The sequence below is a fragment of the Taudactylus pleione genome, unplaced genomic scaffold (assembly GCF_031769625.1).
Source record: "Taudactylus pleione unplaced genomic scaffold, aTauple2 ptg000556l, whole genome shotgun sequence".
In the NCBI taxonomy this organism is placed as follows: domain Eukaryota; kingdom Metazoa; phylum Chordata; class Amphibia; order Anura; family Myobatrachidae; genus Taudactylus; species Taudactylus pleione.
The window spans coordinates 9,269,344-9,413,522 of NW_028284958.1; the positions used below are offsets into that span (position 1 = coordinate 9,269,344).

The following is a 144,179-nucleotide window of genomic DNA, read 5'->3' on the forward strand; positions in this document are numbered from 1 at the left end:
AGCGGGCACCCAGCATATAGAGATTGCTGTAGTGGCCGGTTTGCCCCAGGCATCCAGGTGTGGTATAAGAGATTGACAGAAATTAGGGACTCTCACATTTTTTAACTCAGCCAATGTAATAAAGTTACAGAACATGCAAACTTGCATGTTTTGCAGACTCAAAAAACTCTCAAGATTTAAACTCTCATCCAAGTGTTTCCTGTTTTGAAAATACAACTCGATCAATGTATGAGTGTGAGAGTTTTACTGCTAAACTATCACATTTTCTAAACTCTCACCCTATTACATTTGGTCCCAAATGTTAGACAGACAATATGTCGACAGGGACAAAAATATGAGATATGGTAAGAACTTACCTTTGTTATCTCTATTTCTACGAAGTCAATAGGGTTCCATAGAGTTAAGTTTTCAGCCTCCCAGGATGCACTAGGGTCCCCCTCCTATACCCCGCCCCCGAGCCAAGGCATCTCAGTTACGTACCAAGCCATAGGCCGGAGGAGGAGAAGGAAGAGAGAGAAAAAAGATCTGGACACACACAAGAATCACATTCTCACCAGAGGGAGACGGAAAAACCGGTGACCAGAGTAAAGCCCATCTGCAGCACAGGTGCGACAGGGCGGGAGTCCTGTGGAACCCTATGGACTTCGTAGAAATAGAGATAACAAAGGTAAGTTCTTACCATATCTCATATTTTCTACATCAGGGTCCATAGGGTATCCACAGGATACCTTGGGGATGTCCCAAAGCAGTATCCTTTAAGGTGGGGACGATCCTGTGCTGAAAGGAGAATCCGCCGCCCGAAGGAAGCATTCTGAGAGGCAAAGGTGTCAAACGCGTAATACCTCACAAAGGTATGGACAGAGGACCACGTGGCAGCCTTGCTGATCTGGACTGCAGAGGCACCACGTCGAGCTGCCCACGAAGGACCCACAGACCTAGTGGAATGAGCCCTCACAGAGGATGGAACCGGAAGGCCTTCATGAAGATAAGCTTCTGAAATTGCCATACGAATCCAACCTGCCAAAGTTTGCTTTGAAGCAGACCAACCCTTTTTACGGAAGCCATAGAGGACAAACAAGGCATCTGACTTCCTAAACGAAGAAGTGCGGTCAACATAAATCCTTAAGGCCCGCACAACGTCCAAAGTGGCCTCACCCACTGAAAGATCAGGTGAGTTAAAAGCCGGCACAACGATTTCCTCATTGATATGGAAACGTGAAACAACTTTGGGAAGAAATTTAGGACGAGTGCGCAGCACTGCCCTGTTCCCATGAAAAATCAGGAAAGGGGGTCTACAGGAGAGAGCCCCTAAGTCAGAAACAAGTCTGGCCGAAGCGATGGCCAAAAGGAAAATTGTTTTAGCTGTCAGCCATTTAAGGTCCACTGAGCCCAGTGGTTCAAACGGCGGTCCCTGGAGAGCCCTCAGGACCACAGCTAAATCCCAAGGCGCCACCGGTGGAACAAAGGGCGCTGAATTCGAAGAACACCTTGCATAAAGGTGCGCACATCAGGGATTGTAGCAATCCTACGATGGAACCAGACAGACAGGGCAGACACCTGCACCTTCAGAGAAGCAAGGCGAAGCCCATGGTCTAGTCCCGCTTGTAGGAAAGCTAACACTCTAGACGGAACTCCTGAGGGGCATAACCTCTCGGTCGACACCACTGGAAGAACGTATGCCACACACGATGGTATATCCTTGCAGAAGATGGTTTCCGAGCTCTTAGAATAGTTCGTACTACAGAGCTGGAAAACCCCCTGGACCTTAACATGGCCGTCTCAACAGCCACGCCGTCAAAGACAGCCAAGTCAGGTCCGGGTGAAGACAAGGACCCTGTGACAGTAGGTCCGGTCGTAGCGGCAACCGCAGAGGAATGTCCACGGACAGACCCTGAAGGTCTGAGAACCAGTGCCGCCTGGGCCACGCGGGAGCTATCAACAGGAGCGTCCCTCCTTCCTGTTTGAATTTCCTGATTACCCGTGGAAGAAGGGAAAACGGAGGAAAGAGATAAGCAAACCGGAACATCCACTGGACGGACAGAGCATCCACCAGAGACGCCTTTTCGTCTCTTGTTCGAGACCCGTACACTGGCAACTTGTTGTTGTGCCGTGACGCCATGCGGTCGATCTCTGGAAGACCCCACCTGTCCACAAGAAGTTGAAAGACGTCCTGGTGCAGAGACCACTCCCCCGGATGAACGTCCTGGCGACTGAGAAAGTCTGCCTCCCAGTTGAGGACTCCCGGGATAAATACTGCTGATATGGCCGGGAGATTGCGCTCTGCCCAGACCAGGATGCGGGACACCTCTACGAGTGCTGCCCGACTTCGGGTTCCTCCTTGCCGATTTATGTAGGCCACGGTGGTGGCATTGTCCGACTGGTCCTGCACAGGGTGACCTTGGAGAACCCGATTTGCCTGCTGGAGAGCATTGAAAACCGCGCGGAGTTCCAAGATGTTTATTGGAAGCTCCTTTTCCGCCTGAGTCCATCTGCCCTGGAACAAGTGTGGACCCGTGACCGCTCCCCAGCCCCGAAGGCTGGCATCCATTGTCAACAGGATCCAGTTCGCCACCCAAAATGGACGACCCTTGTTGAGATGGGTCGTCTGCAACCACCAGGCTAGGGACAGGCGAACCTCCGGAGTGAGCACCATCGTCTGGGACTTTAGACTCTGAGGCAGTCCATTCCATTTGGACAGGATCAATTGCTGCAGAGGTCTGGAGTGAAACTGGGCATATTCCACCATGTCGAATACTGACACCATGGAGCCCAGTAACCTCATCGCCGAGTGCAGGGACACACGGTGACTCTGCAGACAACTGCGCACCCTCAACTGTAAGGCAGAGATCTATTCCCCCGTCACAAAGATCCTCTGCTGTCTGGAGTTCAATAAGGCTCCGAGGTGCAGAATCCTCTGAGACGGGATCAGGGTGGATTTTTGCCAGTTTATTAACCAGCCGTGCCGTTGCAATACCGCAATCGTCAGATCCAAGTGGTGTAGAAGGAGCTCTGGAGATCCTGCTACCAACAGAAGGTCGTCTAGGTATGGCAACATGCGGACTCCCTGCAGCAGCAGGAAAGCCGCCATGACCGCCATAACCTTGGTGAACACTCGTGGTGCTGTCGCCAGGCCAAAAGGTAATGCCCGGAACTGAAAGTGATCGTTGCGGATTGCAAACCTAAGGAACTGTTGATGGCGTAAAAGAATAGGGACATGCAGGTAAGCATCCTGTATGTCCAACGACACCATGTAATCCCCAGGTTCTAGCGCCAGAATGATGGACCGTAGGGTTTCCATCCGAAACCGCGGCACCCGCAAGGACTTGTTGAGGGCTTTGAGGTTGAGAATCTGACGACCCATTGGGTTTCTGCACCAAAATTAAATTGGAATAGAAACCCTGGCCCCTCTGGGAGAATGGAACAGGCACTATAACTCCAGCCTGGAGCATAGTGTGCAAAACCTTCCGCAGTTCCATGGCTTTGTTCCGGTATAAGGGAAGACCCGTGGTGAAGAATCGGGATGGGGGCCTGTGCCGAAAGGAGAGGGCATACCCGTGAGAAACCACCTTGTAAACCCAATTGTCTGTCGTAGTTACTGACCAACACTGGGCGAACTGCAGCTGGCGGCCTCCCACTTTGGGATCCCCCAAAGGGAGGCCCGGACCGTCAGGCCGCAGGTTTATCATCAGACTTAGGGGCTGGACTTCTGGTACTCCAGGCCTGTTTCCTGGGCTTGGACGATTTCTTGGGGCCAGCCTGCCGGGGAAAAGACTGTGCTTTAGGCCTACCCTGGGCCCTGTAAGGCCGAAAGGACGACGTACCCGAACTGGAAGGGACCGCAGCAGACGGGAGACATGCAGACTTGGCTGCCGCCAGCGTGGCCACAATTTTGTCCAGATCCGGACCAAATAGGACTTCTCCATTAAAGGGCAAAGCTTCCAAGCCCTTTTTGGAATCAGCGTCCGCCTTCCAGGATCGCAACCATAAGGTGCGACGAGCAGCAACAGCTGCCGAAGAAATCCAAGATGTGAGGGTACTGATATCCAAGGCCGCTTCATTGATGTAAGTGGCCGAATCCCGGAGATTGCCTACCAACTCGGCCTGTTCAGCTGAACAGTCGGAATCCAAAGACGCCTCCAAACTATCAGCCCAGCGCTCCATAGCTCTGGCTACCCAACATATGGATGCCCCCCCCCGCGAGGGAATAAATGAACTTTAGGCAGATCTCCACCTTACGGTCCGTAGCATCCTTCAAGGAGGACATGGAGGGCATGGGCAATGTGGCACTTCGGACTAGGCATGTCACATGAGAATCCACCTGTGGAGGGGATTCCCATTTAGAAAAATAACTGTCCGCAAATGGGTAAGCCACTGCTAAGCGTCTTTGAGGCTGATACCGTTTACCAGGGTGTTTCCACGCCTCCACTAAATGGTCTACTAACTGACCCGAAAGAGGAAACACTGTGGCGTCACCCTTAATATCCTTAAAAAAGGCAAATTTGGACTTGGACACCGGAGGATCATCATCCTCAATAACTAAAGCTGTGCGGACTGCCCGAATAAGGCCAGGAATATAAACCTTGGACTTAACGTCCGACTCTTTAGTACGGAGAGGTTCTTGGTCAGATAGATCCAGAATCTCCCCATCATCGGTCGTCACGTCGTCATCCTCATAAGGAGCGGACAGAGACGCCACCGGCCGCTCATGTGGCCGCAAAATACATACTCCCCTTGTAACACGTCCGACAAATGCTGTACAGAACTTGTCAGTGAATTAACCCACGCAGGTTCCTGAGAGACCTGGGGAGGGAAAATAGGGAGACTGTGGGGTACCATCAGTTGTCTCGGGAAACCCTGCATGGGTGACGACACCACTGGCTGCTGGGACAATCCCATCTGTGAAAACGCAGGTGGCGGAGCTAACTGGCCCACTAGGGTTGTAAGCGCTTTGGCGAAACAAGCCCAGGGCGGTTCCTGTACCGGAGCCGTGACAGTAATTGGCCGCGCCAATAAATAACACTGCCGACATAGCCCCTCCGCGTTACCCTCCCCCTCCTCTATTGGTACATTGCACTTAGTACACATAAGCTGGAGAGGAAATTCACTCTCAGACATGATGGTAAGTATGTGACCCCTCTCACTCATACTCGTTAGTATAGTGGGAGAACCACCCTGCAATCACTGCACCGCAAGGGCTTTAGCAGAAGAAGAGCAGGGACAGTGAAATGGCTGACAGTAGAAAGTGAAAGTACAGGCAGCAGCGCTAGCAGAAGTCACATACAATGCAAAGAAATTAATCCCTGCACTATCAGCGCTGTTCCTCAACTACGCAGACACAGAGCCTGGTAGGACACAGCGCTGCATACACAGACCTGTTTCAACAAAGGAGAGGTATGCCGGGGGACCCAGACCGCGATGCCACCGATCAACAGCTTCCAGCAGCGTTCACCATGCTTCTTGAAAGATGGCCACCGAGGAGCAGAGAGGAGGCTGGCCTGGGGGAGGAGCGCTGCCACAGGGCCAATCGGCTGGTGCAGAGAGGGCTGTGTGCAGCGAGGGAGGCGCCAGCTGTATACAGGGAAGGCGCGCTCCCCTGGCATGCAATTAACCCCTGGGACGCCGCAGCGCTACCGCTCAGCTGCGGTCCGCTGTCCCAGGGGGGTAGTGGAAGCGCAGGTTAGTTACCTGGCTCCACGCTGCAGCCAGTCCCCAGGGAGCCCCCTGCCTGGGGACTCTGGACCATGTATCAGCAGGGACCCACCGCGGGACCCCGCTGCTTACCTGCTGCCCCCTTGAATCCGGCCATGGTCCAAAACATCTGGGGTCACCGCTAGCTGTGACCCCAGATGCTTACCAGCATCCCCGGATCAGTACCGGCGTTCTGGTACCGGCGGGGTGTAGGGAAGACAGCATGGACATCAGTAGTGACTGTCCATGCTGTACTTCCAGATGTGCAGCCCCAACTGCCGCGAAGAAAACTTCAGGGGCTATCTTTAGCCCCCCTCTAAACAGGTGCTCCGACTCAGAGCCGGGCACCAACGAAACTGAGATGCCTTGGCTCGGGGGCGGGGTATAGGAGGGGGACCCTAGTGCATCCTGGGAGGCTGAAAACTTAACTCTATGGTGCCCGATGCCTGACATCATCACCTATACCCCAAGGTATCCTGTGGATACCCTATGGACCCTGATGTAGAAAGTTCGACAGGGACAAAAGGTTGATGTGTAAGAAGGTCAACAGGTACAAATGGTCAACAGGTTCAAAAGGTCGCCGCGAAATTGGCCGACACAAAAATGGTCAACACTTTTTTTTTCTAGCCCTAATCTTCATCCTAACCCTCCCCTTGGTGCCTAACCTTAACCCTTCCTCCTGATGCCTAACTCTAACCATCAGGGTAGGTGCCTGACCCTAACCGTCCCTTCTAGTGCCTAATCCTAACCCCAAAACTAATCCTAATAAAATAAAAATAAATCACGTGTCGACCATTTTTGTGTCGATCTTTTGACCATTTGTACCTGTCGACCTTCTTACATGTCGACCTTTTGTGTGTCAAACTTTTGTCCCTGTAGACCTTTTGTCCCTGTCAAACTTTTGTCTGTCTAACATCTGGTATCTACCTAGACATTGTATATCTAATTCTTGTCTATCTACAGTCCGGAACCCAGGGCATCCTGTGCTCTGTGCAGCTGCACTGCCCTAGTTATGGTCCTGGTAGCTCCACTCCAACCAACTAGTGTTAAGTATTCCCCAGGAGTCTAATAGCTTCTGCGCTTGGTGAGCACTTGCTACGTACAGCTAATGGAGCGTACACACGGTCAGATTTGTCAGACTTGTCAGATTTGTCAGATGAACGATTGAACGATTAAACGATCTGAACGATTTGAACGATTTTACCAAAGTTTTGAACGATTTGAACGATTTTTGACTGCATTAAAATGAATGGAATCGTCCAAGTCTGACTGCAAACCCATCAGATGTCAGATATCGTTATCTGACAAACGGGAACGCGCATCGTTGATCGTCCATCGTTCAGGCATGTCAGATATGAACGATTTTCCTTCAGATATGAACGACTGAACGATTTTTAAATCGTTATCGTTCATATCTGAAGGAAAAATCTGATCGTGTGTATGCACCATAAGACTCAACCCAGTTAAAAAGAATAGCAATGATCAAGGGCCTTAATGAGGATTGTATGCTAATGCATCTAGATAAATCTATGGTGCCAAAAATTGTCATTTTCTATGCTCACCGAAATAAGGTCAAGGACTATTGAAATCCAATATCACAATGTCTATCTCTAAGAACAATGTAGCATATGTATTCATGCTGATGAGTTCCAGTCCAGCTGCTTTTGTGTGGTTGGATGTCTGGGACGGTTTGGGTATGGGATGCTGGCAGTCGGGATCCCGGCTGTCGGGATCCCAACTCCGGCATCCTGACAAGGCTAGCATACCGACACTTGTTGTTCGGTAATCTAACCCTCCCCCTCTCCCTATTAGCCCTCCCTCTTTGGTGCCTAATCCTAACCTTCACCCCTAGTGAATGAACCTAACTTCCCCCTCCCCGCACCCTAAACCTAGCTCTCCCCGCTTAGTGCCTAACCCTCCCCCTAGTGCCTAACCCCTAATCCTAACCCTCCCCCTGCAACCCCGCTACTTACCTTTGGTATCCCGGTGGTCGGAATGCCGGCATCGGGATTGTGAGAAATTGCGACGAGCATGAAACCCCCGGCAACGAGCATGAAACCCCTGACAACAAGCATGAAACCCCTGACAACAAGCATGAAATTCCTGTCTAAGAGCATGAAAACCCTGGCAACGAGCAGGTAATTTAAACGTAGTTAGAAGCCTTACTGTGGGGTATAAAATGGTGTCAGGGGCAAAAAATCTATCTTTCATAATGTGAAATGTGCACTACAGTGTGCAGCATAATGTGTAATGTGCATTATGGTGTGGCATAATGGGCATTATGGTGTGTGGCATAATGTGTAATGGGCATTACTGTCTGAAGCATAATGTGCAATGAGCATTATGGTGAGTGGCATAATGTGCAATGAGCATTACAGTATGTGGAATAATGTGTAATGGGCATTAAGGTATGTGGCATAATGTGTAATGGGTATTATGGTGTGTGGAATAATGTGTAATGGGCATTATGGTGTGTGGAATAATGTGTAATGGGCATTACAGTGTGTGGAATAATGTGTAATGGGCATTACAGTGTGTGGCATAGTGTAATGGGCATTATGGAGTGTAGCATAATGTGTAAGGGGCATTACAGTGTGTGGCATTATGTTTAAGGGGCATTACTATAAGGAGGAAAAATTACAAATAATGTAAACTGTATATGGGGGGTGGGGGCGCATTTTTTAACTGACTGCACTGGGAGCCAAATTGCCAAGAAACTGCCCTGTATTAGTTTTACCAAAATGCCATGTGGGGGGGGGGAGGCAGAAACTTTTTAGGCAGGGAAAGCAAAATTTATAGTTACGCCACTGATCTGCCCCCCTCGCTCAGCGCCCTTGGCACCTTTTCACCCGTTGCCCTGCTGTGCAGAACAGCAGCAACTGCACCCCCTAATCCTCCAGGACACTGCGGCCCTTCAGTGCCTAAAAAGCGGGACTGTCCTGCTGAAAGCTGAAAATGGTTACTTACACAGATGGATTGGTATAATTATTAATTTAAGAATGAGCTAATTTAAGTGGAAATGACTCCTATAAGGTGACACTGAATTCTCAGGTCGCACAGGCTGGGAGACAAGAGCTACCATAGTAATAACCGAATCTATCTGAGCTGAGGCTGAGCTAAACTCTGGTCTCTCTTTCTCTCCCTCCCTCTTCATCTCTGGCTCTGCTGCTGCCTGGAGCTCCCCAGCTGTCCCCGCCCCCCCCGGTCACATGACAGTGACGTCGGAGCGGTGCTCAGTGACTGCATGTACCCACCACACTACGCTGCTGCTGATAAGGAGGCTCCGGGCGGCAGAGAGAGCAGAGCTGCTTTTGTGTGTGTAGGGAGAGGCGCTGCAGTAGCAGCAGCAAGATGGCGGGCAGGGAGACGGGTAGTATAGAGTCGGGGTGCAGGGAGCGAGGTCCCTGCCGTCACGAAGACCTATTAGGCCGCTGGGTAAGAGCCGAGCAGGCGGCTGGCGGCTGTGGTAGCCGTCGGGCTGGCAGGGAGAGCCGTGCCATGAGTGAGGGGAAGGCGGCGCAAAATGGCGGCAGGAGCAGGGCGGCTGTTCGCGGGTAGCGGGCTGTGCTCCTGCGGGTACAGCGCGGACTCACTGTAGGGGTGTGAGGTGTAGGGCAGAGAGACAAGGGGGCAGCTGTGAGGGGGCCCCCGGGGTCCCGTGTGGCCCTGAGATCCGACTGTCAGATCCTCCCAGCAATGGCGGCCATGGCGGTGAGTACGACTCCACTCCCTTTGTCCTTGGGTGGGGAGAGGAAAACAAGCCAATGTCCTTGACAATCGGCAGCACAGGCGGCTGCCCGGAGCTCGGTGCATCACCCCTCAGCTACACCGGGCCCCGGCGGCCGCACACGGAGGGCAGTGACCGGAGCCGGGCATTTATTTCGCCTTTTGCTGCTTTTTTGGCGGTATGTGCGGGAGGTGCTGCGTGTGCGCTCCGGGGCCGCCTATACCGCGGCTGCTGTGCCCGGCTGCCTGCCCCAGCCACCCGCTGCGTGCTCATGTATGTGCCCATCACCCACCACATGGAATCATACAGGGGACACATCCATATGGCTTTGTTAGACATTTTACATGAAATGCAGGAAAGATGGCGCCTTCCTCCTCACACCCCATCTACTTACATGGGACATACATGTGTGCCTGTGCTGGGTGTTGGCTTTCAACGCAGTGTCTGTTGTGTAATATTTTGTATTTTATATATCTGTAAATTTCATATAATTGTTCGACCCCTCTATCTGCAAATGTTATCGAGATATATATATATATATATATATATATATATGTCCTCTGACTGGTGTAAGATCCTGGCTTCATATGGGAACGAGGAGACTTGTGTTGCAAGATTTGCTCGAAGTAATGTTTTTATGCGATTGTCAATTTGTAGGGCACCTAGCAGCCCATGCTATATTATATATACACATTCTGTGGGTGCATTTCATTTTTATGTCCCCACTACATGACCACTCCCAAGACAGAATTTGTAGTATGTGTGGTTATGATTATTATTTTTTTTCCAAAGTATCAGTACATTGCAACTCCTTTTTGTACTGCGTAGTTAATAAACCGTTTTCTATTTGTTTAAAATAAGTTTGCTTTAGGATACATATTTTTTTTAGATTCTGTATAGTAGAACAAGGAGCCTTTTACATTCTCTTTATATGCAGTTAAAATAAGTTATCTAAAACTTTCATTTTGAAGAGAATATCCTCATTGTCCGTGTTACAAGCTTTTTTTTTTTTTTTTTTTGATATGCCGCAATTTTATTTTTCTTCTGTTTAAAGTAAATTGTGTATAGTAGTTTGCTGATTGCAATTATTACTGTTAGTAGGTAATTCAATACAGTTCATTGCCAACTTCTAAATCAAGCTATCGATCTGCTTTCAGGTGGACTATGGTTTCAGGACTGTCATATTTTGAACGTAAGTCCGATTTATTTCTTTATTTTGTTTTTGTTTTGTCTGATGTTTATGATCAGTTGGTAGTTATAGATTTTTTTTTTTTTAGTTACTTGGTACCCAAAAAAAGTAACCTAACTATTTTTTGTATTTTTTTTTTTTTTACAGGTAAATGATAAACTGAAGCATGATTTATAATGGAAAACGGCATGGCACATATCATGAGGTGTGTTCCGAGTTATACAAAGCAAGTTATGTGTGTACCCAGAATTTCATAATTTAAATGTTTAGTTTGAAAATATGGCAGATATTACAAATGAGTAGGATTTAAAAGAAAAAAAAGGATTTGCTTTCTTGTATTAATATATACATGGTGAACCAAGTGCTCATATGTAAAGCATAGTCATTGGCGTATGATGCTATTTCAATACAAAAACATAGATTTTATTATTTATATGTGAAAATGAGCACTAACTCTGGGTTACTTAATTGATATGTATAGTTTCCTAAGCAATGTTGAAATTACCACTGATTGATTACACTACTTCATAAAACTATCAAATCTGTACAGTAACATCAGGACTGATTGAAATGTACTTTTTTACTGGAGATCTTTTGTTTTACAGTTTATTTCATCTTCAAATGTATTTCAATATTGGCACCTTAAGTTTCTCTTATCTAGTCCAGTGCTCTGGGTTTTATTTTTAAAGACTGCGATAACTTAAAACAGAAAATTTAATTTCATTATCTGTCAGTATTGGTTTACAGAGTGTGAGTTCATTGCCATTGCATTTACTCCTGCAGCTTTATCAATAAACACTTAAAAAAAAAAAAAATCACCTGTAAACTGGGAGCCTGTGCATTCCCACCAAATATAGATTGAAATAGTCGTGCATTTATTTCACAGTTGCATTACTTTAATGTTACTATCGTATTTTACACTGGTGGTAGAGAAATGTTTGTTTTGTTTTACAGATTTTTTTATTTTTAAATTTTGTCAGTAATGTACCATTGACTTAATTAACTCCCTTTTTCTGTTATGTATTACAAAATTGTTAACTTCTTGCTAATTTTTGCTGTTTAGAAATATTTTAATTGTTTCATGAAACAGACGTTCTCCAGTGTTTGTATTCAAATGCATCACTTGCTTACATTATGTGGTACTTGGCTTGCAGGCTTTATCACCAAAACCCATTTCTACAAGTGATACAATTCTACCTGCACAATCATGATTTCAGTTTAAACTGGGTTTAAATCTGTGTGCAGGGTATAATAAAAATAAAAAAAATATATATATATATATATATATATATATATATATATATATATTATTATAGACTTTACAATCAAATGTAGCAATAAACCTTTTTTGGTTTGGTTTTGGTGATCAGTGCCATCAGCTTTTGCTGACTAGAGGCTGCCATGATGCTTTTTTGAGTTGGCAGTACTGTGGTGATCTTCCTTTAAAAAATATGGCAGTGCCCTGTGACCTATTGCTTTGATACCTGTAAACAAATCTGTTCTGACCTATTAGAAGGCAATATACTGCACTTTACCATCCTCTTTCATGCCACAATTCCTTACTGGATCATTTGGACTTATTTAAGGAAATTCTTTTTTTGCACATTCAGTGCAGAACTTCTTGCTTATAGCCATTTTAATGTTTTCTGTATAAAACAGATTTTTTGATTATCCTGCTGCAGTTCAGAAGATTTCATCCTTTGAAGAAAATTTAGTGTCAATTAAAACCCAAGTAACCTTTTTAACAGATTCATTAATTAAATATATTTCAGTTGCTTAGTGCAAAAGTACCCCAAACTGCGCCTTTACAGTCCGTTTTAGGGATATCTATGCTTGAGCACAGGTGACTCAATTGGTACCTCATTCAATTTGATTTAGCCATGTGACTTAAGCATTGATAGCCTTAACACCTGTACTGTAGTGGCGGAGTGTGGGAACCTGTGGCTTAGTGTCCATTCAGAAATCATGACATTCTAATACTCTATAAGAAATCTGATGGGTTTAAAGTCATAGTAACTTAGATAAAGCATACAAACATAAATTACAATATTTCATTTATACCATCCCTGTTTTTTTTTTTTTTTCTCCCTTAAATTGGAATCCTATCCACTCAGATACGCATTCTAAACTAACTTATGCCTGTAAGCCAAAAAACATTGGTTTCCCATATGCGGTTAAATTTTCTATTTTAGTGTATTTCTATACACTAACACCAAGTAGTTAGTCTCATCTATAATTCCCTAAAAAGCTCACCTATTAATAGCGATAACTTTTTTTCCATTTTGCAGCTGTTTTGGCACTGCGGTTATACAATAAAGTCTTGTTACAGAACTGGTTTGTATGCCAGCTCTGATGATTAAGTCATTTAGAAACTCTTTACTGCCTGAGAAGTTGTTGCCATTCTATGCCATTAGCTCTTGGCATTTACGACTCTCTCTACCTGTTAGCCTCTTTGAGAAATTGACAGGAAAGATCGTGGTCTGTAATTGATGCAGCATTTGATCTTTGGGAACACAATCATTCAAGAGCTTTGAGTATTCAAAATGGAATTACAACGCTTATAGAAATTTTCTATAAAAAGAGGAATGTACATGTTGCTTTAACTTGTGTTTTAGGATCATCCTCCTTCATACTGTCTATTGTATAATGAAGGTCTATATCACCCCTTATTTTTACAACACTATTACCTCTTGTGGTGTGTACAAAGTGGGTTTATTTCTTACGGTTTTCTTTTTTCAATTGAAACAACCCTCCACCTTCAAAGTAGGTATATTACCTATCGTCTGAATAGAATGAAGAACCAATATAAAACACCTTTTATTTATTACTTTTATTTTTTTTTTACAAACTTTTTTTTCATATTTCACTACACTTCCACATTATTTTCCCATTAGTCTTGTGTGATGTGTGTGTGTGTGTGTATTGTACTTGCGTTTCCTTATGATCTTTCAGTTGTTTGAGTTAAATGGCTCTGTTGTAAACCCAATACTGTAGAATTTAAGTGGAAGGACAAAGAGTTGCCTCAGTACAAACTATATTGTGTTCACCCTTTAGAAGCCTTAAACATAAGTGGTCTAATACCCTTTTTCCACCAAAAGTCCCGGGTCTGACCTGGGATTTGGAATATCCCGGCTCGACGGCATTCACACTGCACCCAAGTGTATTGACTGCGCTTGGCGATGTCATCACCAAACGCCGGAAACTCCATCTCTCCCCTGCATGCCTGACCGGAGCGGACAGGCGACCAGGGAAGTGGGTCCTTCCCGAGAAAGGGGGTGTGTCATTTGGCCTGCTGTTATCGATGGCTGTCACTGGATAGGGAGAGATTACAGCCTCCCCGTATGAAACAGAGATGGGGTAAAAACAGTCCGGACCATGCAGGAAGGCTGTAATCTCTCCCTCCCCGGTGACAGCTGTCAGACGGCTTTCGAATGATGCACAATCACTGCCGGAAACGGGGCCAGTTTACACTGAGCCTTACAAGGGTTTTACCCGCACCTGCTCGAGACCCAGGAAGAATAAATCGCCCCAAGATTTTTTCCTAGGACCTTTTTCCACTGAGCCCCTACCTGGGTTAACACTGCAAAAACCCAGGTATTTTGGCTATTGGAAAAGGGGTATAATGCTACAGGAGCTGGTTTAGCTATTAGGCCTGGTTATGACCTGATACATGAAGTAATGGCGGTTACTGGCTGACAAGATTATCTGTTTCTTTGTAAAATACTTTCAAATGCTGATTACTAATTATTTTGTCAACAACTAATGTATAGCCAAGTTGTTCAGAAACAACCCAATTGTTCTGCTATCTGTAAAATTCGCATGATTATAATCCAGTTAATTATCCAGAACACCCTTAAGAAACTTAATTTGTAATATGAATCAGAGTATAGTAGTCAAATACAATAAATTTTCTATACATGCAAATAGTAAGTAGATGACAACCTAAAATAGTACATGTTTTGCAACATCCTGGGATGTAAATTGTCATATTATAATGAATCTATGCTGTGATGAACATGCCTCTGTTGATAACGACATTAAAATAGTCTTCTGTCCAGGAAATGTCCCACAATTACAGCATACAACATTCTGAGCTTTTGACTAGTGCTGCAGTGCTGGATTTTCCTGTGCTGGTGAGAGAGCGCCAGATCGGATTGCCTTGCATCCAAGCTGATCTAAGAAAAGGTGTTTTTTCCAAGAAATTTAAGTGTGCCAAGTTACAAGAATTTCAGCTAACTAGGGATGATGCCAACTCTAGGTGTGCTAGGAAACTATTGTACCTAAAAGGGGTTATCTACTAAATGGATAAGGGTGTGTTACACATGTTAGCTGAACATTTCTGCATAAATGATTGTTCATATGCAATGAGTGAGTTACCATCCTGCTTTCATTTCCACAATAAAGTTGTTTGGTAACTGGAGATGCTGTTACGTTAGAACCAAAGTACCTGACATATTACTTGAGTTTTGAAGATACTTGGGGGCTCCTCCCCACCCCCTCCGAAATTGGTGATCATCGGAGTTTGCAGATTTATCTGATTGCCGCATCGGCAGAACAGGGATTCGCTGTTTAGATGTAGGGCCTACATTAGTTTACTTAGCAAAAAGCCTGCTGGAACCTATTGGGATACATATATGAAGGATCTTCCACTGTAGAAGTATTTAATAGTCCTGTACTAGAAAATGAAAAGCTATTGTTATGATCTAATGAGTTAATCCATAGATTTCTAGCCAATGTCCACTTTCAAAGTTCTATATAAGTATACAGTTATTGATACAAAAAATGCTCAATTTATTAGGAAATTTAAAGAGAATCATTTAAATTTGTTACTAGTGTATGGGTAGTGCTGTGTTTTGCGCTTAAATCTTATTGCGTAAATGTGCGAATTATGAATATATGACTGTCTTCCTTGATGCACTTTCACATGCTCTGTAAACGCTAGGATTGCCCTTAAGTTTATCGGCAATGGCTATATAATTTCCTCTTTTCTAACACTAATTTTTTTTAAATTTCTCTCCTTTCTGACCAGGTATTGACCATCACACACATACATTCTTGGTAAGTTTTTTTCTTTTTAATTCTAAAGTCTCACTTGCTGTTATAAGATTATAAGAGTGGTGGAGTGAAGCTTTGGTGTATGTTACATTGACTTCTGTAACTGCTGGGAAGCATCTAATCAGATTCCCACTTGTTCTAGGTAGCAGTTACCTTGTGTCCCCTCCACCCCAGTTGTATAAAATTTCAATTACTAGAAAAGTTGCATTTGTTAACAGATGCAAGTCCTGTATTATTTAGATGGCCATTTAATGGGCATGACAATTTTCTGAGTTTACATTATGGTGGTGTCACATTTCCAGGTTAAGAATTAGTCATCAGAGCCTTCAGTAGGTGTCTATTTTTTTTTCTATTTTTTTTTTTAATATCCTTATTAGATTCCTACAGGGCCAGGTTCCATTAGCCGCAGGATTCAATAAGCATCCTGAGGGAGGTTCTAACAGAAATTCACGCTAAGTGTCGTTATCACGGATGCCGCAAACGCGTTAAACCATAGCTCCGGGCACTTATCCCGGAATCTATGGGTTAAGGCGTGCTGGTTGTGGATTTACCAGGTAAGGAAAGGGGCTTATAATTGAATACAGGTAGTCTCCCATATCCAAATATTCCGAAATACGGAATAATTTTGGCATGACTGAGATAAAGAAATCTTTGATTTTTTTGATGGTTCAATGTACACTAACTTTGTCTAAGGCACAAATTATTGAAAATATTGTATAAAATTACATGCAGGCTGTGTGTATAAGGTGTATATAACACCATAAATGCATTCTGTGTGTATATTGGGGTCCCATTCCCAAGATATTTCATTATGATATGCAAATATTCCAAAATACGGAATATTCCGTTATCCAAAATACACCTGGTCCCAGGCATTTTGGATATGGGAGACTCAAGCTGTAGCTCCAGGCGTGAAGATCTGAGGATTCTAGTAATTTTCCTTGTGTGGAAATTTTTGCGGCTAATTGAATCTGGCCCACATTCTGTATTAGTAACTAAAGTTATCAACCTGGTTCCTATTAGGTGGATCTGGCCCCTATGTAGAATACAAGCAGCCATTTCGTGAGTCAAACTAGTAATCTTAATATAGCCTGTCAGATCCGTAAGAAGCAGTGCCTCAGTGATGTCACCTGGCTCCTAGAAAACAGATTTGGCTTCATACTGTACCCATGATATGTAGGGGTGAGAGATGTCCATGTTTTTCATGAGAAAGTTGCCTTTTCATGCAGAAATCGCCTTGTATCGTCCCAGGATATAGTGGAGTTTATGTAGAGTTGACAGGAGGGAGCAAGCACTGTCATACATAAGTTTACGGTGTTAAAGTGAATCATAAAGTCTCCAAATCTTAAATTATATAGTGAAAACGTTGAATTTTAGTTTGTAAGCATTTCCTGACTTTCCCCCGTGATGTGCTAATTACAGGAAAAGTGTGTATTCTGGATATATTTTAGTTTCTTTGAAATGTAACCATAAAGGGCAAATGTCTAAATCCTAGGCATTCAATGGGCTCAATCCAGTTAGCCACAAATCCCCTCGTGGCGCAGGCAAGTGTGGCTGTATAGAGCTGGGTACAAAAAAGTGTACGTCCAGGGTGAGATTAGGCCAAGAGGGGTAAATTGTTGTGCTGTTGCAGACGTTTCTATGCTCTCCCTCTTTGTGACTAGCTGCATTAAACCCAATGAATTGCATTCAAGGGGGTTCAATTGATTTTTTTGGGGTGCTCTAAGTAATGGTAGGCATTTGGAGCAATTAATGGCGTGTGTGCCTATTTGTGTGTATGCTGCTCACTCTGCTTCAGGTTTAGCAACGTAAAGTGGCTAAACCCTTCTAAAGTCCTGGTTTGGGTGGTTAAAACAGACTTTTTGACTTTCTGCTCACCACCTCAAGAGGGTGCAAGCTGAAATATGGGTGCCTGGGACATTTGTGCCCATTGGCAGTAACAATTGATTATTGCGACGGGAGCGTCGTCCCCAAGAAGTCTTGAATGGCTTAAGTTCTGTCCATTCTGTTCTAGCAAGATGCTTGTATGCCATATCCTATTAGGAAAGCAGTGTCTTGCATTAGAGGCTAACCATTCTCTCTGTAAGGCTGATGTGCCTCTGTATCACTTTGCTGGTTTGTCAGCCTTTATGAATAAAAGTTATTTTTGTGACTATTTAACTTTTTTTGAATAGTACTTTAAACTGTTCTGTTGCTAGTACTTTCCTTCTAGTACCCTTTTCAGACATAAATTCCCAGCTTTAACCCAGCTCACCCCTTTCTCACACATGGGACGTCGCCCTTTACACCGGACTCAGTTCTTGCAGTGACCCCGGTCTTTCAGCATCCAGTGGGTGCTTGGGCGCCACTGTCCCCGGCCAATTAGTTTGTTTAAGGCGTGACATGGGTCTAAAGCAGGGTAGTGGACCCGGGAATGTCAACCCGGGTTGCACCTTTCAGAATTGCGCCAGAGACTGGTTGATGCGCCTTTACGTGCAAAAACCTGGGTATTTGGCATAAATCTGAAAGGGGTACTAGAGTCCTATTCTGCAGTTTATGCTCATGAACTGGACCTTAAATACTGATCAACTCATGTAAAATTTAAACCATAGGTTTATAAAGAAAGTATTTCTCTTATTAGAATAAACATTTATCAAGTACGGCTAAGTTTTTTTTTTTTTTTTAAATGTTTTTATTGAAGTCAACAAATACACTCTGGTACACAAGTAAATATGACAAGAAACAATGACATAATCACAATTTATAGCATACAGTTCACTTGTGGTTTGAGGTAATAGACTTGCCACAATTTTCTCTTTTTACCGATCAATTGAAAATTAAACAGTAATATATTATAATGACTTCAACCATAATAGAAGAAATGAAGGGGGAAGAAAGTAGATGGGTGATGGGGGGGTGGGGGATAAGTATAAGAAGAGAGAGATGAAAAAAAGGAGAAAATAAATAAATTTAAAAAAAAAACAGAGAAGAGGAAATAAAGTGGGATGGGGGTTATGAGCCATGCACTCCCAGGGTCAATCCCTCACTACTCTTCTTTTATTTATGTGGGTTTTTTTTTTTTTGTTTTGTTTTCTCTTAAGTGTAAGTTATTGGGGGGTCTTGTAGCAGTATTCTAGTTTCATACCATTGTGTTGATTTGAAACACTGTTGTATTTGTTTTTTAATCTCAGGATTTAATGCCTCAATAAAGCTTTCCCAAATTAAGAAGAATTGTTCTGCTTTCTTTTCCTTGTTGATAGAAGAGTTGACCCAATCCATTTTGAAAATATAAAATAATTTCTCTTTGAACATGGTTAATGAAGGAGGGGTAGGAGCAATCCATTGTTGTAGGATACATTTTTTAAGCTACAGCTGAAATAATTAATAATAATTTTTTACAACCCTTGGAAACTCTAGTTATTCCTGGAATATAACCCAATATTGCCCATTCTGGTGTTAATGGAAGATAATTGATTAGGTCAGCTAGCACATATTGTTTCACTTCCATCCAAAATTTTTTGATGACCCTACAGTCCCATAGGCAGTGGTATAAAGATGCCTCTAAATGGGCACATTTTGGACACGCAGAGGAGGTTGCAATACCAATCAAGTGACAACGTTTGGGAGAAAGATAGCTCCTATAGAATAATTTGTAGAACATTTCTCTGTAAGTTGTAGCTGTCAATGTTTGGAGGGAATACTACGGCTAAGCTTTTAAAATAGACTGCAACCTCAATTGTTTGCTTTTTGTTTTCTGCCTAGCAGAGGTAAATGTACAGAACTATTAAATGTATTCATCACTCTTTGTAATTTACATTTTTTTCAAAGGATTTAACCTGGTGCTATTACAAATGAGAAACCTAAAATGCAGTCAGTGTGCATAGAAAAAAAACACATTTCCTTAAGTGGATAAACATTCGGGGTTATTTTTATTTTTTTATTTATTACATGATAGAACTGAGATTCTATTTGGCTCAATCCTGCTAATTTTGCACATTTTGGTCAGGACAAATTCTTTTCAGTTTATTAGTTTAATTTCTTCAGGTTGGATGGGGGCTGTTGGTCAACAGCAAACTTCAAATCATGTGGTCTGTGCTTTGACTGGGCCCTCCTCATGCCATAGGTTTTATATTTTCAAGCAACTGCATTGTGGCTTTTGCTTTATACTTTAAAGCTTCTCCCGATTCCTTGGTCTGTTTGCAGACTGCAATAGGTTTTCCTCTGTTTTGTGTCTAATCCATCCATTTTGACATTTTCCAGTCTCTGAAGGAAAGAATAATCTCCTTAGCATTGTTATTTCCAGTGTTTCATATTAAGCTTGGGTATACAGTTATCTGGTAGATCCTCTGCGACTTTTGTGATCTGGCCGAGGATTGTATGTGTACGCACATACAATCTCCATTTATCTTAGTCTAATCAGTCTCATCGCATTTTCTAGGATGCTCATAAGATTTGATTTAAATCTGGTCACTGTATCGTAAACAAAATAAGTTTATTGCATCTTGCGTAAAAAAAAAAAAATTGTATAGTGTGTATCCACCTAGATAGTGCTTTGGTATAATACCCACTAGTAGCTTTTGTGCTTTATGTCCATGCTAAAAAGTTGCCCCTTGGTTCTACCACACTAAGGAATCGGGTGTGGTATAAGAGATAGACACCAGATGTTAGACAGGGGAAAAAAAGTCTGACACAAACAAGTGAGACACATTAAAGTTAGACATGTAAAAAGTTCGACAGGTACAAAAGGTCGACCAGGGTCAAAAGTTCAACATGAAAATGGTCGACAATTATATTTTTAGCCCTAATCTTCACCCTAACCCTCCAGTAAGTACCTATTACTAAAAAATAAAATAAGTGTCGACCATTTTTGTCTACCTTTTCCATGTCGAACTTTTGACCCTGTCGATCTTTTGTACCTGTCGAACTTTTTACATGTCTAACTTTAGTGTCTGACTTTTGTCTGTTGAAATTTTATCCTTGTCTAACATCTGGTGCCTATCTAGACATTGTCTAACTAATTACTGTCTTGTCTATAGTCCGGGACCCAAGGAATCAATCTACCTGCACTGGGCATGAGGGACTCCCATATGTCTTCTAGCAAATTCTAGATGAAATGTAATGAATTTATTTTTTTTTGTCCTGCTATAAAGCACAGATTTGTGAAATGCTTGGTCTATACATTCATACCTGTTCTGTCTATTCTATGGAAGATTTACCAAAAGAACCCTTTAAAAAAATACTTTATTTTCCTTTTTGTAATGGACTTGACTGCACTCTAGGTGATATTTAGTTTGAGTTTTTGGTTTTGAAAATCCCCTCATAGAAGTCTACTGATGGTGCTATTTCAATCCCTTTTCTTTTCCTTTTATTTTTTTTTTTTTTGTGAAGATTTTGTTTAAATGTTCATCAATCTTCATGATGAAGCTCTTGTGTTGGAAATTTACTAACCAAATGTGGACATTTCACAGGCATTGATCTCAAAACATTGAAGCCCATCTGTGTGGCAACTAAGCAATTGTTGCATTCTAGAAATCCAGTTGCATTATTTTGATGTAGGTTACCAGTTAATCTTTGTAATCTTTGTTAAATTTGATATTACAGATTTTTATTGATCTGTGGTAGAATGATCAAATTCAGCTTGATTCGATGGTGTAAGGAAGATCAAACATCATAAGGGATACACACTTTTTTTTTTTTCTAGCCACAGTATGTGCAGAATAGTGTGGTGCACACTTTTTTTTTTTAACACCAAAATCCTGGGTCTGACCTGGGATTGGGAAGACTGGTCCAACCCGGGACACACCCCGTTCACACTGCGGCTTTGACCGGGTTATTCCCGGGCTGGACTGTTAACGCTGCACATTAGGAGCAGTGTTTTCTGCAGGCGTTTGGTGATCATATATCCAAGTGCTGGTGAGCTGGCCGTTCTGGTGCTGTAAATGGGACCTGGGTCGGATGAATTGGGTCACCTGTTTACACTGCCCTGTAACCCGGGTCCAACCTTACTTGCTACCTGGGTTGGATTGCTGGGTCACTGGACCCGGGTTGACACTGCAATGACTCAGGTTATTTGGCCAGTGTAAAAGGGGTATTGGGGAGTTGTTGCCAGCATCATGTCATCTGTTTGGCCCTTTGTGTACCTGGATATGCCCTTATGTGTGTTGCAACTAGGATATGTGTGTAAATATCTACACACTTCTGGAAACACTTAAAGCCACATGAAAGTAATTCACTGATGAAATGAGAGCTATTTGTGCCATTGAGTCACACCTGATTTATTCAATTTTATTAAATTAGAGTTGAAGGGTTTTGTATCTTTTTATAAGAAGAAAAAAATCTGCACTCCCAGAGACAGCGAATAATCTCCCTACTCAGGGCCTTGAGGTTCGTCTCAGTTCATGTTATGTGTAGGAAGAACAACCTTTTTCCATAGTGCTCCATGATACTTTTTAATGCAGTGGCCATTGTGTGATACGGACTATGAAGTTTTATTGGTGGAATTACTTTTATTTTGTGTTGCTTCAGTGATCGTGCTGAGTGACAAAATATGTGGGTCCTAGGGACCCTCCACTTTAAAAAAAAAAAAAAAAAAAAAAGAATCCTACCTGACCATTTTTGGTTCCCATCATAATTTATGCTTTAGAGCTCCCCACTCATCCCGACATACCCCTAGAATTCCCATCTGATACATCCAACAGCATCAGACCTCTCCACATGCCCCTTAAATGCATGTTTAATTCCTCCATGATCCTACAGGTGATATGACTTGTCTGTACACAAAACCCATAGTGAATAAGACATTAGTTAATAAAAGGCATATTTATCAAAGAATGTTATATCCCAGAAAACAACAGTTTTCAGAGGTATGTAAATATTAACTACCAGGATGTATGTACAGGGGACCAGTTATATTCTAGATATCTTCTGCAATCCCCTAGTCTTCACGTTAGGGCGCCTTACAGAAAGGGACGCTTCACCACGTGCCGAAGGTGCGCCTGAAAAAGGGGTGTGGGGATTTAGAAGAAGGGGTGTGTTCTTGAGATGCGTCACCACTCATGGAGATGCTGGGCTGCCCCAAGCTCTCCCTGCAGTGTGGATACCGTGCCATGCCTGTAACTGCGGCCCATGGGTGGGGATGGCTGTTTTAGCTTTTCACTGTATAGTGTCTTATTCATGTTAAGTCACACAGTAGTGCCTTCTTATTCACGTGACACCACAGTAATGCCCCTTATGCATTTACGTCACGCAGTAATGCCCGGCCTTTACACATTATGCTGCTTTCTCCTCCGTTTACCCCAGCAGCCGGGGACCCATGCCTTTTTTTAAAGTTAGTTCCCGGTCCTCTAGATTGGGTAAAATACGCGCTATAGCATGTATTTGCAATCACTGTTGCTTCTTCAGACTAGCTCTATATTTATTCCAGTTGTGAGTCATGTGAAGAAAGCATGTATGTATATTGTGGCAGTAGTACTTCTACTCTTGTGCAGTATGATAGCAATTTCTGTCTTAAATTTGTCACTTGACTTTCCTAACAGTATTTGTCTGTTTTTGGCTCCAACTCTTGTGGTCTGATTGGTAGAGCTACCAGTACTTGAACCTTCTAATATGGATGGAAAACATTCCTCTAACATGGGCTAATTGAAGTTTCTTTCAACTCCATTACCAACCGGTCCAATAAGGATCTAATTTTATTTAATTATCAGGCGATACAAAGATGTATTAAGTGGCTGAACTGATCTTTTATCCTGTTCAATGTGTACAAGTGATTTGTGAAGCTGTTTGCTCTGTTTGGTATGCATGGATTTGAGGCAGATGCTTTTACTTGCAGGTGGTCAATGACCATATGGCGGGAATATGTCTATAGAGTAAAATTTGACAGTTACAATAATTGGTAGATTTTAGCCCTGTATATCTATATGCGTATCTAGTGCTTTGTTGTCCTGTACAGAAAGTTTACCAATGAATTTAATTTTATAAATGGCAAATACTTATCCACGAAAAACAGTGACATTGAGAATATTGGTTACAAATATGACCCTAGTTACCAATGTTTACATGACCAGATCTAAAAGTTATCACTGAACGTTGCACGTGGCTATGTATGTTTTGAATTGCTAATAAATTATATTCACGAAAAGAGCCATGAAACCTAAAAGTTGCCTTTTTTTTTTTTTATTTTAAGATGCACATAACACACATTTATGTTGACGCATACTACACTTCTGACCATGGTTTAGTATCCACTGATAATGCGTTTGCATGTTTTGACACACAAAAAGTCACGTCTGGCGTGTTTCTACGCATTTGGAACTCACTGTAGCCTTCTCCAATGGGGTAAATTCCTATAGAGCAAATGCAATCCAACTGTATTCTAGTAAAAACGCCATTGGTTATGGTGGACTAGAAACACTATTGACACTTCTGAAACTGTTATGATCCCTATATTGCTGATACACCTAAGGCAATACACCTTTTAATATTTAGTTAACCTTTATTTTGATGTTTAATGGGCAATTTATGATGAATGTAAAAATAGAATATTTTTTTTTTTATAAAGGCTTCTCAGCCGGCAGCTTTCCTGATGTGTCCAGGTGTGCATAATTCTTTTTTTTTATCTCTCCTAAATGGCCATTTGTGTGTTTAAAAATAAAAAGGTAGTGTTCGGTAGTCTTGGAAAATGTAATTGCAATGTTAAATGTTTGACCTTTTATTTGATAGATGAATGTGGACCTCCAAAATGTTTCTCTTTATCTGCTGTTCATGTTACTTGGTTTAAACCACCCACAATGTAAATAATTTCCCAAGTGTGGCAAAATAGGATTTAATAGAGAAATCTGCTTGTTATTATGATGATTCATACACCCCAAAGTACTGTACAATCAGGTAGAGAGATTGAACGTATGTTTATAGACTGGATAAGGGAGGACCATGCTTGCCTTTTTGAAAATAACCTTTCAGCTATACATTTTGAGGTGGTTGCTAAAATTGTAGAAGTCATAATGGAGAAGTGTTTTTACATAATTACTATGTTGGTGTTAGGTTAGTGACTAAACTTTTTTCCGATTTCCATTCAAAATTAGGGATTTATTTTTAATATATGTAACAGTGTGAATAGTTAACTGGTAATAAGGCCACAATTTTTTTTTTTTCGTGAATGTTTTAATTATCCAAACCTGACACCCACCATTCCCTATTATTGGGTGTTGGCCTGGGCAGCAATATTTTAGAGCAGGGAGAGAAGCTTCTGTCCAAATGGTCTTCACTTCATGCATCCTGTCAATAACCAGAAACACCCATGCAGGGTAGACATGTCTGCTTATGTTTTCTGCTGTGGCACAGCATGGTCGGTTGTTATCAGGGGCTCCTAAGACCCTATATCCCTTAAGGCACCCATACACTGTGCGAAATGCACCTTGCGACGGCCAATCCGATGGCCGACATATCGGGCCATCCTCACACATGGAGCGATTGAGTGGCCAACAGCCCGATATGCCGGCACCCCTCCCCCACCCTCATTCCGCTGCATGGGATCGTACATCGCATCCCTAGATCAACTGAACATGCAGAAAGATCTGGAGGAGCGATGCATCGGCCGATATGCGCGCACGGATCAATATAGCATCGATATTGTTTCAATAAGTTGGATCGGCTGCTATATCACACTGTATGGGGGACCTTTACAGAACTACATGGAGGGGACACATTTTTAAAATGGTGTTAGATGTACAGTAGGCCTAGGGCAAACAAACCCTTACAATATCTCATGACCTAAAACTGAGAAATGCAGGACCACCATAGGTGAATTGTTTTCATGCAACATAAAATCAGTTCCATACTCTTTTAGTTATCTGTTTTCTAATATTGAGTCAAACTTCTAATGCCTGTACTTAAGCTGAATTATTCTGGGGCTTGACTAGTTGCTTCTGCAATAACTTCATATTGCAAGTTTCAGTAGAATAAACAATCTATTATGGAGGTAACTTGCATTATTGCTAAATGTACATGCTACTTGTTTAAGACTGCTTTTGATATGTTGTTGTGAAGGTAAGTGATGATTATCATGGGTAATGCCCACATTCCAATGGCTTTTTTCTTTCTGATTTTTCAAGTCCTTCAAGACCTTGGGCAATTGGAGTGGAGCCTACTGATGAGAAGTCAACGATCTTCTAATATGACTTGCATGGGGCTTAATGCATTGGATCTTCCTTTGACTATTCAATTCAAGTACAGACTATTGGAAAATGGACTTCATTGCTGAAACACCAAGACATTAATTTTTTTTTTTTTAGTATTAACCTGCTATGAACTTGTTTTGTTTGTTTGAGACTTTACTACTTTTATCATTTTCCTTCTATATTTTGATACCCAAATCTTTACATTTTTATAATGTAAATTGTCAAGCCTATTGAAATAAAGAAACTTAATTCAATAGATCAACTTGTCTCGTTCTTGGTAAAGCAAAAAAGTCACTACTACTATTCCTTTGTAGTCTTTCTAAGAGTGCCACCTTGTAGGAAGTGTCATACAACTGACCAGTGTTTGAAATTGGGTTATATATGAAACGCCTATGCAAAAAGTACCTCAGAGGTTTTCACAACTGGAATATTTGCGTCTTAAGGTTCTGCATAAAGGAGCAAGAAAAATGACTACCGTACCTGAAATTGATTGATTGTCCATACATTTACATTACATATGACTTTGGATAATTCTACAAAACTCTTTGACTAACATCTTAAACCTACCTCTATACATGTGGTGGTTTCCACCATTTATCTCGTGATCATTGTACTGTGTAATATTATACATACACACCATATTAAGACTTGGTTGCCCTGGAAATAATACAATTTACTTAAGTAGCGTATGTAATGCATATTGCCCTAAATTGATGTCTACAATGTTAAAATGGAATGAGATTAATGTGCAACAAGTCCATTGTTGACTGGAATACCATTCATTTTGGTATCATTACTACAAATGAAGTTTATTGTATTCTGTGGGTTTTATTGCAAACATTGGACTGGCCAGTCCTGTATTTTTTGGTTTCTTAAATGGCGAACCTGGATTAATATTGCCAGTAGATTTTATTTTTAACTGTTAGGGAGGCACCGTTGAGTTTCAATGGGTCCACAAAGCACTCCAGTAGATGATCATCTTAGAATAAATCTGTTTTTTACTTTGAACAACATTTAAATATGGAACAACATTTCAGACCCTTGGGATCCGTATAAATCCTCCTTCCTCTCATTATTATTTCTTTAATCCATTACACCTCCATACCTGTCAATGGCTTCATGAAGGAAGACATCTTGCCATCATTTCACAAAATGGCTTCCATCTAAACTACTTCCTGTCCAAAGAGGAAGTGATTTATCCCAAGGACTGCAACTTGTATTAAGGCTGTGCAGACAAAGGACACTCCTTTTGGCTTTCCTCTGGCTCCTAAAGGGTGCAGCACCCTATCTGTGGTGGAGGGCTCCCCTGTATTGGGGTGTCTCTGGCTGAGGGCATCCCCCTGCCCTGGCTCAGTGCTCTGTGGGTATGGTGGATGGGAAGGGGTGGGTCCTTCGTGCATCACCTGAGTGTGGGGTAAATGTAGAGAGTGTCAATCACAGGCAGCAGCAGCAGAGCTCAGAGCTGGGAAGGAGCTACAGATGGCGGCTGTGCCTTAGAGAGCGCACTCGGCTCGCAGCCTCCCCGTCACTTCGGGTAACTTTCCGCCTCTTTGGCTCCCTCCTGGGAGATCCTCCCCCGGCTGCCAGGCGCCCGTTGCCCCCGAATTCATCGCTTTTTCCCGGCATTTCCCCGTCCTCCGTGCCGTGGAGAAGGAGCCGAGGCGTCTGCCCGTTGTGCTCCCAGCTCATGGCGCACCTCCTCCATGTTTGTGCGCTGTGAGCCGCCTCCCGCCCGCACGCTGCCGGAGTCCCCGCCGGCCCCGGACACCCCTCTCTGCGATACCACCGCTCACATTTATCCCCATTTTCACCATTTTTACCGTTTTTCCCCCCGTTGTGTGGATCAGTGTATCCCGTCTGTAGCGGCTCGGGGCCGGCGGCGGCGGCTCACCTGCTCGCCCCATCCATCACTGCTATCACTGCCGGGCACCTTACCTGCCGCTTATTCCCCTTTTTTTCCTATTTTTGGCACTTTTCTCCCCGATGACGCAATAGTAAATACACTATTCCCCTCCGGTCTCCGGGCGGCCGGGACCAACTCTGCTCCATCCCCGGCCCATCCGATCCCTCTACGGGATGAAAGTTGGGGATAACAGTCCTGATTTTTAGTGTGCCGGGGGGGATCGGTGCAGTGGCTGTGACCTGCCGGGGTGGTGGTGGAGGCGGCAGCGGGCGAGCTCCCGGGAAGTGCCCGGCGGTCACAGCGCCCTGGCCGCGGGGATCTCACACATCTTATCTCAACTTTTGACAGCAGATCTCCGGGCATCCCACTTCAGAGGCCAGCCTGCCCCCGGTGTAACCATGATGACGGATAAGGAGGAGGACGGCTCAGCCCGCAGCAATGCATCCAGGTACGGCGGCGGCATCTGCTCCATCTCCTGCCTCCCTGATACACGGTGCCCTGCTCCCCAGCTGTCACCCCATCTCCCCCCGGGCACCCCTGCCACTGTACCCCCGGTGCACCCTCATTTCCAGCTCTGACCTTGACGGTCTCCCGCTGCCACACCCTGATTTCCCATGGACTCTCCGGAAAGGCGAATAGACTCTTAGAGGCCCAGATCCCCCTCTCCCCAGTCACTGTCCCTGCACCAAAAGCCAATTTTACCCTAAATTACAGCTACTGCTGTTTTCTAATGCTGCTACATATGTGACCTTGTGTGCTCTATTATCACTCTCCCCTGCATTGCACCATTCTCCCCTCCGTACACCTTTCCCCGAGCTTTAGCTCACACCAGGCCATGCTAAAGCCTCGGTGTAAATTTATGACCAATATACCCCCTGCTGTATGTCCCATGGGAGGCAATGTTACAGCATTCCCACCTCCACACGGGTGTTTGTATTATACCTCCATTGCATTTAACATTATTGTCCCACTTTGAAATGTTTATTTACATTCTGTATTCGTTTTGCCATTTAACTATAAGTTTACTGATACATCCATTATTTGTTTGCCAAGTTTGTGTGAGGGGGGGGGGGGGGTTCTACTTTTGGTTTCACTTTTGAGTACATTTTCTCGAATTCTATTTTTGTGAACACCAACATTAGAACTAATACTTGTACATGTTGTTCAATTTACATGAGTTTGTATGAGTGATGCAAATATCTAGACTACCTCAGTGTAAGCTTTAAATGCAAATTCAGTATGTCTACTATCACATACATTGCTAACTTCATCTGTACACAATCTGATATTATTGCACCTGTATTCTCATGTAACATGAAAATGCATCTATTATTTTCAAGTATGTAAAATATATATATGTAGAGCACAAAACTATAAAATGTGTGTATATATACAAAATATATATAGCGTTACACATTTTTATTTGTGTGTATATAGATATATATTTACACACATTTTATTTACAATTAAGTTTCCTTTAAGTTAATTGATGTATTCAAGAATATAACTTTTGCATAGTCAGTCATACTTTTGCTTGAAGAATAGTTCTAAAATATTTAGCAGTACTGTTTGTTTTTCTCGTACAGTAAAAACATATTCTCAAATATTTTGCTGTACTTGTTTGTTTTTTTTCTCATACAGTAAATACATGTGTTTTGATAGTTATTGTACTTATTTGTAGGTACTGGATTGATGCAGGTAAACACTGTATTTAACCTCTTGTTTGCCTTCTGCCACAAGAGGATTTGCTATGTGTGGGGCACAGTGTCACATACCCACATGTACCCTTCCTCCTTCCTTTTTTAATTCTCTGTTCCTGTGAGCTTGGTACAGCAGTGTCTCTATAGATGTGTACATAGACCCCTATGTATCAAAACTGGGGGAGAGATAAATTTGTAACATCTGCTCCTAACTATCATTTTTAAAACACATCCTGCAAAATGTAAATTGGAAGCTGATTGGTTAGTACTTTCTCACAATTTTATATCTTTCCCAGCTATGATACATAGGCCCCTTAGTGTTGTAGTCTGCATCATTTGTTCAGTTGTCGGAGTGTAAATATTATACATACGCTTATATTGAGCTGGTATGTACACTGTTTTTACAGTTAACATTTGTGTTAGTAAAGTAATATTTATGTATACTGATGTGAGAAACACATCTCTAATAATGCAAATCCATTGCTATATTATATATTAGCTGCATTAGCTTTTATTAAACTGCATAAAAATGAAAATGTGAATGTTAGAACATGAGTTCTGTGTATAAAACACAGCTGCCTAGCCTGCTGTGTGCTGCACGGTAAAGGGCAGGGATTGCTGTAGTGATTATCCTTGTATTATATTGTCCTTGGAGTACATTTTGTGACTGGCAGCCATTTTAGGAAAACGTCTCAGATAAAATAGTCTCTTTACTGAGCTGCAGTTTTCTCTTCCACAAGCCGAGAGCATGGATTTTGTGCTGTGTGATTACTATTATACCAGGGACGAGAGCAGTATCTTGGATTGTGTTGATATGGGAAGGTGTAACCCAGTGTTTCAATATTATATGCTTTTCTATTGCATCCACAAAATGGCTTTTCCTTTGTGCTGCAATGCCAGGCTGACATTCTGTGATGCACTGTGCTCTGCACAAGCAGGAGGAGGAAGTTGCTTTCTAGGAGTTCAAAGGCCATCTTATGCTTCTGCAGATCTGATTGGTTGCCAGGTCCTTGGTAACTGGGGGCGTTAGCAATGATGGGCGTCCCTGCCTCCTATGTGATGTCAGCTGTTCTCCCCCCCCCCCCCCCCCCCTCTCCTCCTTCCTGGCAGCAGTCACTGTGCAGAGACTGCCTCCTATCCTTAACTACATTTTTCCCAGCACTGTTGTCAGAATTCAGAATACTCGCTCACATCCTTAAAAGATGTTTTGTAATTGTAGTTAGTTCAATTTTTCTTTAATTCCTTGTCAGCCTTGTGAAGTTTTCCATTGCTCCCTTTAACCTCCATCTGTCCAATAAAAAAATAATTGTGCTCAGAGATGCCACTTGGCTTTGTTGGTGGATTTATTTATATTTTAAACAAGTAGGATATTATTTATTATTATTATACAATAGTTGATACATATGTTAACTAAAACTACAATGAATAGGCTGCAAAGTATTTAACCTGAAAAAATGGTCTCTGAAATAAGTCCTCTAAATCTCAGTGGTATTATGTTTTGTCATTTATCCCAGATGATATAACAATTGGGATGTTCATCCAGCTGCAGAGTCTGTGTACACACAGTATTTTTATGGAATTTCTTTTTTTCTTCATTTTTTTATTTATTTTTGATCTTTTCAAAGTGTCTCGTTCTCTATTTATAGCATATCAAGAGTGAAAAGCTTTTTCCTTCAGGCCCTATACACAACCCACCCCCAACCTGACTCTTGCTGTTTTTCTGGGTGTGGCAAATTATATCTGGGATGTGGAGTTGAGTGCAGGCTGCTGTAAATGGTTAGAGTAAATAGGCGATCATTTATAAACAGGACCTTATAGAATAAGCAGTTCTTTCCTCAAGTTGTTTTGATTGATTTAACAGTAGTTTGACATTTCCAAAGCAGCCTGCTACACCTTGAATAAAATAACTATATAAACAGAGGTATTGGTAACATTAACAGATGTGTAAACATTTCAGGGTCTTATCTAAACTAAAACTATGACATGCATGCTTTTTTTTTTTTTTTTTTCTTTCAGTACTTCAGATTTTCTGTTAAACCCTTTATTGCTTTCAAGATCTAAAACAGCTGATAATGCCGGACAATAGGTTGCAGCAATAACTTAAGCTGGGTATACACACTGACAGATTAAGATTATTACATTTTATTTATAGGGCACCACAAGTGGTCCGCAGCGCCGTACATACAGTACAGGGTACACAGAACATTACAATACAGTAACCAAAATATAAACGGCACACAAGTAACAATTAGCAACACAATTCTCCATACACAATACAGCTGGGAAGGTGAAGGCTGTCATAGAAGTGCTAGAGAAGAAAGCTGTCAGACAGCGAGGAGAGGAGGAGGACCCTGCTCCAAGGAGCTTACAATCTGGCCAATATATCTGGTGCCCGTCGGCCAGTGTGTACCAGCAATATGTCTGTGAACCTGCCCCTGGCCAGCGGGACCTGCGGCCAGAAGCCGATGATGGTCGTTCACTCGATCTGCAGATATATCTGTGCATTGTGTACCCACCTTTAGAGAGATCTTTTGGGCTCATCTACAGTAACTTTTTCTACTCTTATATTTCACGGCCATATTGTTTTGTATCAACAAAATATCTCCCTGTGATCACTGTTTTCAGGTTTAAAGGGAGACTAAGTACAAAGTTTTTTATATATTTGAAATATAATTATTACATCACGTTAACACTTATTTCTTAAATAGTTCACTTTTTTTATTAAAGCATTGCTAGCTTTGTTTTACAAAACAGTACTTTTTCGAAGAACAAAACAAGAATTTTATTCATCCCTTTAAAAATTCAATGTACAGTTTCAAATATTGTAAGTGCATGTATGCTAATATCAATACATAATGGCATCAGCCATTCTGGGATGTTGTTGTGAATTTCATTTAGAAAATGTTATGTATTTGTGGTACGATGTCCAATAAACAGCATTGGCTAGGTTGTGCATGATTTGTGGTGTACAAGTCTACTGCTTAAACAAATTAATAAAACAAATTGTAGAATATCTTTTGTTTGAGTCTCCTGATTTTTGAATCCATTGTAACTTATCCACCATGTACTGTCACTGAAGGATGTTCACATTGTATAGTGCATTTAATGGACAAGTAAACTACAGATCGCACATATGTTAACTTTTCAATAGTTCAACGGATCAGATGATGAAAAGTAGACATCCATCGTGGAAGATTTTGTCCTCTTTACTCTGTAAAATACATTGCATGTAGTTATGTAATGGTACTCATACGTACAATATATAAGTATTATTACACACTTATTAAGATTAGTACACTCCGTATTTTAGGTTTATTGCCTTCACCAAGCATAGTGGAGAAGTTGCTAGTGACTTGGGAGAGATCTCTTTTGGAAAGTGTTTTTTCTATCTGGGTTTCCTCACTTTCTCTTCTCATGGGCACAAGTGATCCGCCATGTCCAATGCGTCTCTGCTTGTGCTGAGCTTTTTTTTACCTTTCATATGTCTGTGCGAATGAATCCGTATATGAAGCACAACAAAATTTGGTGGGGCCACTGTTTCGTAGCACATTATTTACAGATTCAGACTCTTTTAGTGCAGTCTCATGAAGCGGTTTGTCTCATCCGGTTGAAATTAAGAAATGTTGGGGTGAAAAAGAAGCTTGTTGCAGGCAGAGTCGCACAGGACCTGGCGCGCCAAGAAGGACTGTTTGGTGAGACTGCAGCAATAGGACAAGATAATGCATGTTTTACGTTTATACAATCCCTCCATGCAGTCTTTGTACAGACTTGGACATTTCCACTTAGCATGGGTCAAATCAGTGTAGGTGGCAAATTTCGCCATGTAAGGTAACCATGGAAGGTTTAAACAGATCCATGCAAAGAGAGCTGCTATTACATCACAAATTACTAATTCACATCAAGCCTCGCAAGTTGGCCACATTTCCTATCCTGTACCCTTTTAATGGGGGTTACCCCCAGGAGTCATCACCAGGAGACAGGTGGGAGGACACTGAAAAAAAAAAGAGTACTGGGCTGGAGGGTCAAACTACTGCTCATCATGTAAGTATGAACACAGCTTCTAAATGGACAGAAGGGGCCAATACATTCAGGAGCCACATTTTTCTACTCCCTTTTTCATTCTAGTTGCTTGGACATGTAGGAGCTGATTTGTTTCTGTGTGATGTTGGGTCACGATGTGCAGAGGCACACTTTTTTGTACATTATGGTGGCACAACATAGATTTTACTTCTCATCTCCTATGGGGTGCAAGTCAGTGCCGTTCTGGAATGCACATTGTGGCTATCATGCAGAATTGAATTGCCCCTGTAAGCTATTGCTGAACTCTTACAGGTGACAGATACACTATACAGCAGGGGTAGCCAGACTTTTGGACTCTGATCTACTTGTAAATCTATAAACCTTTCGTGATCTACTGAGCCCGGAAAAAGGGGTGTGGCATGCAAAAGGGGGCGAGACCTTGCAGCAAGGGGTGTGGCATCTTTCCTTTAGAAAACACACAGTATCCCCAATTAAAATTACGCCACACAGTAGCACAGTCATATTCACATTACACCACACATGGTGCCCCTGATTCACATTAGACCACATAGTAGTGTCCCTTATTTACGCAACAACAGATTCCCAAACGTGATCCTCAAGGCTCCCCAACAGTTCAGGTTTAAGAGATCCATGGATGAGCACAGGTGTTTAAATTAAATTGACTGATGTACTAATTAAGTCACGTGCTCAGCCATGGATATCTTTAAAATCTGGACTGTTGGGGAGCCTTGAGGACCGCGTTTGGGAGCTTCTGCGCAACAACACACAGTAGTGCCCCTTTTACACTATGCCCACAGTAGTAGTATCCCCTTATACATTGTCCACTGTAGTAGTGCCCCTTATGCAAAGCCCCCTGTAGTAGTGATTCTTATGCAGTGCCCCCCAGTAGTAGTGCTTATTATCCAGTGCCCCCTAAAGTAGTAGTTCCCTCTCCCAGTTAAGAACAGCCCCCACACCCCTGTGCAGAACTTTCCTGACTTCACGCTGGGAACCTCTCTATGCTTTCACGGCTCCTCCTGTCACTCCCTTTGCCGCTGACTGGTTCCAGCAGGCGCACAGGCTCCTTACATTACGGATGACGTCAACCGAGCATTGCATCATTGGGAATGCTGGCCTCTGAAGCGATCAGAGGCTCCAGAGGCCAGTGTTCCCAGTGTTACAGGTTGCTGTAGGCAAGTTGGTCGCGAGCTACCGGTAGATTGTGATCAACGTTTTGGCCAGGCCTGTTATACAGCAGTACTTCTTCTAATGTGTTATTACAGACAGACGCTAGTTGCTGAATATTTATTTGTAAAAGGACTTGCCGATATTTACCTGAAAGGAGTCACTTCAGGGGAAAAAATAGCACCTTTTATCAAATGTCAGTTGATTTAAACACTAATAATAAAAAAAATAATTCAATTGATGCCGATCTTTGTGTCGATCGTGCCCAAAGAGATTAGGTTTAGAGGCGTAAAACGGCTACACCCGACCAAAGTGCTGGGCACGATTGCGAAAAGTGCCGATTGGGCGCCCAAATGGGTCACTTTGCACATTTCATCTTGCAACTCCCGGGCGAGCTGAGATGTTGGCAGCTGATCACGCTTGACAGGAGCAACAATTTGATAGCTCAGTTGGGCTCGAAGTGGGGCTGACACAATTTAATTCCGCCCTAAAGTTTAACAGTTTTGTGCCTGTTTTTTGATATGGGGAAGGGTGTTGTCTTACAGTATCTATTCAAACACTAACATTGGCGGCTTGTTCTTGCTATTTGACCCCCCGTAACAACTGCTGAAAGAAATCCTCTTTGACAACTAAAAAAACAAAAAATATATATAATTAGCTTTTGATGATTTTCTATCATCACCACCGTTTTCTCTCGAAGCTGTATTTATTCAGCTATCCAGTCTTTCTTGATAGGTATTATGTAATGCATCCCATGCACTGATTTCATAGCCCTACATTTTGCTATTTTAAGCACTAGGTGCATAGTACTAGAGGTGAGAACATTGCAGGTCATGGTTTATAAAATTTGCTGCATCGGCAGTCATATTACTCAAGCAGTAGAGTGGCAGAACACAAGGGTTAGGTGTCAGTTTAGGCAGAGGGGAGGCTGATGGTAAAAGTGAGGGAAGCAAAAGCACATTAGGGAAGAGGGCCCTGCTTGTGATCACTTAGTCTAAAGTCTATATAGCTTTCTTCTTGCTATTAATACATCTTTTTATACAGCCAATTAATACACTGACTACTTCCATTTCATGCGTAGTATGGTACACTATGTAAAAAATACATACCTTCCCTTGTAGACGAACAAAATATTGTGAATAAATGAGGCAAATACCATAGGTCAGCGTTTCCCAAAATTTGTCCTTAAGGTGCCTACACACTTATTGATCTGCACACGATTAGGTGTTTAAAGTTTCCAATTTACAAACAATCTATTGTGCATCCAGACTTTTTCCAGTGTATTTGTGTCCCAGATTAGCAGATCTGCCCTACAGCACGGCAGATCTGGCGATGTGCGACCAGTGGGGACTCACGATTTGGGCATTTTTTTACACGATCTGTCGTTCCAATGCGTCAGAATCTGCCAGATCGTGTAAAAAATCGGTAAGTGTGTAGGCACCTTTACATTCCAGGGTTTAAGGATATCCATGCTTGAGCACAGATTGTCAAGTTCCTTCAGTCGATTGATTTAACCATCACCTGTACTTAAGCATGGATATTCTTATATCCTGGATAGTTAGGGTGCCTTGAGGACAGAGTTTGGGTGTTGTACTGCTTTCCAGCCCGGCATCTGAGCTGATACTGCACTCCTGTCCTGTGGTCAAATCTTTAACTATTTTGTAGTCAAAATTGAAGGTTTCAGTTTTTAGTTTATGGTATACCATATTAAATGCTTCAATAAAATCTAAATGAGCTATAAGCACGGATTACTCTGATCAAATATACTGAATGAAGAAGAAATCTACTCTGCTTGGATCTTGCAATTAGTTGAATTGCTGATTGATAGGTATTAATAGTATATAATTCCCTACTGTCTATTTTGTGTAGTGAAACTACAATTGAAAGTCCACAAAACCCTGGTGTTCAACATTTCAGCAGTTGTGCTGCAAATGCTACTCTTAGATATGTACTGGCTGGACCCAGTAACGTCATATAACACCAGTTCTGTAGTAAATGTATTTATAATTACAGTACAGTAGGCTATATCTTTCCCCTTGTGATCCTTTTGAATTTTGAACAGTCAATAATGAGCACAAATACTTAAGCTGGCCATACACGCTACAATTATCGGGGTGAACCGCCCGACAATTGTAGCGTGTGGGGAGGGGCGACCGAGGGTTAAATATTGCTCGGTCGGGCATGCCGGATTGTCCAGCACGCCCGTCCGATGTGATATTTACCGGTAAACTATCGGGCAGTGTATGCCCAGCCGCTGCCGACGGACAGATATTTCCTGTGTTCCTTCCCATGGAAGGTGCAAGGATATGTCTCCTCCCCCGGGGGCGGAACAGCGGAACAGAGATGTCGGCTAATACACTGAGAGAAATCTCACAGTGTATACCGCGGACATCTGCGGCTGGCAGGCTGCCAGATAAAATGTCTGAAAGAAATTTTATCTTGCCATGTATGCCCAGCCTTACTTAAGGAGCATACACACGGTCAGATGAACGATTGAACGATTTTACCAAAGTTTTGAATGATTGAACGATTTTTGACTGCATTAAAATGAATGGAATCATCCAAGTCTGACTGCAAACACATCAGATGTCAGAAATCGTTATCTGACCATCGGGAACGCGCATCGTTGATCGTCCATCGTTCAGGCATGTCAGATATGAACGATTTTCCTTCAGATATGAACGACTGAACGATTTTTAAATCGTTATCGTTCATATCTGAAGGAAAAATCTGACCGTGTGTATGCACCATAAGGCATCATCTTCATTTGCACTTTTTTCATGTTTTAGACTGAATTTGTATCCTCCTGAGTGGTCCTTTTTATAAAACATCATTTGCAGCTTTCACAGCACTTACATCAACTGGTTTCTCCAAATGTGTACTTTATTGGCTTTCTCTCTTCCTAACATACTGGCACAGAGATTTACATTTACAGTATCTGTCCACATTGATTCCACTGCCCCTACAACCCACCTATCTAGTCCCCTGCTATGTGAATCCTCACCCAGAATAGATCAAGGGTGTTTTTACTACTTTCTGTCTTTTCATATTAACACTTTAAAGCCTATCCCCCAAAATGCTTTGCTCTTACAGACACGTTTTATGCATAAACCCACTAAGAATAGGCTTTCCACAAATGAGACTGAAGACTTCAGTCTTTAATTTGCATTTATTAGGAATTATATATTACCTTTATTAGAAAATATAAATAATTTTTTTGTTTAGAAGAGCCCACGACTTCATTATTGTACAATGCAAGGTTTATGGATTGATTCATGTTGTAATAGTCTCCATTTTGGGAAACAGAGCAGCAGCTGCTGGAACAGAGCAAGCTTGTGGATTATATTACAAAATGGCGTATGAGCTTCAGCCTCCTAAACCTCCTTTAACATGTGAAGTGTATTTTTACTGCCCTCTGCTGGTCTTTAAGGATAGTACACTAGCATTTTTTATTTTTTATTTTTTTTTACAACTACAACAGAAGATGCATTTCGGTTTATCAGTATGTATGTTTTTTGTTTTTCAAATTGTGCAGCTTGTGGATTATTGACAAGCAACGTTAATCAGCAAAAGAAAAAAAGATTTAAACACATGCACAAATTTGTCTTATACATATTCTGTTTTTTCTACATTACACGGCACAGTATTACAATTAAGGACTTGTGGGTGATTATTATATGTGTTGCAAAGAGTATTTTCATCTCGCTATTACATTCACACACTTTCTGGTAAAAATACTTGTCTTCCTCTGATATTTTTGTGGTCTGTTAGTGGTTAGAAGCCTCACTGGCTAGCTTAATAAAATATCTATAAGGTGCCAATGCCTCCCCTCTATCTGTAAATTTGCAAAGCAGTTAAGTTTAACATTTCTACTTTTAAACGAGTATTCACATTTTACTAGTACATATTTACATTGTGATCAGCAAAAAGGGTAGCTGCTTTTCTCTTGTATAGTGCTATAAATTGCTAGCATTTTGCACCTAATATTAGCTGTATTTTCTTTTCCATTATGGTCCATACAACACAGTTTAGAAAGTGTAATATACTCACATAAGAGGATCTATGACGATTATAATATAGGGGAAAAGCAGCAATTAAATACTCCGGGCCTGATTCAGTGGTGGACGCAGAAGCGCACACAGCAGCGTCTATTGGTGGTTGCCCATCTGTGACTCTATGCAAATGCTGATGCACACACCTTGTGTACATCTGTGCGGCTGAATGTGCAAGAACTGACGTGCCCACTTTCAGCATCTGTACATGCAGTAATACAGATTGGTGCGTTCTTAAGCTGCATACACACTAGACGATGTATGTATGCGGCGATATAGTCATCGGCGGGGGTGCCAGCATTGGCAAGTGTATACACACTTGCCAATGCCGACCAGCAACTGACAACGGTGGGGGGGAGCGGGTCATCAGCGGAAGCGCACATCTCTGGTCGTTTTTAGCATACACACTTGCTCATATTGTGAACGATATCTTTCAAAATATCGGCAAGTGTGTACACGGCTTTAGACACCATTACCGGTCACACCATCGAAACTTGCACTAGCCCTATGGGAGGTGCAGTTCCTCCGTCTGCCCATGGCTTCGTATGGCTGCGACTGTGCATATGTGTGTGCAGCAGCTTTTATTAACACACGCGACACTCCCATAATGCCATCTGAACGGACAATTTTTTAGCGTTCACTCTAGCTCCGGCGGCAGGCAGGGCGCCGGAGCTAGAGAGGGCACTACCGCATGCGCCCCCAAAAAGGGGGCGTCTATAAGACGCGTCACCTTTTTTCATCACTCTTGGGGTCTTACGGACATGCCGGGCAGCCCCCAAGCGCTGCTGACGGCTAGAATAGATGCCAGGTGCATGCATGCCCTGCGTCTATTCACTGGCGGTGACCGGGTCACCGCACATTTCCCCGCCCGCGGGACACTGCGACCCCCTGGTGAAGACGGCACCCGCAGGCTGTCTTAGCGGTGTGCTGTGCGATGAGGGCAGGGCGCTTTTTGCTCTCCAAAAGGAGGACTGGGCGCAATGCCCCGCTAAAACAGCCTAGCGGGAACGCTAATTTTTGCATGCATTTCTAGTCACCGCCAAGGAGCAACCATCACTTACCACAACATTTCTGATACTGTGCGTCTTGATTGCAACAGAGCCATTGTGCGTACATTCGGTGTAATTTTCACGCTACAGTGTAGCCGAAACGTGTTGCTGCTCTCATACAAAGATTTTTTTGGGGATCTTCCTTTATGGTCAACTATCTGTTATTCTCATATGAGAAGCTGCTGGCTGCCGCACTTTCTGGTGTGAAATTCCGTTTTTACCAGGACACCACTGAGACAGAGACAGGCCCTGACTACGGAGTGAGTACACGTGGTCACTCTGACTGCCGCCCACCACCTGCTTGTACTTCACTCCGCAAACTATACAGAGACGGGAGCCGACTGTCAATACAACAGTTTATAGCTGCTCCGTCAGGCTTACCACAAGGACGAAGATCAGCCTCATTCACAGAGCCGCCTATATTTACAGCCTGACCGCTGGGAATTTGTTTGCATTCACCCAACATCTATCGGCTGGACAGTGACGGGAGCCTCGTCTCTATGTGATCTCCTAGTATATCCAGACACCTTTCAGTGCCATGCTGATCCACCTACAGGTATATTGACACCTCACAACTAAAGTGCTATATACGGGACTATCTCTTTATACACAGTAAAGGTGTCTATACCGGAATATTTGACTGGTTACATACATTCTGAATGCTAACCGATTGAGTGTTTATCTATAACACAGCCCATATCATTTTTGTGACAGGCTTTACTATTTTACTACGAATATTTTACATATACAGAGGTAAATCAATACAAACATCTTTTTATCCTGGATTAGTATCAATATCTTCCAATCTAGGATTGTGTATACATATTACATTTGTTGCAATTTGTATCTGGCCATTGTGATACTATTCTGTATATTAGGAGCCTGATCAACTCCTTATTTTTGCAGTTAGATTTGTCATAATAAATGTGTCTTTATCTTATGTCCTATTATAGACCTGTTTATGAGACATTAGAAGTTATATATACACTATATGTCATTGTTTTTTTTAATTGTATTGATGCTGACTGTTTAAGCAATCATTTATAACCTTTATTTGAAGGTGCAATAAATCAAATTTTAAGTTTATATGGTATCGCCTCATGTCCCAACATAAATATCAGAGCGCAGTTTTCATGCTTTTTTTGTTTCTGCTAGTGAGGTTGACAATCACCTCTTTTTACTGTTGCATTGATATTTGATTTTCCTGCCTTATTAGCGCTAGGTTATATGTGTGTGCTCATTTGTACTTTTCACGCATGCGCAGTAGCAGAAAATCACTCGACTACGCAAAACATTGCCATTACATATGGCTCTGAATCTGGCCCTCTATTTCTTTAGCTGCAGATGTTGGTGATTTAAATACCATTTACATAGCAGTGTGACATTACACTCTATCAATATTTAATTCCCAGTGCAATGGCATTGTCAAGCCTAAGTGTATAACCAGCGGTATCGCAATACATTTTTAACTTGCATAACTGACATGTCCTGCTTTGCTGATTTAACTTTTGATGCTTACTAGGTTTATGTTTAGTGGCTGCAAACGGCATATTTTGCTTTGTTGCAATTGAGTAGTTGCAGGATGATTATACACTGTCCATAGTTCACATGCAAATATTTCACTTAGGACATGGGGATACTAACAATTCTGCTACAATGTGCAAATAGATTCTTATTGTGACATGATAGTCTTCTGTTAAGTAACTATGGTGCACATCAAATTAAACTCTGAAGGGTATAATTCAATTTATTGTCTGGGATATTGCAGTATTTGACATTTCTACCTATGGTACATTTAATATTAACCCCATCATGCTGGGCTTATTTTGACACTGGGCTGGACACATTCCAAATCAATATCTGTAATTATTTATGTAGCAACCACACAAATTATACCTTATTTTCAGAAGACTTTGGGGTATATTTACTAAGGTGCAGGTTTTTAGAAGTGGTTTTGTTGCCCATAGCAACCAATCAGATTCTACTTAACATTTATCTAGCACCTTCTAGAAGGTAATAGCTACAATCTGATTGGTTGCTATGGGCAACAAAACCACTTCTATAAACCCGCACCTTAGTAAATATACCCCTTTGACTTTACAGAAAATGGCATCAGTTTGCTTATTTTCCTGAAACGGCAAAGACCACCTACCCAGAATGGCAAAAAAAAGGTGTTTTTCTATTGACATTGCAAGAAGGTGAACTAAAAGCAAATGTATGTGAGTGGATATGCATGTGTGCGTATATTTTTCCTCTCTCTGACCATCACTAAGAAATACTTTAGGCCCTATTTACTGCAATCCGCATTTAAAATGCAGTTGTAGTGTGATATTTTTGGAAAGATTACAGGGATTTATCAAAAATCCCTTCAGGGAGAGATAAAGCTCTGTCTCTGCCAATCCCCTTCGCAGTCCTCCCACTATATTTTTTTGCAAAAAATACAGTGAGAAGCTGCCCTCGCATGCGCTGACAGTCTCTCCATAGCCGAGGCCCTCCTCATTTACACTTACCTCGGTGATCGGTGCTAAGGTGATGTCTTCTGGGTCTTCGGTCAGCTGGTCTCCCATCTCCTGCACTGTGACCCCAGTCAGCTGCTCTATGCAGCAGCTGACCAGGGTCACAGTGCAGGTACAGATTATCAGTCCCTGGATACAGGTGTTTTTTTTTTTTTTTTTTGCAAACTGGGGCCCGGCTCCCAGCTCTGCTTTGCCTGCTAGAGCAGAGCAGGGAACCGGAGGAAACCCTGGAGATGGCGTTATCATCCCAAGGCTTCCCCCGGTATTTTTTTCACATTTTCGTTTTAGTAAATCTGGCCAGATCACATTTCCCATTACAATTATGGGAAATGCGATCTGCTTACTAAAAATATGTGATAAATGGAGTTTGGAGTAGAATTTTACAAATTCTACTTCAATTGCCCTTTAGTAAATTTATGTGAAACTCAAATAATATGAAAAGGATGTGAAAACACCCCTTTTCACTTTATTTTAGTAAATATAATGTTAATAAATAGAGCCCTTTTGTCTCTTGGTTTAGCATTAATCCACTTTTCCAAAAACAGCAAAAAGTTGGGTTCTACACATAGGTTTTCATAATAAAATTTGCACTTCAAAGTGATATATTTATTTTTTTTGTGTTAAGGAATAATATGGTAGCCAAGCAAGGCATTTCATATGACAAATAGACCTACCACATCAAAAGAGGAACAAATGTGTTATTGATGCCAGGAAGGGGACATCTAGGTATGAGGATTCCTCATCATCTCTGGATTTCCTAACACTTTCTGTAGTATAGGTTGTTATTGTATCTTCCCTATTTCAGAGTTTTGCCTGGAAGGGGATTAATGACGTCGTCATGTGCCAGTCATCATTAGTGGAGAGGTTAAAGAAGTAATCCCATGAAAAATGTCTGTTAATGGTTGCTTATTCTACAGATTTTCCACAGTGTTATAGATTGTTTTGGCAGTAATGATCACATAGCACATGATCTAGGGAGCAGGGAAGCTTTGTCACGCTCCTCTCAGCTCTGATTTCAATGTGAATATCCTGCACCAACTTCTCACACCTCTGTCTGTATAGCAAGCTCTGGCCAGACCATGTATTTTGTGTCTTTGTTTATACTGTGCCATCCTCCATGTCTTTCTCCCTCCCTGCCGCCACATGACATTGTAACAGTCTGCGGGGTCGATTCCATTTTGGGTTATTCTGCACTTGCCCTGAGATCGCATATATTTGTATGCAAATCTGCGATTTCATGGCGATTGGTTGTGCAAGTTGCTGGCATTTCCACGCTGTTACAGAGGCACATTGTGGGCACTGCCTGCAATTGAAAGGGTTTGATTGAATTGCGCGATGCTTACTGCCATGTGCTATGGCAATGTCTTGAAAATGCCATTAACGGCACACCGAATTGCCCCGATTACGCCCTGAAATTGAAGAATTTTGTTTGCAGTCCCATAGGGCTGCGTGCAAAAATCTGCAAGCTTGGGGCTAATGTAAATGAAGCATATGCACTGAAACAACTCAAATGTGTGTTATCTGCTCTGTAACATCCTCCCCTCTGCCATCACATGACGTTGTGAGATGCAACCCATTGGCAGCCGTACTTATTTTACCTCCATAGAGGCATTGAAAACCAGATAATCTGTAGAAACTCTCCATGGCAATGGTCGCCGAGCAGACCATGCGTGCGCAGGAGCATGGCACTAGAGTGAAAAGATGATCTTTTTGCTCTGAGCACCTCGTAGGAAGGGATTTCCCTGCGGGGGCTAATTTATACATGCCGGCGCTAAGATCACATCTTGCAATCCGATCATGTGCTTCTATATTATTTGCTTAAGGCTGACATGTTTAAAAAGCTATTTTATAGTACATTTTATTTTAACTTACATCACTCTGGAATGCTTATGGAAAGTAACTGAAAGTGCCCTAATGCCTAATCAGTATCGTTTATTTGAATGTGAATGGAGGTGAAATAATTTGTGCCCTAATTCTCTATGAAGTGATGACTGTTGGTGAAGTTGTAGAACAGGTTTGCTAAACCTGTACATTAAAGCATTATGGATCTGTTTGGCTTGCAGTCTTCTAGGTAACTAAATTGCTCTGCACAAAATCTATTTCAACACAAGAGCACAGTCAGTGGTGTCGTGTTCAGAATGACGAAGCCACTCCTCTTATTTTAGCTTTTTGACAAATTGCAGCTGATAGTTATTCATTATACAGTGCATAAGAAAGCAAACCCTGTGGGTGCTAGGCCACCCCCAATATTTGTGCTGCCGTAGTCATGAGCCATGTCAATGCTTGCCAATTGTCAGGAAAGAGGGGGGGGGTGTTATAATGTGAATACCCCTCCAATATTTTTAAAAAGTTGTATGTTTTATGCTGATGTTGAACAGCTTATATGTATGAAGAAGAAAACTTAAAAGAATTTCTTATTCAACTCTAAGCATTTCTTTTAATATTGTCCACTAAAAAAATATTCAATAGCAAAAGAAAATATTTATATTTTTCTCTTGCAATACAGCCATTCTGCATCAGAAGAGTCCAACCACTCTGTGTCAGAGTCCGCCAGCCAATCGGAAAGTGAACAAGCCAGTGAATCCAACAGCAGTTCTGAATCTTCGGAAAGTCAGTCTGACTCAGAATGCGAATCAGGGGGCTCCAAAACACAGGAAACCCAGTCAGATGCAAAAGAAAAGTCTGTTCCCAAAAAGGAGAGATTAGCTGATGTGAAAAAGGTAAGACGTGCTATGGAATATACGGGGAAAGTAATGATTTGTCACCAGTGGAGTCACTGGAGTCGGTGACACCCAGTGCGGTAAGTTAACCCCCAAAAAGGGGGTGTGGTTTTGCAGGGAAAGGGTATGGCCTCAATTTGTCTAAATGAAAATAAATACATAGTTATGTATTTGTACAGGAAAATGATGGCCAGTAGGATTAGGCCTGTGATATCATGATGACATTTCGGGCCTGATTCTGAGGTGGGAGTAAAGCAAAAAAGAGCAAATAACTGTGAACCTGGACAAACCATGTTGTGATGCAAGGGGTGCAAATCCTCTAATAGTTTTTTTTTTGCATGCAGAGTATATACCAGCTGCTTTTGCGTGTAGGCCCAGAAACACTGGGAGGCTTTATTTTATTTTTATACAGCAATTTAGATTTCTGTCTGGACTCGCCCCTCTGAAATCTAAATCTCACTGCATATTTTAAATCTACCCCACCTGCAGTGCATCATGGTTTGTCCAAGGGTACACAGTTACTTGCTCTTTTTTCCTCTACTCTCACCTCAGAATCAAAACAATAGTGGTCATCGTACTTTAGTAAAGGCAGCTGTGATCTAATGAATGCAGAAGATATTTTGCTTTGAACATCTCTAGAGTTTGATTGTAAAAGTAATTATGGCGACAGCACAGTATAGAATCTAGTCTAAGTCCTAAGCCAGTGGTTCTCAAACTCGGTCCTCAGGACCCCACAGAGTTCACATTTTGTAGGTCTCCTAGCAGGGGCACAGGTGTAGTCATTACTCATGGACACAATTTAAAAGATCCCCAGGTGGAGCTAATTATTTCACTTGATTCTGTGAGGAGACCTGGAAAACATGCATTGTTGGGGGTCCTGAAGACTGAGTTTAAGAACCTGTGTGCTAGGCTATACAACAGTGGTAGGGAAGCCTTGGTTTGTAGCTGCCAGCTTTGCAGCATTTGAAATTTTCTCCTTTTCTTAGTGTTGTGGTGTAAATTGAAAGAAGACGCATGTAGCATTTTTAAAAAACAGAAGCCCTTGTAGATATATGTAATTAGTATTGCTGCTTAGCGAAGACCTCACCTATATAATAGAAACATGTTTGTCAGACTGTTTAAACATTCCTTGCATGGAAGAGGCTGGAGGATCTCACTTGCTCCTCCCCCATTAAGCAAGTCATCATAATATTTTGAAATCACTATTCTGTTAATTTAAGATGATTGCAGTTTTATTTTTAGAAATATAATTTTTTTAAAGTGATCTTTACTGGTAGAAGTGTTAAATTCAGAATTTTTGTTCCAGCAATTTAGTTCTTGAATACACATTACAGGCATAGGATGAGCCTAATACCCCTTTTACACCAGAGCTAAAACCCGGGTTATTGTAGGGTTAACCCAGGTAGCTCCTTGGTGTAAAAGGGGACAAGGTTGGATTCCGGCAATCCAACCCAGGTAACTTGAAGGGTTTAACACGGGATTGACCCGTGAAACCCTGCAGTGTAAATGACACGATCCGGATCACGATGACCTGGAGCGCGCCGCATGGCTTCAGTGGTGCTTGGATATGACATCAACTCCAAGCGTCCACTTCCACGCCGGAAGAGCCGGGTCACTGCGGACCTGGACCTGATGTGAACGGCGCCGATTCGGGAATATCCTGGGTCGGCACCGGCTAAATTACGGATCTGATCTGGTTTGGAACCCTGTTCCAACCACCGGGTCAGACCCGGTATGTAGGTATAAAAGCGGTATTAGTGATACAAGCCAAGGTGAAATTGCATCTAAAATGAAAAGGGAATCTTCCATTAAATTGCATGTTGGCAATCCAGCCACAGTAGGGATCACTGTTGCAGATTGGCCTTTTTGTTTGGGGTCATATTTTTTTTATTACTAACTTGAAAGCACTCATGAAAACTGTGTATGATTTAACTGTTTAATCTGTTTCTTTATAAATGTGTCATTTAATGCCAGAAACAATTGGATACAAAAGTCTTTTTGGAGTCATGTTGCTCTTTCTCTCCCTTTCAATGTCCTGACACACTTAACTATGCTTAAAACAACAAGGGCTTCATATTAACTTAATTTAGAGTGTTGCCAGTAGTTGAGGTATCCTGAAACAAGCTACATAAGTCAATGGAGCAAAATATTTAATCAATACAGACCTAGCTGCTGATCTAGCATTGATAATTGAACAGAAACATAATATAACATATTTTCGTTATAGTATCATATGAAAGGCAACACATCTGTATGGGAGTAATGTGAAGCATGCGTCCTGATGGTCTCTATATTTTGCAGATGTGGGATGAATACCCTGATGTTTATGGGGTTAGGAGGTCCAACCGAAGCAGACAAGAGCCATCAAGATTTAATATTAAACCTGGGGTGAGAAAAAGGACATCTTCCAACAAACAGTATCTAGTGCGTGTCTTTTAGCAGAGTCTGTATTACTATTTGGCAAATGTAACTAGGCGGTGATTTTTTTTTTTGCCATGAATGCCAGCAAAAGGGACTTGAGTCATTTACGAGATGTCTCGGACAAGGAATGATGCAATATATAACCTACAACAGAGCCTGTTGAACCCTGTCTCTGCTAGCTCTAATTGGTTTACAGTCTTTATAGCTAGATATGAAGTTGTCCTTCAAAAACCAAGGAGGCAAGCCTTCAGACACACAAACCAAGGAGGCAAGCCTTCAGACACACAAACCAAAGAGGAAAGCCTTCAGACACACAAACCAAGGAGCAAAGCCTTCAGCCACACATACAGAGAAGGCAAGCTTTCAGACACATTATTCACCTCCAGGCACCGCACTCTCGCAACACGTTACAGGTCTGTCGGTACCCTGATTTGTTCTGATGTGAGCAGTTTCGTTCTATAGCCTTCTCTACAACTGTGTTACTAACACTGCAATCTAAACGGCTTAATGCTCGTCAGTCAGCTCGCTGCCATGAGGTGAAGTCTTTAAATGTGGGACTACCTATGCCAGGTCTTCTACATGTTTTCAGTGATGCAACATGCTTGCCAAACTATCCTGTCCAAGACAGATTTTTTTTCTTAAATTGGGTACACAGATTTTTCTCAACGATGCTAATGACTAGACCGATTCAGACTGACCAAAACCATCCCGTAAACGGCCAAAATACACCGTACACACTACCCAATAATCGTTTAGTTCCAAACGATCCTCTCTATTTCAAATCATCATCATGTTTCCGTAGGAGAATGCTAATTAATTAGCAGACATTGGGCCAAGGAGTAACGAATGGGGCTATATATGTAACTTACCTCTATATTTTTGATAGTAATACTGCTCAGGAGCTGAAATACAGATGGGATAGTTAGGGTCCCAATCAAATCTCTGTATCTGTCTATGCTCTTTTGAGGAAATCCCATAAACATGCATTGTTGAACATGTTTGAGAACCACTGATCCAATGCATACATTTTAATATTAAATTATAGAGGATTTTGCAAAAAAAAAAATGCATTTATTAGACTTTGATTGGTGATGTGTATTGCTTTAGGCCAAGCCAATTGCGTAGAAATCTTTCAAGAAACTATATTAAAAATGTACTTTCAGTTAAGTATAGCAAAGTTACTCCAGACTTTTCTTTGTGTACTTTCCAAGTACCCTCAGCTTTGGCCTGAACTTTATGAAGATCCAAGTCTCCTAAACAGAATTCGCCAGCAAATATGTTTTGGAGCCCTACTGTACCTTTCCCTTAGGTGGGTAGAGGGTAGCTGGGGTTTTACATGTATATGTTTAGCGCTGTCAGGAATATAATACCTTCCATCACCCACTCGTACAGGTTTTCACCTTAGTCTATGTCTTTAGTGTCCTCTCATTGCATTACTTAGATTAATTTAAAACGAAAATAGTTCTACTCATTGAAACTGTAAGTTGCAGTTAGCTTCTTATTAGTGAATAATACATTTGGTCAATGAATATATGAGCATTTCTTGTGTCACAAGTGTCCGAACAGTTTTTGGAGATTTCCTGAGCCCGTATTAAGGGGCTGATTCAATTAGCTGCGGAAGTGGACAGAACAGGTCCGCACGTCAACTGCAGAAAGCAGATCCTGGAGGTGCAATAAACTCTGCATACCATAATGTGCTGAAAAGCGCTAATTGTATCTGCCCGTTACTAGGTAGTGTAAAGTCCAGAGGTAGAGATAATGGACTTCTTCATAAAACACTTGTTTCTTCTTCAGGGTCCATAGGGTCCACAGACTCTACCTTGGGGGGGGTATGTAATTGGAGAGATCCATTGCACCAAACAGCTTACAGCTTTAATGCTCCCAGCATGCACTAGTCCTCCCTATATACCCCGACCCCAGCCACAGGCATTCAGTTTTTTTTTTTTGGTGCGCGTCAAGTATCCAGACGCACCTATTTAACAGCGGGATTGCCTAGGCAGTCCCAGGCTTTTTTCTTTTATGATTTACCTTAGTTTTTTTAAACTTCTGAGTTAAGCGGTACCAGCCAAATAGGACGCAGGTACTGGAACTCCATCTACCTCCGCCGATGCCGAAACCCCAGTATCGCTATATGCCCTGAGGATTTCGGCGGGGCTCAGCGTGGCTTAGCTAGCGGCGTAGCTGGGGTCTGGACTGCGGTCAGGTAAGCGAATCCTCGTGAGGGGAATCCTGCGTGACGCAAGTCCAGGCCTCTGGTGTAGATGGTGTACCAGGGGTGGCTGCGGGTGAAGTACTTGTATGACATGTACTCACTACGGCCATATAGTCTGTCGCCGGGGACGGGTAGTAGATGTACTAGTTAGCATCTGCTATTGTGAGGCCAGCGTTCCCATGCAGTCAAAATTGCAGCTTATGGGAGATAGGCGTTCCCCCGGTCGCTCCTTTCCCCACCCAGACGCAACTTCCGGTTACGGATTTCCCACCTTTTGGTTGCTCTTTCTGACCACCTCATGTGTGAGACGCTGCTCATGTAACTAGATTGCTCAATAGCTCTACGTTACCCATTGCTGCAGCATTTTCTCATTAAAGGAGGTTACAGATAGAAAACTTGATAACTATTTAAATTCAGTGTTTTCATTATCTGGAGCTATTACCAGACCAGCTATGGCTGTAGCCTGGATAGCCAAGGCTATGGAAGAATGGACGAAGTCTCTGGAGGATAGCATGCCTATTGCTACCACAGAGCAGCTGTCTTCCCTGCGAGAAGCAGCGATGTATATGGGGAAGCGGTCATTGACGCAGCTATCTTAGCTTCTAGGGTATCTGCAGCTTCGGTTGCGGTTCGTAGAACCCTTTGGTTAAAAACTTGGAAGGCGGATGCAGATTCCAAGAGAGCCCTTGAATCCTTGCCTTTTGTGGGAAAGGTACTGTTTGGACCAGAGCTGGTTGACAGTGTCTTCCCTGGCGACATCTAAATCTGCGAGGTTGCCATCTACATCTACCCCTTAGTATAGGCAGTCGTCAGCTTGTTCCTTTCACCCACAGGGTAGGGTAAGGGGACAGTCTTCCTCTAGACAGAATAATTCCCACAGGAGACGTCAGGCCAAGAAAACCTGGTCAACCAAGCGTCCTGCTTCCAAGTCGGACGGTAAGCCCACTGCCTGATGGGGCCGGCGGGCCTCCCCCTGGGGGGTCTCAGGGTTGGAGGCCGACTTCTACAGTTTTCTCAGGCCTGGCATCAGACCAGGACAGATGCCTGGTTTCGAGAGGTGGTCTCTCAGGAGTATGCCATTAAGTTCCTGAGGCATCCCCCTCAAACGTTTGTTGGTACAACTCTACCTTTAGACCCGTCCAGGAGCCTAATGGGGCCTTCCTGAGGTCAGGAGTCATTAACCCCATTCCTGTGGAGCAACAGGGAAGGAGTTATTATTCAAATTTGTTTTTGATTCAGAAACCAAATGAGTCACACCACCCTATCCTGAATCTCAAGTCTCTGAACAGATTCATCCATTTGCCCTAATTCTGTGTGGAAACCCTACGGTCAATTATGCTGGCAATGGATCCGGGAGATTTTATGGTCTCCCTGGACATATAGGATATCTGCTTATCTGCATGTTCCGATTGCACGATCCCACCAAAATTTTTTAAGATTGGCGGTAGATCAGCAACATTACCAATTTCAGGCTCTACCCTTTGGGCTGGCCACAGCTCCTCGGGTATTTACCAAGATAATGGCAGTAATAACGGCTCATCTCAGACGACAAGGAGTCAGGATACTGCCATATTTGGACTACCTCCTGATATTATCACAATCTCAGATGTTACAATGTCATCTCCACATGACCATTGTCTGCCCACAAGAGGATGGTTGGATAATAAATTGGAAAAAGTCCTCTCTTTCTCCAACTCAGCGGATGGTGCACTTGAGGGCGCTACTGGAGACTCTGGGCCAGAGGATTCTCCTACCAGAGGACAAGATTGCGGCACTATGGGATCGTGTGCGCAATCTACTCTGCAAGCAGAGGGTGTCGGTTCACCTGGGAATGCAGGTGCTGGACGCCATGGTATCCACATAGGATATGGTGCACTCCAGGTCCCTGCAGCAATGGATTCTGTCTCATTGGGATGGTCAGTATCATCAGATAAATTCTCAGATGATCCGCATCTCACCAGAAGTTCGGCCCTCCCTCGCTTGGTGGCTGGAGATGACTCATTTAGACAAGGGTCGTCCGTTATGGGTCCCAGAATGGGTACTCCTCACCACAGATGCAAGTCTGCGAGGGTGTGGAGCGGTGACAGGGCGTCACACCTTTCAGGGAAGGTGGACAACCCAAGAAAGTCACCTACCTATAAAATTTTAGAGCTGCGTGCAGTGCACAGAGCGCTCATTCTGGCACAGGACCTACTTCAGGGCAGGCCTGTACAGATTCAGTCCGACAACGTGACGGAGGTGGCCTATATCAATCATCAAGGAGGCACATGAAGTCCGGCAGCCGTGAGGGAAGTGGCGAATATTCTGTGTGGGCAGAATGCCATCTTCCAGCAATCTCGGCAATATTCATCCCAAGCGTCCTCAACTGGGAAGCGGACTTCCTAAGTCGTCAGGACATACACGCCGGAGAATGGGCTCTTCATCCGGATGTCTTTCAACTCCTGGTGGACAGGTGGGGTCTACCAGAGGTAGATCTCATGGCGTCACGCCACAACCACAAAGTCCCCAGGTATGGCTCCAGAACGAGGGACCTCTCAGCAACCTTTGTGGACGCTCTGGCGGTAAGGTAGAACTTCAGGTTGGCATACCTGTTTCCACCGATATCCCTTCTCCCAAGAGTCGTCAGAAAGTTCAAGCAGGAAGGCGGCAGGTTAATACTAATAGCTCCTGCCTGGCCCAGGAGACATTGGTTCACCGATCTGACATGTCTTTCCATAGACAGGCATTTTCCACTGCCTCTATGACTGGATCTGTTAGTGCAGGGTCCCTGCCTATATCAGAATATACCTCGGCTGGCTTTTGCCGTCTTAAAGGCCAAAGATTTCTCTGCTTCTGTGATCCAGACGATGATGAGGGCAAGGAAGCCTACTTCAGCCCGCATCTATCACAGAATTTGGCATTCATATTTTCTTTGGTGTTCCCAAACAAAATATGACCCTAAGGTTTTCAAGGTTTCAAGAGTACTTGCTGTTCTGCAGGCTGGGTTAGACTTAGGTCTGCGCCTGGCTACCTTGAGGGTTCAGGTTTCTGCTTTGTCAGTTTTGTTTCAGCGCAGAATTGCGCCCCTGTCATATGTAAGGACATTTCTGCATGGGGTTCTCCGACTGCAACCTTCGTTGGTCCCTCCGGTGGCTCCATGGGATTTAACCTTGGTTCTCAGGGCACTGCAAGCTCGTCCCTTTGAACCCTTGGATAAGGTGGACTTAAGATGGTTGACAGCAAAGACACTTTTTCTCCTTGCTATTTCCTCAGCTCGTAGAGTTACTGATTTGGCAGCATTATGTCGCTCTCCATATTTGATTTTTCATCAAAATAGAACTGTCCTTCGTACTAAGGCGGGTTACCTTCCGAAGGTAGTATCCCGTTTCCATATGAATGAGGAAATTTTAGTCCCGGCTTTTCAGTCTTCAAACCTGTCTACAGCTGAAGCTTCCATGGATGTGGTTCAAGCCCTTCGTATCTACGTGCATCGTACCAGCTCCATCAGGAAGTCAGATGCGCTCTTTGTGTTTATATGAGTTTCACAAACGAGGCTGCCTGGCAAACAAACAGACTTTGGCTCGCTGGCTGCATACGACTATTGCTCAAGTCTATATACAACCTGATCTCCCTGTTCCTAACAAGGTGACAGCAAATTTTACTCGGTCTGTCAGACCATCGTGGGCCGTTAGACATAGCGCCACGGCTTAACAGCTGTGCAAGGCGGCCACTTTGTCTTCCGTTCATACGTTTATCAAATTCTATGCATTTGATACTTTTGCCTCCCAGGATGCTTCCTTTTGTGCTGCGGATTCTCCTCTCTGCTCAGGAGCATCCCCACCCTTAAGGGAACTGCTTTAGGACGTCCCCAAGGTAGATTCTGTGGACCCTATGGACCCTGAAGAAGAAAATCAGAGTTATGGTATAATACCTTAATAACTCTCTTTCTTCAAGGGTAATAGGGTCCACAGAGCAACCCAACCTGATGCACCTGGCCTCAGTTGGGATCTGTTCTTAGCTTTTTTGTTTCACTGATTCCCTCTTCATGTTATGAAAGTGTTTCTTGGGTATATTGTACTTCATTCTCCACTTTCCGTCTCTTGCCGTTAGGATTGTTTACAAACTGAATGCCTGTGGCTGGGGGCGGGGTATATAGGGAGGAGGACCAGTTCATGCTGGGAGCATTAAAGCTATAAGCTGTTTGGTGCAATGGATCTCCCCAACTACATACATTGCCCCCCCAAGGTAGATTCTGTGGACCCTATGGACCTCAAAGAAAAAGAGTTATTGAAGGTATATTATATCATAACTCTAATTTTTGCAACAGTTTGATTTCCATTTTGTTTTTTATGTTGTCTGGTTTATAATTGTGTGTTTATATGTGGCCATTTTCCTCTCTGGTTTTTAAGAGCACAGATTCTGAAAGTGAAAGCCCAAAAAGGAGAAGTCTAAGAAACATTCGCAAGCAGTAAGTACTTCAGGAGGACACCAGTGTCTCACATTTTGCATCGTTCATGCATGCATTATATAAGCTCAAACTATAGTCCTATTTGGGAGAAAATGTTTAAATGCTTATTCTCCTGTTGACAGGGAAAAAAAAACCATATCAGATGAAGATGAGGAGGCCAGTAGTGGAGAAAGTGACTCGGAACAACCAAGAGCCAGATCACGGCGGTTGGTGCCAAAAAGGTACAAGTTACTTTTTCTTTCTCTTAAGCTGCATACACACGATACCATTAAAATGGACGATATGAACGATAACTATATAAATCATATCATTATCGTTCATATCGTGCATTTTTCGATGGGCAACGACCTGCGATGCACAGGCACGCATGGACGATATCGTCCATCGCCCGTACATTAAAGCCAACCTGGTCGATATCAACCAGGTTATAGTCGGTGGGTACATGGTGTGCTGGATGATCGACATCGATCATCCAGCACACCCGGGAGATCAAACAACGTTACCGTTCCGTCTGTACGGACCAATAATCCTTTGCGATGATCTTACTAGTAAATTAGTGAGGTGAAAGTCACCTTTTTGACCTTTTAAGAGCTTCATCCAGAGCTTGCACAAGGAACCAGACGAAATCTCAGCGTGGAAAGAAGAGAAAGACTGATTCCACAGAGGATGACGAAGATGACGACGATGACGAAACTCCTAAAAGACAGACGAGGCGTAGAACTGCTAAAAATGTTAGGTGAGCTTCATCTGTTAGTATACACAAATTCACATAACACTATATAAGTCAGAATATTTACATTTGTATATAATTTATTTAATGTGGTTAGTGCAAATAACCCTTGACCTTTTCAATTGGACTTTAGTTCCAAATTGGCCTCTATAATGTACTTTAGTAGACAGGTGAGTAGTCAAGACCACATAAAAAGTATTTCTCCATGGCCAGTACTTTAACAAATACTACAAAGTTATGTACTGTAGATCACATGATGTGGTTTGTGTTTCACAGGCTTCACGACACAATTTAGCTCTGCACCCCTCACTTACATTTGGATATTTCATTATGCAGTGTATAGTAGGGCACAACACACAGCCAGCAGAACCTGTATTAATAAAACAAAGGAACACAAACAAAACATGTTGTCATGTGAGAAAGAAAATTGCATTTTCCCAGTCAGGTAGAAAAACAATATTTTTGCCACACATACACATTAAATAACTTTATTATAATTAATTTCTTTGTTACAGCTACAAAGAAGATGATGACTTTGAAACAGATTCTGATGATCTGATTGAAATGGCAGGAGAGGAAGCAGAGGAGCAGGAAGATAGCCATGAGACTATTGAGAAAGTATTGGAATCCAGGATTGGCAAGAAAGGAGGTGAGGATGCCGTGTGACTATATCCAGCAGCAGACTGTATCGACACACATTCACATCTATCTTGCAACATGATCTTAGTAATAAGGCTGTTTTATTGGAGAAGACAATTTAAGAACATTTCTTCTTCAGGGTCCATAGGCTCCACAGGGAGACCTTGGGAGTATAGCTGGAACTGGATCCCGGGCACCACGCATTTAAAAGCTTAAACTCCCAAGATGCACTGGGTCCATCCTCCTCTATACCCCGCCCCCGAGCCACAGGCACCTCGGTTCTAGTTGGTGCCCGGCCGGAGTCGGGTCACTGTTTTGTGCAGAGGGGCTGTTTAGCATCCTCAAAGCTGATTTATTTTTCTGAGTTACTAGGTTTTATTCTTTTGACTCTTCAGAGCGGGCAGCGACATACTGTCCATAGGACGCCCGCGCTGCCACTCAGTCACCCCGTCGGTGCCGCAACGCCAGTACAGATCTGGGGATCTCGGTGGGACCCCAGAGTCTGTGCTAGCCGGACTCTGCGGGACTGCTGCCGGAACTACGGGGACAGGTAAGAAGCGGATCACCGCTGGTGGTGATCCGCGTGTTGTGTAGTCATTTACCTCTGGTTTCTGGGGACAGACCTGTGGTGCTGGCAGTGGCGGCAGGCCCCCCCATACCCCGCGCGTCCACTAGACCACCAGAGACTTGGAGCTGGAAGCGGGAACCGGCGTCCCAGAGGTTAATTGCCGGCTAGGGGCAGTAAGCCTTCCCTGTTTAGCGGCTCCTCCCCTCAGCTCAGCGCGCCTTTCCACTAATATCTGGCATTGCTGAGCTGCTCTCCTCCTACTGCCACGCCCCCTCTGAGGTCTTCGGTGGCCATTTTCTAACTAGTGCATCGCAGATCTCTCTGGACAAGCGTGCGGACCAGTCCCCCTGTATACCTCTCCACTGGGGTTAGTGTATACAGCACTATAGCCTTCCCAGACACTGATTTTGGGCGGTTGATTGTAGTGCCAAGGTGCAGTAAGTAATTTCCTTCTGCATTGTATGCGACTTATGCTAGCGCTGACTGTCTGTCTTTTTTTCCGATTCTGCCAGTCTATATCTATCCCTTTCCTTCTCCTACAGCCCTGACAGGTGTAGGGAGGTTTCTTTGATCTCACATATATAGACTCAAGTATTTGTGAGGTCTGTCACATACGGTTGTGTGCTGCACAGTGCCATACTGTTGGACCAGTGTGTTGCATACTTGTAGGTACCCAGTTTTGCGCTTCATGATTTCCTATATATATATATTTATATTTATATTGGCAGGCATGTCTGACAAGGAGGTCGAGCGCACTACTGCTCCCACTCTGCGCTCCTGCAGGCGCTCCGCTGCAGGAGTAGGAAAGGAGGATTTATCTCAGGATGGGCTATGTGTGGGTTGCTATCAGTTGCCTGTTCCCTCAAACCCCCCAACAATGGGACAGGATACCCCTTGGGCATTTTTTTCTCAGGTGCTGGCCTCCATTGCAGATCGCCTGGCAGTCCCGAACGTTTTGCCCCATATGGGGTTACGCCAAACAGCCATCCTTCCCTCTCAGGGTATCCCGCAATTATTGCAGTCTACTCCTGGGCCTCAGACAGTTACTCCCTATCAGGGGTTACCGCTCTATATGCAATCCCCTCCAGTACCACAACAGTCTGTCATTCCCTTTCAGGGATATTCGCAAGCTGTACAACCACCCTGGGTGGATGTTTTCTCTAGTTCAGTTCAGAGTTTGGCAGCTTCGCCTACAGCCTTTCAGACCATGTTGCGGAATGAAAAACCTCAGAAGGCATCTAAACGTCCTGTAATGTCGTCCCAGTCTACACAACTATCAAACACAGACGTGTCATCGGATGATGGGGAAGTGCCTGAGGTATCTGATTCGGATTCCCCTGCACAGGAGATGAAGCCTAAATCAGCTATTAATGTTCCAGCGTTGGTAAGGGCAAGTCCGATCCATACTAGATATAGAGGATGACGTTCCTGCCCCTAAATCCAAATACCCCGAGTTTAAATAGGCAAAGGTGACTTCGGCAGTTTTCCCTCTCTCTGACCAGCTGGCAGTCCACATGGCGGAGGCCTGGCAATCGCCTGGTAAGCGGTATCAACCGCAAAAGAGTTTGGCTTCGTTATCCGTTCCCTGAGGGTCATTTCAAAAAGTGTGAAGCGCCACCTTCGGTAGATTCTCATGTTCCTCGCCTGATTAAGAGTGCTACACTGCCTATGCCTTCCATTTCTTACCTGAAGGATTCTACAGACAGGAAGGTGGAGACGTGTCTGAAATCGATTTACTCTCTCAGGAGGCTGTGCCCTGTCCGTCCATGGCTATCTCGTGGGTGGCCAAGGCCATTGAGAGCTGGGCAAATGTGCTGGAGTACTTCTTCCCCGAGGAGGCCCCTGAGACTCAAAGGTCTTTAGTGGGCCACATGAGGGATGCAGCCGCCTATATTGGTGAGACGGTTTTGGATGCCAGTCTACTGACCTCCAGAGTCTCGGCCGCAGCCGTGTCTGCTGGCCGCTCTTTGTGGTTATGCTCCTGGAGGGCGGATGCTGATTCCAAAAAGGCCCTAGAAGCCTTGCCCTTCAATGGGGAGATATTGTTTGGCCCAGACTTGGACAAAATTGTAGACACACTGGCGAAATCTAAGTCAGCTTTTCTGCCATCGGCATCTGTGCCTTCAAAGACTAGAAGCTCTTCCTTTCGGTCCTTTCGTTATCAAGGAAAGCACAATGGACAGTCTTTCCCTAGACAATCAGCGGCCAAGTCGACCTCTAAGCCTAAGAAACAGGCCTGGAGTGCCAGATGCCCTACTTCCAAACCAGAGGATAAACCCTCAGCCTGATGGGACGGGCCTCTCTCCGGGACGCTTGGGTAAAAGAAGTGGTCTCTCGGGTACGCCCACTCATTCCGTCGCAGACCTCCCCACCAGTTTTTCTGCATGAGCCCTCCTCTGGACAAGATCCAGGCCTTGCAGATCCAGGAGGCCATAGAGTCCTTGCTAAAAGCAGGGGTGATTGTACCGGTTCCACTATCTCAACGCGGGACTGGTTACTACTCTACTCTGTTTCTGGTTCAAAAGCCTCAACCTCAAATCTCTGAACAAGTTCCTCAGGGTGCCCAGGTTCAGGATGGAAACTTTACGATCCATCATACTTGCTATGGAACCTGGGGATTACATGGTATAACTGGATATTCAGGATGCATACTTTCATATCCACATAACGTCTTCTCACCAGCGTCATCTGCGGTTTGCTGTTCTACAACAGCACTTCCAGTTTTGGGCGCTACTCTTTGGCCTCTCCAAGGGTGTTTACCAAAATTATGGCTGTCATGGCAGCCCATCTGCGGAGTCAGGGTATTCGACTCTTGCCGTACCTCGACGACCACCTCTTGCTGGCGGGCTCTCCGGAGGTACTTCAACAACATCTGCACCTGACGATCGCTTGCCTACAAGCGCATGGGTGGCTGATCAATTGGAAAAAGCCCTCCCTAGTTCCCTCACAGCGGATGGTTCATTTGGGAGCCTTTCTGGATTCTCATCAGCAGAGAATTTTCTGTCTCCAGAAAAAATCTCTCTACAACTGTGGGTGCGCAGATGCCTCCGCAGTCACTGGGTGTCTGTACACTCGTCGATGCAGGTTCTGGGATCTATGGTGTCCACATTTGACATGGTGGAATATGCCCAGTTTCACTCACAACCTCTGCAGGGACTGAAACTGTCCAAGTGGAACAGATTACCCCACCGGATCAAAACTCAGATGCTGGTGCTTTCTCCGGAGGTGCGCCTGTCTCTGTCTTGGTGACTACAAACAGCTCATCTCACCGAGGGTCTCCCCATTTGGATTCCAGACTGGGTCCTTCTGACAGTGGATGCCAGTCTCCGGGTTGTGGCGCGGTAACAGGTCTGCACTCATTTCAGGGCCGTTGAACAGCGGACTAAGCAATTCTTCCGATCAACATTCTGAAACTTCGGGCCGTGTACAGGGCCCTCCAGTTGATAAGACACGTTCTTCAAGGAAAAGCTGTGCAGGTTCAGTCTGACAACGCCACCACGGTGGCGTACTTCAACCGTCAGGGAGGCTCTCGAAGTCGGGCGGCAATGATAGAAGTGTCACGCATCCTGACTTGGGCAGAGTGTTACCTCCCGGCCACCTCGGCAGTGTTCAGTCCTCAATTGGGAAGCGGACTTCTTCAGCCGTCACGACGTGCATCCAGTGGAATGGTCTCTTCGCCAAGAGGTGTTTCAACTCCTAGTGGACAAATGGGGCCTCCCAGAGGTGAACCTCATGGCCTCCCATTACAAGTTGCCAGTGTACGGGTCCAGAACAAGAGATGCCGTAGCAAGCTTAGTGGACCTGTCAGTGAAGTGGAACTTCCAGTTTGCGTACCTATTTCTTCTGATATCCTTGCTTCCTCGGAAGTTCAAACAGGACGGAGGCACGGTCCTGCTGGCGGCTCCAGCTTGGCCCAGGTGTCATTGGTACTCAGATCTTCGGAGACTCTCCATCGACACTCCATTCCTGCTGCCTCAACGCCCGGATTTGTTTCAGAGTCCTTGCCTTTACCCGGACCTGGGTCATCTGTCTTTGAGGGCGGACCAGTTCCCTTTGGAAATCGGACTCCTTATTTTGTGCTTTGGATTTCACAAGAAGGGATGGCAAGCCAACAAACAAACTTTGGTTAGATGGCTTCGTATGACTATCTCAGAGGCTTACACACAGGAAGGCCTTCCTGTTCCGGCTTCTGTCAAGGCTCATTCTACTCTGTCTGTGGGCCCCTCGTGGGTAGCTCTCCGTGACGCCTCGGCTGTTCAGCTATGTAAGGCGGCCATGTAGTCTTCCTTCCAGACCTTTCTGAGGTTCTATGCATTTGACACCTTCGCCTCTCAGGATGCTTCCTTTTGGGCGCCAGATTCTCCTCTAAGTGCAGGAGCGTCCCCACCCTTAAAAGGACTGCTTTGGGACATCCCCATGGTCTCCCTGTGGAGCCTATGAACCCTGAATAAGAAAATGAGAGATATGGTAAGAACTTACCTTTGTTATCTCTTTTTTTCGAAGTCCAAAGGTTCCACAGGTCACCTGCCCTGACGCACCTGGCTTCATATAGGCTCTAGTACTGGTCACCGGTTTTCTGTCTCCCTTTCTGTGGGTATGATTCTCGAGTGTTCAAGTCTTCCGTCTTTATTTCCTCCTCCGGCCTTGGCTACTTACCAACTGAGGTGCCTGTGGCTCAGGGGCAGGTTATAGAGGAGGATGGACCCAGTGCGTCCTGGGAGCTACAGCTTTTAACTGCGTAGTGCCCGGGATCCAGATCCAGCTATACCGTAAGGTCTCCCTGTGAAACCTATGGACTTCGAAGAAAGAGAGATAACAAAGGTAAGTTCTTACCATATCTCTCATTTTCTTTTGTTTGCTGTAGTTGTTTTGCATATTTGTATAAGTAGTTAAAAAAAAGATACCTTAGCGCATATGGGGCTGATTCTAAGTCACATGCAAAAGCGAATGCAGCAACGTGTGTTGGCAGTCGCCGTTTGTGAGTTTATGCAAATGCCATATAAACTCCTTCCCTGGTGTACATCCTTGCGTATGAATGTGCAAGGACTGAGACGCCCACTTTTAACACCCGAGCAAACTGTAATACAGATTGGTTTGTCCTTATACGCCATCATCGGTTGCACCATCGAAAATTACACCAGCCCTATAGCAGGTGCATTTTCTCGGTCTGACTACGGCCTCCTATGCTTGCACTGACACGCCTGCGACACTCCCATATTACGCCCACTGAACGTACCATGTTTGCTTGCACTAGTAACCACCTCCCAGTCACTGTTCAGGAACACCCATGGCCTTTCCACCACCTTTTCTCCTTCATCCAGTAGGGGACACTGGAGTATAGACAGTGGGGACTGTGTGATCTGATCGCAAGAGCAGCTTTGTGCGTACACATGCACGTAGGTGATTTCACAACTTTTCGCGCATGCACAGTTGCAAATAATCGCTTAACTACGAGAACATCGGCATTGTTTCTGACTCAGAATCAGGCCCATGGTACGTTGTGTGCCGCTACAAATAAGTTCCTCAGCTGTTTATACTGTATGCTAACATCCAATTTTAGCTACTGGAGCCTCAACAACAGTGTATGCTACCGAAGCTAAGGGGGATCCTTGTGCTGATTTCAACCCTGAAACGGAAGAAGGGGAGCAGCAGTTTCTCATCAAATGGAAGGGCTGGTCTTATATCCACAGCACTTGGGAGAGTGAGGATTCCCTACAGCAACAGAAGGTGAAAGGCCTGAAAAAGCTGGAGAACTTTAAGAAGAAAGAGGACGAAATCAAACAATGGTACAGTTTAAGTATGGTTCAATAACTGTCAATGCCATCTTTGTAGCACTGATGGTGTGTGTCACAGATACTGGGAGGGAAAGCCCCCTGCCAATGCGATCATGATAAATGAGTTGCATCTGCTGCTCCTTCGGCGATGGTGGGGATCCCTTTATCCATAATGTCCCTATCATCCACACTCCTCCATGATCACAAAATCATTGAAGAATGTAGAGTAGATATTGTAGTGAAGTTGATCTACCAGTAAAAGGATTTTAAAGAAATATTGATACCAGTGTTCCCTCCTTAAGGTGTTCAGCAATATAATATGCACTAGGAAACATGTTGTAGGATGAACACTTACAACAGGAGAACCCACTGGTGTTCGATGCCTGTTTGTAAGGGCAATCCTTTATACTATAAAATCCCCACCTTGATCTATGAGTTCTTTCCAGCACTCCCCCTTCATTCATACAACATTTGCAGGACTGAAAACTCCACCTGAAACTAATATTGTGTGTGTTTTGAGTCAAAATGTATATTGTGTATTGGTTTATGTTAGTTATTGACATGAAACGTTGGTATGGCAGCCACATGGATTACCTCTGGAAGCATCAATGGCTTGAATGCACTTGGATATTGCTTAAGCTTTAGGGGAACTACGAATGCTTAGTTATAGGAATGAGGGCCTGATAAAGAGCTGGACGCAAAGGCAATTAAGCACGCATGATTGAGCGATTATTTGCCATCATGCATGTGTATCAGCCACAATGCGCGTTCCGCAGCGATCGCATTGCGATTACGGACACACAAAGGAATCCATCGCAAGAGTGAGTGACAGGTTGTCAGCATTTGGGGGGTGGTCTGAAAAAAGCAGGCGTGTCTGTCCGTTTTAATGCCGTTTCATGGGCGTACATAAATTAGCCACTGCGATTGCATAGGCAGCTCTACGTGTCAGAAGAGCTCCCAAGGCTGCGGCAGGTCAGACCTGCCGCACGGGTCAGATGGCTGCTCGATGCGTGTCGATGTTACTGATAGTTACGCGGGTAAGCAACGTCTTACGCGTATGACAAGGCAGCAGTGGGCTTCCTTATGCTCGGGTAAGGTTTGCAACCATTAGCATATTTTCACAGCTGCGATTGCATTAGTGTGCGTCTCTGGATCAGGCCCTGAGTCCTGTGTATATAATAAGACTTAGGGGTCTTTCAACAATGCTGCAAAGTGATGGATGACTAGAAACTAACCAGTGTTTACATTTAAACTCACTATCAGCATTTTTCATTTACAGGTTATCAAAAGTTTCTCCTGAAGATATTGAGTATTTTAACTGCCAGCAAGAGTTGTCATTAGAACTGAACAAGCAGTATCAAATTGTTGAGAGAGTCATAGGTAAGTGGTTTTAATATGAAGTGGAGCAGACTAGAATTCAGCGGATAGTAAATGCATGCCTATACATGCACTTAAAGCTTGAAATGCAGACATTAGTTCTGATTTAATGGTTATCCTTAAGCCATATGTGGTGTTGAATCTGAATAGTAACATGTCTTGGCTAGCTAATCAATCGTTGGCACTAAAATGGATATCCCCCACCACTACCTTGAATTGGCAGCATTGTGTTTGCGCCTTTCCACCAAGGAGAAAGCTTTGACTTGTAGCTTTTCTGTGTGTATGTACAAATGAGGAACAAATGTGTCACTAGTCAATGAACAACTGCAAGTCCATTCCAATGAGCAGCAGCTGAAGGCACAGCTGCCAGCCTACAGGGTCTGAAATCTCTCCCAGCATATGGTATCTGTGGATATTCTAGTGAGAGGCATACCTAGGGCGGAACTAATTGGGGCAATTTATTGGCTGAGGTTAGAAGAACCCCTTTAATGATTTTTTGGCTTAAATTTAATTACTGTAGATTGTAGTTACTTTGGCATCAATAAATATTTCTGATAACATTTAATCATGCAAAATGTTTGCTGGGCAGAATAACTCATGACTGCATGTTTTACTTAAAGTTTATAGAGGTTCCAATAATACTTTTCATTGTTTTACAGCTGTTCAAACTGGTAAATCTGCTTCTGGACACTCTGACTTTCCAGGTAATACCTTCTGTATAAAGGTTGGACTCACTGTGCACGGCCAGAGAAGACATGTTATTAGAGTGCTTGTCTGTGGCATCATGTTTTTTCAATTAATTATGTATATCAGGATTTCCCAAACTCTGTCCTCTAGGCACCCTAACATTGCAGGTTTTAAGGATATCCTGCTTAAGCACATGTGCCTTAATTAGTACCTTAGTCAGTTTGATTTCATCTTCCATTCTCATACATTCTTTAAAACCTGGACTGTTAGAATGCCTTGAGGAAACCCTGATGTATAGTGTCATATCATGATAGCTCATGGTAATTCCATTTTTATAAATCCACTATAGGCTGTGACTTTTTCTTTTTACCCCACTGTGGTGCCTTTCAGATAAACAACCCCAGACCTGATTCATTGTGCTGGAACATTTCTAACCATGACATTATATCGTTTTATGGGGGTCTTTTACATTTTAAGTGCAATAATCATGATTTGTGTCTCTAATGTATTCTCTGGATCTCTGATCATGCTTTTCCTGATCTCTCTATGGTTTACATTGCATTTCTGGGGCATAGTGTGTATATATACACTCACAGTGTATGTAATTTGACTTCAAGTTGAGCCTATATATATATATATATATATATATATATATATATACACACACACACATACACCTGTCAGAAAGCTCTTATGTAGTTCAGGCTAAAGCTAAGAAATGTGAGTAGCTAGTTAGGGAGGACTGCTGTAACTATTGTGAGCTGACACAGGCTGCGTTGCTGGTGACGAGAATATAGATTTTTAAACACCTGTTTACATGTGTTCTAGTCCACAGCAGGAAGAATTCCTCATCCACTGAGCCGGAGTACCTGTGCAAGTGGATGGGTCTCCCCTATTCTGAGTGCAGTTGGGAAGACGGAGCACTAATTGGGAAGAAATTCCAGTACTGTATTGATGGCTTCACCAACCGAAATAACTCAAAAAACACTCCTGTGAAAGACTGCAAGGTGAGTGTATATTTTACTGTATACAGTGTTTTCAGTATAACAACCATCCAACCATCACAGAACATTGACTAGCTGAAGAGCACAAGTGCCCAGCAGGGAGATATGTGTAGACTTCGGGATCCCAAAGCTCAGACAAGTTTTGTGACTTTGTTTTTTTTATGTCTCTGCACATAAACAACAAAGTAGTGACCATATTCTAAACACCTACGCTAATGGGAACTGTGTTGCATATATTTTAATTCTCTTGTCAGTAAATGTACAGTCAAATTTAACAAAGATTGTGTTTATTTACTTTTATAAAATATTTCACTATTCACTTATCACAATGGTAGATGCCTTTCTAGTTTCCATATTTGTCCAAGTTTTATTTTCTAGATTGACTTTTTAAAATAATAGGTTGCCTATAAATCTAGGACTTTGAGTGTGATATTGGAACTGTGACCTGTGAATTGCTCTGTGAACAGATCTTGAGACAAAGGCCCCGGTTTGTGACATTGAAAAAACAGCCTTCTTATATCGGTGGTGAGGGACTTGAACTTCGGGATTATCAGCTGGAGGGTCTCAACTGGCTAGCTCATTCTTGGTGCAAGTATGTATCGGTCTTCCTCTTTGTGAATATGTATTGTTTACTATTTCATGGTCTATTACATTACGTTGTTTACCCAGTGAGTCCAGTCTCTCCTAATGGAAGTTGAATGTAGTATTTTATGTTTAACTGTAACCTAGTATTGGGAGAATATTTTATCTGATATTTAAAACATTTCTATTTTTTATTTTTGATCTTCATAGGAACAACAGTGTAATCCTTGCAGATGAGATGGGCCTGGGAAAGACTATACAAACAATATCCTTCCTATCCTACCTGTTTTATCAGCACCTGCTTTATGGCCCATTTCTCTTGGTGGTGCCCTTATCTACTCTAACATCGTGGCAGCGAGAGTTTGAGGCATGGGCCCCTGAGATAAATGTTGTTGTTTACATCGGAGACCTTGGAAGTAGGAACACGGTGAGTAATAAACTGCACTGCATCTACTTTAAAGGCTATAAAGATTGTTACTAAGGGCGTAAAGACAATACTGGTTACAGTTATAAAGTATTAAATTGTTTATATGTCATTCACATATCCTAAAATCACCTAGGTTTGTTTTCTACCAGATACGAGAGTATGAATGGGTTCATCAACAAAGCAAGAAGATGAAGTTTAATGCACTACTAACAACCTATGAGATTTTACTGAAGGACAAGGTACGCAATGATGATATTTACACTAAATAAGTTAATTCTTACACTATTAGGTTCATTCAATTGTCTTGAGGGCAGGTTTACATCAGATGTTACATTTTAGTGTTTATATGCGCTCTACGTTCAGAAATATATCAAGTAATGTATTTTTGGGTGAGAACTTGGCGCATAAAATTTTAATAATTTAATAAATAAAACAAGGTATGCGATGTCTTATTCTATATTGAAACGATACTTCCCTAGATAGGCTTTTTTCACAGTGATCCTTCTTGGAACCTTTCTCTGTACGTCCTTCAGGACGAGGAGTATTCAATATACATGTAAAAAAATATATAGGAAAGGGGAGAAAAAGTGTCTCCCAATCCTGTGATACAGTATAACAAAATTTATTTAACACACAAAAAATTGGTACATGTTATCCTTCAAAACAATCAACTCAATATGAAGTGATATAGGAGTGCAAACTATACCAAAAGTCTGTGTAATACAAGAAGGTAGCTCTTTATTCTATGGCTGCATCCCCTATACCAAAACAGGCCTTGAGGAAGAGCCAGAGCTCGAAACGCGTTGGAGGGGAAAGGAGCTGTAAGGTGGAGTCTTGCATTGATTCCAGTGACCACATTTACAGATGCTGGGTCGGGGTATGTCTGGAGACCTTGGTCCACAAGATTAACATCTACATGCATCTGAAACTTGGACTTCTGGTATAGTTTGCACTCCTATATCACTTCATATTGAGTTGATTGTTTTAACATGTACCAATTTTTTGTGTGTTAAATAAATTTTGTTATACTGTATCAAATGATTGGGAGACTTTTCTTCTCCCCTATATATTTTTTTTACATGTGTATTGAATACTCCCCTGAAGGACGTACAGGCGAAGGTTTCAAGAAGGATCACCTTGAAAAAAGCCTCTAGGGAGGTATTGTTTCAATATAGAATAATCATAAGACATTGCATACCTTGTTTTATTTATTAAATCATTACAATTTTATGCGCCAAGTTCTCACCCAAAGTACATTACTTGATTTGTTCATTTTGTTTTTGAGGGGTCAAAAACTATAGGAGGAGAACTAGGCTACTGAAATTTAGGAGCGCCCAATAGTGTCACCCTACGATTTTATATTAAACTATTGTTCAGAAATATATGTTAAGCATTCAGAAATATGACTGAGACCACTTTTTAATTCCTCCGCAGGCTGTATTGAGCAGTATTAATTGGACTTTTCTTGGTGTCGATGAAGCACATCGGTTGAAGAATGATGACTCCTTGCTGTATAAGACACTTATAGACTTTAAGTCCAACCATAGGCTGTTGATCACTGGGACTCCTCTCCAAAATTCTCTGAAGGAGCTGTGGTCACTCCTGCACTTTATTATGCCAGAGAAGTAAGCCTTTCCTTACTTTATTACACAGCATCAGGTGTTTCTTTGTTGGAAACTCTGACGTTTTCTGATTTTGTTAAAGTCCGTCTACTCCCAATTACCGGCAACCCCTGCTGGTCATCTGTAATGATCTACGAGTCCAGAAGATCTGGAACATAGTTGAAAATTATATCCTTGGCACCCTCTTAAATGGGAGCTGCTGTCAGTTTTTGGTTGTTTTTTGTTTGGATCCTTCCCTACAACACAGAGAGGCTGGCCAGCAAAGAGCCTTCATAAGTGAAGTATCAGTGTACAGAAATTGTATGATTCAACTAAAGTTAACTCCTTGGTGCCCAGTCCCTTCACTCCACTGTATCCCACTGTCCCAGTGTACACCATAGGATTAAAGATAAAACACCTTAAGCACACCTTTTGTGGAATGTTGGGAACATGTATAATGTGATGTGCAATAAGTTTCTGGATGCACAAAAGTATTTATATTTACAAACACAGTGAACATTACATTTTTTCTACGTATTTGTCAGCGGAGTCTATGTAAAGTTGCATGCGCTCAATCCGTTTGGTGAAGCAGCTGGACCAGTCCGAAGCCGGTATGTCTTCTACATGCTTAATGAAGGTCTCCACTGTAGCTTCTGGTCACTCAAAACAAATCCCACGCATCTTGCATTTGAATTGTGGGAACATGAAGAAGTCGCAGTGGGCCAAGTCTCAATCTCCTGGATGCATCATGGGCCAGAAAATCCACCACTGTCCTGGACTTGTGGGCAGGTGCATTGCTGTGATGAATAAGGGCACCACGAGTGTGAGGTCTTGGCCGGCGCCTGGAAATGGTTTCCAGCACTTGATGCAGGCATTGGTTGGCGTACCAGTTCCCAGTGATGGTGCGTTACTGCATGACTGGTACGGTAGCTACATGACCAGTCTTGGCCATACATACAGACACCATCTGCTTGGCCACGCTACTTCCAGCTGGGGTTCACTGGGCCGACTTTTGTTTGGTCTCAGAGTCGACACTGTAGATCCAGGATTCATCGCCACTGATGCTGTCCCAGACAGAGTTTAACCGACTGCCAGCAAACCTGGCCAGCATGATGCTGCACCAAGTCACCCGAGCCTCCTGTGTGCTCGCGAATCAGCTGAGGGGGAACTCAGCCTGTAGAAACCTTGCTCAGGCCAAGCTTTTCGTGGAGTATCGAGCGGATGGATCCTGATGAGATCTCATTCTCTAACTGGGATAAATCACCCTGCGTCCACCTCAAGGCCCGCAAGGCAGCAACATTATACGCTGTGATGGCGGCCGCAGCGATCCTTGTCTTTCTGGGACCACTCACTGTGTTTGAGTGTTTCTGCAAACCACTCAAACACAGTGGTTCGGAACGGTTGTTATTCCCCAAAAACAGCTTGCAGTCTGTCAAAGCTCTCCTGCTGTCACAGACCAGTCTTGTTGTCCCAGAAGATCATGGCTCTCCAGTGACCTCTGTTGAGCTCTATAATGAGTTTGTAAAGGAAGTGAACAAGCCGACTTCTTTGGTGTGCAGTGCTGCTCATACACAGTTCTGTGCCCTGAAATTTCACAAGAACTTTAGTCAAGAGATTACAGTTCAGAACCAGACAGTCAGATTGTGATGCACTGCACATCCAGAAACTTATTGCACACTCCTCATACATCTTTATAGTTTGTTTTCTTTGCATCTGAAATACAAAAGGATATTTTCACTTTTAAACAGTGGCTTCCATTACATATATTAAACCTTGACAGGTACTCTTTGTCAATAAAACCATGGCACCTTTCAGCTTTACTTTGCAATATACAGCAATATCTGGCCTCCTGTTGCTCTGTTGGCTGCTCTAGGTAACAGATGGTGTGATTCAACTTTGGAACTGTGACCCATATCCCTCTCACTTACCATTTTATGTTACCTTGTCTTCAGCTCTGCACTAGCTAATATAACTAGGCAACTTGGTGATGTCTTAGGTGACAGATACTATTAAATGCTTCATTTGGATTTACAAATGTTCCTATGCTACACAAGTTATTACTGGGGTAATAATAGCTTTTTAAGAATTTTTTTTCTTTATGACTGACATTGTTTAAATATGGAGTTATCCTTTAATGCAGTGATTTTCAACCTTTTTCAACTCGCAGCACACCGAACAAGATTTTTATATATTTTTTTTTTTATACATTTTTTATTGTGTAAAGCACCATAAGCATCAACAATACACAGTTCACCATCAGTCCTCCACGGGGGAAAAAAAACAGTCTCCCATGGGAAAAAACATGCACACATTGGCCCCGGCGGGAAAAATTTACTCATACATTGGCCCCCACAGAAAAAAAGAACAGACGTTGGCTCCCACAGAAAAACAAACGCATGCATTGCACCCCGTATAGCAAAAAAAATGGCCCCCACAGTAATTACACTCACTTTGTCCCCCACAGTAATTACACACATTGGCCCCCACAGTGCAGTAATTAGACAAATAGTCCCCCACAGTAATAACACACATTGGCACCCACAGTAATTACACAAATAGTACCCCACAGTAATTACACACATTGGCCCCCACAGTAATGAAATAAATAAAAATACACTGGCCCCTACTTTGAAGGATCTCAGTTTACCTCTCCCTCCCTCAGCGGCAGGAGTTTATGCAGAGGGAGTGCCAGAGAACCTGTCTTTCTACTTCAGGTCCATAGGCTCCACAGGGAGACCTTGGGGTGTAGGTTGGATCTGGATCCCGGGCACCACACAGTTAAAGCTTTGCTCCCAGGATGCACTGGTCCATCCTTCTTATACACCGCCCCCAAGCCAGAGGCACCTCAGTTTGAGTTGGTGCTTGGCCGAAGTCCGGTCACTGTTTACACAGGGGGGCTGATTGGCAGCCCCAAAGCTTCTGTCACAGACCCGTGGAGCAGGAGCAGCACTGGGTGGATGGGAAGGCAAGGAGCAGCACTGGGCGGGTGGGAAGGCGACATGGCATGCGTGACTGATGAGTCACAGGTCATGGGTCACTCCAGATCTCATCTGGGCACACGGAAAATCCCAGCGCTGCCCAAGTCCAATATTGCGGTAATGATCACAGCACTTGGGAACTTGTGATCAGGTCATCGGGCCACACTTGGGAACTGCTTGAGCACAGCGGTTGAAAAACGCTGCTTTAATGAGTGTAAATATGTTCTGTCTGAACTGTTGGAATGTGTAACTAGATAATTTAGGTAAATTGACTTGCGAGAGTTAGTTCAATGTTTCCTCTTTATTCTTCTAGTCTGACCTATTGACACGTACTGGTGGGATAAATTTAACATCCCTTCATTTTTAGGTTTGAGTATTGGGAGGACTTTGAGGAAGAACATGGTAAAGGAAGAGACAATGGTTATCAAAGTCTCCACAAAGTCCTTGAACCCTTCCTGTTGCGTAGAGTAAAGAAAGATGTAGAAAAGTCTCTTCCAGCCAAAGTGGAACAGATCCTGCGGGTGGATATGTGTGCACAGCAGAAACAGTATTACAAGTGAGTATTACTTTGTATCCCTACCCTGGATCATGCATCAAGTTGGTTTCCTTCTCTCAACATCTCTCACTCTGTTTTGGTTACAGGTGGATTTTAACAAGAAACTTCAAAGCTTTGTCCAAGGGGACAAGAGGTAGCACTTCTGGCTTCCTTAACATTGTAATGGAACTGAAGAAGTGCTGCAACCACTGTTTCCTCGTTAAATTCCCAGAGGATACAGAAAAGGAAACCAGGCTTGAGGGACTGCAGGTCAGTGATAACTACTTCTAACTAGGGATGTGCAGGCTCGGATAGGTTCGAGTTTGCACGTGGAGTTCGGATTTTTCCCTCCAAAAAAACGGAACTCAGAACGAGGCAAAACGTCATCTTACATGGACGAACATCATCATTCCTGGACAAAAGACCAGGAATGATGATGTTCGTCCATGTAAGATGACGTTTTGCCTCGTTCTGAGTTCCGTTTTTTTGGAGGGAAAAATCCGAACTCCACGTGCAAACTCGAACCTATCCGAGCCTGCACATCCCTACTTCTAACGCACATGTCTTGTAACACTAAGGCGCAATCATCATTTTGTGGACACAGCCTTCTCACGGTCCTCAGAGGATATTATTTCCCAACTATGGAATGTTTCCTAAAGGGAATCTACCCTTGTATTAGTGTTAGTAAATTGCAAATTACATTTTGTTTTGTAGCAATTAGCTTCAATATAATTTCCTCTCAGTGTAAGTTTGTGTAGCCAGCGATATGTCTTACTGAGATCCTTGTAGCAGCTCTTGAGTTCTTTTGATGATAAAATAACCTAGAAGCTCATTGTCAACATTTTTTCAAAACATGAAGGGAAAGTTCAATTGAATACATAAGATATTAATAAAGAAATTGTTAGTTCTGAATAAATATCCATTTTTATTAGATTATAAAAAAAATAATCTGTTTTAGGTATCTTAGTAATACATTTGATATCTTTTTTTTTATTACCAGTCTTTGATCCGGAGCAGTGGGAAGCTCGTTCTTCTAGACAAGCTGCTGACGCGACTGCGTGAGAGAGGTAACAGAGTGCTCATCTTCTCTCAGATGGTGCGCATGTTGGACATCCTGGCTGAATACCTTACAATAAAACACTACCCCTTTCAGGTACTGGTACTAGCATCGTACATTATCCTTCTTTGGGAATAGTGTTATTTGTTCTTCACTAGTTTTTGAGTATAACTGCAATATTTTTTCCTGCACCTTTAATTTTCAGTCTATGTTATGCGATTTAAATGGTGAATAGACATCTGGTATTTATAGGTAACACAGCTTCTCCTTACATTTATCTACTTTCAGTTACTTTGGATTGTTTGCAGTTTTCTAAGAATTATACAACCTCAATATATGTTCTACCAGACCATTTTTTGCCAGCTGAACTCTTCTAATTGTCCCTGGTTGCATCTGTTTGCCATTTGACCAGGCCTGCTCTTAGACTGTATAGTACATTAGTCATGTGTGACCAAGGGGAAAATGTATCACGGGTTCTCAAGAGTACCGGTTGCCCATATCACCAAATCAGTTTCTTGCTATCATTTTATAGAATGTACTTGATAAATGATAGTTAGAAGTTGCTTAGTTGCTATGGGGAACCTCTCCACTTGTCTTTAGTAGGTTTGATATATCCTCCCCCCCTTCCATTGCATCGCCCATCTACTGTTCTGCACAGCACGACACGGTATCGTTTTACGCATGTAACAATACATTGCGCCATCATACATTGAATCGTGCACGGCACATCATACACTGAATCGTGCACTGCAATGTATAGTTACATCAGTTGCTGGGTTGCACTGTCGTATGGTTTGTACCCAGCTTTAGACTGAGGGTTAGATCTTTATTTGTCTAGTTTAACCTAAACGACAGAATATTTTTAAAATACCAGCAAGGCTAATGGTGCCCTTAATAAACTGAGAAACTGACTCTCAAGACCCATTACTTCATCAAAGCCTTACAGCTCTCATCCTAAACCGCTACTAAATGCTCCTTCCTCCCTGTCTACCCCATCTGTGTCACGCCTGTTTGTCTGTCCCTCCCCATTAGAATGTAAGCTCTCACGAGCAGGGCCTTCTACCCTCTTATGCTTCTCCTTCTTATACAGCACTTTCATCTACCCCTCAGTCCCCACTAGGGCACCTATCACTTGTTTGCTTACGCCCCCCTGTTGCTTATTTGAGTGTTATGATTGCTAATTCTGTAATGTATATAATACGCATAGAAAAAAATGCATGCAGATGCACTATGCAATCATTAACTACTCAAAATGTAAATATATATTACAATTGAATATCATATAAGAGGTTGTTGGCATATATTTGGCCAAAAAAATGGGCCTGCCCACCACCGTCCAGGTCATCTCTTGTCTGGCAAGTCCCTAACACTTTGGGGTTCACATCTGGGGCGCCGTCGATTTTAGGGTTAGGGCCACAATCACCTGAAAACACTGTCCAGCAGATTGTCGACATTTTCAATGTCCGCATTACGGCAATGTCGATATTTTGGTATGTTGGCGTTCTGAATACTAACCTATTTCTTCATGTTTATTGTAATGTCTAATAATAAAGTACATATTATAGAGCCTATAGTGGTGATTGTTCTACAATGTATAGTTGTCACTAAAGGGAAAGTAATAATGCTCGAAAAGGGCTGCGTACATTGTTTTACTCATTGACAAAATGTTAAGAACCAGTAGAAATCTAGAAGATGGAAGTTAGGCTGCACAAAGTAAAATGTTTGTCTGCTGTAAAAAGCTGCCCTTTTTAGAAGCTCGTATGTGAGCACCAAGCAAAGATATAGGGAAAGGGTTTTCTATCTACTGTTCCGAAGGAAACCTATGTAATGTGTATGCATTTTTCACATTAGTGAATCGGTTGCAAGGGTACAGCTGTAATGAAGAACATTTATTATAAAGTTACTAAATTCTATTAGATGATTGCCCAAATGTCACAAGGTAACGGGGTGACTTAGAGTGGTTAGAAGTAAAAGAGTTAAGAAGAGCTAGTTGCCCAACACTTTGCAAAGTGATCTCTGGTCACAGGATACTTCTATCTCCAGGGTATGTTCATGAGATGCTCAGAGTACGAAGACTATTTATAATCCCTGAGTATTAGGGATATGATCTATTCATATTGAATTGCTTCTTACATCCACTGATTCTGATTAGTGTTCTGTTACAGAGACTCGATGGCTCAATAAAGGGAGAGCTTCGGAAGCAAGCACTGGATCACTTTAATGCTGAAGGCTCAGAGGTGAGAGAGAAAAGGGTATTTGTATTGTTTTCAGTGTTAAAGGGTTTCATCGAATGTATACATTGATCAATGATATATAGCTTTCTTATGTTATTTTATTTAATACTTTTGTAACTACTGTTTTCAGCATTCAGATTCCCAATTATAACAACGTCTTTCTTTGTAATGTTTAGGATTTTTGTTTCTTGCTTTCCACACGTGCTGGAGGTCTTGGGATAAACTTGGCTTCCGCCGACACTGTAGTCATTTTCGACTCGGACTGGAATCCCCAGAATGACTTGCAGGCTCAAGCTAGAGCTCACAGGATTGGTCAGAAGAAACAGGTCAGCTATACAGCAAGCTGAGTTTTGCAGAAAATAGAATAATAATGTATGACCTGTACAGTCTACCAAGACTTCATGAATGTAACCCAGAAGTCTATGCTTAGTATACTTATAAGATTACAAACAAAAGCAAAACAAATTTGAGTTGATGTGTCTCATTGAAAACATTAAGGCAAGTATTTGCCAAATATAATTTTTTTTGCTGCATGATTTTCCATTACAGGGTCAGCTTTCATTTTGGACATCATAACTATCTCATAAATTCAGTAACTTTTATATGAAGCACTATCAACATAGATATGAATTTGTTGTTTAACTTTTTCTGATAGATGAATCTATGAAAAAGACTTCAACCCCATACAGTAAAATATGAAGATATTAGAAGCCACCCAGGATTGCATATATATATATATATATATATATATATATATATATATATATATATATATATATATATATATAATCTGCAGACGAAAGTTTTTGAGCAAGTCACAGAACACCAAAGTGACTTCAAATGTCCTTTTTATTTTGTAGTGTGGGTACATTATTTCTTACAATGCACTTTTTCTATGCTATGGGGGGGACACAAGGTGATATAAAGTTGGCATTTTAATTATACCAAAGTGACAACTCCTCCTTCTTCCATATCCAGCAGTAGGGTCCGCAATGGCAGAAGAGACAGTCCTAGGTCCGTGGCTGCAGTATTAGAGAGTCCTGACGGGTGGTGGACACTACAGACATCTTTGCACCTCCTTCTTGACGCAGCTAAATTTCTGCAGCGCCATAGCATAATGATTTTCTGATGTTTCCAGTTGCAAGTCACTTAGCAACGGCTCAAGAGAAACTTGTTTGGGCACAGTGCTTGGCCAAACGTTCTGGTCAAAGTTTCCTTTTCCTTAGAGAAAATTCCTTTAGTCGCAGAAGTGGCCTTTGACCAGTTATTGTTATTGACTGAGGGCTTCATCCAGTTCTTCTTTCACCAGCGGTCACCTGTAAATCAGGAAAACACCAGATCAGGTGCCTAACTGTTCACACATTTCTTGCCACAGGGATATTTATCCTTGTGCCAGTATAAAACAGGTGGATGGATTTTTATTCAAACCTTTTCTACTTCAGGGTCCATAGGGTATCCACAGGATACCTTGGGGGGGGGGGGGTATAGGTGTGACGTCAGTCGCAGGGCACCAAAGAGTTAAGCTTTCAGCCTCCCAGGATGCACTAGGTCCCCCTCCTATACCCCGCCCCCGGGCCAAGGCACCTCAGTTTAGTTTGGTGCCCGGCCGGAGTCGGGTGCACCTGTTGGAGTGGGGGCTAGAAGAGCCCCTGAAGCTTATTCTTCATGCAGCTGTGGCTGCACAACTGGATGTACAGCATGGACAGTCAGTCCTGACGTCCATGCTGTCTTCCCTACACCCCGCCGGTACCAGAACGCCGGTACTGATCCGGGGATGCTGGTGGGCGTCTGGGGTCACAGCTAGCGGTGACCCCAGATGCTCCGGACCATGGCCGGATTCAAGGGGGACAGAGGTAAGCAGCGGGGTCCCGCGGTGGGTCCCCGCTGATCACATGGTCCTAAGTCCCCAGGCAGGGGGCTCCCTGGGGACTGGCTGCAGCGTGGAGCCAGGCGACCAACCTGCGCTTCCACTACCCCCTGGGACAGCGGACCGCAGCAGAGCGGTAGCGCTGCGGCGTCCCAGGGGTTAAATGCATGCCAGGGGAGCGCGCCTTCCCTGTCTCACAGCCGGCGCCTCCCCCGCTGCACACAGCCCTCTCTGCATGCTGCCGACTGGTCCTGTGGCAGCACTCCTCCCCCAGGCCAGCCTCCTCTCTGCTCCTCGGCGGCCATCTTCTCCAGAACGCATGGTGAACGCTGCTGGAAGCGCTGGACGGAAGCATCGTGGTCTGGGTCCCCCCGCATACCTCTCCTCCGCTGTGGTCAGGTCTGTGTATGCAGCGCTGTGTCCTACCAGGCCCTGTGTCTGTGTAGTTGAGTGATCAGCGCTGTTAGTGCAGGAATTGTTATTTCTCTGCATTGTATGTGACTGTGATAGCGCTGCTGCCTGTAATCTTTTCTTCATCTAAACTGTCAGCTTTATTACTGTCCCTGTTCTTTCTGCTAAAGCCCTTGCGGTGCGGTGCTGCAGGGTTGTCTCTCGCCTATTTAATACTTAATTGGTGAGAGAGGTCACATACGTGGTGCCATCATGGCTGAAAGTGATTTTCCCCTCCGGCTACAGTGTACCACGTGCAAAGTACCGTTAGCGGAGGGGGAGGGTAGCGCGGAGGGCCTTTGCCGGCAGTGTTTGTCCATGGCGCGGCCTATTACGGTTACAGCACCGGTACAGGAGCCGCCCTGGGCTTGTTTCGCTCAGGCGTTAACAGCTTTAGTGGGCCAGTTAGCTCCGCAGCCCGCGTTTACTCCGATGGGTTTGTCCCAGCAGTCTGTGGTGTCGTCACCCATGCAGGGGTTCCCACGACAATTGGTGGTACCCCACAGTCTCCCTATTTCCCCGCTCCCGGGTTCTCAGGAGCCAGCGTGGGTTAACTCCCTGACGAGTTCTGTACAGCACTTGTCAGATGTGTTGCAAGGGGAGTCTGTGATGCGGTCTCATAAAAGGCCGGTGGCGTCTCTGTCCGCTCCTTATGAGGATGACGAAGGGACGTCTGATGATGGGGAGATTCTAGATCCTTACGATCAGGAACCTCTCCATACTAAGGACGCTGATGCTAAGTCCAAAGTATATATTCCTGGACTTATTCGGGCGGTCCGCACAGCCTTGGTGATTGAGGACGAAGTTCCCCCAGCGGCTAAATCTAAGTATGCCTTTTTCAAAGATGTGAAGGGCGATGCCACAGTCTTTCCTCTTTCGGGTCAGTTGGTGGACCATTTAGAGGAGGCGTGGAAACAACCTGGCAAAAGATACCAGCCGCAGAGACGCCTGGCGGTGGCTTATCCGTTCGCGGATAATTATTTTGCGAAGTGGGAATCCCCTCCACAGGTGGATTCTCACGTGACCCGTCTTGTCCGTAGTGCCACATTGCCGATGCCATCCATGTCCTCCCTTAAGGATGCTACGGACCGCAAGGTAGAAATCTGCCTGAAGTCCGCTTATTCCCTTGCAGGGGGGGCAGCACGGCCGGCTATGGCCATTTGCTGGGTTGCCAGAGCGATGGAGCGCTGGGCGGATTCATTAGAGGCTTCTTTTGAATCCGACTGTCCGGCCGATCAGGCGGAGTTGATTGGCAATCTCCGTGATTCGGCCACCTACATCAGCGAGGCGGCTCTAGACATTAGTACTCTGGTGTCTAGAATTTCTTCAGCAACGGTAGCTGCTCGTCGCACCTTGTGGCTGCGATCCTGGAAGGCGGACGCAGATTCCAAGAAAGGTCTGGAAGCGTTGCCGTTTACCGGAGAAGTTCTCTTCGGTCCGGATCTGGATAAGATTGTGGCCACGCTGGCGGCAGCCAAATCTGCCTGTCTCCCGTCGGCCGCTGCTCCTTCTGGTTCGGGACCATCGTCCTTTCGGTCATCTAGGGCCCAGGGCAGGCCCAAACCACAGTCGTTTCCTCGACAGGCTGGCCCTAAGAAATCGGTCAAGCCCCGGAAGCAGGCATGGAGTACCAGACGTCCGGCCCCCAAGCCAGATGACAAGCCTGCGGCCTGACGGTCCGGGCCTCCCTTTGGGGGATCCCAGGGTGGGAGGCCGCCTGCTACAGTTCGCCCAGTGTTGGTCGACCACTACGACAGACACTTGGGTTCTGGAGGTGGTTTCTCACGGATACGCCCTCTCCTTCCGGCACAGACCCCCGGCTCGCTTCTTCACCACGGGTCTCCCATCAGACCGGAACAAGGCTACGGAGCTGCGGAAGGTATTGCACACTATGCTCCAGGCTGGAGTTATAGTGGCGGTTCCATTCTCCCAGAGGGGCCAGGGTTTCTATTCAAATCTATTTTTGGTACAGAAACCCAATGGGTCATATCGTCCGATTCTCAACCTCAAAGCACTCAACAAGTCTTTTCGGGTCCCGAAGTTTCGGATGGAGACCCTACGGTCCATCATTCTGGCGCTGGAACCTGGGGACTACTTGGTGTCATTGGACATACAGGACGCTTACCTGCATGTCCCTATTCTTTGGCGCCATCAACAGTTCCTCAGGTTCGCAATCAGCAGCGACCACTTCCAGTTTCGGGCGTTACCTTTTGGCCTGGCAACAGCACCACGTGTTTTCACCAAGGTGATGGCGGCTTCTCTGCGGCTGCAGGGAGTCCGCATGTTGCCGTATTTGGACCACCTGTTATTGGTGGCAGGATCTCCAGAGCTCCTGTTACGCCACTTGGACCTGACCATTGCACTGCTGCAACGGCACGGCTGGCTAATCAACTGGCAGAAGTCCACTCTAATCCCGTCTCGGAGGATTCTGCATCTTGGAGCCTTATTGGACTCGGGACAGCAAAGGATCTTCGTGACGGAGGACAAGATCTCTGCTTTACAGTCAAGGGTGCGCAGTTGTCTGCACAGCCGCCGGGTGTCCTTACACTCGGCGATGAGGTTACTGGGCTCCATGGTGTCGGTGTTCGACATGGTGGAATACGCCCAGTTTCACTCCAGACCTCTGCAGCACCTGATCCTGTCCAAGTGGAACGGGCTGACTCAGTCTCTGAAGTCCCAGACGATTGTGCTCACCCAGGAGGTTCGCCTGTCCCTTACGTGGTGGTTACAGACGACCCACCTCAACAAGGGACGTCCGTTCTGGGTTCCAAATTGGGTCCTGTTGACAACGGACGCCAGTCTTCGGGGCTGGGGAGCAGTTTCGGGTCCACACTTGTTCCAGGGCAGGTGGACGCCGACAGAAGCGGAGCTTCCAATAAAAATCTTGGAACTCCGTGCGGTCTTCAATGCTCTCCAGCAGGCACAGCGGTTTCGCCAGGGTCGCCCGGTGCAGGTCCAGTCGGACAACGCTACCACCGTGGCCTACATAAACAGGCAAGGAGGAACTCGCAGTCGGGCGGCTCTCGTAGAGGTCTCTCGGATCCTGGTTTGGGCGGAGCGCAATCTTCCGGCCATATCAGCGGTCTTCATCCCGGGAGTGCTCAATTGGTAGGCGGACTTTCTAAGTCGCCAGGACGTTCATCCGGGGGAATGGTCCCTGCACCCGGACGTTTTTCAACTACTGGTGGACAGGTGGGGTCTTCCAGAAATCGACCTCATGGCGTCCCGGCACAACAACAAGTTGCCGGTGTACGGGTCTCGCACAAGAGACGAAGGGGCGTCTCTGGTGGATGCTCTGTCCGTCCGGTGGACGTTCCGGTTCGCATACCTGTTCCCTCCGGTCTCCCTTCTTCCACGGGTAATCCGGAAATTCAAACAGGAAGGAGGGACGCTCCTGTTGATAGCTCCCGCGTGGCCCAGACGGCACTGGTTCTCAGACCTTCAGGGTCTGTCCGTGGACATTCCTCTGCGGTTGCCGCTACGACCGGACCTTCTGTCTCAGGGTCCTTGCCTTCACCCGGACCTGACTCGGCTGTCTTTGACGGCGTGGCTGTTGAGACGGCCATGCTGAGGTCCCGGGGGTTTTCCAGCTCTGTGGTGCGTACCATGTTGCGAGCTCGGAAACCGTCTTCCGCGAGGATATACCATCGCGTGTGGCATACGTTCTTCCAGTGGTGTCGACCGAGAGGTTATGCACCGCGGGAGTTTCGTCTGTCTCGGATTCTCGCCTTCCTGCAAGCGGGACTAGATCATGGGCTTCGCCTTGCTTCTTTGAAGGTACAGGTTTCGGCCCTATCTGTCTGGTTTCACCGTAGGATTGCTACAATCCCGGATGTGCGCACCTTTATGCAGGGTGTTCTCCGCATTCAGCCGCCCTTTGTTCCACCTGTGGCGCCTTGGGATTTGGCTGTGGTCCTGAGGGCTCTCCAAGGACCGCCGTTTGAACCACTGGGCTCAGTGGATCTTAAATGGCTAACAGCTAAGACTGTTTTCCTTCTGGCCATTGCTTCGGCCAGACGTGTTTCTGAGTTAGGGGCTCTTTCTTGTAGACCCCCTTTCTTGGTTTTTTATGGGAACAGGGCAGTGCTCCGCACTCGGCCCGAGTTTCTTCCCAAAGTTGTTTCCCAGTTTCATATTAACGAGGAAATAGTTGTTCCGGCCTTTAACTCACCGGGTCTTTCCGTGGGTGAGGCCTCTTTGGATGTTGTGCGGGCCTTAAGGACTTATGTTGACCGCACTTCTTCGTTTAGGAAGTCGGACGCTTTGTTTGTCCTCTTTGGCTTCCGTAAAAAGGGTTGGCCTGCTTCAAAGCAAACTTTGGCAGCCTGGATCCGTATGGCTATTTCTGAAGCTTATCTTCATGAAGGCCTACCGGTCCCTCCTTCTCTGAAGGCTCATTCCACTAGGTCTGTGGGTCCTTCGTGGGCAGCTCGACGTGGTGCCTCGGCAGTTCAGATCTGCAAGGCTGCTACGTGGTCTTCTGTCCATACCTTCGTGAGGTATTACAGGTTTGACACCTTCGCCTCTCAGGATGCTTCCTTCGGGCGGCGGATTCTCCTTTCTGCACAGGAGCGTCCCCACCCTTAAAGGATACTGCTTTGGGACATCCCCAAGGTATCCTGTGGATACCCTATGGACCCTGAAGTAGAAAATATGAGATATGGTAAGAACTTACCCTTGTTATCTCTATTTCTACGAAGTCCATAGGGTTCCACAGGACTCCCGCCCTGTCGCACCTGTGCTGCAGATGGGCTTTGCTCTGGTCACCGGTTTTCCGTCTCCCTCTGGTGAGAATGTGATTCTTGTATGTGTCCAGATCTTTGTTCTCTCTCTTCCTTCTCCTCCTCCGGCCTATGGCTTGGTAACTAACTGAGGTGCCTTGGCCCGGGGGCGGGGTATAGGAGGGGGACCTAGTGCATCCTGGGAGGCTGAAAGCTTAACTCTTTGGTGCCCTGCGACTGACGTCACACCTATACCCCCCCCCCAAGGTATCCTGTGGAACCCTATGGACTTCGTAGAAATAGAGATAACAAGGGTAAGTTCTTACCATATCTCATATTTTTTTAATACAAAAAAAACAAACTTATCCTCTTGGTCCACCATATGCTCAAGACACTGGAAACTCAAGCTCCATTGAACAGATTCAAGATGGAACCATTAAGAGCTGTAATTAATCTCATGGAAAGAGATGAGTACATATATGTCAAAGATGCTTGCTTAATGCAATTTGGGAAGATCACCAGCATCATCTCAGGTTTGTTTCTCAGTATCATAATTTCCTATTTCAAGCTTTTGTCTTTTGGTCATGTCATCCTTCACTGGTGGATCCATGGTCTGTGGTCCCCAGCAGAAAGAAAGCTTCTGATGTTTTTTTAAATTCAGGGTCACCCTCTTTTGTGCGATCAAGCCATAGGTATTTGGTCAGACCGCTTCATCGCAATGTGTACATCAACCTTCAGGGAGGCACTGATAGCTCATTTGCATTGAAGGAAATCGGCACAATGATGGGATAAACAAAATATTCCTGTGATATCGGCATTAATTATTCCAGGTGTAGATTACCCCAGCCGGCAATTCTGAGCCTAAGCGAGTGGTCCATCCACCTAAGCATTTCACAAGAAATTATGGAGAGCTGGAGTTATCTGGAAGTCAACATGATCCTTGTTCAACCACAACCTTTAGTGATTCTGCCTAAGAACCTAGGATTTGTAGGCAATACTTTTTAACACCATGATGGTTTTGTGGAATTTTCATCTAATTAATCTGGTTTTTTTTTGGTGACAATGTTTCCACACATCCTCAGAATGGTAATCCGAAAGATGTTCTGGTGCTATAAGTACAGGGTCAATCTCAGAATATTAGTAGGCCCATTGTGGTGTCCTCTTCAAAAACTGGACCTGTTAACTTGGGGACAATTTCAACATTAGTGATTAGCACAGCAGGCTTTGAAGGTGTAGCTGTTGAAATCATTATCATGAACAATAAGAGGTTTCTACGACAATGTGGTGCAAACCATGCTGTGAGACAGAGAACCAGCTTTGGCTAATGGCAATCACATTGTCTGGAACACTTATGTCAGTTGCTGTGAGAGAAAGAAGCTTCCAACTTTATTTCAGGTAGCTTGTTTTGCAGTTGAGTGGTTTAAATAAATAGTTAATACTAAATTTTTTAAATCATCAGCTTTAAGAAGAATAACCTTTTCTGGTAGGGCAGACATTTTGGCAGAGTGTAGCTCATTTAAACTACCATTCAGTCCTACATTAGCCCCTTGTGTGTTGAATTGAGTGTTGAAGGCATTGCAACAGTTTCCTTATGAACAACGTGAATCAGTGGACTTAAAGATCCTCACATGGAAAGAGTTTTTGTGGTTTTGTTTTTGCTGTTTCCACAACACGAAGGGTGCCTGAGCAGGAAGCTGCATTTTGTAGATCACCATGCATGATTTTTTTCATTACTTTTTTTTTTTTTTTTACAAATTCATCTTTTCAGCCTAAGGTGGTTTCCAGGTTCCATTTAAACCAAGACATTGTCATTCCAGCACCAGGTCAGAATGTGTCTATGAAGAAAAATGGCTCTCTTCATTGATGGTTGTTAGGGCTTTGAAGGTCTTTATGTAGTATGGGCACTTGAAGTCAGAAAACCAAGAATCATCTTGTCTTCCTTTAATGTCTACAAAAGGAATTGGCCTGTATCCAAAAAATTATTGCTAGGTCAATCATGGCTGTGATTCGCCACACTTACAATGCAGGAGTTAAACTTCTCTTTAATGTGAATGCTTAGTCTATGGGACCGTTGAATGATTTGTGGGCGGTGCCATATAGTGCTGTAGCAGGTATAATGCTGTTCAAACCATAGTTTTATCAGTGCAATGGGCACGATTCAACTCAATGCGAATTGAATAGCGCCGGGAAGGAGCTCCCGGAGCTATTCAATTCAGTGTGCTGTTTTGTCGGAGAATGCCGTTTCTCGCGCTTTAAAGTTGCTGTTTAGTCGTGAGAACCGGCATTCTCCCGACTAAACTGCCTGCGCGATGCTGTTTTTGCGGTGCTAAGGGAAGAAAACAGCATTGCGCCTGTAGTTTTGTCAGATTTCTGCTTGCACCCCAGGAGGCATGCAAGAAGAAATCCTTAGGCTTAACAGTGCGCTGAATTGAATAGCTCCTGGAGCTCCTTCCCGGCGCTATTCAATTTGCATTGAAATGAATCAAGCCCAGAGTGCTGGTTAGGGCATCTGTATTGGGTAAAATGTTGCGCACTTCATATTCTCCCGATTGGACAGTTTTTGGTTGTTTTTATGTGATGATAGTGAAAAATGGATTATAGTACTTTAAATACTGTTTTCAAAATTCATTGGGGACACTGCATACCCACCATTTCATGCCTTAGTTCCCTGTTTAAAATTAACCAAAGTTAAATGTTATTTTATTCTATTTGTTACTTCTGTAGTTCTGTCCTGCTCCAAGTTATGACACATTTACAGGCATTTCAACATATTTTAAGGTAACTTGTTTTTTATGTTTTATAATTTTTATTTAATGTGATTGTATTTTATATGTTCATTACAGGTAAATATTTACCGCCTGGTGACAAAAGGAACCGTAGAAGAAGAGATCATAGAGAGGGCAAAGAAAAAGATGGTCCTTGACCATCTTGTAATCCAACGAATGGACACCACTGGCCGGACAGTGCTGGAAAACAACACCGGAAGTTCAAAGTAAGCACAACTGAATTTTAATAAATCTGGTGACCTGCTTTTGTTGCTTTTTGCACGTTTGTTTGTCATATATTTACTTATTAACGTTTTGTCTTTTGTTCTAGTTCCAATCCATTTAATAAAGAGGAGTTGGCTGCTATTCTGAAGTTTGGAGCAGCAGACCTCTTTAAGGAACCTGAAGGAGAGGAGTCAGAGCCTCAGGTTAGAATTAGTTGGTGTCAATGTAAGTGAAGGCTTCACAAATTTGTGCAGAGAGATTATTGCATTAGAGGAATTTTAGTTTTTCTATTTTGTTTATCGCCAGAGTTTTTATGCCTGTATATTTATATAAACACTCATTTATATTGAAGTGAGAGATACCATGTTGGGTAAAGGATCTCTATATGCAGTATTAACCTCTATTTTTGTTATATAAACGTCATAGAGCTTAGAGATGTTTAGGTTTAAATGTTTCATTTACAAATCACTACATTTTAGGATTTGGGGGGCTTTTCAGGAAATTATTTGTAAGGCATGCCCGGCATTAATGCCACATTTAATAATCTCACAGACATTTTTCCTTGTGTACCAATAGGAAATGGACATTGAGGAGATATTACGCTTGGCAGAGACAAGAGAGAATGATCCAAGTTCCAGTGCCACCGATGAGCTGCTGTCTCAATTCAAGGTAGACTTCACTGTCTCTTACACCTTCATACATTACTCCTGGATTTAGTATAGTTGGATGAGAATGCTTAATAGCAAGTGTGTCAATTGCAAATCATAACAATAGCCGCAATAAGTAGGCAAAACTTATGGCCACATGCAATCTAATTTTAGGGGTTCTGGATCCTCTAATTACTTATTTTCTTAATTAGTGCAGTTTACCATTCAACTCCAGTTTTAAGTAAAACTAATACTAAAAGGAGATTTATGTTTTTACCTGTTAAATCCTTTTCTTTCACTCCATAGGGGGCACAGGGATCACTCTGTATATAGCCTGGAGAGGGGAAAGTCTGGGCACCAAATAGTTAATTATTTCCCAGCAGCCCAGGCTCCCTCTCCTCTATTCCTCGTCCCCAGCCACTACTAGCGGGTTATATTAGCAAGCCCAAGCTAGGAGCCTAGGAGAAGGTGATGGAAGAACGGCAAACACTCAGAATCACACACACAGTCTATTTGAACAGAACCATTGCAACAGGAACTAAACCCAGTCAGCCAGGTGCGTCAGAGTGGGCGCCCTGTTCCTTCTATGGAGTCGAAGAAAAGAATTTAACAGATAAGAACATCTTCTTTTCTTCTTCCTCCACAAGGGGGCATAGGGATCACTCTGGGACATTCTAAAGCTGTCCCCCTATGGGAGGGGACGCTCCTGCACTGAGAAAACTTTGCCCGAAGGCTGCATCTGAAGATGCAAAGGTGTCAAATGCATACAAGCAAACAAAAGTGTGGGCGGAAGACCACTTGGCAGCCTTACAAAGCTGTACCGCAGAAGCTCCACGTTGAGCTGCCTAAGAGGCTTCCATTGACCAGATGGAATGGGCAGTCACCACGGCAGGGGCAGGGCGATCCTCCGAAAGTAGGCCTGGCGATAGTCAAACAGAGCCACCTGGCCAAGGTCTGCTTCATAACTGGCCAGTCCTGCTTGTGGAAATCATACAAGACAAACAGAGAATCCATTCTGCGTAAATCTCTGCTCTTGTCCACATAAATCCAGAGAGCTTACACAACGTCCAAAGAGGGCTCTTCCGGCGAAGAATCTGGAATGCTGAAAGACAGGACCACGATCCTGGTTGATGTGAAAGTGAGACATCACCTTGGGAAGGTAACCCAATCTAGTCTTTAGAATGGCCCGATCCAAGTGGAAAACCAGAAACTGGGAGAGATAGGATAAAGCGTTAACTCTGACACTCTCTGGGCCGATGCAATGGCAAGTAGGAAGATAGTCTTCCACGTAAGCCAATACAGGTCCACCGTATACAGGGGCTCAAAGAACCAAAGGTAGATTCCAGGGAGCCACTGGAGGAACAAATGGTGGTTGGACATGGAGAACTCCCTAAAGAAAACGTCCGAACATCAGGTAAGAGCGCAACCTGTAAGAGAAGAAGATGGGGCCAAAACCTGTACCTTCAAGGAAGAGAGTCGGAGACCCAAATCCAAACCTGCCTGCAAAAACGAAAGGACATGGGACAGGCGAAAGACCTGGGCTTGAAGCCTCTGGCTGAATGCAAACCAAAGTACGTCCTCCAAACGCGATGATAAATTCTAGCCAAAAGAGGGCTTTGGGTATAGAGCATTGTATGAATGACCCTTCTGAAAACCCCTTTGCTCTCTGGACGGATGCCTCCACCGCCATCCCATTAAGGCGAGGCAGGGCAAGTCCGGATGGAAGCAGTGGCCCTGAAATAGAAGATCCGGCCGCAGAAGAGAACACAATGAGTTGTTAATGGAGAGTCCCAGAAGAACCGCGCCCGTCGTGGCCAATCTGGCGCCACTAGGGTCACCGTATCTCCCTCCTGCTTGAAATTGTGGAGGATCCGCAGGATCATCTCGACTGGAGGAAAGACATAAATGTGCGGAAATGCCCACGGAATCTCCAGAGCGTGTACCAGGAGAGCGTTGAGATCCCTGGTGCTTGAGCAGTATCTCTGCAGCTAGTGGTTGTGATGAGATGCCATCATATCTATGTCCTGTAGGCCCCAGCGGCGAACCAGTAGCTGGAAGTCGTCTGGATGCAGAGCACACTCGCCCAAGTGAACGTCCTGGTGGCTTAGGAAGTCCGCTTTTTGGACCATTTTGGACTGTGGGGATGAAGACCGCTGACAGGGACGGAAGATGACGCTGTGCTCAGCGGAGAATGCGGCTGACCGCCTTCATGGCGCCACGACTACGATTGTCTCCGTGATGGTCGTATTGTCTGACTGTACCTTGATCAGATGGCCTTGGAGGAGAGACTGCACTTGGCAAAGCACTCTGAACATTGCTTTGAGCCCCAGGATGTTGATGCACAGCTATCCTGAGACATCCATCAATCCTGGAATGTCTAATAACACCTCACTGCTCCCCATCCCTGAAGACTTGCTTCGGTGGTGAGTAGGACCCAGTCCTGGATCCAAAAAGGACGGCCCCTGCCAAGGTGGGATTGGTGGAGCCACCACAGGAGAGACAGATGAACACCCCGGGAGAGAATGAGTGCCTGCGCCTTGAGGTGCACAAGACTTGTTCCACCATGCTAGAATGAGAAGTTGAAGAGGATGGTAGTGGAAATGGGATTACTAAACAATGTTGAAGGTAGAGACCAGAGAACACAGGATCTGCATGCAGGAGTGGATTAACACCCAATGGTGGCTTAGGAATGTGCGGATCATGGACTGCAGAGCTAGTATCTTGTCTGCAGGAAGGAAGACCCGCTGAATTCTGGAATCCAGCAGAGCCCCTAAATATAGACTCTCCTTTGAAGGCACCAAGGAGGTGGATTTCCACCAATTGATGATCTCTCCCCCCTCCCAACCCCCCCCCCCCCCCCCCCACTCTCTACCGTCAGACAGATGTGGTCTTGCAGAACCTTCAGAGATTGGGCCAGGAGAAGGAGGGGAAGAGGGTCGTCCAGATAAGGCAGGATGCGGATGCCCCTGTGTGTGCTGCCACGACCTTTGTGGACACATGAGGAGCCCAAATGGCAAGGTCTATAACTGGAATTGATAGTGTCTCACTGCAAACCTGAGAAAGCCCTGGTGGCGGACTGATGGGTATGAGTGGGTAAGCATCCTAGATATACAGCTATGCCATCCACTGGTTCCAAAGCCAGAATAATGGAGTGTAAGGACTCCATGTGGAACCTGGGTATCCGGAGAAATTTGTTCAGCTCCTTCAGATTGAGGATGGGCCAAAAGGAGCCGTCAGGCTTCTGGACTAGAAAAAGTTTAGCAATAGAAACCTGTACCTCTCTGAGTCGGGGGGAGTGGGATGATGACTTTGGAGGCCAGGAGAGAGCGAATTGATGCTTCGAGAGCTCCTGCCTTTTTTGGATCTCTGAATGGTCAAAGCGTAGCCTTGAGAAACAACGCCTCTGACCCAGGCGTCTGTCGTGGTCGCAATCCAAACTTCGGAAAAAAGTAGAAACTGGCCTTCTACTCCAGGGAACTTCAGGTGGAGGCCCGCCCCATCATGTGGCAGTCTTGTCTGCGTGCTTGGCCACAGGGCATCTGGCGGACCAAAGCTGATTACCTCGGGACTTAGGGCCTTTGGAGGAAGTACCTTGGACTCTGGAGAAAGGTTGACCTCTGGCCTTTCCCTGTGGATGAAAAGTAGACTTTCTGGAAGGAAGGAAAGCAATCTTGGTCGCTGCAACCGTAGCCACTAACTTGTCCAACTCCGGACCAAAATAGGACCTTCCTTGCAAATCGAAGCGCTTCTAAACTGCTGTTAGAGTCTGCGTCAGCAAGCCAGGAGCATAGCCAAAGAGCTCTCCTTGCCGCAACAGCAGACGCCGGCATATTAGAGGTTAAGACCCCTGTGTTAATGGCTGCCTCACCCAGGTAGTAGGCCACCTCCCTAATATGTCCCACTAAAGACAACAGCTCACTTCTGTTTGTACCAGAACTGAGACTGTCCTCTAGCGCATCAGCCCAGCGCCCGACAGCCTTAGCCACCCAACCAGACGCGAGGGATAGGCGAGCAACAGCACCCGCATTAGAATATATCATCTTAAGGAAGTTCTCCAGCTTCCTATCTGTTGGATACTTAAGGAAAGTCGTATTTGGAATAGTGAGAATAGATGACCGAGCAAGACGGGCAATTTGGGCAACAGGGTCTCCCACCTGGTTCTATCCACAGCCGGAAGTGGGAAAAAGGAAGTAATACGTTTAGAAACTTGAAAAAAGCCTATTGGGGTGAGCCCATTCCATTCCTCAGAAAGGAGGTCCTCCAGCTTGTGCCAAAGAAGGGAACTCAGCTGTTACCCTATTCTGATGCTTAAAAACGGTCTCTCATCTAGAAGGACTGTGCCTGGATATACTATACTTGTCGAGCATCTGCTGGACAGATGCTGACACCCGTGCCAATCCATGTACAAATTGAGTAAAGGACTGCATCCATGGTGGATCTGTGTAGCAGGTAGCAAAGGAAGGATACTGAGCCATCAGAATGCTAGGAACTGGGAGCGCACCAGAAGATAGACTAATACGTTGAAGCCCAAGTCTGTTCCTGACTGGGTGCCGTGGCTGAAGGGACCTCCCAAAGTGGAGAGGCAAAGCAACGGACACAAAGGCCATCGTGGTCTGGATCCTGGGGAGAAAATGATGTTAATACATGTTTTACAAGTGCGCATCACAGGAGCACCCACCTTCTTGGGAGCCTTGCTCTTGGAAGACCTTAAAATGCAGACCAAGAATTTCCCCACCCATAAAAGCAGAAGCAGTGGTGTGTATGTCTTGGGAGTGCAAAGAGTAGCTATCAATATCAAAATGTACTAAGTGTGCATTAAGTGTGTAAATAGATAAATATATATATGAATATATATGCAAAGTAAAAGCACTGACTTACTTGGGGTGTCTCTAAAGTGACCGGACTCAAGCAGAAGTACTATATCAATCACGTGCACACAGTACCACTCAGTGCACAGAATAGTGAGCAAATGCTGCTCAACAATCCAACCCTTAACAGCAAGATGGAGCTTTGAAATATAACCTGACCGCTAGGTATATGGGGAGACGGGAGTCCAAGCTTCTCTCCTGGTGCTTTTGCTGAGGCAAGCAATGCTGAAAATGGTCGCCCAGTGTTCAAGAGGAGGTGTAGAAGAGGGGAGAAGTGTACCTGAGGTGGGCTGTCTGCAGGAAGCAAGTACGCCCAGGGGTGGAGAGGAGGGACTAACAGAAGGAGTCCTGCCTCCCCCGTCTGGTGAATACTCCAGGGCAATGGCCGCCACCGCTGTAAGCGGTGTCCTATTTCAGATGTGCCATGGTGGTCTAGTGAGTGGAGCGGAGACAACCGGAGCCCCACTACCAGCACCGCCGGTGGTTTCCCGCACTGGCGGTGATAAGCCGCGAGTGTGCGACTCCCTGACAGTAGGGAGCCGCGCTTACCTGTCCCCAGCTGTGGCTCCTGCCCAGGCTGGAGTATGTGGCTGAAGTCACTGAGCCAGTCGCCAGTGCTGTGGTCCCAGCTGAGGTCGGTGGAGTAGCAGTGAGGATGCCCTATGGGGTGCCTTTCACTGCCCACTCAATGTAAATCTAAAAGAAATGGGGGACCACCTAAAGCAGCCCCACACAAAACCGTGCCAGCTCCTGCCGGCAACAAACTCTAACTGGGGTTGGGACATAGAAGACTATTTGGTGCTCAGACTCTCCTCTCTCCAGGCTATACCTAGAGTGATCCCTGTGCTCCCTAGTGGAAGAAGAAGAAAATCTCAATGTACAAGTTCAATTGAAAAGAAGACCTTCATAATGCCATATAGTACATTTGAAAAGGATTTGGCCACATTTAATTGAAGGGGGGAGCAAGGAACGAATGAAAAATGTTATTTTGGCCACCAAATCATTAGTTTGGCACACCTGCTTTATAGACTGCACTGCTAAATCCATTGCATGCATAATCTCATTCATGTTGCATAATGTCATTATGGTTTCTTTTTCAGGTGGCTAACTTTTCAACCATGGAAAATGTAGAGCCTGAACTGGAAGACAGAACACAAAAAGAATGGGATGACATTATTCCTGAGGGACAGAGGAAGAAGGTGGAAGATGAAGCTCGTCAGAAAGAGCTGGAGGAAATTTACATGCTTCCAAGGATTCGGAGCTTGAACAGAAAGGTAGGACCCTGTCATTAATTTGTAGTCTGAACCCAATGTTCCACCCAGCCTTAATTTTGTTTGTGTTGTTTGCAGCAAATTGGATGCCTGTGTCAGGCATCCAATTGCATTCTTGCTAGTATTAAAAATTCTTGGATGACTGGAACTGATGCATGCACCTGATGGAGGGGTAGTATTTCATGAAAAGTTGTGATAGCTTTATTTGGGACCAGGGGTTACTATTCAAATGTTAGCTTTGGTGCAATTATTTAAAGTAAAAACTACTCTAATCAGTACATTATTTTTGGAAAGTGGGGAAGCAGCAGTAAGGTGCTGGCATTCCGACCTTTTCCCTAGCACCCTGCAACCCCCAGTATCATAGTGCTTTTTCTGTTATTTAGAAAGCCTGCCAAAAAATGTCTCCTCACACACTCTCAGCATGAGAGTTTCAACTGCAGTTCCTCCTCAGAGAACGCTGAACACTGGTGCTATATTTGCCTTCCAGTGAAAGTTTTGTCGGACAGTGCTACAGCTGTAGCATATATAAAACGTGTAGGGGGAACCAGACGCGCTCAGATTATGCGGGAAACTGGATGGGTATGGGATGCTGGGGTTCGGGATCCCGGCGTTCAAAATCCCAACGCCAGCAACCCGATAGTGTTAGGATACCAACACCTGTCTAAAGTGAAATGTAAAAAAAAAAGTGAGATTCCTCCCTCATAAAATCACCTGCAATCCCAAAAACACTTGACCCCTTCATAGAGCACCTCTAGAACCTTATTTCGCTAGTTTGTGAACTTGTCTCTCCCCCCCCCCCCCCTCCCCTTTGTGCTTTTCATCTCCAGATTCAAAGTACTTTTTTTGGGTGTTCCTCACTTTCTTTTAGGGATTTTTTGACGCAGTTATCCTTTGGGAGGGCACCCCTAAATTGAAAATGTGCACTTCTTTTCTCCTGCTATCCAGAGGCGAATCTTTTCCGGCCTATTACAGTACATTGACTTTCCGCGTACCCGAAAAGCGGATGGAATTGAATACAGAGATAAGTTTCCGACTGGCGAAAAGTCACAATCGGCGATACTTTTTCGCGGATCTCGGCTTTTCGCTTCTAATTGAATACGGCCCTAAGTGGGTAATCCCTCCTACTGTGGATGCTCATGTGACACATTTAGTCAGGAGTACTATGTTGCCTATTCCATCAGCATCTTCTCTTAAAGATCCTACAGATAGAAAAATGTAAACTGTTACTCGACCAGTTATGGCTGGGGCTTGGGTATCCAAGGCTGTTGAAGAATGGACGGGGGCATTGGAAGAAACCCTACCGAATGCTACTAGAGACCAACTGACATATCTCCAACATACGGGAATCGGTCTCTTATTTGGGAGAAGCTGCAATAGATGCTGGGCTCCTAGCTTCTAAAGCATCGGCAGCCACGGTTGTGGCTTGTAGAGCCCTTTGGTTAAGGTCCTGGAAAGCAGGTACGGGGTCAAAGAAGGCTCGAATCCTTACCTTTTTTTGGAAATATATTTTTTGGAGCAGAATTAGATAAGATAGTGGTTACTCTGGCAGCTTTTTAATCTGCAGGTCTGTCATCAACAGCTACATTAAGTCTCGGCAGTCTTTTCAGTCCTTTCATCCTCAGTGACAAGCTTAAAGGACAGTCTTCCTCCAGACCGTCTAGTTCTCGCAGGACCACCAAGCAGCAAACTAAAAGGTCTTGGCCGGCCAGATGTCCAGCTTCTAAGCAGGACAACAAATCCTCTGCCTGATGGGGCGGGCCTCCCAACAACTAGCATCAAACAACAGATGCCTGGGTCCAAGAAGTGGTCTCTCAGGGATATGCTTTCACTTTCTGGAGTCAACCTCCCCAGAATTTTTTTTTGTACAACTACCCCATCGGAGCCTATCAAGGCCTGAGCCCTACAGGAGGCCATTTACTCCCTGCTGCAGGCTGGGGTGATAATCCCGGTTTCTGTGGTTCAACAAGGAAGAGTTATTATTCCATCTATTTTTGGTTCAGAAACCAAATGGGTCTCATCGCCCTATTCTAAATCTGAAAACCCTCAACAAGTTTATCCGTGTATACAAGTTCCGGATGGAGACTCTCAGATCAATTATTTTGGCAATGGAGCCTGGTGATTTTATGGCTTCCCTGGACATTCAGGATGCATATCTGCATATGCCTATTACGCCATATCACCAACAATTTCTACGGGTTGCTGTCCTGCAACAACATTACCAATTTCAGGCACTGCCCTTTGGTCTATCAACGGCCCCTCGGGTCTTCACCAAAATAATGGTGGTGATAACGGCCTACCTCAGGCGTCAAGGAATCAGAATACTGCCATACCTGGACGACCTTCTGATATTGGCACAACCTCCGGCTGTTCTACAACACCATCTCCAACTGACCATTGCCTGCCTACAGACGCACGGCTGGATAATCAATCGGAAGAAATCTTCTTTGTCTCCAATACAGCAGATGGTACATCTGGGTGCACTTCTGGATTTTCAGGCACAAAGTGTTTCTGCCAGAGGACAAGATTGCGGCCCTATCATTGCGAGTACGCATTCAAAGGGTATCCATTCTATCAGCAATGCAGGTCTTGGGGTCAATGGTATCCACTTTCGACATGGTGGAATATGCTCAATTCCACTCCAGGCCTCTGTAGCAATAATATTCTCTCCTGTTGGAACGGACAGTATCGTATAATACGGTCCCGGAGTATCCGGCTCTCTCTCTTGTGGTGGCTATAAAAGGATCATCAGGACAAAGGTCACCCATTCTGGATTCTAAAATGGGTGCTCCTCACCACGGACGCCAGTCTTCGCGGATGGAGGGGCAGTGACAGGTCATCACACCTTTCAGGGAAGATGGACAAATCAGGAAAGTCAACTGCCAATAAACATTCTGGAGCTTCGAGCAGTATACAAAGCACTTATCAGAGCACATTACCTGCTACAGGGCAGGTTGGTCCAGATCCAGTCCGACAACGCAACCACAGTAGCCTATCTTAATCATCAAGGAGGCACGCAAAGTCACGCAGCCATGAGGGAAGTGACAAACGTTCTGATCTGGGTAGAACGTAATCTTCCGGCTATCTCGGCAATATTTATCCCGGTAGTCCTCAACTGGGAAGCGGACTTCCTGAGTCGTCAAGACATATACACTCCGGAGAGTGGGCTCTTCACCCGGGGGGCTTTTCAACTCCTGGTGAACAGATAGGGCCTACCAGACGTATACCTCATGGCCTCACGTCACAGTCACATTGCCTCATTGGACCTTCTTAGGCTTCATGATGTTGTGCCTCTGTTGAGCAGCTGTGTAGAGCAGCAACTTGGTTGTCCATGCACAGTTTTGCAAGGTTTTATAAATTTGACACGTTTGCCTTGGGACTTCCCCAGTGTTCATTCACTGGCAATTTCTATACTTTATGTAAAATTCTAACTATTCCTTCAGTCGTTAAAACTAAAAATTTATTTTAAAATGATGCATAGTAATAATGATGGCACATGTCTCAAAATAGTTTTTATATTGTATTTTCTACATACACCATTTTAAATATGAGAATTCCCTTAACCTTTCTATCACTGGATGATTCACCCGATACACATACTGGATTTGGATATATTGTTTTGTTTTTCTGTGTCTGCTGTATTTTACTTAGTCTGTTTACCATAACCATTCCCTTTCACGATCATCTCTGGGAAGGGCAATTCTTCGGGTCAATCCCAGGACAAGAGTGTTGCTGTACATAAGGTTTTTGCTTGTGCTTAATGTAAAGCAAACTTTCCTAATGCACGGTTTCAGTGGGGGGCTGTCTGCGCCTAGTGTGAAGTGGAGTCCCTGGGCAGCGTAGCTTCTGCAAGCATTTCCCCACCGGTGTATACGCCACCCTGGGTGGCGACCCAGGCTGGTGTGAATTGTCTCTACAGCTCACCACTAGAAGACATCAGAACTTGGCCATTTCAGAGCCTGTAAGTGAGTGCTTTGGGGTGTTCTTCCTCAGTGCATATTTAAGGGGATTGTACTCCAGCTGTCCCTGCTGCTGCTCACTCAATAGAAACGCCTTGGCCCAGGGGCTTGCTTGGTCCAAGGTTTGGTTCACTTTTCCTCCTTAGAAAGGGTTTTGAATCCTGCATTCAGGTCTTCACGGGATGCGCCCTGCTCGCAGAAGCATAGGCTCCCAGACATACATACAGTAATGGAAGGCTTCCTTTCATGCTGAGGACGACCCTTTGGTAGACTTGGACGTGGATATTCCTTGGTGACTGAGGGCGATTCTTCGGTTTCCAGGGAGTCAAGGCTCTTGTCAAGGGCACGAGAAAGGTTCTGCAGATTTCCGACGTGGATACTACACCTTTCACTGTTACTGACCCTCTGTTCAGGCTTCTTTTGACTTCCGTGGGTTGCAGAGTGGAGGAGCTTCTGTTTAAAGCTATAGTTTCATTAAGTGCCAACTTCTATGGTCCCCTCCAGAAGCCCATGTTAGCAGTTTCCCCCCTTTTCTAAATATTTTGCTTATATTCCAGGATAATGTCTCAGAATGGATTATTAATGTTTTTATTATTCTTTATAAACTGCTAATATTCTAGATCTAGTTTACAAATAAATTATTATAATGTCATGAAAGAGAAGCTGGCTTTGACAATAACCTTACCCTCTTTATACTTGTCAGGCTCAGGCAAATGACAGCGAGTCTGATCTGGAGTCCAAGCAGAAAGCTCAGAGGTCCTCTGGCTCAGAGAGTGATTCTGATGACTCGGATGATGACAGAAAACCCAAGCGCAGAGGGCGTCCCCGCAGTGTTCGGAAGGACACTGTGGAGGGATTCACAGATGCAGAGATTAGAAGGTGCGTGGTATTGAACCTTGTATCATTGACTTGATATAGATATATATATACGTGTCTGTAATCTTTAAATCTTTAACCTTCTTTTAAATGAAATGCAATCTTGTTTTGTTTAGGTTTATAAAGGCCTACAAGAAGTTTCCGACTCCCCTTGAAAGGTATTTTGCTTATGTAACCTTCTGCATCTACCATTTTGAACCTTTAGATTCAATCTCTTACCACAAGTGTAACTGATTGCTCTTTGCTCTGTTCTTAGGCTGGAGTGCATTGCACGTGACGCAGAGCTCGTGGAGAAATCGGTAGCGGATCTCAAGAGACTGGGAGACCTCCTGCACTCAAGCTGTGCTTCAGCAATGCAGGAGTTTGAAGAGCAGTTGAAAGAGAATCCCACTGATGGTAGGTTATCCTTACTTTGGTTTTATAACAGTGTTATAAAACCAAAGAAAAACGCGTTTTCAATAGTAGTGCTCGTCCGCATCAGCTTCCATAGATCAACACGTATTGTCAGTCTATTCAGTTCAGGGGCAGTGTGGTATGTTATGTCGACATGGTCTGAATGTTATGTCGACATGGTCTGAATGGTGACATGGTCATAATTGTTGACCATGTCACATGTTGACATAGCATATTTCTTGTGTCAGAGACCTAACCACAGCCTAAACCTGTAGTCGACATTATTAAATAATGACCGTGTCGACATGTTCACTGTCATCATTTTGACCATGTCGACATTCTGAATGTTGGCATAATACGAGTTGCAGGAACCACCGCAATTCCGGCAATATATCCCTTAGATTTAAACCTGCAATAATTTAAAAGGCGAAATCAAACAGTGCCAGCTAGCAGCAGGTAAAGCTACAATTGTGCAACTTTATCACCCAAACAATTTTAAGATACAGGTCTGTAAAGCTTTATTTTGGAGACTAATATTAGTCAAACGTATAGAGCATTAACATTATTTTTTATGGCATTAATGGTATCTGGTTTATGTACTAGGGAAAGGCCCGGGCAAGAGGAGGGGTCCAACTATTAAAATTTCTGGTGTCCAAGTGAATGTAAAAGCCATTATTCAACACGAGGAAGATTTTGAAATTCTCTGCAAAGTAATCCCTAAAGAAGCAGAGGAGAAGAAAAAGTGAGTATGTAACAGACTGCGTGTGTACATTGCTGTCATGGTAAAGTTGCTATGTGATATGCTGGTTTAGAATGAGGTTAACAATATTATGTACAAGTGCCATATTTTATAGCCTAGCATTAGGTAGCGGCCTTGTTTCAATGGCTTGTCCATACCCGGTAATGTGTCTTAGTGTATGCCCCCGGTGCTGTGCATACACTGTTCTCATACCTTCACTTTTTCATGTCAGGTTCCGATTGTCCAGTCGTGTCAAAGCTGCTCATTTTGACATAGATTGGGACGTAGAAGAGGACTCCCAATTGCTCCTTGGGATTGTTGAACATGGCTATGGAAACTGGGAGCTCATTAAAACTGACCCTGAATTAAAGTTGGCTGACAAGGTAACATCTAATGTTAAACTAGTCCTATTTTATATTATGCACTCTGCATATATGCCTCTTCCCCATTAATCTAATCCAGACTTAAGCCCACATGTGCTTACAGGTGTCATCAAGCCCAAGTACATTTTTTACATTTAATTTGTTCATGTCCACTGATAACCTGCAATTAGCGTGTGCCACTACACAAGGACCCTGGACTCTGGGGGTCATTCAGACCCGGTCGCAAGCGCTGAGCGCTTGCAACTGGGTCGATGTTCCCCCACTGGGCTTGCGCATGTCGGAGCCGGCTCCGACGTGCGCATGCGCGAGACCCGGCTAGCGATGGGTGCTTCGTTGCTAGGGGTTTCGCACCAAAGGGGGCGAGCTGTCGATGGTGAGTGACAGCTCGCCCCGTTTGGGAGGCGGGCAGGGGGCTTGGCCGGCCAAACGGAGGCGTTCCTGAAGGAACGCTTGCCGTTTGGGGGCGGCACCACTGACATCAGCAGTGATGTCAGTGGTGAGCTTCCTGCTCGATCAGAGCAGGAAGCTCCCTGGGGCTTGCAAGTGCCGAGACCCAACCTTAGGGTCTCGTCGCAAGTCCCGATGGTCGCGATGGTCTTGACCATCTCGGCCATCACCCTGGTCGGTCGCTAGAGCTGTGGGTGGTAACCCACAGCTTAGCAATCGACCATGAGGCGGCACTACAAGATGCAAGCGGCCGCCCTCATTCAGAGCGACCGCTTGCATCTAACGACCACCTCTAAATGAGGTCCTCTGTCCATTCATTCAGCTTGTGTAAGAGGCATGGCAGCATAATCGGATAGTTTTTTTCAGGAATGTGTTAGATTTTTGCCATGATAGTTATAGCAGTAAATGGGATTCATATGGTAGCCATGGTGCATAAAATAATATAAACCCTTCCTTTTGCAAAAAAAAATCACTTTTAAACAAAAGGGGTGTACAGAACACTTAGCAAAAGTCTGGGCTATTTGGTGTGATTTCCCACTGCATACTGTCGGCGATGTCTGTACATCTTTATAGCATTGTTTATAAACTTGGCCTCTTCACTTGATGTGCTATGTATGACTGTTCTTCTTTAATTTCTTTCACTATTGATTACAATATAAATAAAATAAAGGCTGCATACGTGTTGTCTGTATCTAGATCTTGCCTGTGGAGACTGAGAAAAAACCTCAAGCAAAGCATTTACAGACTAGAGCAGATTACCTGCTGAAATTGGTGAAGAAAGAAATGGAGAAGAAAGATGGAAGTCACATTGAAGAGGTGAGAGGGAGTGTTTGCTGCAATAAATGCGTTGTCAGTTATGTGGTGGGAAAGTTGCATTGGGCTTTCTCGTTTAATCATTTTATATTTCTGGTGTGAACCTTTTAATTGCGTCAGTGTTTCTAGATATTGGTATACAGTTGTATGGTGTTATGCAGACACTTTGTTGTATTTGCTGAATCATTGTCTCAGTGCAGCATGGTTACACAGTACAAATTCATGTGAACGATTGCAGACTCTCTATAAAGAGCTGCCTAAAACATAGGTCTTATATAAAAGTTAATCTTTTTTTCAGACAAAAGCAAAGAGACGAAGGCCACGTGCAAAGAAAGATGGAACAGGCAAAGCGAAAGTTGAACACGGAAATGAGCTCTCGTCTCCTAGGCACTCTGATAATGCTTCAGATGATGGAGATAGGAAGGTGAGCACCTTGTGATCAGTTGTTGAAAATAATCATTGCCCTGGCTCAAGAATAGGAGTACACATACATATATACTCCCAAATTCACTTGGTCACAACCTCCCAGAATTCAGTGATTCACCTGAATTAATTCTGATTCCCTGCTCCCACTCATTCAGCCATTTTACAATATCTGAGATAGAAGATTTAAAGTTAATATTTATGGGCGTTCTAGGTGGTGGTTGTTTTTTTTTTTTCTTTTTCTTTTTTTGAGAAGTTCATTGATTTCTTTTTTTGTTTATTTTATATATTTGGTTTTTTTTTGTCTTTTTCTTATGGTAATTTAAAATTATATTTTTTCGTTTACTTTATTTTTTTGTAATTTATTAAAAATTACAGCCAACTCTGCAGCTGCTGCGATGCATGTGGTTTGCTGCCTGTTCAGTCTCACATCGGAGGCTAATGTTCTGACAAGCAATGTTGGCTTTCCAGCTCTAGCAGGTAGTCCCAGTTTTGAGGATGACTGTTGCACCTGGGAGTTTTGTGGAATTCACACTGTAAGCATGATCTGTGACAAATTGGATGCTTTGAGTGATCACAGAGTGGTTCTGCAATTTTTATGCCGTCATTAGATGGACTTTGATTCTTCTGTTTCAATTTCTGTCTAGACTTTAGCAATAGTACCCAAGTACAGAAGCCTCTTTGGTGATTTCTGTAGACTTTCTCTCCTTCCTAGGATTCATTCCATACTGGAGTGTACTAAAGATCCTGGATGTTGAAGCTCCAATGTTGGTAGCCCAGTGTATTGCTCCAGAGGAATACAAGTGTGATACAGCACTCTTGTCCAACATATTGACATGTCCAACCGCTAAATCTTGGTCTCTGCACCTGCCTCTACCTTCCCTCATTTCCCCCTTCCTGTTGGTTACCTCCAAGGTTCTGTCCTTGGTCCCTTTCTTTTCCGCCTTAACACCTATTCCCTCTGTGAACTCATCAGTTGCTTCCGCCTTCTCACCACCAGTATACCGATGACATTTTAATTGGTTCTCTCCCTCGTCACCATATGTCTATCGGCCATTTCCTCTTTGACGTCCCAATGCTCATTTAAACTTTAGTCATTATTTTGCCACCTGATCAAGTTCACCTCTCCACCTCCACTCTCTGTTAACAACACCCCCCTCTTATCTGTACACCAAGAACTCTGCATGGGTGCCATCCTAGACTTGGCACTTTTTCACTCTCACATGTTTAGTCTTTCCTAATCTTGCTGTTTTCCAATCTGTAACATTTCCAGAATCAGGCCCTTTCTTACCCTGGAAACCACTAAAACTGGCATTTATGTCCTTATCTCTCACCTTTAGGGGAATTCAATTCAATGCGAATTGAATAGCGCTGGGAGCGAACTCCCGGACCTATTCAATTCAGTGTCCTGTGTGGTCAGAGAATTCCAGTTATCGCGTCTTAACAAGGGTGCTAAGACGCTAACCGGCATTCTCTGACCAAAGTGCCGGGTGGGGACGGCTGTTAGCGCCGTGCTATGCACAAAAACAGCTGCGCGCCCGACACTTTGGTCAGATTTCTCCTCGCATCCCCAGGGGGGTGTGAGAAGAAATCCTTAACCCAGCCAAACAGCGTATCGAATAGTTTCGAGAGCTCCCTCCCGTCGCTATTCACCATCGCGTTGAATTGTATCCCCCTCCCCCCTTGATTGCTCCAACCTTCTCCTCACTGGCCTTCCACTCTCACACGTTGCCCGCCCCTCCTCAGTCTTTCCTCAACACCACTGTCTGTCTTATTTTCCTCTTTCATCTTTTTACCACTGATGTCCCCCTCTGCCAGTCACTCAACTGGGTTCCTGTTTTATCCTGATCCAACTCCAAACTGCTCACCCATCTACAAAGCCCTCAACTGCTCCCAATATCTCCAGCCTTATTTCCACACACGCACACACTCTCCTGCCCAATTGTTCTGCCTTGCATCCTCCCTGATCACCTCTTCCAACTCTCGCCTTCAGAATTTCTCCTATACGGCTCTCAAATAGATCTTTATTGAATATGTTTCCCTGAGAGGAAGTTCCGGTGTGCATTACCACTGACGTGGTGGGTCTCAGGAGTATCTGTGGTTCACATGGTTTACAAAGCTAACAGATATGTGGCACTTGTTGTTTGGCAATTCCACTGGTAACGGAATCACCATTTGGCAGTGATAAACTCTATTCATTATACAACGGCCACCACTAATGTGACCAAATCATCATAACCCCACAGTGCAGAATAAACCGCATATAAAATACTATCAAAATAGCTTAAGTGCTATCTTGTGTAAGTTATCCATGATAAAACGGCCTACTTTCAAAGTCAGTAACAGAGTCACTATTCATGTGGCATGTTGTGTGTGTACACAAAATTGATACATTCAGCTTCCAGAATTCATTCAAGATTTTCACAATATTATTGCAAGATGGAGACATCCAGGGGATACATCTGCATAAATTTGGTAAATGTATGACAACTCGTGTAACCTGGGTAAATTTTTCAATGGTAACAGAATCACCAAGTGCATAATGAGCATGGTAAAGTGTACTGATACTAATGCAGCTACTACTTATATTTCCAATTTGGAACGTATCAACATGACTCGATGCTTGGAATACTTGTGCATAAAAGTTGAACAAATGTAGTCTTAATTATATGAATATGTTCTAAATGTGTACTTGGAACATTCCCTCATTTTAAGTAAAATGTCCTCATCATTTCTAATAGTATCCTACAGGGGCGTTGGATTGATTTCATGTGTGGGGACAATACATAATTGGATGTTTTGTTCATTTTGTGGTGTATAGTGAAAGCTAGTTCTTTTTACAGGAGGATGGCACACTGAAGAGCCCAAACAAGAAGAAGCAAAAGAAAAAAGATAACAAGGAAAATAAGGATAAACAGAACCAAAAAAAGGATGGCGCCAAAGAGAAGAGAAAGCCAAAGGAGAAGGTGTGTTACGTAAAAATTCTGTGACCTAAAACCCATGGTGGGGCCCATGTAGGAAGCCAAGTAATGTATTAATATAGCTAAAGGTGATCTTCAAATGTCCTGGCTATGTTAGTGCTGGGACCCTACCTAATGCATTGTACCATTGGAGAGACCCCTTTACCAAGGTACTTTTATTAGGAAGGGTTCTGATTATATTAAGTAGAAATGGTGTTTTCCAGTGCTGGTGATATACATGGAGTGCCACCGGAATGGTTGGGTCGATGGCACATTTTTCCACAGAAATACTCAGGAAAGCGATTGCATGCCATATCAAACAATAATGTTCACAGCCAATGGGGATGTAATGGGGATGTCTGGTTGCACATCACCAAGAATTGAATATGCCTTTTTCATCCTTGTTAGATGTACTGTTGCCTTGCATAAATGTAGGAATGAAGTTACATTTTTACAAAATCCTTTAATAATGTGACTTTAACCCTTGCAAGCTCTGTTGATTAGCTTGATTATCACTTGTCTAGTGTTGTTATTATCTTATTTTGTTGTTGTATTCTCCTGATACCTGCCGACTGACCAGTATTTCTCTTTACAATGAAGCCAAAGCGAGGTGAAGCCAAGGCTGGTGCCAGGAGCAGAAAGAACCAGGGCCCGGTCCACATTACTGCAGGAAGTGATCCTGTTCCTATTGGGGAGGAAGAGGATGATGATTTGGACCAAGAAACCTTCAGCATTGTAAGCAGGCTATATATATATATATATTTATATATATATACACATATATATATATATATATATATATATATATATGTGTGTGTGTGTGTATATATACACACAGAGAGACACGTTGAGTCTCCCATATACAAAATGCTTGGGACCAGATGTATTTTGGATATCGGAATATTCCGTATTTTGGAATAATTACATACCATAATGAGAGACCTTGGGAATGGGACCCAAATCTAAACACAGGATGCATTTATGTATTATATAAACCTTATACACACAGCCTGAAGGTTCTTTAATAATATATTTTTAATAATTTTGGTCTTTAAACAAAGTTTGTGTACATTGAACCATCAGGAAGTAAAGGTTACAATTTCTCAGTCATGCTAAAAGTATTCTGTATTTCGGAATATTTGGATATGGGCGACTCAACGTGTGTGTGTGTGTGTGTGTGTGTGTGTGTACATATATATATATATTGTAGATTTGTTGAAATAGTATTTAGAATACTGTGCCTACATAGTGTATTTGTAGAGGGTCTTTAAGCATCTAGCTCCACCCCTCCCTCCCACTAGTAGGCAGGGTCAGTTTTTCAAGTGCCTCAGTACAGGAGTTTGTGGGCACCAGATTAGCTTGTCATAGTGGGGTTTTTGCTACCAAGTGTTTGTATTCTATTGATACTTGCTTTGGTTAGGCTTTCCCAGACACCTGTTATGTAGAAGAGGAAATACTTGATCTCTTTCTTCACTGTCCTCCACAGAACGGGTAATGCCTAATGCTTTTTGTCTAGTCTATATAGATGGTTAACGTACATATATTACCCAGATGGGATGTAAAAGAGTATGGTGGGATACAGTCAATATATTATATACAAGGGCTGATTGAAAAGTAATGAGACTGATTATTTTTATTCGGAATCTGATGACTCCACAGGATCTGAACATTTTTCTTTTCCAACAACGATTCAAAGACGTGCAGTAGACTGTTTTGTGACATCACTTATAGGGGGGTATTCAATTCTAAAAAACTGGGATAACTTTTCACAATGTTTTACATGGCGAAAAAAAGTGCAGACTTGGGGTTTAGGGGTGCAGGCTTAAAAAAATAGCCTGCACCCCTGGAAATGTCATTTAAACATAAACTGTGTCAATAAAAGTAAAAAAAAAAAAAATAGGGACACCCCAAAAAATTTTATTGAAAATGTGATTGTTTGTCCATGGGGAACCCAGTGCTGTAGCGCATCAAAGAACAGCAGAAGCATGACTTTACACGCCGAAGGAATCACACAGATATTTTTGGCGGAGGCAAATTCATGTGTTTCCATACACTGGACTGTTTGGATTCCGGATCATAATGACGAATCCACGATACGATACGTCACAATCGATGTTAGGAAATCTGGTATCCTCTCCGACATTCGAACGGTGCTCTTGCACGATTCAACTCGTTGTCACATCTGCTCTTCTGTGAGATTTCTGTGTACCCACCTGGCACACACGCGATGCATTTTCAGTTCCTTTCTCACAATATGCTGAACCCGTTCAAATGAGATGCCACCATAATTCTGTAGCACAGCTAATTGTTTCTCTACTGTATGCTTGCCACAACATTTCATGAGTTTCATTTCCACTTTATCCAAGTTACACAAAATTCAGTCACACATCTCTTGACATAATCTCACAGACACGTCTTGCTCATCTACCATGACGAAACGTACGAAGATCTTCCACTTACTGTGATCAAACAAAGATGACTTTGGCAGTCCAACCACAGGTTCAGACACATGTATGAGCATAGCGTTGCCACATCTACCTATGGGACAGAAAACAGAGGCAGTCTCATTACTTTTGAATCAGCCCTCATACATTGCATACAGTACTACCAGGTATATACGACTATATTAGTTGCAGAGCTTAGAGCCTATTAAGTTAATGCATCAGAATTCTTCAAGATATCCCATCACTTTAAAATCAGCATTAGGGAAAATTAATGAAGTGCAACATAAGATTTGTATAGGACAGGTCGGTGACATGGCACATCTGGCCAAGACTATGATATTACATCGACCATTTTAGCAGATTCTTCTTTGACACTACAAACATTTCAATGTGAAATTGGGTTGCAATAATGTTGTAGTGTGTAGAACTGTTTTTTCTGTCTTTGTTGAATTCACATATTGCCATCAGAGCTTTGTTGTTATAGTAAGCTGTTTGTGTCCTTTAGTGCAAGGAGAGAATGAGACCTGTGAAAAAGGCCCTCAAACAACTGGATAAACCTGACAAGGGTCTGACTGTCCAGGAACAGCTAGAACACACTAGGACATGTTTGCTGAAGATCGGAGACCGCATCGCTGAGTGCCTTAAATCTTACTCTGACCAAGAACATGTTAAGCTATGGAGAAGGTGACCCCCATTTCTAAATTTACAGTCAGAACAAAACTTTATTGTTTGTATTTGCTTGTTTTCTTCTGACTAGTTTTATCACGCTGACTTTAAAGAAAAAAAAAATACTTTTGATGTACTGTAGGAACTTTGTACATATATATATATATATATATATATATATATATATATATATATATATATATAGTCGCAAATAACTGGCACTCAGAGTCGTTAATCACCAATAGCACAGGTATGTTGTGTCTAATGTTTTCGGGGTCACAGCCCCGTCCTCAGGACAAAATACATACAGCATCCGAAAATGTTAGACACAATATACGTGTGCTATTGGTGATTATCGACTCTGAGTGCCAGTTATTTACTACTTTGGATTTTTTTCACTTGTGCAAGTGAAAAGTAAGCTGCTTAAATTGTGTGAGTGCCGGCAGACTGAGACCATATATATATATATATATATATATATATATATATATATATATACACACACACACACACATATATACAGTATAGCAGAGTATCTTGGGTCTTCACATACAAGCAGACCTTGCTCTAGTAGTAATTTTAACACAGTCTCATTGGCCATTCTTGCTGTTGCCTTGCCATTCTTTTGTGGTTGGGATTTCAATGTCTTAGGAAAGATGGGGTCAGGAGTTAGCCTGGTAGCACCTGCAAAATATGTGATATGGAGTGGGTCAGTCATCCATTAGAAGTAACCCATCTATAGACTCTTATTTTAATGGCTATCTTTTTTTTCAGCATTTACAAGTCTCAATGTATGGTTTTGTAATGGATTTATTCTTGTTTTTAGAAATCTCTGGATTTTTGTCTCTAAATTTACTGAATTTGATGCCAGGAAGCTGCACAAGTTGTACAAAATGGCGCATAAAAAGAGGGCCCAGGAAGAGGAGGTAATAACCCCTATGCATTGCTTCTCATGTCTGCTGAGATGGAGGGGGAGAAGTTGCACCCACAAATGAAAAATTAATCTTTCGTACCAGCTCCTGCACCTTCCACATGACCCCATCATAGCCACATCCACTAGATGGAGTCAGTGAAATGGTTTTAGCAGATGGCTAAATCCTCTTATTTGATCCGTAATCTGTTAGGGGACAAAGAATCCGGTTTCCTGTGGCTCATTTGGTTAGTTGTGTGACATTCAGTGCAAAAGGTCCTGAGCTCATTTTCCGTGTTAGGACTCCTGTGGTAGACTTTGCTTGTTGCATTAATTCTCAATTTAATGTGACTTCAGCCTACCACGCAAAGAAAATGGTTCCTTCCGACAGGACTTGTAAAGTCATTGGGCTTCCTGTGCGATGGTTCCATACAAATCAATGATTGTTTTGAAATAATTATGGCTTCAAAACTTTTCACTAAGCTAAATCCATGGAGTTTCCCATTATATACAGTATTTAACAGCTACTATTTACAGCTATATTCACATTACATCCACGTTCTCAAATGCAGTGTAGATTTTTCACTTTTGACAACAGAGGGTCTCAAAATTGTTTATCTGGTGCACTGGTGGCTGAAGCTCAAATATCCCTAGATAGCCAGCTGCTGTTGGTTCAGCAATGTACTGTTAATGGAAAGTACACTGCAATTGTAATACACAGCCTCAACCTGTAGAAAATGCAGGATTCAGACTTTTCTAGTCAAAATAAAAACGTATCAATCAATCATATGTAGGGGTGCCAAAGTCTTGCACATGCCACAATTACCATTTGTTTTAGTTTTTCAGTTTGTTAAAATCCACAATTAAAATGATAATTGTACTTTAGAATGTGCAGAAAATATTCCATGTTTAAATTACAAAGATGAAATACTTTTTGCTTAGAGATTTACTGTAACAGAGTTTCTCTTGCAGCATTGTAGGTTGGAGCTGGCACTTAATAAAACTGTAGCTTTAAATCCTAAACTCCTCCCCCCTGCAATCCCACAATTCCAGTTGTCTTTAAGTGCCTGAGGAGTAGGGCACATTTGGATGGGCTGCTAAGCAGCCCTTGTAGGTAGCTTTATATTCAGTTTTATTTGTAATATTTTCTTTTACTTTCTAACTTAGGAGCTATGCGCTGCTTGTAGCAGTGCACAGTGTGAGTGCGGGCGGCTGTGGGGGCTGTGTTACAGCTTGCTGTTATGCAGCTGCGGTGCGGGGGGATGCACACCGGTGGGCCCCCCACAGAGCACTGCCTGGTCCCGGGGACAGTGCGCACTGGCACCCTTTTAGAGGGTGCTGGGCGGCAGCGCTGTCCCGGACGGCGGCACCATTTTGCCGGGTTTAATGAGGGCGGCTCCATTGCGGGAGCGCGTGCCTCACAGGCAGCTTCGACGGAGCATACAAAGTGCTTTCCCCAGTAAGGGAAGTAGCACTTGTGAGAGAGGGAATACAGCCATGACATAGGGGGGCGGAGCCTGTAGCTGCCAGCCACCCCTGAACAGCAGCAAGAGTACAGTGACAGTCTTGGCTGCTGCTGCGATCTTTCCAAACAAAGATTGCTGCTGAACTCCGGAGCTCTTTGGCCCTGCAGGCTGGGATCATCGGCTGCTGCAGTTCTCATCTCCTCTCCAGTGGTTGGAAGGAAGGCTGAGTGTATTTCCTTTTCTATTGTTGCCTGTGTTATTATTTGTAAGGGGTAGGACATTGGTTCTGCTTCCTAAAGTGGATCAGGCGGCTCAATGGGATAGTGCACATGTTCTACAGATTTAGGTTGTAACAGACACAGGATTTTCAACCTAGGATGAATTTGTTACGGCTCTACTGACGCATCAGTGAGGGCTATGACTGACTACTCCAGACCCGTTCCAGCACAGGGTGGTGGCTCTGGCGACACAGACGGTGTAATGGTTAGCTTTGTTGGTTCGCCGCACTGCAGTCGTGGGTTCGATTTTCGCTACAGCGTGTGGTGTTTGTATACAGGGATTTTGCTGTATTTTGGCCAATGTTTTCTCCCATGCACAGGGTACCTGCCAGTTGCCCTGGGGGCCTTGTGTGGATAGGACCCACTGATTCTCAGGAATCTGGGGTGCTGCGTCCACCAGGGTAGGACCTTACATGGGCAGGGGCTCTCAGCAGGTCGGTGTACACCTAGTGAAGCTGGCGGCGCTTCACAGGGAAGCCAAGTTCTAGCTTGGGTATTCCCTCATTTTTGGCGCAGGCTTTTTTCCCTCTATAGAGTTAATTTTCCGGCCAAGGTATGTTCGCTCAGGGTGCGTGCTTTGCAGCGTGGTGCGTCACAATATACTTCCAGTTCCTCGGTTTTGGAGTGCCTTTTCAGGAATCCTCTGCTGTGCGAAGTGCAGTTGTAGAGTGGATCTTGGAGGTGTCTTATTCCTTCCAAGGCCCCGTTAGATGTTTCGCATGCGAAGGAACTGGCAAAGTTTTGCGCGGATCCAAGGGGTTGAGGACCTACTGTCCTTTTCAATTATTTGCGGCTGTGCGCCACAAGAGATTTAGATATGGATTCCCAAGCGGTGGCTGTGGGGCCGTCCATGAGGTGGCGACGGAAAGTCACTGCTTTCCCTTCAGCATATCCCTCCCGTCTCCTCCGGGAAGCCTAGGAGAAGCCAGATTAAGAGGTCTCTCTTCCTCGCATAATTGCTTCTACACATTAGGTAACCTCCCATGGTTGTCGCTGTGGCAACCTTTTGCGCTCGGCACACGCCCCTTCTTGTTCGGGGGTCAGTGTCCTAGAACTTGGACGGTTGTCTCATGCCTGTTTTAATGGGTTCTAGGATAGTTATCTGGCCTTGGTGAGACTCAACATGTGGGGCGTGTGTTTTGGTCAATTCTGCTGACTGATTCGTCGCAGGGTTTACAGAGATTCGCCCTGGGATTAACTGCTGGATTGGCGGGACAGGTTCGTGGCGGGCTCTGTGTGGGAGGCCATGCAAGACGGCGCACAGGAAGCTTACGCTACAGCCGGTTTTATCTCAAAGGGCCCTTTGGCTCTCCACTTCATATGCGCACTCATAACCAGGTTGTTTCTTCCAATATCTTTTGTTTGGTAAGGACTTTTCTCGTTTAGCCAGACCCGGATACCATGTTCCCCACCGGTTGGGAACGTACTGTTCTTCCGCTGGCTGTCCCTCCCAGCGGGGTCCGCATTTCCAAGTTTTCGCTCCTCTTTTCGGGTTGTGCATCATTAGAAATGTCAGTCTACACAAGCCGATTCTTCCACGGCAGGGGTTCACTTTCCAGGGGTAATTTGTCTAGTACCATTCGCTGTTTTGGGAACACGGCTCCAGGAAAGCCTAGTGCCTATCAGGGTTTCTCTCTCGCTACCCAGTTCGCTTTTAAGTGGTAGGTCTCGGTTGCTCTGGTTCGGTGACCGTTGAGTGATGTCTTCAGACGACTGAGTGCTTGGCATCTTTTGCCATGGTTCCATCTGGGACCTCAGAGGTCCGCCACCAGGGCGTTTTGTTTTTTCCCAACGCTTTTCTCCAGGAAGCTGTAAACGCAGTGATATTGGGCCGTGCTATCTTTGCACTCCTCTCAGTTGGCATGATTTTGCTCAAGTTTTGCCGCAAGTTCGTGTGCCAAACTGCTCATTCGAGCCGTTCTTTTCTCTTCGTGCCTGGAGCACCAGGGGGTGGGTAGTTCAGTTCGCATGTCTATTCCGGGTCCTACCATTCGTTGGAGCCCCGGTTCCGTGTGTTTGCAACACAATACTGTCGGTGCTGCCACACATTGCATCAGTGCTGTACCCCGACTTTGCAGGGTCTCCCTTATTCCTTGTCTGCGCCTTCAGTTTCGGGAAAGGCATCTAACACCTCCAGGGTGTTTTTCTTGCTGCGGACAGTGAAGGGACCCTTCTGACCTTGGTCGAATGTTCATTTGGTGCCTCGTCCGTCGACCTTGTGGATCATTCTGTTTTTGGGCATGTTGGTCCCCACAGGGACCATTCAGTGACCAGGTTTTACTTACAGGAGCCCCAGTGGGTATTTCTCCAAACTGGACAGGGTTGCTCGGCATCCCTCTCGTCTCTGTTCCCCTTCTGTCTGACAGCATCCTTCACTCTCCATTGGTGGAGGGTTTCTGTTCTTCTCCTCCAGGTCCAGGCCTTGGTCCTTCCGGATTGGCTCACTGTGGCCACGAGTCTCCTGGGCTAAGGTGCTGTGAAATATCTTTTTGGCTCCGCAGCCTTGGGTCACCGCCTACAATGGCTCGGCTGTTTCGATGGACTCAAGCTTCAAGCCATAGTTCATGCTCTGCTGGGTGCACTGTCCATCCTCACCACCAGTCGGTCACCGACCTGGCGTTGGCATGTACATCTTACGGCAGGTGCAAGGGCACTGCAGCGATGCCGAAGTCTTCCAGGGCGGAGACTTTGGTTCAGTCTCTCTCAGCGGTGGTCATACCAATAGTGTTAAATTGGATAGTGCATTTCTCCTTCCAGGGGTCTTCCTACCGTTTGGGCGTGAGGCCTTACACGTGGTGATCTCATGACCTCTCTGCATGTTTACGAGGCTCCACAGCTTGGTATGTGCTCCAGGTATCCACTGGCTTCCACAAGTGGCTGACTTGACTGTTCCCTGGAATTTTTCATTCAGAGCATCTGTGTCTGCCGTCCCCACTGTTCTCCAGGGACATTGAGGCTTCCAGAGTGAGTGTAATCATAGTGGTTCCAGGCTGGCTATACTAGTCATGGCACGCAGATGTTCTCCCAAGGTTGGTAGATCCAGGGTGGTGTCTTCCACTTCGTACAGACCTGCGGCGAATAGGCCTGTTCTACATGGGCACATTCCTACGTTAGTTTTCACGACCGGACTTCTGTGACTGAGAAAGCTGCAGGTTTTTCTCTCACGTAGTCCGTACTAGACTGCAAGCCCAGATTCAGTTTCCATCTCGCATTTACCTCCGGGTTTGAAAACTCTACCTCTTGTGGGGTATTGTTAGAAGATTTTGCCTCTTGCGTTTCTTGCCTTTCCTTCTGGAGAGTTTGGAGGCTGTTTGACGACTTTGTTTTGTGACAATACAGGCTTTAGCCCTTTCAATTTCTTTCCAGCGGCATTTGGCTCTTATTCTTTTTCTTTTACAAGGTGTGCTGCATAATTAGCCACCATTTCGTCCACAGGTGGAACCGTAATCTAATCTTATTGGCTCTCACCCAGGATCCATTGGCGTCGTTGCATCCAATGGATCTACAGTTAGTTGCTTGGAAGCTGGTCTTCCTTAGGACTGTTGCCTTCCCGCTGCATAGTTCTGTGTTTGGGGATGGCAAGCCGCCTTCTCTTGTCTTCCACGGCGGCCATTTTCTTCAAAGCAGTCACTAGTCTCTGGGAACGCTGGGTCCAGTCTCCCTGTATATCTCTCCTAGGAGCCTGGTTATACAGCGCTATTTCCTACCAACCACTGCGGTCTGTGTAGTTGAATCTAGTGCCCATTGCAGTTATATTTTATACTCTGCATTGTATGTGACTTGTGTTAGCGCTGCTGTCTGTTTTTTTTTTCTTTCTACTGTCAGCTTATGCCTTTCCCTTTCTTTCACAGTAACCCTGGGATGCTGGTGTATAGGGGGTTCATTGTACTTCATATCTACCTGTTATTGTGTAGGCTGTCACATACTGCGTGTGGTGCACACTGCTCAGTGCCAAATTTTGTGTTATACTGTCCTTGCAGCTATGTCTAGCAAAGGCAAGGGTAACAAGCAGGCTGCTGCTCCTATACATGTCTCTTGCAGTTAAAAGCTCTGCTTTACCTATTCCTACAGATCATCCTTAGAGGAGTCGACGGATAGAAGGATTGAAGCTTGCCTCAAATCTTCAATTCTCTTACAGGAGCTATTACTTGTCCAGCCATGGTTACTGCCTGGGTGGCCAAAGCCATTGAAAGCTGGGCAGATGCTCTAGAGAACTAATTTCCCTCTGGTGCTTCTCGGGAACCGCTATCCTATATTGCGCACATCAGGGATGCAGCCTCCTATTTAGGAAAATCAGCTTAGGATACTGGTCTCCTATCTTTCAAGGCATCTACTACTTCGGTGGTAGCCCGCTGTATCATTCGTTCATGGAAGGCCAACATGGACTTTCGTCCCCAGGGAAATGCTAAAGGTCAGTCCTTTCCACGCAGACTGCTTCCACAAAGGCCTCCAAGCCCAGGACCAAGCAGGCCTGGGCTACTTAGATGTCCAGCTGCCAAATTCAAGGACAAGCCTTCTGCCTGACTGGGCAGGCCTCACCCTGGGGGACCCCAGGGTGGGAGGCCGGCTTCCTCAGTTCGCCAAGTTCTGGCGTCAGACGACTACAGACGCCTGGGTACAAGAAGTGGACTCTCACGGGTTCGCGCTCTCATTCCTGAGACTGCCTCCCCAGCAGATTTTTTACACAGGCCCTCCATCAGACCCGAGCAAAGCATTCGGGGGTGATCATTCCGGTCCTGTTGTCACAGCAAGGGACCAGTTATTACTCTACCTGTTTCTTGGTTCAGAAGCGCAATGGGTCTCATCGGCCTATCATTTGAAGTCTTTACATGTACCTATAGCGCCCTCTCATCAGCGATAAGTACGGTTTGCTGTCCTACAGCAACATTTCCAATTTCAAGCACTGCCTTTTGGGCTTTCTACAGCTCCCCGGGTCTTTACCAAGATCATGGCCGTTATGGCAGCCCACCTTCATTGTCGGGGGGTAAGACTACTCCCATACTTGGACGACCTCTTGCTGTTGGCACACTCTCCAGACCTCTTGACTCTCAAGAGGTCCTTCACCACCATCTTCAGATAACCATGGCCTTTTCTAAAAAACATGGCTGGTTGACAAAATGGAAAAGTCTTCCCTGACCCCTTCTCAGAGGATGGTACATCTGGGAGCCCTTTTGAATTCTCAAGTTCATAAAATCTTCATGGCAGCAGACAAAATCTCCGCACTGCAGCAACGAGTGCGCAGGTTACTCCACAGTCGCCGAGTGTCAATTCACTCAGCAATGCAGACTTTGGGGTCCATGGTATCCACCTTCGACATGGTGCAGTTCGCTCAGTTCCACTTCAAGCCCCTACAATACCTAATCCTCTCCAGGTGGAATGGGCTGCCCCATCTGATCAGATCCCAGACGATGTTCCTCTCTCCAGAAGTTTGTTTATCTCTATCCTGTGGTTACAGACGTCCCACATAAACAAGGGTCGCCCCTTCTGGCAAGCCTCCATGGGTGGTGCGCAGAGATCGGCCTGCACTCCTTCTGGGGTCATTGGACTCCCACCGAGGGGGTCCTACAAATCAACGTTTTGGAGCTCCGAGCCATCTACAGAACCCTCACTTACTTCAATCACCAGGGAGGTACTTGCATTCTAAAGTGGGCCGAATGTCATCTCCCAGCCATCTGTGTTGTTCTTCCCGGGCAATTCTCAGTTGGGAAGCTGATTTCCTCAGCCTTCAACGCCTGCATGCCGGGGAGTGGTCTCTGCACCTGGAAGTTTTTCAGCTCCTGGTGGACAATGGGGGTCTACCGGACGTGGACCTCATGGCCTCATGACACAACCACAAGCTTCCAGTGTACAGGTCCAGGACAAGGGACCCCAAAGCAGCTTCATGGACGCCTTGTCAATGAAGTGGACCTTCCATTTGGCGTACCTTTTCCCTCCAGTCTTCCTTCTTCCTCGGGTCCTTCAGAAATGCAAGCAAGAAGGGACTACAGTTCTGTTGGTAGCTCCGGCTTGGCCCAGATGCCATTGGTACTCTGATCTTCAGAGTCTTTCCATAGACGCTACTCTCCAACTTCCTCAATGGCCGGACCTGTTGTCTCAGGGTCCCTGTCTACATCCGGACCTGACCCGTCTGTCTTTGACGGCGTGGCTCGAGACATCCCTCCTAAGGTCCAAAGGGTTTTCTCGCTCCTTGGTCCATACCTTCTCAGAGCGTGTAAGCCAGCCTCCGTCTGGATCTATCACCGGGTGTGGCATACATACTTCCAGTGGTGTGCTACCAGAAGTTTTGACCCTAGGTTTTTCGGGTTTCTAGCCTTCCTTCAAGCTGGATTGGCTCTCGGACTCCGCCGCACCTCTCTGAAGGTGCACATCTCTGCTCTGTCCATATGGTTCCAGCGCAGAATTGCTCCACTGTCAGATGTTCACACCTTCCTTCAGGGTGTCTTCCGTATACAACTTCCCTTTGTCCCTCCTGTGGCTCCGTGGGATTTGTCAGTACTTCAGGGGCTTCCATTTGAGCCTGTGAACTCAGTAGACGTCGAATGGCTCACTGCAAAGACTCTTTTTCTTCTGGCTATCGCATTTGCCCGTAGGGAATCAAATTGTAGTGCTCTCCTATCGCTCTCCATTTCTGATCTTTCATCAGGACAGGGCTGTTCTTCGAACTAGCCCTGGCTTCCTTTCCAAGGTGGTCTCTCGTTTCCACATTAATAAGGAAATTGTAGTTCCGGTCTTCCAATCACCAGACCTCTCGGTGGGCGAGGCCTCCTTAGATGTGGTCCGTGCTCTGAGGATCTACATGGACCGTACAGGTTCCATCAGGAAAATGCATTCCCTCTTTGTCCTATATGGATTCCACAAGAAGGACTGGACAGCTAACAAACAGACTCTGGCCAGATGGCTTCGCATGACTATTTCACAGGCTTACACGCAGGCTGGCCTTCCTGTGCCGGATACAGTGTCAGCTCATTCAACTCTGCCGAACAACTGTGCAAGGTGGCCACGTGGTCTTCTGTCCACACCTTTCTTAGGTCCTAGGTCTTTGATACATTTGCCTCTCAGGATGCTTCCTTTAGACGTTGGATTCTCCTCTCTGCTCAGGATCGTCCCCGCCCTTGAGCAACTGCTTTGGGCCATCCCCATTGTATCCCCTATGCACCCTGAAGAAGAAAAGGAGAGTTATGGTAGACTTACCTTTGTTAACTCTCTCTCTTCTAAGTCCATAGGGTCCACAGGACACCCGTCTTGACACACCTGGCTTCTGTAGGCTTCTTCTCTTTGTCACCGGTTTCCTTCTCTATTGTGTGAGAGTGTGATTCTTAAGTGTACCAGTCTTCCTTCTCTCCTATCTTGCTCCTGCCTTGGGCTTGTTGACAAAACTGAATTGCCTCAGGGTGTGGGTGGGGTATAGGGGGGAAGGACCGGAGCATCCTGGGACAGAAAAGCTTTAACTGTTGGTGTCCAGTCCTCCTAACCACCACCTATACCCCATTGGCTTCCCTGTGGACCCTATGGACTACGAAGAAAGAGAGTTATCAAAGGTAAGTCTACCATAACTCTCCTTTTTGTGAGGGTTGCCAAATGTTGCATGTAACTGTAGCTTTGGCTTTTTTACACTATAAATTTATTATATGGCTGGTGCTGCGTTCTCCGGTGTCCCGCATCTGGGGTTGCGTATGTGCAGTGAACCCCTGTTCAACATGTTGCTGTGCATGTGGAGCTCCTCCATTCGCCTGCATCCATATTGTCACTGCTTTACAGAGAGCACAGAGGGGGACTATGATGGGGGAACAGCACCTACTGACCTGCCCACGCTGGGGAATTACTTTTTCTTTGTGCTGGTGTGGTGTCCTCCTGCAAAGGCTTGTCGTTTTTCACCAGCCATTGGCACCTTAATACAATTTCATATTATTATGCATGTAATCTGTGACTCAGCCGATTAGGTCTGTGATATTCCTTACAATAGGTCATCATTTAGTTTCCTCTGTTAGGACTTTGCTTTAATTCCCAGTTTAATGTGACTTCAGCCTGCCACTCAAATGAAATGATTTCAGAGGTCAGGGCATACACATACAATGGGCTTCGTGGTACTAATTTGTTACATAAATTAGATGTTTAAAACTTTACAATAAACTCAAACCTAAATCCCCAGGCGTTCCCTTATACAGACCCATTGTGGTAGCCTTGTTTCCACCCTAAAAGCTTGCTGTTTCTTTACGTCTAGAAACACATTCACTTTAACAGTCACAAATACATTGCAGATACTGTATTTGTATTTATTAATGCTATTATGCTCATTAAATGGAGATTTCTCCATATTTCATTATAATGATTGCATTTCTTAGGAGCAAAAGAAAAAAGACACACCCCCCAGCAAGAAACCCTTTCGACAGGAGCCATCTGGGTCCAGTCGTGACTCCATCGGCTCACAGCCATATGGTCTCCATATGCAACAAAAGCCTCACGGTATGCCATCCCATCCTCAGCATATGCACGGGCACCAAAGAGAAAACTACCCCAGTGCCAACAAGAGACCTTTTAATAATACAGGTAAGTAAAGTCTATAGATCATCGGCAACATTCCATGCTTTACCTTTGCATTGCTTTCAGACTTTTACCTCTGTTTCCCAATATTTTACTGTGTTGTGATCACTTGCAGATTCTGTGCATTAAGTAAGTTTGACTTTGGCCTGGTCATAGTTTATTTCCAATAACTCTTTTCTTCCTTTTTAAGATCGAGGGGAGTGGAGGGATCGTAAATTTAACTACGGAGGCAACAACAACCAGCCATGGGGTAGTGAGCGCCATCACCAGTATGAACAACATCGGTACAAAGATCATCACTATTCAGACCGGCGTCCCCATGGCGATCCCCGGAGGAATCCCGCAAATTACAGGGCAAATCCGGTATCCCGCAAGAGGCCTTATGAGCATTACAACAATGAACGGGATCACCGTGTTTACAGGGAATATTATGACAGGTATTGAGCACTCTTATAGGCAACTTGGTTTTATATCTGCAATATAACAAGTCATTAGATGCCATTAGATATGATAGGTGTATTTCTCTTTGTTCTCTTCATGGGAAAATAAAAGTCTAAAATGACCAATAGTAATAATAAATGAATGCTTATTTACACTACCTCCCCACACCTCTAAGAGAGTTATATAATTGTTTGTTTTTTGCAGACATCACCATGAGAAGCGGAGAAGAACAGATGAATTTCGTCCTCAGGGTTACCATCAACAGGACTTCAGAAGAATGGGGTCTGACCACAGGCCACCCATGGGATACCATGGCCAAGGACCTTCAGACCATTACCGCTCATTCCATCCGGAAAAGCCAGGGGAGTACAAAGGTTCTTCCCAGCAGTCATCCTCCCTTTCAGATCCTCGTTCTCCCCCAACACAGAAATCCCCTCATGATTCCAAATCTCCAATGGACAGATCATTAGAACAAAAGAGTACAGACTACAATTGGAACAGCAGGAAAACATAGGGAAGAACATTTTGGAGTCCTAATAAAAGCCCACAATGGTCACTTGCTGCTATGGATTGCTTATGTGAGAGTCATGGCTCATCTTTTCAGAAAAGCTCCAACAACTGTGCCAAGTGTATGAACAGAAGTCTATATTTCCCATACGCTTGTTAAACGTTTTCATAGCATTTCAGTAACCACCTTCTCATCTGTAGGTGGGATCTGGGACAGTGCAACATGAAATCATAATTGAAGGATGGGCGTAGTGCGCGTGTTTACTTCTGTACTTCAGGGCCATAAAAAAGATGGAGTCTCATGTGTTTATATGGTTACTGTTGCTGCCACAGATGCACAGTATACTCTCAGTGCCGACTATGCCATACAGAGAGTCTCCAAGTGGCTGCGGTTTCAAAAGATTTATATATAAAAATGGATTTTTTTTTATTTTTGGAAACATTTCCTTCAGAAAGGGGAAAAAAAACTTGGTACAGAGCACGTAATGTGGACCTGGTAACAAAAAATGTCTTTCAATCTTCCAACATTTCATAATGTTCCTTCAGATTTCTGTCTGTCCTGGATCCCAGTGTCAAAGTGTATACATTGTGCAGGTGTGAATATACGCACCTCTTCTGCGTTTTATTGTCTGATGAGGGGCTGACTGCAAAAACTATGACGTGCAATGAAATTGTACCCACTTTATTTTCTGTGTAGCGGCCGTTTCACAACGAAAGTGTGGTCTTCAGTTCTCTTACATAACATTTCATGCTCACAACATTTATAAGAGTTGTGAGCTGTCTGAGGCATCACTAAGGGTACTTGCCACAAACCTCTTCAGTGTTCACTAAAATACCAATTAGATAAAATATTTAGACATTTGCCATTTTATGTAAGCTCCTGGCATATTTCAGTGTTGTTTCATCCATCATTTAACACTTCAGAACTACTTAGTATTATTTAAATTATATAGATGAACATATGCAGAGGAAGGTACAGGATAATTAACAATCTTCTATATAGAAAATTAAACCTACTTATGGATAAGGGTGCTTTTACTTTTTTCCCCCCTGATGTTACGTTCCCAAAATACTAAGACTGGAGTCTAATAATGTGTGATTAACCCATGTATTGATATTGTTCAGTAAGAGAACTCACTTGCACCCTTACTAAATGTGCAGCTACTTCTGATAGCACTGTTAGGCATTTGGAAAGTCCTGCAAGGTCTGGGTTACTTTGCATTTGTTGGCGGGCACCCAGAAGTACCATTTCTTATGGACAGTACTGCCATACAAATTGTGCTAAAGTTACTCTTAAATCTATTTTTTTATTTTAAAAAAATGTAATTGATACATTTATTTCTACTTCGTTTTGACAGATCCTTCTCATGTTGGTGGCTAACAATAAATGAACATCTCAATTTGTTACACATCATTTATTCTTTTGTATCATGTATGGTATACCTTATGCTGGCCATACACGCTGCAATTATCGGGACGATCCGCCCGATATCGGCGGATCGCCGCGATAATTGTAGTGTGGGGGGGGCGACCGAGGGTTAAATATTGCTCGGTCGGGCATGCTGGATTGTCCAGCATGCCCGTCCGATGCGATATTCACCCGGTAACTGTCGTCCGCATCGGGCAGTGTATGCCCAGCGCAGCCGACAGATAGATAGACATTTCCTGTGTTCCTTCCTACGGAAGGAACAGGGAAATGTCTCCTCCCCCGGGGGCGGAGCGCGGATGTCGGGCTATACACTGTGAGATTTCTCTCACAGTGTATGCCGCGGACATCTGCGGCTGGCAGCCGGCCAGATAAAATGTCTGTCGGTCTGACAGACATTTTATCTTGCCGTGTAGGCCCAGCATAAGTAACAAAACCATACAGATCTTCACCAGTAGTGACCCACAGAACTTGTATAAGTGAATGGATTTGACAGAGTTTAGTCTTTATGACATAATAAGGGGTTTATCTATGAATTCAAACTAATGAAATGATTCGCATCGCTGGTCTGAGTAGGAAAAACTTTCATCCTGTATTAATACTTAACACATGGTAGTATTATTGAGCCAAATATTACAGGAAAAAAATGTACTGATTAAAGATTTGTATTTGCACATGGATAAAATAGAAAACATGATTTATCCCACATGGTATTAATGAGGTGTTTTTGCGTAATCTGGTATTGATAACATACATTGAATTAACTTTGAGTGCCTTAGTAATTTAGTCAGTCACAATGTTCTAAAATAACCAAGCCATGAGTAATTGTCCTTTTGAAGGTATAATGGTAATGTTTCACACCTTGAGAGTCAAATATAACAGTTTGCGATTTGCGGCAAGTGCAGAGATTTTGGAGTATTAGCAGTGAGCTTTAAAGCAACATTTTATTTTTAAAGGTGAAATCATCCTAAATCTCGCTGCTGAATCACAGAAGTCTTGGCACTTGCTGCAAATTATAGGCTACTACATTTGACCATGTGTCTTCTTCGGAGGGTTTATGTGTCAAACTGTATTTTCTTTTTATAAGATAAAAAGGTCCACTTTATTCCAGTGACATAATATGTACAGTGATCATACATTATTTCTTCCTACTTCACATCATATATTTGAATAGCGTGCATCGGGAGAGGAGCCTCGTATTTTGCCGATATCACTGAACGTGTTTGTGTTAGTGCTCAAAAAGGGAAGAAGCTGCCTAGATGTGATGTGACCAACCTTCCACTTGCTGTTGGGATGCAAATCTCATTTTGCTAGTGTGCAGCAATACTTTGCTGTCCTTCTTTCTTACAAAAGGTGGTTATTTATGATTGTTATAACAAGATATAACAGTGTTTACCTGCCTGTGTCTGTAAAAAAAAATACTGTTTTCAAGTGAGTCAAAAGAAATATATTTCTCATATTAAAATGTTTTATTTTGGTTCCCAAGATGACTTTTATGATATTGAAAATTCAGGACAGTAGGCTAAATATTATTTCTCTTGGAATATTCAAGAGGTTTATAAGCATTTGTATTTATTCTATTTCTGCATATGCCGAATTATACTTGCAGTAATCAATTTAATTTTCCTGCATCTTACGATGTAAAGATTGTGTAAAATTCAGTAGTCAATGAGAAAACACATTCATCTTTGTATTACATAGTGAGGAACGTGTTACATTACTCCACATATTACAAGGGTACACTTGTATGCGACACAATAAAACTATACACTTTTCATCCCCCTACAGAAACGAAGCACACACAGTAGTTTGTAAACTTAGAGATACATTGTCTGTGTTATGAATACATATATTTATATTTTCAGAAAATAATATACATTTTAAGGCTAATATTACTTTTGGGTGTTCTGTACATCCATATAGTTTCAGATGAGCAATGTGCGCACACATGTTTAAAATGGTGTTTAACAGCCCCATATACCATTACATAATAATGAATAGTTTTTCGGGGAACGGTATGCGTAGAGTACTAGTGATGTGAAATCAGAAAATTCTTTAAATATGGAACTTTTAAACACTGCACTTAAAACATAAGCACATGAGGTGTCTGTTTTCCCCTGCTCTTAAATGTTAGATTATTTAGCACTCATACAGAAAGATGTTGAAAAAGTGTTCAAAGTGCATTTTTAAAGCAGGTAAATAATCCTTTGTTACTTATGATCCATGAAATGATGTAAGTAACTGTACACACACACTGCTTATTAATAAAAATGTCACCGTTTTTGGATGCTGCTTTAAGAAAACTCTTTGAACACTTAAAAATGAGAAGAAAGTATAAGATTTCAGTCATCTCTGAAATAGAGATGGGAATTGGAAATGCTAATTTTATTAAATATTCAGTGGGTGACAGACCAATTTCTGATCATGGCTTATTGATCAAAAACAGTTTTGTTTTTTTGTTTTTCTTTTTTTTAGCAAGTGATGTGCAGTATAGAACCCCATACCTATTCTCTTAGTTACCATGGTCACACGCACCAATCTAGCCAGTTAATTACTAGCTATCACTGCAAAACCAACCTGATCCTATACAAACATGCGTGGGAAGGGGTGTAATTAATTATTTATATTTGTAAAAAGGCCATTTCTCTTTGTGCTTTTCCTGTGTAAATAGTTTGTTTATAAAGTATGTATTCAATTTTCCTACATTGTAAAACTGCTGTAATTTTAATTCTTGTATATTAAAATGTGATTGAGTTTTTTTCAGATGTTTGTTTTACTTATTTCTTGTGATTTTTTTTTTATAATAATGATACTGTCTGTTCTAATAGTCATTTACTTATATTTGTTTACTTGAGCTACATGTAGTATGCAAATACAGTACTGCAGTCATTACCACAGCCACCTCTATTCTTCAGAGTCCATAGTGCTCCACAGGGAGACATTAGGGGTGTAGATGGGACCTGAAGGAACAGCAAAGCTTTTCAAACCCAGGATGCTCCGGTTCTTCCCCCTATACCCCGCCCACAGCCTGAGGGCACTTGAGTTTCATTGGTGTCCGGCAGGAGCTGGACCACCATTATAACAGAAGTCTGCATGTGGACACTGGCTCGCCCACTATTCCACTAGACCCCCGGGGCATAATACTGGAGCAGAGGCATATTATAAAGGCCAGGGGACATGGTGGTTAACGTCAGCCAGGGTATAAGGCGTTCTCCCTGCAGCCCTTCCCCCAGCACAGGGCACCTTTCCACTGCGATCTTGGTGTTCTCTGAACTGCTATTCCCTCAACCTCCGCCCCCTCAGAGATGCGCGTCAGCCATTTTAGGCAAATAGGTCTCCGGGAAACGCTGGGTCCAGTCTCCCTGTATACCTCTCCCACGGGCCAGGTTATACAGCGCTATATCCTACCAGCCACTGTGGTCTGTGTAGTTGATTTTAGTGACCATTGTAGATATGTAATGTTTCTTTCTCCATCCACTAGGGGACACTGGAGTTCAAGACAGTGGGGTATAGACGGTGGTAGAGTAGAGCCTGGCACCTTAAATAATTTAGAAGTGTGACTGGCTCCTCCCCCTCTATGCCCCATCAGCCCCAGTTTTTAGAATGTGCCCGAGAGAGCCGGTCGCACATCAGGCTGTCTCCAGCCTTTTTCATATTTTTTAATTTTTATTTAACACTGAGGACAGGCAGGCTGCTTGCTGTGGCAGTCTGCCTGCTACGTGGGAGCCGCCGGGAAGGGTACCACACGGCTACTGCAGCCTGTGTCCGGTGACCCTGAGGAGGGGGCACACACAAAGGAGTTATCGGACCCCGAGAAGACCCGCCACTGCTGACACCGGCATGTGTCCGGGTTCCTCTCCGCCCCCTCAGCCCAGCATCCCGGCCGCAGCAGCTGTAAGTATGACCACTGCTCCTGATTAGCAGGAGCAGTGGAAGTATAGCTGGGCTCAGTGACACTGTCACTGTTAGGAGGGCCCGACTTTCCCCTCCCCCCGCACCACCTTCTCCCCGACTTCGGATCTCCAGGTCAAGGGGGTCACCAGGTGCTGTAGTCACGAGGGTGCAAATTACAGCCCCGGTCGTCGCTGGGTCTGCTGGAGCGAAATGGCGCGTCATGCAATCTAGCGGCGCCTATTATAGTCGGGCTCCCTCCTCACTGCCGCGCTGTGTGCACCACGCGGCTGTCGGCGCTGCTGCATAGGAGAGCTCGTTAGCAGCGCCGATCGCGCTTGCCCTACTCACACAAGGCGGGCTGCTGTGGCTAATAAGTCCCGCTGTCTTAATCAGCGCACGGACCCGGCGTCGATACCCGCCCTAAACAAACACTTATGGCGCGTACTGCAACAGCGGCGCCATTTGTAAGGGTTCTCCCCCTTATTGCTCCGCAGCAGCACTTGGAGCATAGCCGGCAAGCACAGCGCTGAGCATTTCACAGGAGCAGTGGACATCAGCTGACGCTCTCCTCTCCTGCTTAGCAGGAGAGGTGTTCTTTTAAGAGTATGCAGCGCGGACCAGCGCCTGCAAGGGAGCGCGCTTCCCTCTTAAGGTCAATATAAACAACTCCCTCTTTTATTAAGAGTGGTCCGTTGTGTAGCACAGCGCTGACTCACTAATGCTCGGGGGAAAAAATGAAAGTACGGGTCCCGCCGCTAGGTGTAGCCGGCTGAGTCCGGGTCTCCTGCCCCTCCCCCCACAAGGGGGAGATGTGTATTGAAGCTCCGTTAACTGTAGGTCAGGTAAGTGACAGACGGCTGACTGCGCTATCACTTACAAAAAGCGCTGGAGCTCTCACAGGTACAGCGCCAGTCGCACTGAGGCAGCCTGAGGTCATGGGTTCGTTTCCCACTATGACCCTGTGTGGAGTTTGTATATTCTCCCTGTGCTTGTGTGTGTTTTATAACAGTGTAGCTGTTAGTCTGCTGAGGCGGTGCTTTAATGTATAAGCTCCGGCGCTAGCTACTTCGGGGCACTTGTGTTTAAGCCGCTTCGGCGCCCTCCACAGCAGTATAGCTCATTGCCCTAACACCTGCTGCTCTGATGGATATGTCTAGCCTTTTGCTGCCCCTCCCTCAACCTTGCGCTTAGCAGGTGCACTATGACTCCGCTTTATGCGGTTCTGTTGAGGGGACAGCTTATGTTAGCCGGGACTCTTCCAGGCTAGCATGGACATTTTGCGCACACAGCGCGGTATAACTTTACCCTAGCGCAGTGTAAGAGTCATCTCTGTCACTTCTGCAGATCGCTCCCCGTGTCCCGGCGCCTACAATGTACGTGTTGTGTGTGTATATGTAATCCCATATAGGGTATGTGTATGTATATATATATATATATATATATATGTGTGTGTGTATATATATATATATATATATATATATGTGTATACCTTTCTTCTACTCTGCTAATCGGGTGGTCTATGGACAAGCCTTATTCCAGAGAGGTTAATTAGCACACTGCGCAAGGATGACAAGCGTTCCAGTGCACGCTTTGGCAGCACATATACAAAAATATTGAAACGATATCTGTGGGTGAGGAGAACTCTCCATTGGGTTGGGTCTCAACCCAGCGTTGGCTGAGGGGGCAGGCCTTGGGTCAGGTCCTCCCGAATCATCCATTCTCAGGAACGAGAATCCCATATTGGGCTTACCATCCCTGTGGCCCAGCATTAGAGGCCGGGACGGCCACTTCTTTAGCTGTGTTAATAGCAACAGCAGCCCTTTATCCCCTGTTTAGATGGGGGGATTGCGCTGTGGTTTTTCCCAAGGGACAGGTCTCCCTTTTAATATGTTGGGAAGGCTCTGTTAGAATACAGCTCACTTTTTGGGGACAGTAATCCCTTAAATTTGTGGATTGTTACTCTTCTGCACACATATATAGCTCAACTGATTAAGGCGAGCACTCCAGTAACAGAAAGGTCCCAGGTTCGATACCAGTCTGGGACAGCACGCTGATAAAATATCCTGCCCATTACACCGTAGCAGGCTGTTGCTACACGCAACACTTGAGCAGTCTCCCTGCGTTGAGGTAAGCCACATGTATTTATACTAAGCCCTGCTATAGAACATATACGTGCTGGAGTCCTGTGGCTCAGTTCTTTCCTTCCATGGCTCTAGCTATTGCTCATGTTCTAATTTTAAATATTATCGTCACCTACTAATCTTGTATGTAGGTATGCATATGTGGAGATATATATATCGCTTCTTATCCTTATAAGGCAGAGGTAGGATCTGTTATCAGTTTTATGTCTGGTACCTAGCTTATTTAAAAGAAGGATTCTGCAACTGAAGTCTGGACTCTCCTCATCCAGTAGTTGGTACAATAACTCCGCTTTACACCATCTCTCCCTAAGGATTTGTATGTGGATGTGTGTACGTACCTATATTTCCACGGATGGGAAGCCGCCTGGGATTTCCAAAGCTGTCAGCTTATCCATATATATATGTATATATATATATATATATGTGTTAAATGGTGGCTCTGTAGACTAGAGTCATGTTCTGCAGCTTACATAGTGATAGACATTGCTTCTATTATGAACCCTATACATGACTGGGGCCTTCTTGTATATAAAGATATGTACTTACATCCTCCTGGGGTTATAGTTCCTTCTTGTTAGTCCCTATCTATGGCGCCCCCCTTTAGGGTGATCTATGATTATTTTAACTTTGCACTTGGTAGCAAACTTATAAGACACTGAGAATGCAGGATATAGCAGGACATATATAAATATAGCATGCTGATCTCCCGATGCAGGAGTCTGACAAGTTAACTTGCTATGTTGGCACTACTCTTCCTTTCAAAGAGATGGCCTTCTTATGCAACTATGTTTGTCTGTATGTACGGGTGTATATATACTGATATATTCCCATTCCTTGTATGCATATTTTCTAATAATTGGCAAAACCTGGTTTTTAACCCTATTGGTTATCACTACAGATATGTCCCTTCCTTTCTCGGGATAACTAATGCACTCTGTCTATGTACAGGTACCCTTCTCAGTATAGATTCCGGTACTCCATATTATTGTCTTGTCACATATCTCAATAACATGAGTCTCTAAAGGGCCCCTAGGTACATTCTATCTGTACATAGAGAATCCAGGTTCTATTCTGTAATCAGGGATTCATTTGTTAAATTACATGAAGGCCTAGGGCCCCCGCCGATATAGGCAGGGTCAGGCCTGGATTTTATTAGATTGATGGGCGTAATACACACTTCTCCATTATAAGTGTTGATGTACTGATACTTAAACTAGTAGACCGTTTTGTGGTATAGGTATAATGTCTATATGGATACACATCCCTAATATAACAAGCTCAGGTATAGGGTCCTGTTGAACGACCTTCCTGCCTCCACTAACATTTTGCTAGTTTATACAGTGTTTTCTACTGCAACATCTCCAGACTGAAGTCCGTGCTGTAGAGCATTGGGTCTTAGCCCACTGAAGCTATTCCCTATACCTGACGGGGCAGGTTGCTGTGAGATGAAAAAGGTCAGTGACATTCTACATAGCGTCCAGAGGGCTTTTGGCCGCTCACAGGTAAGCGGGCTTACCCCACTAATGCTCAACCTGTCATTGCATAGCCGCTTTCTCCCTTATGCACCCTAGCTGCGGTCCTAGCAGCCATCTGCTCTTTTAATCAGTTGGCTCTACACTTTAGAGCTTCCCTGGTGCATAGTTTCAACATTGAGATTAGTGACACTCTTCTACTAGATCTGTTGGGATTATGGACTGAAGCGCTTTGAGGGTCTAGTGCACATCTTTACATTAAAGTGTGACAGTCAATATGTCCTACGCAGGGGGCCTGGTGGATTTCCTGTTCAGTCTCTGTGGATGTTTTCATCACATTGACGGGTACCTGACTGGTACCTTCAGGGTTGTCCTAGTGCTCTAGCCTTGTGGTATGGAATGCTTCCCTATATTGGTAGCTTCCTGGGTGGCTGTTGCATCCGTGCTCTTTAACTACTAGGGTATCCTGGTTGTTCACACTATGTTCAGGCCAGCGGTTGGTACTGACTACGCACTTCCATCATGTTGGAAGTTGTCTGTTGTTTTGGAGTTTGTGGCTGTGATTTGCTTTTCGATTGCAGGTGTTCAGTCGCTGTTTTCTACTCTGTTTTCAGAATGGGTTGTTCTGCTGTCTGACCCTCTGACAGGTATTGTAATCTCAATCCTCTCGAAGCTGCCTCGGCCTCATTCCCAGTGTGATCTCCACTCGTTGGAGACTTCTATGGTCTCTCCCTTCCGCTGGTTTACAACTTTGTAGTAGTTGGACTTCCAGAATGGTTCATGGTGACTGTTCGGCCTTGACTTTTACCTCTCTGCATACTCTGTTAGGAGTCTGTGGACAGGATCAGCTCTGTTTCTGTAGATTGGTATCGTTATACTGGTATCTTTATGACTATGTCCAACAGTGCTGGTATTCTGCTATCTGCGACTGTTGCAGCTTTCTGTTTCCGAATCTGGTTTGGGTTTCTCGAGTTTTGTTCTCGGGTTACTGCCCTTCTCATATGGATTCGGGTTGGAGTTCTCTGCTCCCAACAGTCCGGCTTGGTCTGTTTTCAGCTGAGCTTACAGCGTTATGATGCTTCTCACCTGAGGGTGTTTTCTCGCTAGCCGCTTATTCCATTCTATTTACGCTGTAAGTTGTGGTATTTCTGTGTCTGTTCCGCAGGGAGTTCTGATTGTCTCCTGGCTCACGACACTTGATCCTCAGCTCTTGCCTTTCTGTTGAACCTCTGGTTCTTGGCGGTCCCTGTTCGGTTGGCCAAAGGGTTGGCATGTTCTCCGCGCTTCCCACCCAGGAGGTTGGCTTTGGGACGTCCCCACTGTCTTGAACTCCAGTGTCCCCTAGTGGATGAAGGAGAAAACAGGATTTTGGTACTTACCGATAAATCCCTTTCTCAGATTCCACAGGGGACACTGGACGCCCGCCCAGCGCTGCATACCTGCCAGTTGTTTGGTTCCTTCTATGGTTGTGTGACTGCATGATTCCCTGCAGTGGTTTCCTCTGTTCTCCTTCAGTCGGTCTTGTTCCGTTCTGTGGTCTTCTCCTTCTCGTTTTCCTGTTGTCCTCCGTCTCTTCTCGGGCTCAGTTCTTAAACTGGGGCTGATGGGGCATAGAGGGGGAGGAGCCAGTCACACTTCTAAATTATTTAAGGTGCCAGGCTCTACTCTACCACCGTCTATACCCCACTGTCTTGAACTCCAGTGTCCCCTGTGGAATCGGAGAAAGGGATTTATCGGTAAGTACCAAAATCCTGTTTTTCTGCGTTTGTATGTGACTTATGCTAGCGCTACTCTCTATACTGTCCCTTTTTTCTACTATACCCTGATATACTAAGGTATTGGGGGTTCATTGTACCTCACATCTGCTATTTAAGTGTGAGGACTATCACATACTATATAGCATGGCTGCATACTACACTGTGCCATATATAGCGTGGTTGCACACTACATTGTGCCATATTACACATACTGTAAGGTGTTCATTGTAATGTATCATACTGTATTCTATTATTCTTGTGACTGTCTGGCAGAGGAAAGAATAACAAGTAGCCTGATGCTGCTCCTCCTACTCTGATATCTTGTAAGTCCTGCTCTGCGGGCTTAGCCACAGAGGACCTCATTCAGGATGGTCTCTGTATTAATAGTTGCACAGTCCCAGGTCCATCAGCCCAGCTGTCTCTCTCTCAGGACCCACCCTGCGCTGCCATTTCACAAATGCTGGTACAACTTGTGGACCAAGCAGCAGTCCCCGTGATAGTGCCACCTATGAGATAGCCACAGCAGGTACCCCCTGCAAATCCTTTGACTCCACCATGGATAGACGTACTGTCTACCTCAGTACAGAGTTTGGCTAATATCTCTACGGTTTTTCAGCAAACACTATCTTCCCAATCCACACAGTTATCTGATTCTGAGATATCTGGGGAGGCAGAAGACGCAGATCTCTCTCACTCTGACTCCGTCTCTGGAGAAGAGGAGCCACCCTCTAAACTAAATATACCTGCTCTTGTGAGAGCTGTTAAAACTATTTTACAAATAGAAGAGTATGAACCCGCTCCTAAGAACAAAACATGCACTTTTTAAGCGACAAAAGGTTGTTTTACCAGAGTTTCCTCATTCTGACCAGCTATCTGATCACGAGTGAATCTTGGAATATGCCCGGTAAAAGGTTTCAAATTCCAAAACTGTTCAGTTCCTTTTACCTGCTTCCAGCCATTGATTGTGCTAAATGGGAAGTTCCCCCATCGGTGGATTCTCATGTAACACGTCTGGTTAAAAATGCCACCTTACCCATTCATACTGCAACCTCCATGAAGGAGATCACAGATAGACGTATAGAAGCTTCTCATATACTCTCTTACAGGAGCTATTACTTGTCCTGCTAGCGCTACGGCCTGGGTGGCAAAAGCCATTGAGAGTTGGGCAGAGGTAGTAGAAGAGACTTTTCCCACCGGTGCTTCGAGGGGACTAGTGTCCTCCAGCTATGGATACGGCTCTCCTGGCCTCCAGGATAGCTACCACTTTGGTAGATTCAGATTTAAAACGGGCTCTAGAGTCTCTGCCTTATGCAGGAAACATCCAATTTGGTCCAGAATTGCAAACAATTTTGACTATATGCATATAATACAAAGCCGCGGACATCCCTTTGGTCCTATCGCCCTCAAAGCAAAGCCAAGGGTCAGTCCTTTCCATGACAACAGACATCAGCCAAGGCCTCCAAGCCTAGGGTAAAAAACAAGCCTGGGCTACTAGACGTACACCTGCCACTCCCTGGGGGCCCCCAGGGTGAGAGGCCAACTTCAATTCGCCCAAGTTTGGCATCAAACCACGTCAGATGCCTGGGTAAGAGAAGTGGTCTCCCATGCATGGCGACCCCCCCCCCAATAGTTCTTTTGCACAGGACCTCCATCGGACTCACCCAAGATTCTGCTGCTCCAAAAAGCTATTCAGTCCTTACTGAAATCAGGAGTAATAATTCTGGTCCCCTCCTCACAAAGGGGCAAGGGCTATTATTCTACCCTTTTCTTAGTTCAGAAGCCCAGTGGGTTTCATCGGCCTATCCTCAACCTCAAATCTCTGTTCAAGTTTATCAGGGTGCCCAGGTTTCATATGGAAACTCTTCATTCTATTATCCTAGCTATGGAGCCTGGAGATTTTATGGTAACCCTAGACATTAAGGACGCTTACCTACATATACCTATAGCGACTTCTCATCTATAATATCTCTGGTTTTCTACACTGCAGCAACATTACCAATTCCAGGCTCTGCCTTTTGGCCTCTCTATGGTCCCTCTGGTCTTTACCAAGATCATGGCAGTTATGGTGGCCTCTCTTCGTCGTCAAGGGATCAGTCTGCTCCCGTACTTAGAAGTTCTCTTGCTTTTGGCAAACTCCCCAGCGACTCTTCACAGCTTCTGCAGGTAACCATTGCCTTTCTACAAATACACGGTTGGCTGATCAACTGGAAAAAGTTTTCCCTGACACCCTCTCAAAGGATGGTACATTTGGGAGCCCTCCTGGACTCTCGAGTTTAGAGAATCTTCCTAATGGCAGACAAGATTTCAGCACTACAGCAGAGACTACGCAGACTGCTTCACAATCGCAAAGTGTCGATTCACTCTGCAATGCAGGCTTTCGACATGGTGGAGTTCGCCCAGTTTCACTCTAGGCCCCACCAACACCTGATCCTCTCCAGGTGGAACAGGCGACCCCATCTGCTCAAATCCCATACAATGAGCATTCCCTCAGAGGTTTGCCTGTCCCTAGCCTGGTGGTTACAGAATTCCCATTTGAACCAGGGTCCCTCCCTTAACACCCAACGGAATCTGGCTGACTGGTATTAATGAGTTAATTTGGGCTATATCAATTAACCTCTGACATTATCAATGTTCTAATGTGTGAAAGGCTATATTAGTATCATTACCATCATACCCACCTCAACATCTGGTGGATCTTATATGGTTGCTGGACTGTGTGCTTAATTAGCAATATATCTTACTGATGTGAAGAATTTTTATGGGTATCAAATGATTAGTGCTATTCACTAATACTGTCACTGGTGCTGTTTTTAATTTTCTAGCTGTGAATCCACATTGTGTATACTTATTTTTTTAGAATTACTGTTTTATGACATTGTCATTTTATCTTATTTTATGTATAATTAAATGTTGTTCACATGCTCTCTGAGATCAGAGCTGCTAATTTTTTCCTCTACGAGTAGACCTGTTGTCTCAGGGTCCCTAGCCCATCTGTCTTTAACGGTTTGGCTCTTGAAACATCCAACCTAACGGCTAAGGGTTTTTCCAGCTCCGTGGTCCAGACCATGCTAAAAGCACGTAAACTAACCTCAGCTAGGATTTACCACAGAATATGGCATACATATTTCCAATGGTGTGCTCCAAGAAACTATGACCCTCAGGGCTTTAAGGTTTCTAGAATTCTTGCCTTTCTTCACGCTGGATTGGATCTAGGCCTCCGCCTAGCATCTCTGAAAGTGCAAGTCTCTGTTTTGTCTATCTGGTTTCAGTGCAGAATTGCTCCTATACCAGATGTTCACTGCTCCAAGCACTTCAAGAACCTCCATTCGAACCACTGGAATCAGTGGTTGTCAAATGGCTCACTGCAAAGACTCTGTTTCTTCTGGCTATAGCATCTGCCCGTAGGGTATCGGATTTAGGGGCGCTGTCATGTCGCTCCCCCTTTTGGAGGTGAGCCTTTACCTGTTCACCGTTGTTGTTCACAAACTCCACAGTCATATGATGTATTTGCAACACAACCCTCATCTTCTGACGCAAGTGTTCCATCATTGGTTCAACAGTGTTCTAAACCCCAGTGGCTGTTTTATGTGAAGCTTCCACATCATCAAACTCACATAAGCATTCTAGTTCCTCTAGATCAGGGGTCTTCAAACTTGGCCCTCCAGCTGCTGTGGAACTACACATCCCAGCATGCACTGCCACCTTTTTGATATAACAGCATGCTAAAACTATGTGCAGTGCATGCTGGGATGTGTAGTTCCACAGCATCTGGAGGGCCAAGTTTGAAGACCCCTGCTCTAGATAAATCAGATTCAGATTTATTTCTAGAGGAAGGTGAAGGCATTCAGGAGGACATTGAGGTTGAGGATTTTTCAGCCTTGAAGGATGATCCCTCTTCTAGACAGATTCTTGAGTAATGCTGGCTGTATGCCAAGTACTTGATATTGAAGACTTATCTGAACCCAAAGTCCAGAGAAGGTTGCTTAGTTCCCTTCAATTTCACATTTAACCAAGTTTTTAGAAGAAGCTTAGCAAAAAGCAAGTAGGCACTTTCTGATACCTAGACATTTTCCTTCTTTTATCCATTATCTAAGGAAGATTTAGAAAAGTGGGAGTTACCACCTTGTGTTGATAATTATGCTGCACGATTATCTAAACGTACTATAATTCCTACTGTATACCTAATGCTGCAACTTTAAAATTTGCTGCAGATGGGAGATCCAAAGCTGTTCTGAAGTAAATTTTTGCCGTTGTTGGCACTGCATTATGTCCTATTTTAGCATCAGCATGGACTAATAAAGCTGTACAAAAATGGACTGAAAAATTAACAGAGATTACAGTCAATTGTTCCTAGAGCAGACTTATTACCTTTTACTGGATCATAGCAAGGATGCATTTGTATATCTGGGCGATTCGGTAATAGATGCAGCTCTAAGCCTTTCTAGAATGTCTGCTCTTTCTATATCAGCAATACACACATTATGACTCATATGTTGGGAGGCTGATGCAGGGTTTAAAAATTCTCTGGAGGCTCTTCAGTTCTCAGGTTCTGTACTGTTTGGTCCAGGCTTAGACACCATAATTTCAGATGCTATTGGAGGCAAAAGTACAATTTTACCTGACAAGCTGGGTACAGTGGCTGATTGGGTTAAACTCTCCTGAGCAGCCGTGCAGTGTGTCCCCAGCGTAACCTTCTGACAGCTGCCTGCGAGCCCCATACACACTGTGCAGACATAGCACAGTGTGTATGGGCTTCTGTGAGAATCGGGAGGTTGGGTCAACAATAGCCCATAAGATGCGACCTCCCGATCCCAACCATTGCACGAGCATTATAAGCCATTTATCGGCTTATGCTCCTGCAACGATACGGCATACACAACTACAGTATACAATTGTCACTCAATATCAGATGATCAGGCCGAGGATTGTATAGCCGTATACCTAGCTCTAAATCTTCCAGACCTTTAATTAACATTTTTGTTCCTTTCAAAGTTCTATGCGTGGGAGAGAAGTACCGAATAGAGGATTTGTGGCAACCTTCAGGGGAAGACCACAGAGGAGTAAACAGCTCCCAAGACAACCAAAAAACAATCTGCATGATGGGATCTTTCCCCATCCAGATCCTTCAGTGGCCTGGGGCTGTCTGTGCTTCTTTCTCAGTCAGTGGATCAAGTAATCCAATCACTTGGTAGGAAATTTAATCCGCAGATATTTTGGGTCCTCTGCCCAAAAGTTTCTTTGCCTTGCTTATTCTTAAAGATCCTTTGAAATGCCAAGGTCTCCTCAGTGCAATTCAGGCTTTCCAGGACTCAGGATCAGTTGTTTCAATGCCAACAAAAGAGGAAGGCTTCTATTCCAATCTCTTTTTACTCCTAAAACCAGATTTTCAGCCTGTCCCATCCTCAAATTGAAGGCTCTAAATCTTCACTTGAATGTAAAAAGGTTAAACATTTAAAAATTAAACAAAAGACGCATACCTACATTTACCCCTATGGGAGGGGCATCACTACCTTCTCACATTTCCTGTAGGAAAGGCTCATTTACAGTTTCAAATGCTTCCTTTTGGACTGCCTACTGCTCCCAGAGTCTTTAAAAAAAAAAATAGTAATGGCATGGTTGCTGAGGGAAAGAGCAATTACAATCATTCATCACTTAGATGACCTTCTTATAAAAGCCAAAACAGACGATCTTCTGAAGTGTGAATTACAAGAGGTAATAGAATATCTTCAGAAACATGGTTGGTTAAAAAATCCAAAATGGTTCCATCATAAAAAGTAATATTTTTGGTCCTGTTGTTCAATAAAGTTTCTTACAAAATATTTCTTACAGAAGAAACGTTAAAGGCTATAAGAAAGCAAGTATCGTTGTTACTGTCTTGAGACAGGGTCTCAGTTCTTCTTTGCACAAAGGTATTGGGAAGAATCATGTTTTTTGAGGCAGTTCCAATCAGCAGATTTCACTCCAGAATGTTTCATTGGCAATTACTGGCCAAGTGGAATCGGAAGACTCCTCGGCTAGATGTTCAATTGTTCAGGTTAACCCAGAGACTAGACATTCTCTTCTATGGTGGTTGAACCTAAAAAAATCGTCTCAATGCTGTTTATTGTCAGTAACTGTATGGATGATATTGACATCCAAAGCAAGCCTCCAACGGTTGGGGAGAGGTGACTCTCCATCTTCATTTTCAGGGCTCATGGAATCTTGTGTAAAGAAAACTTCCAATCCTTATTTTCGATTGCAGAGCAAATTTCTATACTCAATTCAGGCTCATGAAGTTGAGTGGGGTCATCCAATTTGTGTTCAATTAGACAATGCAACATCATTGGCAATGGAGGAAACAAAGACAATTTTTCTGCTGGGTGGACAAATATGTAGTGGAAATCTCCGCAACATTCATCACAAGATTTGAGAACTGCCAGACAGATTACTTAAGCCGTCATGTCATCCAACCAGGAGAGAGGTCACTTCATAAAGAGATGTTCAAACATCTTATTCAGAAGTGGGGTCAGCCAGAAGTAGACCGAATGGCTTCAATGTTAAACCATAAGTTACCTCTATATAGAGCTTGATCACAACACCCTCAGATGTTCACCGAGGATACCATGACCATTTCATGGAATTTTCATTAGCATATCTGTTTCCACCTATACTAAATTCCACACGTTCTCAAAAACATCAAGAAATATCACACACAAGTAATTCTGGTGATGCCATATTGGCCTCAACCAGAATGGTTCATGGAAGTTCTCATTCTATCACTAGATCTTCCTTGGTCTCTTCCAAAAAGGCTGTATCTACCAAGTCAGGGACCATTTTTCACCAAGATTTACTTCAGTGGAATTTAACAGCATGACTATTTTGGAACAGGTTATTCAAAACACAATAAGTGCAAGGGAACCTGTATCATCTGAAAAGTATGGAGAATATACATTTCTTGGTGTGAAAAGAAATCTGCATTCAAATTGTCTAGGCTGTTATCCTTTTTACAAAATGGCCTACAAAGTGGATTAAGGTTCTCTTCTCCAAAGATTCAATTGTCAACGCTTTCTGTCTTTTTCCAGAAGAAATGAGCAAACAGTTCAAACTTTCCTTCAAGGACTTATGCACATTGAGCCTCCTTAAATGCATTATATCCATCCATGGGACCTCAATCTGGTTTTAAAGCCTTTTAACGACTTCAAAAAAGCTCCATTTGAACCACTAGATACAATAGACTTAAAAAAAAATTATTCTTGACATGGAAAGTATCTTTTTTACTAGCAATTGCTTCAGCTCGCCATGTCTAAGACCTTGCGACTCTTTCTTGTCATTCTCCATATTTGGTATTTCACCAACATAGAGCATACTAGACCAACTTTCCAACCTAAAGTTGTGTCTAGTGCTCATTTATATCAGGACATAGTTATAACAGCATTTTCTACTAATCAAACTTCAAATGCTGAGGATTTCTCTTTGTTGGATGTAGTACGAGCTTTACTTATATATGTGAATAGGTCAGCTTCTGTTAGAAAAACAGTCTGTTAATCCTCTATGACAGGCCTGGCCAACCTGTGCCTCTCCAGCTGTTGTGAAACTACAAGTCCCAGCATACCTTGCAACAGTTTTAGCATTCCCTAATAGCAAAACTGTAGCAGGTCATGCTGGGACTTGTAGTTTCACAACAGCTGGAGAGCCACAGGTTGGCCAGGCCTGCTCTATGATGCACAGAAAAGGGGCTGGCCAGCCTCTAAGCAATCTGTGGCTAGATGGTTCACTTCTTTAACACGTCAAGCATACATTTTGGAGGGAATCTCAGTGCCTGATAGGCTGGTTGCACATTTGATCAGATTAGAGGGAGTCTCCTGGTCTGCGCCAGCATAAGGCCTTGGTGGAACAGTTATGCAGAACAGCAACCTAGTCTTCTGTTCACATTTTTACAAAGTTTTATTGTGTTTATAGATAAGTAAGCCAGCTTTGGACGCAAGGTTTTGCAGGTAGCTGTGCCGGTTAGTCCCCACCCTTAAGAATCTGCATTGAAAACTCCACAAGGTAGCAATGTCTCCCAGTTAGGATGAAAGAGAAAATAAGATTTTTGGCACTTACCATTAAATCTCTTTGTCTGAATCCATTTGGGGACACTGCGTTCCCACCCTTCCTTTATGCTATTGTGTCTACTGTTAGTTAATTTTGTTTAGTTGACTATTCTTAGTTCAGTGTTAGTTCTATCTTTCTCTGGGCTTATTTGAGTTCAAACTGGTAGTTGGACAGAGGGTCCATGCTGTAGGGATATAGAGGGGAGGAGCCAATGCCACAAACACTTTGTGTTTGTAGATGCATGCCTGCTCCTAAGATGGTCACCTCCACACCCCAAGATAGCAGTATCCCACAGATGGATTCAGAGAAAGAGATTAAATGGTAAGCGCCAAAAACCCAAACTTTTTTTTTTTTTTTTTTTTTAGCTTTGAGGGCTTACCTATGATAAGATGAACTTTTAGTGGTTAACTCATGGCAAGTCAAGAAGTCATTAATAGAAGAACACATCATTTACTTTTATATGGACATCTGCAACAAGTTATTCTAGATGGCTACACAATAGAGATTTTCTCAGAAGATCTGATAAATAGAACGATTGAACAGTTCAACAAACTTGAAGTGGACTCCATATATTGAGCGGTTTTTCATTCGATATGACTGATAATTTGTCTTCCTTACAAGTGTTACTAAAGGAATTACAGAAGGAGAGTGGAAACACCCAGAAAAATGCCTCTTCAGAATTAACAATCTAATTTGTATGTACCCCTTCTCTTCTTAAGGAGAATAACATTTGGGACACACCAGCAAAAGTAGAGACTGTGTAAGGAAACAACTACTCCCCTTGTAGATGCAAATGCTTTACAATGGAAAGAAGAACTGAAGGAGGAAATGATAGTTACGCTGAGCTGCTAGGGCAGCTTTGAGGCAGTCAGTGGCAACTGCTGTGACAGCAAGAGCCTTAAGCCCATGGGGCAATGACCTAGAAAGATGTATACAATATGGAAGTAAAAGTGGTAAGCATCTCAAAATTGGTCAAAATAATCAAATTGACGTAAGATGTTTTTAGGAGGCTTGCTTGGGTGCAATCAGATTGTAATCTAGATTTGTGGAATACTTGGTGGCAGTCAGAAAAGCATTATGGTTATGTCTCTGGATGGTGAATAAACAGTCTGAGAATAAACTCGTGTTGCTTCCTTTTAAAGGAGAATATATATTTCGTTAAAGGTTAGATACTTTTATACTTTAATTGGACAGTCAGCATCCCGACAGAGTTTTGTAAGTGTCCTAACCCCTAACCCACCTTTCATGCAGCTTAACCCTAATCCTACCCTCCTGCAGTCTAACCTTAATCTTCTCCCCCACAGCCTAACCCTCACCCCCGCATCCTAACCCCAACCCTCCCCCCCACATCCTAGCCCCCCGCCAATCCTAACCCTCACCAATCCCCTGGGGCCTAACCCTAAAACTTACTGACGGGATGTCAGCAGTTTGGATTCTGAAGTTCGGATTCCGACTGCTGTCTGTATTCCGGTGCCAGCTTCCTGACTGCCAAGATGCCGACTACATCCCATATTAACAACAGGTATTTACTAAATGTCATGTAAGTACAAAGTTTTCTAACCTCAGTGGGTCTCAAAGAAGCCTACCTGCATGTATCAATTAACCAGACACACAAGATTTGTGATATTCAATCAACATTTTCAATACAAATGTATATCTCTTGTGTTTGTCAACTTCATCAAGAACCTTCACTAACTGTGGTTATGAAAATAAAGAATATCCCTTTCTATTTATTTAGGCAACATTCTGATAATAACAACATTTGTGGTGTTTTCATTCCAGCCTGGGGTCTTGTAGATATTGGGAGAACATGGTTAATTTATGAACTAAAAGAAGAGCCATCTATATCCAACTCAAAACTAAAAAAGTAGGAGCAAAGCTCAAGTGAAAGTAATTGCTACATACTAACCCTTATGTAATATTTTGTCTCCCATTACCACATTTGGAACATATTTGTCTTCTGTATGAACTAACCCAGGGGTAGCCAACCCTGGTCCTCAAGAGCTACCAACAGTGCATGTTTTGCAGGTCTCACAGAATCACAAGTGTAATAATTAACTCCACCTGTGGATCTTTTCAAATGTGTTAGTGAGTAATGACTGCACCTGTGCACCAGCTAGGTGGTCTGGAAAACGTGAACTTTTGGTGGCTCTTGAGGACCGAGGTTTGCTACCACTGAACTAATCCATTTCATAATATTCCAACCCCTCCCCCTATAACAGAAATTCTGCCCCTGGATGTGCCATTGTACAACATCTAGAATCAAGGATCGGAAAGCCAGAGAACCACCGTTCAGCAGCAGCACATCCCACAGTCCCAACACACCACGTCGGTCATGAAACAAACTCCAAAGATTTACTTGTTTAACCCATGCTTCAGAACCGGAATCTGTATGTAATTCCGACGACTGAATAGCCGCCGGATCATATACTGACAGCAAAAGACCGAAGGACCCAAATCTCAACTGGGGCTGGTAAGCACACTAACCCTCCCCTCTCCCTACCCTAACCCTCCCTTAGTGGTGACTAACCTCCCCCCCTAGTGCCTAACCCTAACCTCACCCCGTTAGTACCTAACCCCCCCTCCCCACACCCTAAACCGAACCCTGCCGGGGGGTTGTTACCTAACCCCCCCTTTCCCTAACCTAACCCTCCCGGGGTGGGGGCGTGCCTAACGGTAAGTCCCCCCCGGGGGTCCCTAAACCTAACATAGGCGGTTGGATTACGACACCTATCTTTAGTCCCATGTTGGGCTTTCAGTGTCGGGATATTGGTGGGCGGGATACCTACATAGCCTGTAAGTTCCATTTCCTGTAGTTGGCTGTTTCCCACTAGGCTTGCTCACAATAGATATCGATCATATCTTGATTGGCATTGATTTGTCTAGTGACACTTTTCTGGGTGATTTGTGGCCAGTTTGATTTCAAGCAAGCAGATATACCTGTCTGAATTGCTACAAATATGGGCACCTTTAAATTGGCCACACATGGTATAAGGATCAGACAATATTTACTAATGACTACAAACCTTTCATTTGGCACTCAAGTATTGGGATCTCTTCTGATGTTACTGGTGTCTACAAGCAAATAACCGTAAACATAAGCAAAATAGAGAGGACCATCCTATGCTCAATGTCTGACCACATCTATTGTACTACACATGTCATATTATGCCAAATGACTGATTGCACTGCTTATTATTACAATGACCTGTATGTAACCAGTATTAGAATATGAGCTCTCATTCAGCCGGATTGGACTGCGAAAACTTCTGGAAATTCTATCGATGAATCATGTTATATATACATTAAAAAGCACAGATAGAATATCACTTGTGTACATCAGAGAAATATCGGCTTCCCAACACATTAGTTGAATAAATAAATGACATTTAATATTCTAATTTATATTTTCCTTTTTTTGACAGTTACTAACCTTTGAAGCACCACTCTCATTGTTGCAGCACATTGTTTTTAGTACATTAGATAGGTTTTGGCACATAAAGACAAATATTGAGAGTAAATATCAGTTTATTTGACATACTGTAATAAAATTAGAGATAAGACATAACTGATGGATTATTAAATGCATAATGGATTATTGCTTTACTGTTGGCATAGATTTTTTGGCCTCTATTTCTGAAATTAAATAAAGATTGGTGCTGCTTCTACATAGGAGATACTTGTAAGTAAAATAAGCTATGGTAGATTGTCTGGGTTGACTCAGATGGTTTTTTTTTTTGTCATTTTACTGCAGTGTACATGCAAGTCCAGATTTCACCACATAGGGGAAGCATATAACAACATCAAAATTAAATGCTTTCACTTTGAAGAATCTCACAAGCGTCTGGATGGAATCATCACTGAAAGTGCAAGATGAGACCATCGAAAGCAATATTTATTGAATATTATTTTCTGTCATATTTGTTTACCTTGTTTAAGAAATACTGATTAAAATAGCAAACATGTGGACTGATTTTTTACCTGGTTGTTAAGGATATCTGTGAATAAAAGAATGTATAAAGTATGTTTTTGAACCATAAGATACATTTTTGCTAAAAAATGTGCAAAATAAATAATAATATCCTGCTTCTAATGGTCCAAATGGAATAGAAAAAGAATAGAAATTACTGGATAAGACACAACATATGAAATAGTGGGGGAAATTTCATTTTTGATTTCAGTTTTTGACCATAGGAGTTCCACTATACAATAAATACTCTAAAGCTTGCATAAGCTTGAGAGGATATAAGCAGCCTGTTTTATATTGGAGCAATACTAGTTAGAGCTAGTTTTGTGTTTATAGTTTTGAATTGGTTGCTGCGGGACGTCAATCAGTGATGGCTAGCCTATTAGCTGCTCCGTTTAGGCGGGGTTTAGCAATGCTATATTATGACTGGAGGAGGGGTTAACCGGACTGTTAAGTACACTATGTCACTATATATTGTAGTTTGCTTTATGTCCCTCTATATTTTCACATTTCTGTCATAATCTATTTTTCTTTTGCCCTGCCTTTATTTACTTCATAGTTTTCCCCCTTTTTCATTGCTGTAATTTCCAGCCCTTTCTGTTTCCCTCCCACCCTCCTCCCTTTTTTTCTGTCTGCACAACTTTGTCCGCCCATCTCCCCTCATTGCGCTTACCATGCCCTGTCCCCGCCGAAAATGCTCCCCCTCCCCGACGTCTGGTAGAAGCAGTTAGACCTCTATCGGTCGCCGCTACTTCCTTTGCTACCCGTGGTGCGCACCTGTCTTCAACGCGCACTGACCCCCTCTCCTTTCCAGCCGCTGCTGCGGCTGTGGCCAGATCCCATTCCGCCACGCTGACTCCTTCTCCTTCCAGCCTGCAAGCCTGGCTGGCAAGGAGCTTGGCAGGCATTTCAGGCACCCCCCGCTTGCTAGTCTCTACAGTCACTGCCGTAGGTTTGAGCCAGGCAGACCCGGCCTCAAGACCCACCCACCAAGTCGCAGCCGCCAGGACCCGGAGTGTTAAGTCATTCCCCAATTAATAGTGGTACAGGGAGGGGTTTCCATTATATATGGCTACCAGAGCTTCCGCGTCAGGTGGTATGAAAGCCATCTGACGCGGAAGCACTGACAGCTTAACAGGCAGCAGTTGGCGCCAATCGTGGTTGGCCCAAGGATGGTGCAGAGGGGGTTTCTGGGTACTTTTCTAAGTGCATGCACTAGTGCAGGGGCCAGATTGGCAGGCAGTTAGGCAGCAATTTTGAGGGAGGTTATGTTGACATGTTCGCAATCACTCATGACGCTAAGAAAGCGTTGTATTTAGTGAACTCTGGCGGACGGACAGTGGAAGAGTCCAGGAGGAGTTATCAGAATTGGCTTTCAGGGAGGTATTTGCAGCATGTTACATTGAGATACAGCCAGCTGAGTGTTTGAATGTATTAAAATACTTACATGTGGTGCAAGGCATGTGCATGTCTGCCAAGTATAATGTGTGGAGGCAATATAACGAGCTATGGGGATGTTAAAGGATTTGGTAGTAGCAGTTTCAGGCGTAGCTAAGGATGATTTTGAGTCTGTTTTGTTCAGTTGGCTTTTGTGCTGGCATTTTTTGGGGCTTTAAGGGTGGGAGAGTTAGTAGCAGTTAACAAATCAATTAACACGGGAATACATTTAGATAATGTTATAGTTAAATACAATTTAATTCTGTTGAAAATACATAGATCAAAGACAGATCAGCTGAGTAGGGGGCGTTGGATCTATGTCCCTTCGCATCCAGAGCCGATCATATGCCCAGTAGCTCTAGCTAGTTGTTACGACCAGCAGCGACCTAGAGGGGATGTACATTTGTCAAGTGTTTTCAATAGATGCCTGATAGCTTTAGGTGTGCCATTGGACCATTATGGCACTCACTCGTTCAGAATAGGCGCAGCAACATGTGCGTCAGCGTTAGGTTCTTGCACTGGGACAATTAAGCAATTACAGTAGGTAGGTGGAAGTCTTCTGCTTACAAGGGTTATATAAGAGGCAATAAATTGCAGAAATAGCAGTGTTCCCTGCGAGTTTGTTCTTTGGGAAATCTAGGGCCTTAAGCTACCCACCACTAGGGGGACTGGAGTTCTTTTCACTTTTGCCCAACAAAATAACATAGAGGATTTGTGTCATTCATCTCCATCTGGGTCACCCAAACAACTCAGTTTTCCCATTCCTTGGTTAGAAGTTTAATGCTTATAAGTTACTAATGACTTGTCGGTTGTTGATTGTGGGACATTCTTATGTTTACTGGGCTAGCAGGCATCCTTGTGCTAGGTCAGCCCCTTGTAGAATCTGCTAGATTGGCTTGAGAGGATTTAGGTGGAGTGGTTTTTTGGACCTTCTTTGGCATTCTGAGAGCAAGTGGGGGACCCCAGACTGTGTAGTGGTCCACTTAGGTGGTAATGACCTTGGCACTTGTAAATGAGTTGAGTTGATTATTTCCATTAAGTAGGATTTGAAGATAATTGCAGAGCATTGGCCGCAGGTTAAACTATATTGGTCAGAAGTCATCGCGCGGTGGTTTGGCGTGGTACTCAAGGTGGTGCAGCCTTGGATAGGGTTAGGAGAAAGTTGAATGCTGCAGTGTCCAGGTTTCTAGTTGGCTTAGACAGGCGTGTTATCATGCACCCTCGTCTTCATTATGAAGAAGAGCGTTTATATAGGCCAGATGTGTTCACCTCACAAATGAAGGTTTGGAGATATTTGTCACAGTAATTATGTCTTGTCTGGAGTAGATCTGGAGGTGTTAGGGTCTTCTGACTTGACGTGGTCATCTGTCCACGGTTTGTATGGCGGAAAGCAGTGCTCCTCGTCGGTTCAATTTAGCGCAGCAGAGCTTGGCTAGCATTTCCTCTTTGAGAGAGGCGAGTCAGTCACTACTTTAGGGGAGGACCAGGTCTCCATCCTAAAGAGGGACCAGCACTGTGCCAGTTAAGTGGAGGTGGTACTACCCAGGATGGTTTGCGCATGGGTTGGAAACTCCAACCCATTTTGGTAAATAAATCCTTGGGCTGTGGACCAAGGTAGCACTGCTTTTTTGCCACCAGGCTTAATTCTAATTCTAATTTGATCTTAATAAATCTAGCTGTGAACTCTTTTTTTTCAATCTATACAGTTGTCGTGCCGTTATTTATTATTTGCTTTAAGCTTAAGAGTGGTGTGAAAATAATAAAACTATAGGTGACTTAATAGGCCTGTGCATTCCTCATAATACAGTATTTATTTGTATTCTAGTATTGAAAACACACTTTAAAAAATCTTTTAAACTTGGGCCTGATTCAGCACAAATCGCAAGATTGCACACGCACGCACCTGACTGCTGTGAAATTATGCAAATTAATGCAATCACAATGCTGAAGCAGCACAAGACGCAGATGCCCAGCACTACATAAAGCTGCCCCCTTCCCTTTACTCACATCCGTAAGAGCTAGTAAAACAGCAAAAACATCAGTAACATCGAGAACCATCGGACCCATACGCACAGTTGTGGTTGACCTGAACTCCCTCACAAACTGCTAAACTTCATGCACGCAATGAGAGCCCAGGCTGCGCATGCCATTGCAGGGACTTAATTATGCATGCCCCTGCAATGGCGTTCAAATGCACAGAAACGCCTGCGTTTCACTGTCCACCCCCATCACCACCTCCAAATGGTCACTTCCTGTCAATCACTTTGCCATTACACTGCGTGCTCACTACAATCGCATCCCGATCGCAGTGGCTGGTTCGTGCACGCGCACTGCGATGCATATCCATGGATTACCCTCGGGGTAGGTTCCTCCACTCAGCGACATAGTTTTCTGGAGCAACGAATAAGTATGTTTTTACTGATTACTTTTGCGCTTCTTCTGCTTTTGCACTTTACAGATTAACTTTTTTAGGTAAAGAGCAGACCAGAAAGCAGCTGCCAGCAAGAAGAGACAGGTGTCAGTGGGAGAATATGTGCTTAGAATGTTTAGTTCTATCTCCAACTGGTTATATGGTTTATGTATATTTATTATGGGATGTTTAATCTTCCACTGACCACTTATTTCATTTGTATGTGATACAGAAATGTAATTTTTTAGACTCTCTTTTTCAGCTTATACTATAGGCCAGTGTTTCCACAAACTTGGTCTTTAGGGACCCCTAAT

The 144,179-nt window shown here is 44.1% G+C and overlaps 1 protein-coding gene, 1 long non-coding RNA gene and 1 other non-coding gene across 5 annotated transcripts; all 3 read left to right on the top strand.

Annotated features, from left to right (window-relative positions):
• Window positions 1–8,941: 8,941 nt before the first annotated feature.
• On the top strand, window positions 8,942–26,069 carry LOC148481893 (uncharacterized). Its single transcript, XR_015871805.1, has 5 exons — window positions 8,942–9,399; window positions 10,573–10,607; window positions 10,752–10,809; window positions 15,634–15,662; window positions 25,748–26,069. It is a non-coding gene; the product is annotated as an uncharacterized LOC148481893 (long non-coding RNA).
• A 961-nt stretch (window positions 26,070–27,030) lies between these two features.
• On the top strand, window positions 27,031–121,472 carry CHD2 (chromodomain helicase DNA binding protein 2). Of its 3 annotated transcripts, none has more exons than XM_088452673.1 (39): window positions 27,031–27,347; window positions 28,065–28,164; window positions 44,745–44,958; window positions 47,260–47,346; window positions 53,980–54,038; window positions 54,161–54,259; window positions 54,628–54,774; window positions 55,284–55,417; window positions 61,536–61,761; window positions 63,029–63,129; window positions 63,786–63,830; window positions 64,642–64,820; window positions 65,285–65,409; window positions 65,610–65,826; window positions 65,976–66,065; window positions 67,261–67,451; window positions 70,773–70,961; window positions 71,048–71,210; window positions 71,941–72,093; window positions 74,163–74,234; window positions 74,408–74,557; window positions 84,113–84,261; window positions 84,366–84,462; window positions 84,836–84,928; window positions 90,875–91,048; window positions 95,705–95,880; window positions 95,994–96,035; window positions 96,134–96,273; window positions 96,874–97,012; window positions 97,242–97,392; window positions 98,536–98,655; window positions 98,951–99,076; window positions 101,919–102,041; window positions 102,636–102,770; window positions 104,985–105,163; window positions 105,972–106,071; window positions 116,142–116,346; window positions 116,531–116,777; window positions 116,986–121,472. In XM_088452673.1, exons 2-39 carry the CDS (start codon window positions 28,115–28,117, stop codon window positions 117,293–117,295), a joined length of 5,397 nt encoding a protein of 1,798 aa, XP_088308799.1. In that variant the 5' UTR covers window positions 27,031–27,347; window positions 28,065–28,114; the 3' UTR covers window positions 117,296–121,472. The 3 variants fall into 3 exon arrangements, with proteins under 3 accessions (XP_088308799.1, XP_088308802.1, XP_088308800.1); XM_088452676.1 differs by having other exon boundaries at window positions 54,640–54,774; XM_088452674.1 differs by having other exon boundaries at window positions 28,068–28,164.
• On the top strand, window positions 106,364–106,491 carry LOC148481895 (small Cajal body-specific RNA 14). Its single transcript, XR_015871834.1, has one exon.
• Window positions 121,473–144,179: the final 22,707 nt, after the last annotated feature.

Excerpts from the sequence above, each read along its gene's own strand:
- CHD2 (XM_088452673.1), top strand. The coding sequence starts at position 28,115 with ATGATGACGGATAAGGAGGAGGACGGCTCAGCCCGCAGCAATGCATCC. Across the intron at positions 84,262-84,365 it reads AACAACACCGGAAGTTCAAA|TTCCAATCCATTTAATAAAG; the intron begins GTAAGCACAACT and ends CTTTTGTTCTAG. Across the intron at positions 99,077-101,918 it reads CAGATGATGGAGATAGGAAG|GAGGATGGCACACTGAAGAG; the intron begins GTGAGCACCTTG and ends TTCTTTTTACAG.